Raw genomic sequence first — 133,969 nt, 5'->3', positions numbered from 1 at the left:
GAAGGAAGGAAGGAAGGAAGGAAGGAAGGAAGGAAGGAAGGAAGGAAAAGAAACTATTCCTGTTCTCAAAGACCTTATGTTCTACAGGGGACAATATAATATGTACCATCACCTATGTATGGGAAGTCTTTCTAGATTCCCCTAGTTATCAATGCTTTCTTCCTTCTCAAATTATTTTGTATTTTTTTGATCTATTTACATGTTACAACCCCTAGTATAATGTGAGGTGCTTGAAGACAGTCTTTTGTTGTTGTTTTTGTCTCTATATCCCTACTGTTTAATAAATATTTATTGAATTAAATTGCTTACGCTGTTTAGTAAATGTTGCTTAGAAATAAAAATATCTTCTATGGAATCGTTGTATGTGCCACTGATAAATTTGCATTTATCCATATTGTTTTCCTGTTATAGGAAATATTATATATATATTATTATATAATAAAAATATTATATATATATGTATCTGCCAAGCCTACAAAATCTCTGCTAGAACCAGGAGACAATTTATGCAATAACAACAAAGTTGTAAAGACAATCAACTTTGAAAGATTTATTAATCCTGATCAACACAATAACCAACAAAAATTCCAAAGGACTCATGACTTCCACATAGCCAAATGGACTCAGAATATAGATAGTATAGCTTGACACATATTTTTCTTTTCTTTTTTGGACATGGCTAAAGCAGGAATTTGCTTTATAAAGCTATACATATTTTGTAAAGGGTTTTGTATTTTCTTGCATCTCTCAGTGTGTAGGAGAGGGGGAAGAAGGAAGGGAGAGACTTAAGAACTGAAAATAAATTAAAATTTTAAAAAAAGAAAAAAAGAAAGTCCCCTAATCTGCTACACAGGCTAGGTTAAAATTTTTGCCTTAAAAGGTAATCCTTGATGTTTAATTTGCTCAGGAGCTTAAGACTCAAACCACTGGCATGTTTTTCTGACTGCCTAAACATAAAAGCCCAGATTACGTGGAGTTGGGGGCTCAGACTTGAAGGATAATCTGCATCCAATTATGAGCGATGGGGAACCTGCAACCTTGAGGCCACATTTGGCCTTCTAGGTCCTCAAATGCGACCCTTTGACTGAAAACTTCACAGAACAAGAGACTACAGATTCCCTACCCCTGAACTAAACCAGTGCTGTATCATTGCTGAATATCCTTCCCAATGCTATTGTTAAGCAAACTTCGTTTTTGTAAAAAGACATGGGGTATCTCAGTTCCAGTCCTGAAGCTGAACAACTGAACTGACCTTAGTGAAGGCTGGTCCAGAACACTCTTTTCAGCTGTAAGTTCCCCAAAACCAGGAACCCCACCTACCTTTTCACACCCCCAAATATAAGATCATTTACATTATGTGCACTCAATAAGTAGCTGTTGATAATGATGTTGATAGATTAATAATAAACCTATTTTATCATATGGAGAATGGTTTTGAAGTGAATTCTGGAAACAAATTTTTACTGTCTAGCACCCCTTAACTCAAAGGTTTGTTAAATTACAATATCTAGTAAATTTCTTAGATTCTTTTTAATATGGAAGGAGTGATTTTGGTCCCTGGGAGAAATAAAGCAAATTTAATTAGCTTCACCAGCTTAAGTCAGCCCTTTTCAGTCTTACTCATGAATTGATTTACATGGCAACCAAGAATATTATAGTAGTGTAGACAGAGCTCTGACTCCCCTTTTACGGCTGCATTTTCTCCTTACGGTTCTCATGTAACCTGAGGGACTTGGAAAGTATCTCTAATCTCCATTTCAATCAACTAAAGGATCTGCCAGCTGTTTTCCCCAATTTATTAGAGCCTCAGTAACGAATTCTTTAGTTCCATGTGACCACTTAACATCAATTAGCTTTCACAGAAGGATATTTACTTCAAACACACACACACAAACCTTAGGGGCAACAGCAACCTCAACTTTCTACCACCTCCCCAAGTTCATCCACTGAGAGATTATTGGATATGCCAAATGAGGGGTCCTGAAGGTCACTCCTTGCTCTTTGAAGCACTGGTGCTGCACTGGCTACATACCAAAACTCTGGAACAAAAGGATGCTGAGGGGCCCTTTGGGCTTCTGAAGTCACAATTATAGGCTTCAATAATCACCAAAATCCACCAAGAGCAATGAGGCAAAGAGACCTTCACTGGAGCTGGCCCAAGGGCCTGCACTTCAACATGCTAACTGACCAGAGTGAGTCCTAGAACGTATGGGCATGCTGCACATTGTGAGGCACTTTACTTATATATCAGTACGACTCTCCTAGAAACAGCTTCCTAGCCTTCTCCATGTGGAATGAAGTCATCTTCTCCCTAGCTTCATCCACATCTGAGGCACTCTGGGCATGTGCCAGACCTTCATTGCAGGGATTTAAAAGAATCTCGTCACTACATCTCCACCCAGTTTCTTGGCAGTTTTGCTGAAAGGAGTTCCCAGAATGCTTTGAAAGGAACCAATTCTAGCAACGAAGGGATATGACAGGAGTTAAAAGGAATTTTGGATTCTGTAACAGTGTGAGCTGAGAGGGTCTGAGAAGCAACAGGATTTAGAGAAGTTCACAAACCACAGTTAAATTATGCAAATATTTAGAATAGGAAATGAATAGGAAAAAAAAATGAAAAGGAAATGGATAGGAATGAATACAGAAAATTGGTATAGGAATAGGAGAAAATGGTATGTGAATAGAAAAAAAAGGTATAATTAATCAGAACCAGATAAAGAGGAATTTATATTGAAAACTTTCTGCTGAATTGAAATCAGAGATAATTCATTTTTGCTTGTGCTTATTTCTGCAGTGTGCATGGTAAATATCTAGAAACACAGAGAAACATTACTTCTATCTAAAATTATCATGTTCACTGACATGACTTATTACTCAATTGTTGAAGTGTGTATCTTTCAACCAAAGCTATCTGAAAAAATACTACATTAATTAAATTAACTAAAGGATTAATTACTAACAAATGATTATTTAGAAGTTTGCTCTAGCCCCTAGGAAGGGGGAAGGCAGGGCAATTGGGGTTAAGTGACTTGCCCAAGGTCACACAGCTAGTAAGTGTTAAATGTCTGAGGTTGAATTTAAATTCAGGTCCTCTTGACTCCAGGGCCAGTGCTCTACTTACTGTACCACCTAACTGCCCCCCACACAAGGATTTTTGTTTTTGTTTTTTCCCTCTCATACTGATTTTTTTTTTCACTTTTTCTCTTTTTAATAGTGTTTTTCCCCCAATTACATGTCAAGACAATTTTTAGCATTCATTTTTACATGATTTTGAGATCCAAATTTTTCTCCTTTCCTCCCTTCCTCTCCCCTCTTCCTAAAATGGTAGGCAATTTGATATAGGTTATTCATGTACTATCATGTAAAACATATTTCCATATTAGTCACAGTTGTAAAAGAAGAAACAGATCAAAGGGGGGAAAAACCATGAAAAAGAATAAAGTGAAAAAAGTATGCTTTGATCTGCATCCAGAGTCCATTAGTTCTTTATCTGGATGTGGAGAGCATCTTCCTTTGTGCGTCCTTTGTGCTTGTCTTGGATCATTGTGTAGCTGAGAAGAGCCGAGTTATTCATAGTTTATCCTCACGCTATGTTGCTGACACTGTGTACAATGTTTTTCTGGTTCTGCTCATTTCACTTTGCATCAATTCTTTCCAGGTTTTTCTGAAATCTACCTGTTTCTCATTTCTTATTGCACAATAGTATTCCATTACATGTTCATATACCACAGTTTGTTTAGACATTCCCCAATTGATGGGCATCCCCTCAATTTCCAACATTTTGTTACCATGAAAAGGGCTACTATTAATATTTTTGCAATGTAGGTTCTTTCCCCTTTTTTATAATCTCTTTGGGAAACAGACCTAGTAGTAGTAGTAATGTTACTGGATTAGAGGGTATGCACAGTTTGATTTCCCTTTGGGCTTGGTTCCAAATTGCTCTCCAGAATGGCTGGATCAGTATACAACTCAACCAACAATGCACTAGTGTCCCAATTTTCCTACATCTTCTCTAACATTTATCATTTTCCTTTTTCTGTCATATTACTCAATCTGAGGTGTGAGGTGGTACCTCCGATGTTTTTTAATTTGCATTTCTATAATCAAAAGTGACTTAGAGCATTTTTTTCATGACTATAGATAGCTTTGGTTTCTTCATCTGAAAACTGCCTGTTCATATCCTTTGACTATCAATAAGGGAATGGCTTACATTCTTATAAATTTGACTCAGTTCTCTATATATTTGAAAAATGAGGCCTTTATCAGAGATACACACTATAAAGATTGTTTACCAGCTTTCTGCTTTCCTTCTAATCTTGGTCACATTGATTTTGTTTGTGCAAAAGCTTTTTAATTTAATATGATAAAAATGATCTCTTTTATATTTCATAATGCTCTCTATCTCTTGTTTAGTCATGAACCTGTAACTCACTTAACTTCTTTAAGAATTTGGATGCTATACCACTTGGTGCATCTATATTTAGTATTAATATTAATTCCTTGTCTATCAAACCTTTTAGCAAGATGTTTTTTCCTTCCTTATGTCTTTTAATTAGGTCTATTTTTGCTTTTGCTTTGTCTGACATCAGGATTGCCACCCTCTTTTTTTTTCACTTCAGCTGAAGTATAACAGGTTCTGCTCCAGCCCTTTATCTCTACTCTGTGTGTCTTTCTACTTCAAGTGTGTTTCTTGTAAACAAAATATTATAGGATTCTGATTTTTAATCTACTGTGCTATCCGTTTCTTTTTTATGGGAGATTTCTTCCTATTCACATTCACAGTTATGATTGCTGTGTATTTCTCCCCATCCTTTTTTTCCTCCTGTTTGTCCTCTCTTTCCTTTCAACTTTTCTCTCCTCAACAATGTTTTGCTTCTATCTACCACCTCCCCCAGTCTGCCCTCTCTTCTGTTAGTTCCCATATTTACTTTTACCTTTACATATTTACATACTACCTTTACTTAATTTCCTCCCCTCCTACCTCCCTGTCAGGTAAGAGAGATTTCTGTATTCAACTGAATGTGTATAGTATTCCTTCTTTGAGCCAAGAATGATGAGAGTAAGGTTCAAGAGAACCTTACTTACTTACTTACCTTGCTCACTCACCCTCCCATCATCCCATCGTTCCCTCCATTCTAATAAGTTTTTCATGCCTCTTCATGTGAAATAATTTACTTCATTCTACCTCTCTCTTCCTTCTGCACCCAGTGTGATCCTCTTTCTCATCCTTTAATTATTTTTATATCATTCCCTCAAATTCACCTTGGACCCATACCCTCTGTCCATGTATATTGCTTCTACTATTGTGATACAACTTTTAAGAATTATAAGTATACTCTTCCCATGTACAGATGTAAACAGTTCAGCTCCACTGAATCCCTTTTCCCTTTTTAGACTTCTGTTGGTATTAGAGCTCAAATTTTCCGTCAATTTTGGTCTTCTTATGAAAGTTTGAAATCCTTTGATTTCATTGAATGACTATTTTTTTCCCTTGTATTATATTTAATTTTGCTCAGTAGGTGATACTTGGTTGTAGTCCTAGCTCCTTTTGCCTTCTGGAATATCATGTTCCATGTAAGGTCTGGAATTCCCCCTGGCTGGGGAACCCTGAACGTCCTCCATAACTGTGGGGTGTTCTTTTTCATACCAAAGGAAGAGACTAAGTATCTCCAGACTGTAGCAGCTTAATCAATCATTATGAATACTTACAAACAGAGGCAATATTTGGTTTGGGGCAATGGCCAGAGTTTAGTGGATCCCCACTATAGAATCCCCAAAATTCCTGTGGCGACAATAGAAAGCAGATAAAGGGAAGAGGAGCTAGAGAATACATCACAACTGATGGGTGGATATTTTTAGTTTCCCGCTTAGTAATGAGCCAATGTTATGCCCAAACTTAAGTTTGTGTATTGATCATGTACCACTCACGATATTCTTATTATGGCTTTCATAGATCATAGTATCTTAAATTGTGACTCAGTGTCTAAATTGTGATTTTTAACAGGTCACCATGTCCAGGCTTTCACCTTTCACAGAATTTAAATTTTTATGGCTTTTAGGAAACCTACATTCTATGACATCTCATCCTTTAATGCTACAGCTAATAATTCCTGTGCAATCCTGATTGTGGCTCCCAGATAGTCAAATTGTTTCTTTTCAGCCTCTTGTAGTATTTTTTTCCTTGAGCTGATAGTTCTGTGATTTGGCTATAATGTTCCTTGGAGTTTTTATTTTGGGATCTCCTTCCTGAGGTGATCAGTGGATGCTTTCAATAACTATTTTGCCCTCTGGTTCCAGGATATCAGGGCAGTTTTCCTTGAAAAATTCTTGAACAATGCTACCCAGATTCTCCTTTTGATTATGGCTTTCAGATAATCCAATGATTCTGCATTGTCTCTCCTGGATCTATTTTCTAGGTCAGTTGTTTTTCCATGAGGTATTTTATATTTTCCTCTATTTTTTTTTCATTCTTTTGATTTGTTTGATGGATTCTTGGTGTCTCATAGGGTGTCTCAAACTTCCACTTGCCCTATTTTAAATTTTAAGGAGTGTTTTCCCCAGTTAACCTTAGTACTTCCTTTTCCATTTGGCCAATTATATTTTTTAGGGACTTTTCTTTTTTTAAGCTGTTGACTCTTTTTTCATAATTCTCTTGCATCACTCTCATTTTCCCAATTTTTTTCCTCCCTCTCTCATATGACTTTTAAGCTCCTTTTTGAACTCTGCCATGAGATCTTTCTGGGCTTGAGACCACTTCCCATTTTTCTTTGGGGTTTTGTCCAAGGGTCTTTTGACAATGTTTTCCTCTTCTGAGTTTGTGTCTTGGTCTTCCCCGTCATCATAATAACTTCCTATGGTCAGATTATTTTTTTTGTTGTTGTTGTTTTTGATCATCTTTTTTTTTAATTTGAGCTTTGCTCCCAGAGTGGAAGGAGCACAGTCTCAGGCTTCTTGGATCAGTGGATGCAGGCCCTGGCTGTTTACCTGGTGCTGCACTGATGGTATGCTAAGGCCCGTGGGGGACCTTCTTGTCTGGTGCTGCACTGAAGGGGTGTGGTGGGTAGGGGTCTGGCAGCTTACCTGGTGCTGAACTGGGGTCCTAGTGATAGTGTCGGGCATGTGCTGAGGCTGGTGGGAGTGTTTCTGTTTCTGTTCCCCTGGGGCTACATAGAAGCACATGGAAGTCTGGCCTCTGATGGCTGCTTGTGTACCTGAGGTTATGCTGAAGTGTGATGGGGACCAGGTGCTGGTGGCTGCCAGTTTACTTAGGTACTTGTAGGCTTGGTGGTCTACCTGTTTGCCCAGGGCTGTGCTGATTCTTTTTTTTTTTTTTAAAGCAATTGGGGTTAAGTAACTTGCCCAAGGTTACACAGCCAGTTATTTTGTGTTAAGTATCTGATGCCTGAACTGATCCCAGGTCATCCCTACTCCGAATCTGGGGCCAGCGCTCTTACTCACTGCACCACCTAGCCACCTTGGCTGTGCTGATTCTTGAAGCTAGAGTCTGTCAATTCTCCTGGCTATGCTGAGGTACCTGAGGGTTCTGATATTGGTGTTTGCCTGGTCTACCACACTGGGGCTCAGGACCTCCCACTGGCTTGCTGAGGTAGGGCTTGCTGGGACACTTCCTGTCCTGAACTTCGATCCCCTTTAGCCCAAGTGAGACAGACCTTTCTTGCTAATCTTTCAAGTTTCTTGGGCTAAAAGATTGTTTCACCCATTTTTTTGCTTGTTCTGCAGTTCCAGGATTTGTTTTTGGGGTGCTATTTTATGGTTATTTGGAGGTGAATATGGGAGAGTTATGGTGATTTATTGCTTACTCCTCCATCTTGCCTCAGTCCATACTCAGCTTTTTTTAAATGAAGGATATTTAGTCACATTGCTTTCAAAAACAAAAAAACCCTTAAAAATATCGTTAATGAATAAAATACAGCTTTACAATGTTTATTTCATACTCATTTCATCCTTTAAAATTATTTTTGTATATATTTGATAATTAATATAGCAGTATAATCACACATGTATTTAATTTGCTAGTAAATAAATATATAGGAATGTTTTCCTGATTTAGATGCATCATCCAAAAAATCTGAGACCATGGAACTAAAGAGCTGGCAGATTCCTGACCAATGGAAAAGCTACTTTAGAAATGATAGGTAACAGAGAACAATACAATGACATTGCTGGTAGTTCTACAACATTAAGAGTGTGAGTTGTTCTGGCCAAGTATGTTCTCATATGTTTATCTGGCTTCATGCTCTCTGGTCACACATGTGCCCTTCTGAGAATATTTTCATCATCTGTAATTAATATTAGGTGTGTTCTCCTCCACTGGTAGTAGGATGGATGGTGGCATGGATCTTTCTTGTCGCTCATTTTGCTATGCTATTAAATTTATTTTAATTTAAACCAATGTGTTCTCAAGATTGGTTTAGTAAATGGGGTGGCTAGGTGGTGCAATGAATAGAGCACTGGCCCTGAAGTCAGGAGGACCTGAGTTCAAATATGGCCTCAGACACAACACACAAAAATAAAACTAGCTGTGTGACCTTGGGCAAGTCACTTAACCCCAGTTGCCCTCCCAAAAAAAAGTGCAAAAATAAAAAAGATTGATCCAGTAAAAGAAATGTATTGACAGGTGCTTTCGAGTTAGGTTTGCAGAGAATACTGACTTTAAAAAATGCCTTGAACCTAAAGTAGCTTCCAATGTGTGAAAGGACCTGAAAACTCTATGTAATCTCTTATAATTTCTGTAGGTGATCCAAGTGCTTTACATATTTTATAAGGAAGTAGACCTTTAGAGCTCAGACCTTAGAGATAATCTGATCCAATTTTATGGTCCCCTTAATGAAAGGATTTGTTCTGTAAAACTTTGGACTCAGTCAAAAGGCCACACCCAAGGACCTAGAAGGCTACATGTGGCCTTGAGGCCACAGGTTTCATACCCCTGGAAGGTGATCCCTATGAGGATCTATATCCTCTACCAATGCACATGTCCAGTTCTCTGTAACCTCTAGTCTTAAAGCTTTGCCTGGAGCACTGAAAAGTTAAATGCACATGACCTGGATATTTCAGGTGGGACTTGAACCTAGTTCTTCAAGGTCAACTCCCTCTTTCTACTAGTCCATGCTTCCTCTCACATTTTATAGTTATGGAAACCAGGAATCTGGGGTTAGCAGTGAGTGGTAAGCAATCTGCAGGAAAAAGAATAGGTATTTGGTGGTTGAGCCAGAATCCAAACCTGGGCTTCTTTCTGCTATAGGCATTTTGTTCTATTATTAAGCAATAAGTGATATCTCCCTTCATTAGGAGTTGCTATATAACAATGATCCAAGGCAATTTTTTGGATGAAAAATGTCATCCACCTCCAGAGAAAGAACTGACAGTCTGAAGCAGATATTTTAAAAAAAACTTTAAAGAAATTTTTTTTTCTTGCTTGCCTCCTTTCTTTTGGGTCTGTGTCCTCTTTTGCACCATGGCTAATATGAAAATATGTTTTGCATGACTGTACATGTGTAATCTATATGAAAATGCTTGCCTTCTTAAGGAGGAGAGAGAGGGAATTTGTAGTTCAAAATGAAACAAAATGAATGTTAAAAATTGTTTTTACATGTAACTGAGAAAGATAAAAGCATTCATCAAAAAAGGAATTATTATTTATTTCCTTTTAGTAATTGTATTGTTATTTTCTGACAATTTATCAATTGCTATCCTGAGAGGGAATAAAAATCACTGTTGTTATTTTCATTGTCATGCACCACAAAAGCATTGCTTATTCCACACCCACAACTTTCTAAAACTTTGATTCTTAAAATACTGTAAGAAGTTAATTTTGCTCAGAAGCTACAGAATATAGAAAAGGGAAGATGGAGTATGAGGAAGAACAGAATTTTGAAACTGATGGGATCATATTCAGGTTGGTGATAGGCATTATGGATAATAAGAAGGTGCTTCCAAGGTCTTTTACTCTCCCTTCTATTCTTGGAAAAAGCATGCTAGAGTTATCTGCCAAATCTAATTAATACAGAAGAAAGTGAGCAGTAGTCCTGGAGTGTACATTGGCAATGTAGTTTAGTAATGCCAGACTTCCCAGGATGGATATTTTCTATATCTCTGTCTATGGAAAGTGTGCTAGATCAGTAGAACCTGGATTCTGCCACTCATCTTCAGGTCATTTAACACATCTGAGCCTTACTGCTGTCTATAAGATAAAGGAATTGGACTAGATGACTGCTAAAGTCCATTAAAGTTCTCAATCTCTCATCCTGTTATAGAAAGATTTCTAGGTATGAGTCAACTCCAGTCACTTGTAGGCCTCCCCGTGTCCTGCTACTTGACTTGTATTTAATATTTAATTTCATCATCACAAATTTTAGCATAACCCAGGGGCAGATTTAGATATTTCCTCATTTATTGATAAAACTGTAACCTCTTCCTCATTATTCAGTTGGTTCAAACTTCACCCTACTTCATTAAATATTATTTATTGAATAAACTGGAGAAAACTCCTTTCCTAGTAGTACTCATATATCTCTATATATTAAATCCCTTAATCTATTTTGATTAGATGAATATAAGTTATGAATATACGATTTATATATATAATATATAATGTATATTATATGTGATATATAATATAACAAATAATAACACAAAACATAGATAAATAAACACAGCTAGAGTTACCTCAAACACTAATATAACAGCGGCTGATTTCTCCTCACTTCTGGGAACACAGTCCCAACCCCAGAAGTCTTCTCAATATATCAGTTAAAATCTATCAAGAACCTAACCATTCACCACCTTCCTTCAGACCCTGGTAGAGACAGCCCAGAACCATTAAGCAAAGAATCTTGGGAATGACAGCTATTCCAACCCTTGTGCAAGATGCAACCTATTGGTTCAACAGTCACAGGTACTGAAGATCCAGAAAAGAAAGATCTTGTCTCCAAAATCTTGGGTATCATCAAATGGTTTAACATCAGAAACTGATCTGATTTTATCTGTTGAAATGACATTAAAGAAGAGGCATGACCTGCTTTGCCTCTGCACCACAAAGACCATGGCACCATTCCATTTGACTTACAGCTGAAACCTTCCATTGTGCTGTCTCCCCCATTAGAATATGACCTCCTGGGGTGGCTAGGTGGCAAAGTGAGTAAAGCGCAGGCCCGGAGTCAAGAGGATCCAAGTTCGGTTCCAGCCTCAGATACTTAACACCTACACACCCACACACCCACACACACATACACACACACACACACACACACACACATACACAAAACTAGCCGTGGAACCTAGGGCAAGTTACTTAACCCCAATTGCCCTCCAAAAGGCAAAAAAAAAAAAGAATATGACCTCCTTAGTATGTGGGACTGTCATACTTTTTGTATCCCCAGCAATTGGTGACGCACAAGTAGGCTCTCAACAGCACAATGAATCCCTTGACATGGTTACATTATTTGAATTTATCCTGCATATTTCCATTGTGCTGGAACCAATTTCCATATGTTACATAATTATAACTTCATATAGTGTGAATTTGAATATATGGGACCACTTCAGGGGACTCATTCTTCATACTAATCAGGACTATTATGTAGTCAGCACGTCAAAAGTGTTCTAGCCCTGTAGATGGTCTTTTGTACAGCCAGCAGAGACTTCTACAATCTCCCCCAGGAGAGTAAAAGTACTTTCCTGAAAAAGTTCCTATCTTGGGCTTATTTATTTCTGCTGTCTGCAATAAGTATTTTATCTGAGGCCTACTCATAGATGAGACTTTTCTGAAGGACCCAGGACACTCAAGAGAACGAGGCAGGAGGGTGCTGGGAAATGTTTGATAACTAGCGGCTGGTGGGGGAGGGGTGAGAGAAATGTGTTCAGGACACATTTTAAAGTTTAATCTTCATTATTAACATTTTCTCTTTCACTTTTTAAGACTAACCAATCAACAAAACAATAAATCAGGTCCTAATTTATAGAGGATTTGCTGATTTCGGAGGTAAATGTTCATGTTGAAAATTTAACAATTAGCTTTCTTGAGCCAGTATGAGCTGACTCCCTCCTACACATTCCTGGAATTAGTCAATGCTTTGTATACACATGAAATTTCTGCCAGAGGACCCAGCTTTAGCCCTACCTTTCTGATGCAGGGTATATCTTTGCAGTGTCTGTCATAGTGGTTACTATCTGTCTCAAACATTTTTCCAACCTTCTTCCTATCAATCCTTTGCCCTTTTAGGCCTCCATGTTCTTGACCAACTCCTCCTCCTCAGAAAGGAGCATATAATTCAGTTCCTAGGACTGTTCCTTATTGTTAAAGTATTTGATATTTCTGAATGATCCATTAGATAGGGTTATTCATAGTGTACTGTCTCTGGCCTTCCCAGCCCTGACCTTGCTATGAATAACCTTTCTGCCTCCCAATTTTCTCACCTTTCTTTTCTTCTTATAATGCCCTTATTTTTGATCTCTGGATCCACTCTTAAGGACATTCTTATTCATTTCCAGCCCCAAAACATTACAATACATATTAAACATATCAATATATTTTAAATTTTGATAATAAATCTGTGCTTGAAAATAATGATGCTAAACTATTCATTAAAAATAAGAATACAGAACTTATATTTTAAGATTTGCTAAGTATCTTACAAATATTATTTCATTTCATCTTCACAACTCTGGGAGGTAGAATTTATTATTATCCCCATTTTACAGATGCAGACAGAAGTTAAGTGACTTGCCCAGGGTCATACACCTAGTAACTGTCTGAGACTGAATTTGAAGACCTAAAAGTCTTCCTGATTCTAAGTCCAGTCAATGTACTGTGTATGTATAATCTACACAATAATGAGCAATTAAATAGTGCCAATTAAGATAGTATTCCCAATTAAATAGTATCAAATTGTGATCTATCAAATAAAAGAATAAAACTGACAGGTTTATGTCATTTATTGTCAGTAGCCCTTTAAGGCACTTTGCATATATAATTCTATGAGATATAACTATGGGAAAAGAAAAAGAAATGGAAAAATCTGAGATATAAGCCCTGTGTGTTCTAGAATTTAGGGATCAGCTAACCTTGTTTATAGGTCAGTCCTTAGGCTGCTACTTAACTCATTCCCATATTTAATCTCATTAGCCTAAATTCTAGGGTAATTCAGTGGTATGTTTGGATTTGTCTCATTAATTAGTAAATTTAGTAAAAATAGTCTTTATTCCAGTTCCTTCAAAAATATTGATTTTACTCTCTTCTCAATAGCAGTCACTCATATCTCTACATAAATGAAATCCCTTAACCTCCTAGGGTTAAACAAATATTAAAGAACTAAATATACAATATACAATAATAGCTATAGTAAAACAAAAATATAGATAATTATTTACACTATTTTATTTGTTGGTTATCACAACCAGAGTTACATCAAACCCTTATGTAACTTTAGATAGCTTCACTTGTACATAGTGTCACATGATTCAGTTCATTCAGTATTGCAAATAAAGTCTCTTTGCAAGACTCTTCATTCCCTTTGCAAGATAAAGGTTCTTATGGTTTTATCAGGAAAGAAGATCCCTCTATTTTCTTTCTCTTTTCTTCAGCTTCTCTTCAGTCATGACAGGAAAACAATACCTTCAGTTTTTCTCAAACTATCACTTATTATCTCTTCAGTTAAAACTGGAGTTTAAATTCATTTTCACAATATTGCCATTGATTTTTTTTTTTTAGCAATCATGGTTAAGTAACTTGCTCAAGGTTACAGGGCCAGTTATTTCTGGGTATGGTGCTAAGTATCTGAGCCCGGATTCGATCCCCCAGGTCATCTCAACACTGGAGCCGGTGCTCTTACTTGCTGAGCCACCTGGCCACCCCTAAGCAATTGGTGTTAACTTGCTCAAGGTTACATGGCCAGTTATTTCTGGGTGTGGAACTAAGTATCTGAGCCCGGATTTGATCCCTAGGTCATCCCGACACTGGAGCCGGTGCTCTTACTCGCTGTGCTACCTGGCCACCCCCGCATTGATTCTTAAAGCTACAGTAACTATAATCTCTGTAGTAGAGGATTTTGAAATAGATGTTACATTTATAAATGTATACATATAATTTCTATATATATATATCTTAATGTAATATAACACATTTTATGTAATATAACACACACACACACATATATATATATATATATACATATACATACATATATATAACACATTCACAAGAACTTAAGAACCTTGTAGAGAGGTTTTGTCTTTGAGTCTCCAATGTTTAATATGGTGCTTAGCACAGTGAAGTTTCTTAATAAATGTTTCATTGATTGAAACAGCCTAGAAGTCAAGTCCTAGAGGCATAGGAGTTAAGTGAAGCCAATATACAAAGCAGTTCTTTCCTGAACGTTTCTATTGATTTTGTGAATTGTAAAATCAGAAAAGATACAATATGATGAGAGTTAAAAATCATAGCCATAGGATTCATATTTTCAAAAATCTTTATAGTAGCTCTTTTTGTTACGGCAAAGAATTGGAAACTGAAAAGGTATTTCTTGATTAGGGAATAGTTGAAGAAGTGACTCTATGTGAATATTATGGAATATGACTATGCTATAAGAAATGATAAAGGGAAGGGCAGCTGGTAGTGCAATGAATAGAGCACTGGCCCTGGAGTCAGGAGGACTTGAGTTCAAATTTGGCCTCAGACACTTGACACACTTACTAGCTGTGTGACCTTGAGCAATCACTTAACCCCAATTACCTTGTCTTCCCCTCTCCAAAAAAGAAAAAAGGAATGACAAAGGGGATGACTTCAGGGAAACCTGGAAGACTGGCATAAACTGTGTAGGAACTGGTATGCACAAGTAAGCAGAACTAGAACAATTATTGAAAAACATTCAACTTCTGAAAGACTTTAGAACTCTTATCAATGCAATGACCATCCATGACTCTAGCTAGACAAACATACTACCAACCTCCTGACAGAGAGGTGCCAACTGAGCAAAATATGGCCAATGTGGGAATTTGTTTTGCTTCACTATATGTGTTTATAATAGTGTATTTGTTTTTCTTTCTTTCTCGGTAGAAGAGGGATAGAAGGGGGAGATAAAGAAGGCAGATTTTCATTTGACTGGAAAAAAATTAATTAAAAAGGGAATGAAAAAAGACAGAATGCTCAAGATAAAATTTGAAAGTCAAAGTAGTCCTAATGTTACTGGAATATTTGGCAGTCCTACCAAAGAATTTTGAAGTTGGTTTGTCATTTTGTTTTTTTAACAGCCCATGTTCCTGAAATATAAAGAATTTCCTCAAGGAGAATAGGTTATAGAAAAAGACATGAGTAGAATTTCAAGCATTCTACCATTCTTAGTTGTAGCTCAAGTATATTGAAATTCCCTTTTTCTGATTCTTTCTGTAAAATAGCTCCATTTCAGAGAGACTTAAGGTAAGTTCCCAGCCAATGACCTGAATATGGAGGTAGGATGATGTAGGGCAAGATTAACTCTGGTGCTAGTAAACATTAATTAACTGTGTACCCCCAAAACAACAAATAAAATAACCAAGAAATATTTATTGACTGCTTCTTTTGTGCAGAACGCTGTTCTAGGCATTTAAGTGGGATGCAAATGATCTAAAAAATCTCACAGACTAGCTAAATTTAGATTTTCACATGAAAGGTACTCTAATTTGTTATAAGATATATAAGCACACAATAGTATTATTAGACATTCTGAATTATGATTTTATTAAGACTAAATTCTCCATTCATTACAAAGAGATAGTTTTTTTTTTTAAATACCCACTAATAATGTACCTTAGCTAATTCTAGAAGTTTGCCAGGTAATCACCTTCAAAACTTGAATTATCATATCATTTCTTCTAACTCCAAAAACACACTTAATCTCCTTGTTGTGGAATTGTTCAAATTTTCTCATGGAAAATGATAGAAGGAATGAAGAATATGACTATATAGAGATGAAGTAGACAGAGAAAGGTGCTGCATTACATTTAGCCAAATGCAAAATTACATAGCACTAAGCAAATAACCAGGTTAGAGATGCAATATGACAAGATGTCTAACTTGGTGGTAACCTTTAAGCCAGTAGGGGAGGACTGGGAATGTATTAAAGTCAGAAAAAGTTTTATTTTTGGCTAATTCCCTGGTTGGAATTACTTATTTATTTATTTGTTTTGCTTTTTGGAAGGCAATTGGGGTTAAGTGATTTGCCCAAAGTCACAAGGCTAGTAAGGGTGTCAAGTGTCTGAGGTCGAATTTGAACTCAGATCCTCCTGACTCCAGGGCCAGTGTTCTATTCACTGCACCACTTCACCACCCCGATTTACTTATTTAAACTTTCAAGGCAGTAGGAAAATTTCCTATTCCCTTTATGTGCATAGACCAGTCCATTTTGACCTAACTGAAATTCTGTTTACATATAAAAGGTTGACCTCTCAAGCAGCAATGAGTAGAGAATTTCAGTTTAAGAATGTATTTTGCACCAGCTGAGTACAGGAAGGTTGTGGTGTTCCTATGGGAAGAAAGAACCTTTGTCTTTATCTAGACAAGTCAGGAATAGATAATTCCTGCATTCGCACACACACACAGATTAGACAATTCCTTCATATATGTGTACGTGTATGAATGTATGTGTATGTATACATACACACATAGGGAGTCTACATATAATACACATATACATGTGTGTATATATGTATGTGTGTATATATTTATGCATAGTAAATCTTTAGAGAAAAAAAGCCATTTACAATGGGAAATTTGGGATCTTCGGCACAAGAATTGTTAGATAGAATCAAAGGACTACCTTGTGTTTTCAAAGACTTTAGGTGATTCCCCTCAAAACAAAAAGGTACCCATAAAACTCTCTTGTTCTAAGTGTGCCACCAATTTCCACAACCTCTTCTACAGACTATAGAAACTATTACTGTCTCTTTAAGAGGTAGGGAAACTTGAAGAGCGACAGCTTAACTGTCATTTTGTGAAGTGTGATTCTAGAGAATGAGAAGACAAGATGACTATGGAGAAGACAGAAAGAAAAGGGGTGAGGAAAAACTATTTTCTTGATAGAGCTCTTTTAACCTTAATCTTGCAAAGATGAAGAGAACTCTTCAGGAGAGACTTGAATTGGTATCCTGAGCGGACTGAATGCTGGGACTGTATTTCCAGAAGTAGGGGAAAGTCGACTGCAGTTACTGTTATGACTTGAAGTGACTCATGCTGCTAATTTTCTCATTGCTAAAACATTGGAAATAACTGTCTATGTCCTTGTGTTCTTGCTTGTTACATCGTTAATAAAGTATATAGGCAGGAACTTTAACATTTGTTTAACCCTCAGAAACAACAGTTTTTGCTATACAGAGAGATAGGAACAATTGCTTTTGGGGGAAGAGTTTTCTCCAGTTTCTAAGTAAACAATATTGCAGAAACTAGGGCAGGGGCTCTGATCCTTAGCTAACGAGATGATGTAATTTAGTAATTAATGAGTAAATATCCAAATAAACTCCTAGAATACCCTAGAACTACAGATGGTGATAATAAATATGGTAATAGCTGGCAAAGGTGTGACTATAAGTGAGTGTAGCCAACCCCAAATCTCTGTTATATATTCAAATCAGTATTATACAATCAGAGTACTAAGATGGAAGACTGGAGGTTATTTAGTCCACTGGTCTGCAGGGAGTGGGCCAGAGGTAACTAAGGGGGGGCCATAACCTGACCTCAAGGCACATGTCATCAGCCAACTGGGACATGGGAAAATAGATCACATAGCCAATCGTGGTATTTGTTTCCTAAACAACCAAACCCATAATTATCTCCTAACACTCCCCCATTCTACACCCTCCTTTTTGCTTTGCAAAGGTCACAATCTTCCCCTACTCCTGAGGCAGGCCTCAGCCCTTCCAGAGCAGTTAAAACATAACTATTACTCAGATACTCATAGTAGCAGCTGTGCAGGAGAGTCATTGGGAAATCACTCTCCCTTTTAAGAAATCCACCCCTTCTCTCTCTGATCCCCTAATAGCTTTACAGGGTGCTATATGGAGAGTAGGTTCTTTGATTGGGGGAAATGAATGAGAGTAAGTGAATGGTAAATTCCAACCCCACCTTTTCATTTTGGGTGGGACAATGAGTCTCCAAGGATAAACAAGGGTAGCTAGATTTCTATCTATGTTGCAGATCTCTTCTTATCTCTCCCTCATCATATTCCCTCTCCCCAGGACCCCTTCTCAACTTCCCTGTTTCTGCAAAGGGCACCCCTAGCCTTCCACACCTAAATTCACAACCTTGCTATCATCTTCAATGCCTCACTCTCCCCCAAACCACATAGAAAATCTTCTTTCTGTCTCCACAGCATCTATATCTGTCCCCATTTTGTCTATTAACAGTCACCACCCTAGTTCAGGTCCTTATCACCTCTCTCCTGGACTATTGCAACAGCTCCAATTTGGCCTCCCTGTTTCTAGTCTCTAACTATTAGAATCCATCATCCACAGAGCTACTAAAGTGATTTTCCTAGGACTGAACATGTCACTCCCATATTCAATAAATCCCAGTGGCTCCCTGTTGACTCTATAAGAAAATATTTTATCTTTATCTCATCTTTTTAAAATGTCTATTTTCATGAAAATTTAATAATGTATATAAGCATGATCTTTATATCATCCTTTTAAAATGTCTATTCTCATGAAAGTTTAATAATGTATATAATTATATAAATAGCACATTATATATATATATATACACATATATATACACACATCGAATATACATAGTCAATTTTTTTTTCCTGATAGACCTGCCAGATCAATGAATTTTGGAAACTACTGATCTTGTCTACATGGTTATAATTTTTGGATTAAAGGCCACTGGAATGGGTCTGCCTTAGCCCCTCTTTTTGATGGAGAGTTTTGTTTTGAAATTAAAAAAGCATAAGAAAAAATTCCAAAATATTATTTTGGGGGTCAAGAAAACAAATTCATGACATTATCAGTAGTTCTAATAGTCTCTTATCTGTGCTTTTTGCAGAATTCAGGGCTCCCCAAAGTGCTGTTCAAAGCAAAACTGGATATATTTATTTAGGCTTCCTGCAGAACATAAAAGCAGCTGGCATATGAGAATGAAGAGTCCATGTCCCAAGGAAGAACAAAGAGAAAGGAAACTCCCCTTCCCTTCCCCCAATTCTAAATGCTTTTTCTCTTTGTCTGAGCTTGACTCTGCTCTCCCAAGACTGCAGCAGCAGCTGGGGGAATGTCATAGCTGTGGCATCAATGATCGTTTCAGTAACATTCTTGCCCTACACTTCCAGAAGGAAAAAAAAGGTAACCCAAAGGATTTAGGAGATTTTTGCCTGTGTAGCATTAATATTATCAGCTGCTAGAGTTCATTTGTTCCTGTATAATCGAACACTTTTATAATAATGTAATTGTTATGAAGACATTTTGCTCCTTTTTTTTTTAAACTCGGAAGCCAAGAAAATGCCAGCATCCCCAGCTCTATCACCATTTAACTGAGTTATTTATTCAGTTGCCCCCGCTGTCTTCTAAATACTTACTTTTTAATGCCCATATGTCTGAATCCAGATAATAATCCAGGCAGATCTCAAAAGGCCCAATCCTTGCTCAGGAATAGTACATACAGTCTCTCCCCCATCTACCCCGCCTAAAAATTTTTCTAGGCCCTTCTAAAAATTCCCTGAGGAATTGGTAAATTAAATTTACAGAGAATGATCCTGAGTGGTTTATTACTGGGAAAATAAGGAATTTTAAATTTGATCACCGCCATAATCTCAAAATCAAATTACTTTAATAATAAATAAGATGCGTAAATCAGTCTGTCTGAAGGTCTTTTCTCCCTTACAGTAAAGAAAGAAAGGAACTATGGAAATGTCAGGTTTAAAAGCAACAAATCTTTGGAAGAAGGTACATAGTATGTGGTAATCATGAGTATCATACATCATTTGAGAGGATTTGGATTCAAATTCTGCCTGACACTTACTGGCTAGGACTCTGGGCAAATCATAACCTCTTAGTGCTTCAGGCAATTCTCCAAGGACCATTACCAGAATAGCAGCTAACCTCATCTGCTTTGGTAGAGGAAGTTTCCTTACCAGGAGCTCCTTAGCCTGGTGTCTTTGAAATCATACACACACACACACACACACACACACACACACACACACACACACACACACACACACACACCCCTCCCCTCCACCTCCCCATGCACACAGACTCCCTTGGGGGAGCTAGTAACACCCTCTCTTCAACCTTCATTACTCAAAGAAAACAACCAGAAGCAAGAGCTTCACCTCCCATGACCCAGGACTCGGTCCAAACACATAGGTTCCATTCACTATCACCCACTCCCCACCCCCACCCCCTGCTCATGAGATACTATGGCTCGAGCTAGAAATGAATTACTTGAGTAAAGGCACAGATGTTATGCTCATTATCACTTACAGATATAACAAAGCTGGAAAGTATAGATAGCTACCACAGAGGACAACAGAATCAAGATCCAGAAGGATCTGAAGGAACATGGGCATCAGGCTGAATTTAATCAGATGAAATTCAGTAGAGATATAAAGTCTTGCATTTAGGTACAAAAAGAATCAACTTCACAAGTGGAATATGGGGGAGTCTGTTCTGAAAACGATCCTGGGGTTTTAGTGGCCTGCAGTATGACTTTCTTGTTCAGTTGTATCCGACTCTTCGTGAACTCATTTGGGGTTTTCTTGGCACATATACCGGAGTAGTTTGTCATTTCCTTCTCCAGCATTTTTTTCTTGGAGGGGAGGAAGGCAAGGCAATTGGGGTTGAGACTTGCCCAAAGTCACACAGCTAATAAGTGTGATCAAGTGTCTGAGGCCAGATTTGATCTCAGGTCCTCCTGACTCCAGGGTGGGTACCCTATTCACTGTGCTACCTAGCTGCACCTCCAGCTCATTTTACAGATGAGAAAATTGGGTCAAATAGGGCTAAATGACTTGCCCTAAATCACATAGCTAAGTGACTTGCCCCGGATCACATAGCTACCGTAATAAGTATCTGAGGCTAGATTTGAACTCAGGTCTTTCTGACTCCAGGTCCAATACTCTATCCACCTAGCTACCCAGCAATATGATAGGGCAGCCAGAAAAGTGAATGTGGTCCTGGATTTCATTAAAAGAGACCCAGCTTCTAGGACAAAGGAGATAAGAGCTCTTTTATTTTGCCCTCATTAGGCCTCATCTAGGCTATTGTGTTGGATTCTGGGTGCTACAGTTTTAAGGACAATGATAAGCTGGGGAGAGTCCAGAGGAGGGCAACAAAAATGGTGAGGGCTTTGTGGATCATTGGATGAACTGGACATGTTTAGCTTGGTGAAGACTCATGGGGAACTTCATAGATATCTTCAAGTATTTGAAAGCCTGTCATGTGCAGGATTAGACTTGTTCTGTTTATCTCAGAGGGCAGAGGTAGGAGTAACGGATAGACCTTTCAAACAGAAAAAATAAGGCTAGATGTTAGGAAATTACTCCTCTTGGTTAGAGCTGTCCCAAGGCAGAATGTCCTCGGAGGTGTTCAAGCAAAGGCTGTATCAGTCTAGTACGCTCTCTAGTTTGTTGTAGGGTAGTAAGTGTTGGGCTAGATGATTGCTGAGACCTTTCTAACTCTAAAGTTCTGTGAGCCTCAAGACACATTATGGGGTGAGGGGTGTGTGGAGAGGGTCAGAAAAATTGGACACAATTTAGCAGGGAGGAAGATGCCCCAGTTTTTATTGCCCTTCACTCCAACCCCAAGTCCTTTTCTCCCTTCCTTTGTCCCTTCTCTCTCTTTCTCTTTCTCTTTCCCATTCTCCCCTTCTCCCTACTCAGTGAAGCAAGGAGCATTCATTAGTCTAAGTCAGGAGACTTGGGTTCTTGCCTGGGATATACAGCTGACTTGTTTCACTTTGGCTTGGTTGCTTCATTTCTCCTGGCAAGAGGAGGAGTTGGACTAGATCAGGGGCCTGTGTCCATGGACAGATTTCAGTGAATCTGCAAACTTGGAACTTTGGATATTTTCATAATTGCCTTTCAAATACAAAAATCCTTTGTTTCCTTATGTATTTTATTTTATTTTATACACTTAAAAACATTTTTTTAGCAGAATCCATAGACTTTACCAGATGGCCCAAGGTGGCCATGACACAAAAAGGGTTACGTACCCTGCACTAAATGATCGCTAAGGGCCCTTAGGTAAGATCTGCATAACAATGAAACAAAAAAAGTTTCTATATTATAAGGGAAGAGGAAATATTGTTTCTATTGCTGGTGAGTTACAGCGTTGCCAGTATATTTCACAAACAACCCATTTGGCTCAAGAACAGAAGCATAACCCAGAATTTTCTTTATGCGGCAGCACCCAGGCTTCTACAAGGCATTGGGGTTGGGGAGGGGAGAGAAGGGTGGGGCGGCAAATCTCTCCCAGTGCATAAAGATGACGGGCTCTAAAAGCACAGGCTTTTTAGAGTCCAATGGGAGAGGAGGAAAAGAAGGTGGGGGGAGGAGGGGAATGTAGAGACTGCACTGCGACAAATTCTGGAATAAAAATGAGCGGCATAGAGAGGAAGGATAAGAAGGGCGGCTTCTTGGAAAATTCCCCTTTCTTCCTCCCCCACCCCCCATCCCGCCCCCATCTCTAGTGGCCTCTTTCTTTTTTGTGGCTATCGGATCTTTTTACGTGAAATCCGTGCTCCTTTAGGAGGATTAAAAACCTTAAGGCAACGGTCAAGTTTTCTCTTTTTCTTTCATCTTAAATATCATACCGTGAAAACGGAAGCCTAATTTTGACTAAAGGAAGCATGAGAAAAATAATTAGCCTTTAATGATCTAAGTAAACACCAAAAAGAATGCATGCCTCTGGATGTTTCTTCTGACTTGAATAAAAGCTGATTTTTAGTATTCTGATTTTCTCCACTGCTTTTCGTTTGGCTCGTTATGGGAAACAAAATTCGACCCCCTATCCAGATTCAACTCTAGGATCTTGGGGTCCTCTGGGGCCCAGACCCACCTCAAATCAAAGGCTTTCCTTTGGTTTTGGTTTTTTCTCTTTTCTCTCTCCCCCCCTCCCTCTCTCCCCCTCCCCCGCTCTTCTTTCTTTCTTCCTTCCTTTCTTTCTTTCTTTCTTTCTTTCTTTCTTTCTCGACAGTGATCCTCCCTTCAGCAATTTCCAGTTTTCACATTTTCCAGTAGCCCCGGTGACCAGTAGGTGGCGCTTGGCCTTCTAAGGCTGGACGAGGACCATGTCTCTGGAAATCCACTTCCACTGCAGTGCGGCTGTAGCCATGGGAGGGCTGTGTGCAAACGGCCTCGCCCTTCCTTTCCCTTCTAACCTTTTCCCTTCAGTAGCCCCTGCTAACATCTCAGAAGAGCCGCTTGTGAAATACAGTACTATCCACTGGATCCTTTAAAGATAATCAAACTCATTAAATAAATCTACGATTGAATTTTTCAAATGATTCTCAGATATCTTTTTTTTTTTTAAGCAATTGGGGTTAAGTAACTTGCCCAAGGTTACGCGGCCAGTTTTTTTGTGTGGGTGCCAGTATCGGAAGCCGGAACCATCCCAGGTCCTCCGGCTCCGGGCTCTTACTCACTGCGGCCACCTAGCTGCCCCGTTTCTCAGATATCTTAATCCCTCTTGTAACTGAAGCATCTAAATCGGTTCTGACACAAAGTGTTCTGTTTGAAATCAAATCTGTTTCTCAAAAGACAAGAAAGCCACAAAAGTGTTTTCTCCCTCGGTCTTCCTGTTTACACCAGACAGCTCCATGAACAACATGACCGGCTCAAGAAAATTTAGCTGGGGCTCCATCTGCTGGGAGCGGCTAAAAGTGACCAGGAGAGCAAAGGCAGCTTCCTAGGTGCCCTGGGACGACAGGCCCAGCACAGCAAGCCCGTGTTCTGGGAAACCAGGAGCCCTTGGATTCGAACCTTCTTCCAGAAGAGACACTTAGGCCAACGCAACATTGGCCAGCTGATTGTTTGCCGTATTGTGATGGAACTAAACTTGTTTTTCTTTAAAAAGTTGTCTCGGTTTTAAGTTTCAAAATGATCTGAATTCCACTATATATGCAGGGGGCACATCTCAGGGAAACAGTATTTTAGAGGAAATGGAAGTATTGCTAATTTTATTATACTGATTTGTCTCAGGTTCATGGAGCAAACTAAAAAAAAAAAATTATATCCCACCACTGGGTATAAATTTGAGTGATGTATGAGTAACAGAAGTCACTATTTCTAAGTGCACTATTTCTAAGCTGAGCTACATTTCATAGGCAAATTTTGATGAATCAAATCTGTACCCCAGAAGGAATTTCAAGGGTGAGCAGTGTGGTAAAGAAAAAATTAATCTGAGAACGGAGGATTGCCATTATGTGTTATTTGCTGTGGGTTTAACATAAGGATGCCAAGTTCTGCTCCTGCTAACATTTACCATATTTGAAATGTCAGTTCTTAGTCAGCTGAACATTTTTAACTTTAGGAGGCTTAAGGCCCTTCCCACTGGAGAATCCAAACACATTTTCAAACACATCTTCAATACCATAACTTAAACCTGTCCTCACTCACCACTGTACCAAACTATATTATGGACCATGAACAGAAACACTGGTGAGAATGATAAATAGCATAATTTATCAGCAAACTTTTTTGAAAATTCATGTATGGTACCACTAACCAGAAGCCCTAGATCACCTGAGACTGAAAATGGATGTTAAACATAATATGGACTATTCAGGGCCTGACAATCACCTAACCAAGTGCAGCCAGTTTGATTAAAGCATCAGGTTAGTGGCCATACATAAGTTTTCCTTGAAAGGGATCAGATTGCTTTACCAATATGGAACCTCACTAATAATGCTGTCCTTGGGCTCCAATATACAGGACTACCTCAGGAGACCTCTCACTTTCCTTATCTACAAAATAAGGATAATACTCATTCTACCTACTTCATTGGTTGTTTGTGAGAAAAGTGTTTTATAAACTGCAAATTAGTATATGAATGAACTATCAGTATTATTAACTATGTGACAATTCAATTCCATATTTATTAAGTGTCTGTTCTGTACAGGGGTATTCTATTCTAAGGAAAAGGCAGGTATGATACAAAGGAGAAGCCTTAGGTAATCATATCAGAAATTTGAAGAAGGTGATATCAATTTCTTTAGGGGGGATAAGGTGAGGATGGGAGTAGTCAGAAAAGCCTTCTTGAATAAGGTGGTAACACTTGAGTTAGGCCTTGGAAAGAAGGGAAAGATGTTTTTAGATGAAGATGAGGGTAAAGGGAGTTCATTTTCAGGCCTGGGGGAGGATATGAATAAAGATCAGGGTGTGGCAAGTATTTCAGTGGGACTAGAATATCATTTTTGTACTATCAGGCTGGAGAGGCAGTTTAGAGCCAGGCTGTAAGACAGCAAACAATGTCACAGCCCCCTAAAGAATACAGTCCAGGGAGCTAGGTGGTGCAGTGAATAAAGCACCCACCCTGGAGTCAGGAGGACCTGAGTTCAAATTCGGCCTCAGACACTTAACACTTACTAGCTATGTGACCTTGGGCAAGTCACTTAACCCCAATTGCCCAGGCTTCTCCCCTCCAAAAAAAAAAAAAAACCCCAACAAAACCAACCCAAACTATTAAAAAAATACAGTCCAAATAGTGGTGATGTCAAGGCCAATTTATCATGGGTTCTCCGATGTAAAATGGCAGCAATGCAGTGAACAGGAGCAATACCAGATGCATCAGGGCCACAGAGCAGCACTAGTAGTACCCACTAGTGGTACTGCCACCAGTACCCACAAGTTATCCACTTCACTGGGACCTGCATCACTGCCCACTGCTGGTCAAAGGGTGTAAAAGGCTGCACGTGGGGTAAGGGAGAGCATAAATCTAGTCTGGTACCTGCTGCCAGTGACCATTATACTGGAAAATATCAATAGTTTATTCTAGACTATGACTAGAATCATCTGAGTTCTTTCCACCCACTGTATTCCCCTAAGTTTAATTGAGTGGGCTCAACCTGGACTTTGTCAGGTTATTTCCCACTCTTTGCTCCTTGTGTGGGCTACCATCTGGTCCTGCCATCTGAATTTGTCAACATTATGCCATCAGTGTAATTATTAATACCAATGCCAAACTCTCAGGTTTCTAACCACTCTGCTGTGATAGTGCAAGGTAGAGTTCATACAGTACTAAGGAAGGACAGTAAAGGTATGCTGAACTTCCCAAATGAAAGCAAATTGCTCAGTCTCAGGCATAGGAATGGATTTTAAAAAGACACTGACAAAATCTACAACCCCTTCCCACTCACTCTGAACCTTCTACCTTGTCTACTACATTGACAAGGTCAAGCCCAGCCTGCAGCAAACGGCATGACAACTTTATTCAGCTCTCCAAAGTCCACTGTAAGCTGTGAACCACCAGGTGTCATCTGTCTTCCTCTTTGGCCATACAGGGTTGTTGTAAGACAAGCAGATAGAGGGAAGCACTCTAGCCTCCTCTATCTCCATAACTATGGGAGAAATATCTTTGACTCCTCCTAGAACCTGGTATTGTTTGATATTAACTGTACATGGAGGCTCAGAAAACTGAAAAGGTTTCCATTTGATCTGATGTAAACTCCTATGCAGATACCTGTTTCCAAGAATTCATGATGCCTCTTCTCTTATTGGACTTCCCCTGCCAAAATCTCCTTAGAAATCGGAGTACTCTAATGGTCTTGTTGGTGACCCTCTCCTATGACACTCATATGGCTGCTAGTATCTAATAGGCCTTTATAGCTATAGTAGTCGGGGGCTTCAGAGAATTCCTTAGGTTTATGAGGAACTGAAGCACCTTACAGATGCACTGTGAAATATTCCAGAGCAATTTTACTAGCACCCCTAAAAGCTGGCTATACACCATTTTCTTATCAAACTCCCCCTCCACTTGCAAAGCAGTCAGACAATCAATAGGCATTTACTAATAACCTCATGTAGCAGGCACCACTGAGATGAAAGACAAAAAACAGCTCTCAAGGAGCTCAGTCTAATGGGGGAAGCAACATGCAAATACCTTATACAAACAAGCTCTATACAGGATAAACCGAAATTAATCAACAGAAGGAAGGTGCCATCTTTAAGGGAATCAGGAAAGGCTTTCTGTGGGTCAGATTTTAACTGAGATTTGAAAGAATCAAGAGAATCCAAGAGAGGGAGATGAGGAAGGAGAAAATGGGGCATGGGGAATTGCCAGTGAAAATGCCCAGAGTCTGAAAATGAAGTGTCTTATTCAAGGAATGACAAGGACACAGTGTCACTGGATTAATGAGTACATAGGGAAGAGCAAGGTGAAAAACAACTTTAAATGTAAGAGGGGCCCAAGTTGTGAAGGGCTTTTAATGCCAGTCAGAGAATTTTATATTTGATCCTGGAGGGGATGATGTGGTCAGATCTTCAATTCAAGATTAATTTGACAGCTGAGCAGAGGATGGACTGGAGAAGGAAGAGCTTGAGGCAGTCACCAACCAGCAGATGATTGCAATAGCCCCAGCATGAGGTGATGAAGATCTTCAACAGGACGGTGGGAGTATCAGAGGAGAGAAAGGGTATATTCAAGAGATGCTGCCAACGTGAAATCAACAGGAAGTGGCAACACATGGGATGGAAGAGGTGAGAGAGAAGGAGGAGCTGAGGATGGCACTTAGGTTCAAGTCTGAGTGGCTGGAAGGATGGTGTCAAGTGCCCTTGATTAAAAAAGGAAGTTTGGAAGAGAGGAGAGTTTGCAGGAAAAGATAATGAGTTCAGTTTTGGAAATGTTGACTATAAGCAGGTCAGTGTGACTTCCTCCTTCCCTCCCCAGATGGTGTAGATAGCTATATTTTCCAGGACATCAATCTCCACTTAAATCTCACCTGTTTTTCTGTCCAGGCCTAGATAGTGGTATGGCAGAGTAGACCATAGTTAAAGCCTAAGGCCTCTCAGAAAGTGATTATCTAATTGCCTCTAAGACAGGCTGGTTACAGAGAGCATATATTAAGTCTACCAAATCCTTGTCTTTTAAGAACTTTATCCTTTGGCAACTAGATGGCTCAGTGGAGAGAGCACCAGCCCAGGAGTCAGGAGGACCTGAGTTCAAATCCAACCTCAGACACAACACTTAGTACTGGCTAAATCACTTAATCCCAATTGCCTCACCAAAAATAAAAAGAATTTCATCCCTTTCCTTGCTACCTCCAAATTGGGGAATTGGGTACAAAGAAAACTCTTCTTTGTTAGGACCAGGAATATAAAACTCTCCATCTTAACCATTTAAAATGGGACAAATGACAATTTTCACTGGGACCTCTAACCCTAATAGTATATTATTAACCGATTTTATGTAATTGATATAACATGTACTGAAATATGACATGACAATACAATTGACATATAATTCTTCAAATGATAGATTTGATATCTATTTCCTCTACAGATAGAAAGGAGCTCCACATTCATTTCAAAAGACCACACCTTCAACAACATTTGTTCAAAAATCTAAATTGAACTACAACCTGTTCTTTAAATTTCTGCAGCTCCCAAGTTCCCTAGTGGTGAAAGTCCATTTACCCCCATAGAATACTAATAGTGTAAACCTTACAATCTCTTACTATCAGGTTCTTATTCTTACTCCTCTCATTCATTTCCCATATAGCCCCAACATAAGTGAAATTTAACACATTTTCAATCAAGACTGCTGAACTGGTAACCATATTTCCCACTTCTATCAGAGCCATGCCAGGAACCTGAATTGCTTCCATTTGAATTATCTTAGGAAGATTCTGAAGATCCCCTGGCAGGATAAGATACCAGACAATGGGGTCCTTTCTCAAACTAAGCTGCCAACCATTCAAACTCTACTGCAGAGAGCACAACTCTGATGGTCTGACCACCTTGCTAGAATGTCCAAAATACTATTTTATGGAGGACTCACACAAGACAAGTGCTTATATGGAGGTCAGAAGAAGCGATACAAAGACGCTCCCAAGGTCTCTCTTAAGAACTTTGGAATTGATTACATGATATGGGAGACACTGGCACAGGACTGCCCCACATGGCATGCTCTCATCAAAAAAGGTGCTGTTCTCTATGAGCAAAGCAGAATTGAAGTAGCTCAAAAGAAAGATAAGATGCACAAATTTAAAGAATTCAGCCCAAATGCTCACCCAGACTACTAGTACCCAACTTGTAGTAGATCATTCCAAGCTCATATTGGTCTGATCAGCCACAGCTGGACACGCTGTACATTGACCCTAACGTAATGATGTCATTTGGGTCCTCTGAGACTGAAGGACAACAACCAACCAACCCCTTTCACCTGCACCATTTCTAAGTCTAAAAGCTGCCCCTTTGCCTTCAAAGTGCAAGAATTAAAATGTGCATTCACAACTGTCTCCAACTGCTGAATGCACAAAAATAGTTTTCCTAAACTCTTTTCCTAAAATCGATCATCTATCTTTTCTAAAGCCATCACTAAGAATCAGGGTCTACTAGCTCTTGCTCTTAATTTATTCTCCTTATCAACCTCCATAATCACCTATCAGGCTAACACTACAAGATCAGTGAAGGCCCTGGGTTCTGACTGGGTCCACAACAAAGTTATGCTATACAATCTCAACTAGGCTCTCATTGCTGCTAGGCAATTCTTCTATACCTCCCTTATCAACTCAATATCCTACTCTTCACAGGGGCTCTTTCAAACTTTTTCATCTCTCCTCAAACCTCCAATGGTTCCCCTTCCCTCCACCCTCTCAGGTGAGAATCTTGCTTCATATTTTACAGAAAAAAAAAAATGAGGCCATTTACTGTGAGCTCCTACTTCTCCACTCTTCATCTCATATCACTCAGATGCCTTTTTCGCTATTTCCTCCTTCATCCCAGTCTCACATGAAGAGGTGGTCCTGCTCCTTACCAAGGCAAATTTCTCTACCTGCGTAAACAATCCATTTCATTCAGTCTTCCCCTATCTAAAGGCTCCTTCTTTATGACCTACAAACATGGCCACATCTCCCTTATCTTTACCAAAAAACCCCACTTGATCCTTCCAACTATATCACTTAGGCCCTTTGTGGTTAAGCTTCTTGAATAGATGCCTCCAAATTTTTTTCTCACTCCTTCCTTACTCCCCAAAAATATGGCTTCCAGGTTCAAATGAGATCTTTCTAAAGCACTTAGCAAAGTGCCTAGAATATAACAAGCCCTTTATAAATGTTTATTCCCTCTTACCCCTTCATCATTCCACTAAAACTGATCTCTCCAAAGTTACCAATGATCTCCTAATAGCCAAATCTATTAACTTTTTTCCCCAGTCTTCATTCTTCTTGATCTCTCTGTATCCTTTAACACTGTCAATCATGTTCTTCGCCCTGATAATTTCTTCTCCCTAGGTTTTCTGAATAGCACTCTCTCCTGGTTATCTTCCTCCTTATCTGACTGCTCCTTCTACGTCTTCTTTGCTGAATCCTCATGTAGGTCATGACCACTAATAATAGGTCTCTCACAGGTCTTAATCCTGGGCCCTCTTTTCATCTCCCTCTATGCCACTTACCTTGGTAATCTCATCAGCTCACATGGATTTAATTGCCATCTTTATACTGACAATTTTCAAATCTATCTATCCTGTCCTAACCTCTTTTCTGACCCCCAATTTTACATCTCCAACTGCTTTTCAGATATCTCAAACTGGATATCCAATAGACATCTTAAAGTCAACATAACCAAAACCAAAGTCATCTTTTCCCCTAAGCCTTCCCCCCACTTCCAAATTTCCCTGTTGAAGGCACCCCATCCTCTCAGTCCCCCACACTTATAACTGAGGTGTTATCCTTAACTCCTCACTATTTCTAACTCTACTCCCATGTTCAACATATTGAAAAGATCTGTCAATTTCACTAACATCTCTTCAATACATTCTCTCCTTTGGTATTGCCATCACCTTAGTACCTTCATCACTTCACACCTGGCCAATTACAATAGCTTGCTGGTTGGTCTGTCTTCCATACGTCTCTCTTTACTCCAATCCAACCTCCATTCACCAAAGTAATTTTCCTGACGCATGAGTCTAACTATGGAATTCCCTCCACCCCAAGCCCCTGCTCCCAACACACATATACAGGCTCAATAAATTCCAATGTCCTCTATTGTCTCCAGGATTAAATACACACTCCTCCATTTGGCTTTAAAGTCCTTCATAATCTATCCCTTCCCACTCCCCCACCTTTGCAATTTTCTTGCACCTCCCACCAAGTACTCTTCAATCCAGTGATCCTGGATTCCTTGCTGCTCCATAAACAAGACCCTCCCCCTCTGGCTCTGGGCGTTTTCTCTGACTGTCTTCCATGTCTGGAATGCTCTTTGTTGCCTTCTCTGCTTCCTGACTTCCTACAAGTCCAAACTAAAGTTCTATCTTATACAGGAAGCCTCCCCAAGCCTTATTATTTCTAGTGTCTTCCCCTTATTAATTATGTCCTATTTATCTTGGGGGGGGGAGAAAATTTGGAACTCAAAACCTTGTGGAACTGAATGTTGTAAACTAAAAATAAAGAAATTTAAAAGAAAAAAAGTTATGTCCTATTTATTCCATATATAGCCCTTTTGTCCATTTCTGTTTGCTTATTTTCCCCCATTAGAATGTGAGCTCCTTGAGGGCAGGTACTGTTTTCTGCCTTTCCTTGTATCCCCACATTTGTTATTCAGTTGTATCTGACTCTTCATGACCCTGTTTGGGGTTTTCTTGGCAAAAATACAGGAGTCCTTTGCCATTTCCTTCTCCAGTAGATTATGGAAAACAGAGTGACTTGCCCAGGGTCAGTGTTTGAGGCCAGATTTGAATTCAGGTCTTCCTAATTCCAGGACCAGTGTTCTATCCACTGAGTCACCTAACTGCCTTCTATGTGTAGTAGGCACTTAATAAATGTTTATTGACTAAGAAATATTAATAATGCATATTACATTTTCACATGTATCATGAATATATTTCTATCACCACTACCTCCAGTCCATTATGAAATATTTACCACCCCTGCCTACAGTTTTCTTGTAGTCAAAGATTCAGGCTTATGTTAGCAGTGAACCCACTTACTAAAGGACTGAGGGAAATCCTGTAAAAAAAATGTTCTTTCTCTGGTAAACCTATCTCTCCACAGACTCTATAACATAATCTACCATTTTATTATCCAAAGATTTTCAATTACCTGAATTTTGCTCTAACTACAAAGAGGCCAGAGGTTAACTAGAAATGGAGATAAATGTAAATTAAGGCAAAGAGTCCAACCTCTCCCTAAATATTAGGAATTTTCCTAAATGGGGGTTCAGAGTGATTGTGCAAGAACTCATAAATTTTCATCTAAAATAAACTCCTGAGGGCCACAGAAGAGGGAATAACATGGACCTTGAGTGCCATTATATTTCCCCAGGCTTAAAATGAGCTAATCATTATAAATAACAGGGTGTTGCACTTGCCTGACAGGGTCCTGAAGCTCCTTAATATCTGGATTGTCTTTTTCTATATATTCTCTGGATCTCCTTCCAACCAGAAGCAATCAGAATTCTGCAAGCAGAAACAGAATCCTAAAGTTCTCCCTACTTTCCTCTCCCACCCTTTTCATCCTCAAGGTAGCATCTCTAGTCCCTGGATGGGCATTCAAATAGCACAAGATTATTCGGTGCCCTTTAAAAGCTGCAGAAGGCAACGGAGTAATATAATCCAAAAATCAAAGGAATTATACCATATTGAACCAGTGGCTGAAAACCTTTTTGTTTTCCAATTCTCTTCTAATTTTCTTGATTGTTTGATCTTCTAACAAAGTATTAAGAGGATTAAATTTGTTCCAACTCTGCTTACTTGGTACATGGAACCTCCCTATGATTATAGTGGTGTGAATGTAGTTCCTGGATTCAAACACTTGTACTGAAATTCTAGATCTGTTATTTATGACCTTTGGAGTCAAAGGCAAACCACTTCATCATTCTAGGTCTCAATTTACTCATCTGTAAAATAATTCCACTGGACTTGAGTACCTTTAATATTCCTTCCAGTTCTACATCTATGATTCTATTACCCCATGATTTGATGCTGTCTAGGTGGTGTAGCAGATGGAGGGCTGTATTAGGAATAAGGAAAACCTGAATTCAAATCCTGTCTCAGACACTAATTCTATGACCTCATAAATCCCTTAGTCTCTCTGACCTCACTTTCCTTATCTATAAAATGGGTACAATAGTGACAGCTACCTCATAGGGTATGTTGTGAGGATCAAACAAGATAACATATATAAACTCCTTTGCAAACCTTAAAACCATACATAAGTCCTAGCTATTTTTATTTCAGCCCTAGATTCCATGATTTGTTGGGAGGGGAAGAGTTAAGCATCAACTATTTTGCTTACTGAAGTAGCAAAAAAATCCCATACATATATATATATTATTTATATATATAATATATATAGAGAGAGAGAGATACATATATATCATTAGAAAAGTTTTTAAACTACATAGTGGCAATATTAGCTATAATTTGTAACCTATATGATTAAAATTGTGATTATGTAATTGTTTATGTAATACGGTTATAATTTTTAACCTATACAGTGCTAATGGTACATTTATATGTCAATTTACATACCTTATCCTATTTGATTTGATCACAGCAGTTCTAAGAGGTAGGGTTGGACCCGCCAGCAGGCTATTGTAATAGTCCAGGTGTGAGGTGATGAGGACCCAAACAAAATGGTGGCAGTATCAGAAGAGAAAGGGGAGTAATTGAGAGATGATGTAAATGTGAAATCAACAGGCTTTTGCAACAGATTGGATATGGTGAGTGACAGATATTGTAGCAGCAAGCACCCCAAGCGTTCTCAGGGTTTGCTGCCAATACAGGTTCTTGGATCTGCTTTTATAAAGGAAAGCAACTCAAAATGGGTTAACAAGCTTACTTTAATCAGTCAAATACGTATCATTTACCTGGTTCCGGGGAAAAGGTCAGCACCCTGAACTTCAGAATATACAGACAGAATTATCAAGACAGAAACAGATCTAGTAGACAGATTTCCAAACTGTACAACCATTACATCCATACCCAATCAACATCTGGGTTTCAACATCTGGGTTTTTCAAAGCCAGGGGGCTCTGGACAACGGCTTCCCAGAATCCAGATCAAAACACTTCTCAAAGTGAGGCCCAAAACAAAGCTACACATCAGGGCTTATATAGCCTTCTCCTGGCTCAGAGAATGTAACAACCTTATGACTCACTGGCCAATCAAGAAGTATCTACTGAAAAACAAGCCTCCCACCCCAGGCTCCAGGTGCACTTTAGCCTAGGGGCAGGGAAGATCTTCAAATTTACATTCCCATTACAGATATTGAGGAAATAAGGATGACATCTAGTTTTTGTATAGCTTATTGGAACTTGGTGTGTGGGTTTAAATGAATTCCCACTACCCTACAAGATGTCTTCTGATTATGTTACCACTGTGGCGAATGCAGAGGTAGAAGGGAGCAGCATCCATTTGAAGTAGTAAGTTATATCCATTTTATAGTAGAGAAAGTTTCTTTGTTAAATATTTTATGGCCCATTGAGTGTCGCATTGTGTTCCCATTATGATCCTGAATCATAAACTGTCTTGAGTGAGACTTGGCCCAGACCATTCGGTGGAGATGGAAGAGTTGTATCAGAATGACCTGGAAGTGGGGGAAGAGTGATGCAGAGGGAATCTCAGTTAGTTTGGGAGTCTGATACTCTATGGCTGCTGTGCTTCCAGCCACTTATGGGAAGACCTCTCAATGGGATAGGGAAGTGGATAGTCAGTCAGTAAACATTTATTAAGCACCTACCATGTGTCAGGCATAGTTCTGGGGATATAAAAAGAGGCAAAAGATAGTCACTACCTTAAGGAGCTCACAGTCTAATGGGGGAGACAACGAGCAAATAAATATGTTCTAGTAAACTATATATGGGATGAAAAGGAAATCATTAACTGTGGGGGAAGATGCTAGAATTAAAAAAGAATAGAAGATACTTCCTATAAAAGATAGGATTTTTAGTTGGTACTTGCAGGAAGCCAGGAAGTGGAGAGGAGGAAGGAAAGCATCCTAAGCATGGGGGACAGCCAAATAAAATGCCAGGAGTTGAGAGATGGAGTATCTTGTTTGTGGAGCAACCAGGAAGTTCTAAGGAGGCCAGTGTCACTGGATTGAAGAGTACATGTTAGGGAATAAGGTATAAGAAGACTGGGAAGTTAGAAGGTTATGAAAGGTTTTGAATGCCAAACAGGAGCTTGTATTTGATCCTGGAGACAATAGGCAATTACTCCAGTTTATTAACTATGAGGAGCTAAGTTTTAGGAAAATCATTTTAGGGGTGGCCAGGTAGTGCAGTGAGTAAGAGTGCTGGCCCCGGTGTCGGGAGACCCAGGATCAGTTCCAGCCTCAGATACTTGGCACCCACACAAAATAACTGGCCATGTAACCTTGAGCAAGTTACTTAACTCCAATTGCTTAAAAAAAATCACTTTAGTGTCTGAATGGAGGATGGATTGGAGTGAAAAGAGACTTGAGGCAGGCAAACCCTCCAGCAGGCTATTGAAATATCCAGGCATAAGCTGATGAGGGCCTTCACTAGGGTGGTAGCAATGTCAAAGGAGAGGAGGCATATTCCAGAGATATTGCAAAGATGAAACTGACAGGCATTCTCAACAGATTAGATTGGGGAATGAGAGAGAGATAGTGAAGATGACACCTCGGTTGATATCCTGGAGATCAGGGAGGATGGTGGTGCCCTTGACAATGATAAGGAAGTTAGGAGGAAGGTAAAGTTTAAAGGGAAAGATAATGAGTTCTGTTTTGGACATGTTGAGTTTAAGATGTCTAACCAGTCTGAAATGTCTGAAAGGCAGTTGGAGATTATAAGGTTAGAAGTTAGCCAGAGATGTAAGGGCAGAATAGGTAGACATCAGTATAGGTATGGTAATTAAGTCTATGGGAGCAGATAAGATCACTAAATTAAATAGCATAGAGTGAGAACAGAAGAGATCCCAGGACAAAACCCTATGAGACATCTATAGTTAGTGGTCATGACCTGGATGAGGATCCAGCAAAGGAGACTAAGAAGGAGCAATCTGATATGTAGGAGAATCTGTAGAGAGTAGTGTCCTAAAAACATGAAGAGAAGATAGTATTTTAAATAGAAAAAATTTTTTTTCCTTTTTGGAGGGCAATTGAGGTTAAGTGACTTGCCCAAGGTCACACGGCTAGATTTTTGTGTGTGTGGTGTCTGAGGCCATATTTGAACTCAGGTCCTCCTGACTCCAGAGCTGGTGCACTGTGCCACCTAGCTGCCCCAAGAGAAGATAGTGTTAAGGAGAAAGAGGTGATCAGCTGTTTCAAAGGCATCAGAGAGGTTGAAGAGGATGAGGAACAAGGAAAAGCCATTGGATTTGGCATTGTAACTTTGGAGAGAGTAGTTTTGGTGGAATGATGATGTTGAAAGCTGGATTCTAAGGGGTTTAGAAGATAAAGGGGAAAAAATGAAGGTACCTATTGAAAATGGCCTTTTCAAGGAGTTTAGCTACAAAGGGCAAAAGAAATATAGGATGATAGTGGAGATAGAAGGATCAAGTGAGAATGGGTGAAACATGGCTATGTTTGTAAGCAGTAGGGAAGAAGCCAGTAGACAAGACTAGATGTAATTGTTCGAGTCAGGAGGACAGATGTGGCAATCTGGTGAAGGAGTTGAGATGGAATGGGATCACTTGTGTAGGGAGAGGTGGTTAGACTTGGTAAGGAGTAGGACCACCTCTTCCCATGAGAGATGAGATGTGCCTAAAGTGCCTAAAGGATTCTGAATTATATGAGATGAAGAAGAGAAAAAAAGAGGGAGCTCTCACTGAATGGTCTCCATTTTTTCCCATAAATTGTGAGGCAAGGTTCTCTGTTGGGTGGAGTGGTGGGGAAAGGAGTCATATAGCATGTGAGGATGGATAAAAAGGTTTGGGAGAGCCTTTGTGGAGAGTAGGATAGTGAGTTGATAGGGAAGGTATAGTAGGATTGCCTAGCAGTAGTGAGGTATCATTTGAGGTTGTATAACAAATTTGTAGTGAACCTAAGCAGAACAATTGAAAGATTTTCTCCAGTGTTGTCCAGGAGCAAATGTGTAGAGGTCAAAGACAGTGAATGGCAGGAGTAATGCAAGCCTAAGGCTTGCAATGAATGAAATGACAAAGGGACTAGAGAATCAAGAGAAGGCAATGTAAATCAAATTGGTCCACTAGTGGAGCAAGATGGGGAAAAGAGGATAGAGTAGTTAATGTAGGAGACATGGCTAGGAGAGAATTGGGAGGTCAAGGGATTGAAGGTCATGGGGATGAAGAGCAAGATTTGGTAAGAAAAAGGAAAAAGGAAGAAAAGGAGGGAAGGAAAGAAGGAAAGACCAAATTATACATATCCAGAAATGTCATAGCCAAAATCTAGAGCTTCCAGGTCAAAGGTCAAAGGAAAAAAAATACCGTAAGTAGCCTGTAAGAAAGAAATCAGGTACCAAGGAACAATACAAGATTATGCAGTAATCACGAATATAGGAAAAGATGGAACATGATATACCAAAAAGCAAAAAAAAAAAAAAGGCTTGAAATCAAGAATAAATTACACTGCACAACTGAGTATGGGGTATGGAGATGAGAGGTGGGAGTTGGGGCAGGGGAAGAAAGATGGATATTTAATAGACCAAATGACTTTTAAGAATTCCTGTGGCTACTCAGTGCAGCAGCAGCCCTTCTCTTTCCATAGTGGTCAGCTACAACCCCCCGACTCCCCAGCAACCATGTTGAAGGGACCCACAGTTGGCATTGATCTTGGCACCACTTACTCCTGTGTGGGAGTCTTCCAACATGGGAAAGTGGAGATCATTGCTAATAACCAAGGAAACAGGACCACCCCAAGCTACGTCGCCTTCACTGAACATTTAATCAGTGATGCTGCAAAGAATCAAGTTGCAATGAACCCCACCAACACAGTTTTTGATGCCAAACGTCTGATTGGTTGCAGATCTGATGATGCAGTTGTACAATCAGACATGAAGCATTGGCCTTTTACGGTGGTGAATGACTCAGGCAGGCCTAAGGTCCAAGTAGAGTACAAAGGGGAGACCAAAAGTTTCTATCCGGAGGAAGTATCTTCTATGGTCTTGACCAAGTTGAAAGAAATTGCTGAAGCTCACCTTGGGAAGATTGTCACAAATGCTGTGGTCACAGTACCAGCCTATTTCAACGACTCCCAATGTCAGGCCACCAAAGATGCTAGAACCATAGCTGGTCTCAATGTGCTTCGAATCATCAATGAGCCAACTACTGCTGCTATTGCTTATGGCTTGGACAAAAAGGTTGATGCCAAGAGAAATGTGTTGATCTTTGACCTTTTGATGTCTCCATTCTTACCATTGAAGATGGCATCTTTGAGGTCAAGTCCACAACTGGGGACACCCACTTGGGGGGGGAGGACTTTGACAACCGAATGGTTAACCATTTCATTGCCGAGTTCAAGCGAAAGCACAAGAAGGACATCAGTGAGAACAAGAGGGCTGTTCACTGTCTCCGCACTGCTTGTGAACGTGCAAAGCATACCCTCTCTTCCAGTACCCAGGCCAGTATTGAGATTGGTTCCCTCTATGAAGGTATTGACTTCTATACATCAATCACCCGAGCCCATTTCGAAGAGCTGAATGCTGATCTCTTTCATGGCACCCTGGACCCTGTGGAGAAGGCCTTAAGAGATGCCACGCTAGATAAGTCTCAGATTCATGACATCGTCCTGGTGGGTGGTTCCACTCGAATTCCCAAAATCCAGAAGCTTCTGCAAGACTTCTTCAATGGCAAGGAGTTCAATAAGAGTATCAATCCTGATGAGGCTGTTGCTTATGGTACAGCTGTCCAGGCTGCCATTTTGTCTGGAGATAAATCTGAGAATGTGCAGGACTTGCTGTTGTTGGATGTCACTCCTCTTTCCCTTGGAATTGAAACTGCTGGTGGAGTTATGACCGTTCTGCTCAAATGCAATACCACCATCCCCACCAAGCAGACACAGACCTTTACCACCTATTTGGACAACCATCCTGGTGCGCTTATTCAGGTTTATGAAGGTGAGAGAGCGATGACAAAGGATAACAATCTGCTTGGCAAATTTGAGCTCACAGGAATTCCTCTAGCACCCAGGGGTGTTCCTCAGATTGAAGTAACATTTGACATTGATGCAAATGGCATCCTCAATGTTTCTGCTGCGGATAAGAGCACAGGCAAGGAGAACAAGATCACTATCACCAATGATAAAGGACGCCTGAGCAAAGAAGACATTGATCGTATGGTCTAGGAGGCTGAGAAATACAAGGCTGAGGATGAAAAGCAGAGACAAGGTGTCTTCCAAGAATTCTCACAACCTGGAGATCGAATCCCGGGCTCAGACACTCAGCACCACACCCAGAAATAACTGGCCGTGTAACCTTGAGCAAGTTACTTAACCCCGATTGCTTTAAAAAAAAAAATTAAAAAAAAAAAAAAGAATTCTCTTGAATCTTACACTTTCAACATGAAAGCAACCGTAGAGGATGAAAAACTGCAAAGCAAAATTGGTGAAGACAAACAGAAGATCCTTGACAAATGTAATGAAATAATCAACTGGCTGGATAAGAACCAGACTGCAGAGAAGGAAGAATTTGAGCATCAGCAGAAAGAATTGGAGAAGGTCTGCAACCCCATTATTACTAAGCTGTACCAGAGTACAAGAGGCATGCCAGGAGGCATGCCTGGTGGGTTCCCAGGGGGTGGAGCAGCCCCATCTGTAGGTGCTTCTTCTGGACCCACCATTGAAGAGGTCGACTAAACACACCAGAAAGTGCATTCCACACAGCTTTCCAAAAATTGAAGGACTCAAATTTGTAGCCAAGGTAGGAGCAGTTTAAAAGTAACATTTAAGCTACTGTGTAAATCTGGGCATTCTGAATACTTGAATGTGTGCAGAGGGAGAGAAGTGAACAACATTGCACTTTATCAGTACTGTAAACAAGTGGAAATGCAATTGTCTTGGAGAATAAAATCTATTTAAAATTGCCACCATCAAAAAAAAAAAAAAAAAAAGAATTCCCGTGGATAAAAGTTGAGCTGACTGATCAAGACAATGATCCAAGAAAATTCCAAAGGACTTGGTGAAAAATGCTATCTACCTCCAAAGAGAGAATTGATAAACTCTGAGTACAGATTGAAGCATACTTTTTTCATTTTATGTTTCTTGTTTTGTTTGTTTGTTGTTGTTGCAATGTGGCTAATATAGAAACGTTTTACATGACTTCACACATATAATTGATATCATATTGCTTGCCTTCTCAGTAGGTGGGGGAGGGGCAGAACAGGAAAAGAATTTTAAACTCAAAACATTTTTTAAATGAATATTCAAAATAAAAATTTTTACAAAGGAAAAAGCTGGGCTAGGTATACTCATTGCAACACAAATACAACAGAAAAGAAAACCCTAGAAAGGTATTATAGGTTTGTAGGTCTAAATTCAAAGGTTGGGAAGATGATCAGACTCCCCTGAATATTCACCCAAGTTTAGTATAAATTGTTGTTGTATAGATTAATAGTTAAATTGTAAATATTACCCCTGAGAAAGGAGAAATCAAAACCCAACACATAAATTCATATATTTTTCAATGAGATTAGCTTTTAAAGAGGGATAGTTACTTCAAAAGTATAGCAAGAATAAATGTACAAACATTTCCCCCAATACTTCAGAGGATCCCTCTATACTACTATATACATGTATATACATATATACTGTATACTACTATAAATTCCCCCTATAATACCTCAGTCTCTGAGGAGGGGTAAGGGATTATACTCACACCCTAAACTCAGCTCCTCCATAGCTTTAGTCCCACCAGGTTCTAAATCCAAAGACCCCTGGGCTGGCCTCCTGGCACCCAGCTTTCTCAGGGTTTCCCTGCTGTGCTAGTTACAATATCTGTCTTGGAATCTTGGGTTTCAAGGTCACCATAGTTCAAGCTCCTGGGTCCAAGACTCTGCTCTCTTACTGTAGGGCACCCCTGCTCTGAGTGAATAAGTTCTTCACCCTTAGATGCCATTAGAAAGAATAACTATACCTCAATCAAGTAGAATGAAAGATACATGCAGTTCTGGTGACACAGACAATAGAAAGAGGTTGTTTTCAACCATGTGGTGTTTGAATAAAGATGCAGATCCCTGTCCATTCCCACGTGGATGCCTCCATTTTGGGTGATTGGCATACACCAAAGCTCTGTTACACAGAAATCAATCAAAGCAACCACATCTCAAATGAATAGTGAATACTTGGAGTATGAACACTACACACGGCTCCCCTGCGTTCTTTGAGATGAAAAGTACATTTCTCTGGCCCTGTGAAGTTTCTATGCTAGCATTCTTCATGCAAATACAAGCATTCATATCCATGTAAGGGTCACAGGATAATTGTCTTTGGCAATAACATGTTTTAGGACATTGGGAAATGGCAGAAACCTTAAGATGTGCATTACAGGAATCCTGAGTAACTTTGTGACCTTAAGGACAGGGGCAGGGATTGAAAAGGAATGAGAAGCAAAACTTTTTGCAAAAGTTAGAAGGGGAGAAAAACTAAGCAAATTTATAGGACTACAAGCAGCCATATATCAAACAAAAATATTAACTCTTCAGATACAAGCTAAAAGTATATTATATTTATGATTATATTAACATATCTATACTCAAATTATAGAGTATATTGTAGTGACATATTATAATGCAATATTACATTATTATGTATATAACAAACCATGTTAAAGAAAAAATTTCTTCTACTTAGAAAAGGAATCTCTCAAAATGGGGGTTGCACTTGCTGTTTCAGTATACAGTAAGTAACAAATTTAGTTAGAAGAAGAATACTGACCTGATCCAACACTTACCCTTACTTTTCTGGATTGAAATTCATAAGCAGTAGCATCTTGACCCAGAAGGTAGGTCACAACAGTGTCAAAAATAAGACATTGGATGATGAGTGAAAGCCACTCAGGACAAAAGGGGAAAATCTAAAGGGTCTAAATGATGAATAAATACTTACATCCTGACAGAAAGAGAAGTGACGATGCTCCCTAAGTATATGGTTTTATGCTCTTTTGTTTGTTTCAAGAGAGAAAAGAAAAAAGGGGGAAGGGGAGTACTTCAGGGGAAAAAATGAGGAAGGTATGAAAGGAACTTATTTCTCAGAAGAAAAATATACAAAATTGAGGTGGGGTGAGGGAGATACCATATCCCATGAACCTCACTTTTTAACCTGAGCTAAGCAAAGTAGTTAATCACACATAAAGAATTTATTGTAGGGGTGGCCAGGTGCAGTAAGTAAGAACACCGGCATGGCGTCGGGGCGTTGGGAGACCCAGGATCGGTTCCCACCTCAGATACTTGGCACCCACACAAAAAATAACTGGCCATGTAACCTTGAGCAAGTTACTTAACTCCAATTGCTTTAAAAAAAGAAAAGAGTTTATCGTAGAAATACAACAAAGTAAACAGAAATAGATGAGGATAGAGAGATGGAAGAGGGATGGTTAAGTAAAAGGGAAGAGTCATAGGCAAAAAATAAACTTCAACTACAGAGAGCTAATTATAAAGGAGAGATTAAAATGAGAGAAAAAAAAGGGTAGGATCTAGTGAAGAGTAGTGATTGTTGCTTTCCTTGAGTATTTAGATGCTTTTCAATTTGGCACATATGTGTGTGTTATACACACACATGCATATATATTAATTATATTGTATTATTATCTATAGTGTTCAAAATAACTGCTTAGCTTTACAATACTTTGTACTTCATTTTATGCTTTTAAAAACATTCTGAGAAGGGGTTCACAGACTATACCAGGGATGCAAAGGCATTCGTGAAAATTTTAATTTAGAATTCCTAATTTAAACTACTTAGCTGAGTGAAGACAGGAAGGGCAAAGGATTAGGATCAGACCACTCCAATTACAGAGTACAAAGAAAAAGAAGGTGGGGAAAGAAAGGAAGTGAATTCAATACTATTAAGGAGGGGAAAGGGGAGGTAAAAAGGAGAAACATCATAATAGGATATGATGGACAGAAAAATATACCTAACAATTATAACTGTGAATGGGATGAACTCTTCCATAGAAAGGAGGTAGATGGGAAAATGAATTAGAGGGCAGAATTCAACAATATGTTACTTACAAAAAATATACTTGAAACATAAAGATTCATCCAGAATTAAAATCATGAGGTGTAGTAGAATCTATTTTGCCTCAAGTGAATTTTTTTTAAATAGGGATGGTAACATGCCCTCAAATAACAGTAAAAAAAATACACATGGTTAAAAGAGATAAAACTGGGAAATGATATTATGCTTGAAACACCATAGATAATAAAACAATATAATTAATATATATGCATGTGTGTGTATAACACACACATATGTGCCGAATTGAAAAGCATCTAAATACTCAAGGAAAGCAACAATCAATAGGGTGGCTAGGTGGCGCAGTGAATAGTACACCAGCCCTGGAGTCAGGAGGACCTGAGTTCAAATATGACCTCAGACACTTAACACAAAACTAGCCGTGTGACCTGGGGCAAATCACTTAATCCCAAATGCCCTACCTTTGCCCCTCAAAAAGAAAAAAAGCAAAAAACAACAATCATTAGGAGTTTCAATGTGCTCTTTTCAGAACGAGGAAGGAAAATCTAATTGTGTGTGTGTGTATTTTTTTAAAAGAAGCCAAAGAATTAAAGAAAAATTTTAAAACTTAGCTATATAGATCTCCAGGGATTACTGAATGGGAATTATACAAAATTTAAGAAATGTTCTAGGCCATACAGCAAAGATTTGTACATATCATTTTACTGTCCATAATCCAAGAAATTTATAAGATTTTATTGATTAAATTATTTTATTGACTAAATTGATCAAATTATTTTTACTGTTATATGAAGAAAGAATTCATTTAAATAGAGACTAAAGAATAAGTAGGTCAAAGAATGAGTCACAGAATAATTTTGGAGGGGAGCAGTGAGTTAGTGGGTAGTGATGGAAATAAAAAAAGAATAGAAATGTTGAGGTTTCAGAGTGCTGGTGTTGTGCCAAAAGAAGGGGGACAAGAGACTCCTGAAAGTGAAATTTGGAAGTAGATTTTACTTTTTCCACAGGACTGTCCCAGGTCAAGCCCAAATCTAACAGTGAGTCTGCATGGGCAATGTACCTGCTTTTAAAGGCTAATAACCCCATGGCCAACGGTCAAGGGATGTGTAACCTGAGACTAAAATCAGTGATTGGACAGTACGTGTTTGAAATTCCCAAGCTCAAGAATTTACCCTAGGCTGAAATTCCCTCCCAGAGATTCAGTTGGGGAGGGATCAGAGAACCCAGAATGGGTGGAGATCCGGTAGGGGAGGGGGCAGGGAAGAATGGGGTCATGCACAACACTGGGACCCCAAAATAGCAACACATGCATCCTGCCCAAATGAATTTGACCCAAGTCTTCTTTCAGCCAAAGATAAGGTTTATTAAAACACCTATAGAAGGTGGGAGCAATTCTAAAAATCCATCATATTGTTCAGACTCAAGGAATCCAAACATTGGCTAGACTCTTAAGGAATCTGGGCACTTTCATAGAGACAAGATGGATCTTTTATACAGAAGACTATGGAAACAGAGAAGGGATCTAGATGGAATTATGAGAGTAGAGGTCTAGGGTGGGGCCAGGTGAAGACTAAGAAAGGGTAGTTAATTAACTGGGAAGGACAGATTGCCCCAAGTGAACCCCAGGGACCTGAGACATATGGGAAAGTCCAAGGGCTTTTCCTTTTTGGGGTCCAGATCCTGAAGACATGGTCTTTTCCTTTTGAGGGTTCACAGCCTATCATCATTAGACAGATAAGGAATAAAAAATTTATAATATACAGAAGAAAAAAATTTTAATTAAGAAGTGGATGTATAAAAACAATTTTGCTGCTATCTTGTTAAATTTAATATTCGCTTTTTAAGAACAAATGAAACAAAAGTTAGCAGTTTTATATACAATCCAACTATCTGTTTTTCTTTGCATATTCAAACATTTATGTTTCCCACTGATTAAGTGAAAATTTAATACAAAAGAAAACTTAAATTAAAAAGAAAAGAAAAGGAAGTCTATGGAAGTAACACATGGTTGATTTTTTTTCTCTTCTTAAAATGTGTCAGAAAAAGCTCAGTTTTCTGAAAAGCCCCAGATAGCACAGGCCCTACCACAGGTTCATACAACTTCCATTTTCAGTTCCCAAGACATTCCTCTCTGTCATACTCTCTTTTATCTTTAACTAAGCTTAAGGTCAACTACCAATCTTATTTTAAAGCACATTCTTTTTTTCTAAGTTCATACTTTGGAGAGATGGTGGCCTCCTTCTGCCTAAAATTCTTAAGAAAAATGCCTCAAAATCAGGTCAATGATAATTTGCTGTAAAAAAATTTTTTTTTTCCTCCAGGTCCTCTAGGAAATGTCAGAATTGTAGTGATTAAAATGTCCAAGGAAGAGATGAAGAAGAGTTGTTGCTTTTGCTGTTGTATTGTTATTTTAATATTTCCCTTTGTAAAAGAGTGGTCTTGGAAAGCCTACAGCCTAGGAACAAAAAAGAGAAGGCAATGAGGTACAAACCAAGCTAAAAGAGAATAGATCCAGATAGAGGATCAGATAGATGATCTTTCTTTAAAATCTACTTTTTGTTATTCTAAACTTGGCAAAAACCAATAAATATGAACATTTCCTTATACAAAGAAAAAATGAAAAAGGCACTGTATATGAAACTGTGAATCTCATTTTATATATACTGCTTTTTTGTCAGTATGTTTTTCTATTAAATCATATGCTTCTTTAGCCTTTTAGTTCTCAGAGTTCTGTATTTTTCTTTGATTCTCCTTCTGTTCTCTTCTGTACATTAAAAAAAAAAGTTTCACTGATGTTCCCTTCCTTCCTTCTTTTTTCTTTCTTCCTTTTTTTTCACAGCACTATCACTAGCCATTTTCTCCCAATTAACCCCCCCCACACACACAAAACACTACTCTCTTTTGTAAGAAAAAAATTAGCATAATAATGAAAATCAAATATTGGCTATGAAAATATATGGCTCATTTTGTGACTATATTCCATCATCTTTCTCTCAAAAGGTAGAAAACATGTATCATCCTTCGTTCTCTGGATTTGTGGTTTGTCATCACATTAATCATATTTAAGTCTTTCAAAGTTTGTTATTTGACTAGGTTTTTTTAAAAAAAAATTGTAGTTCTTGTATTAATTTTTTTTTTTGGTTCTTCTCACTTTACTCGGCATTATTTCATACAAATTTTTTGATGTTTCTCTGAATTTACTCCTTTCATCATTCCTTATGATACTGAGACATGGACTCATATCATATATTTATATGATAAATATAATGTGTCATTATATTTATATGCCATAATTATAGTATACTTATCATTAGCAATCATCCAAAAGACATAATAAACTCTTAGCAAAGACATTTACTAAAAAGGCATAATATAAGCATTATCTACAAAATGTTTCTATAAACCTGAGGCATACTTTCCAACAAATACATATAGAATCCATGAGAAGAGTAGTAGTGAGGCCCATATAAGGATACATGTGTGACAAATTCTCATACACATAGATAGATAGACAGACAGATAGATAGATGATAGATAGATTATAGATAGATAGATAGATGATAGATGATAGATAGATAGATAGATACATACATACCGTGTTTCCCCGATAATAAGACCTATCCCGAAAATAAGCCCTCCCCTTACTGTGTAAGATTGCTCTAAAATAAGCCCTCCCCCAAAAATAAGCCCTCCCCTTACTGTGTAAGATTGCTCTAAAATAAGCCCTCCCCCAAAAATAAGCCCTCCCCTTACTGTGTAAGATTGCTCTAAAATAAGCCCTCCCCCAAAAATAAGCCCTCCCCTTACTGTGTAAGATTGCTCTAAAATAAGCCCTCCCCCAAAAATAAGCCCTCCCCTTACTGTGTAAGATTGCTCTAAAATAAGCCCTCCCCCAAAAATAAGCCCTCCCCTTACTGTGTAAGATTGCTCTAAAATAAGCCCTCCCCCAAAAATAAGCCCTCCCCTTACTGTGTAAGATTGCTCTAAAATAAGCCCTCCCCCAAAAATAAGCCCTCCCCTTACTGTGTAAGATTGCTCTAAAATAAGCCCTCCCCCGAAAATAAGCCCTATTGAGATTGCTACTGTAGTGAAGGTGATCCCCTGCACTACACGCTACATTACGGTACCCTCTGTATGCACCATCCCCCCCCCCGTGAAACGCATGCCGCGCTCTGAGCTGCATCCAATCAGAGCTGCAGCAGTGAGCACGTCATCCTGTTCTTTATTGAATTCATTATTGAATAAAGGTACATTTTTTTGTTCACATTTACCTGTTTATTAAAATTGCTGTCAATGTTCATTAAAATAAACCCTCCCCTGAAAATAAGCCCTCTGGTGCTTTTCTGTCCAAAAAAGTAATAAGACAGTGTCTTATTATCGGGGAAACACCGTAGATAATAGATATTTGAACTAGTTAGAAAAAGTCCATATCTCAGAATCATTAGTTTCTGGCCTGTAATAGGAGAAGTTGAAACAACAATATAGAAGGCAGACATCAGGAATTCAGATGTACCTAGCACTTATTCCTGCTCCCATGTCCTTGTAGCTGCCTTTGCTACTAGGGAGGGGAAGTGAAAGAAATCCCATCCCCTTTTTAGAGTAAGTCCAAGAAAGAGAAAGCATGGACCCAAAACAGAGAGTGCTGAAGATTGGAACCTCACTCTAGAGGATTAAGAGAGGAGTTTTCTAAACAAGAGCCCAGGCCTGCTAAACCTCAGTAACCAATGATCCTCAATTTAATTTCCCAATCAGGGGGACAAATCATGAGTTTTGGAATCATCTTAGCAGGCTATATGAACTTCATCAAGGAGTCAGAGAATATAAATAGTTCCATGAAAGGGATTCCAGCCTGACAAAGCAAACATCCCCAACTACCCCCATGACATTTCCATGAATTTTTTCACTAGGTATTACTCTCCATTTTACAAATGTGATAATAGGAGCCAAATAAGGTGCCCAGAGACCCAGAAGAGCCTCAATAGGCACTTTAGTCTAGGAGTGTAGCCTGTATCATAGCACATCATTGTGTTGTTTGCCCTTCATTCTCGAAAGAGGACTGTGACATCAAGAAGGTGATGCCATGACTTGCAAGTGAATTGGATTTAAGTGAAGGAGGGTTGTGCAAAGTCACCATCCTCACTCTCTCCTCCAGAGTCACTGGAGTCCAGAGGTGAGATAGAGATCAGAACAACTGGAGATGGCCACCCATAACACATCACTGAAATATGGAACACAAATGTTGGTTTACTCAGACTCCTCCCAAACCTTTCAAAATATTTCCATTCTTTTTTCCTTTTCCTGGTTCCATTTCATTCCTATTTTACTTAACATTTTTTGTTATCTCTCTTTGCATTCTCTGCAGCCCACTTAGTTTTCATGAGCTATAATCACCCCTTGGTTGAACTCCAGTCATAGAAGCCTCTCAAGTTTCAAATGAAAGAAAAATGACCTGATATGGCAAGGTGCTTGGAGGCATACAGGTAGAATCTAGTAACAAGATTAAGTATCTGTTAGTTATAAAGATGGCATATGGCATGAGATCCCAAAGCTTGAGATTCTAAATAATCCTTTTTAAAAATAAATGTTGATTTATATCTCCTATTTTTATATGCCTTACATTTTCCACTCACCATAAGCCATCTCCATAACAAAGAATTTTTTTAAGAGGGAGGAAAGTTCATTAAAACAAACACGATAAGTCTGACATTATATACTGCTATAGAATTTTGAGGTGAGCTTTTTCTACATCTACCATATGCCTGTAACACTTTTCCCTCAGGACCTTCCTTTTAATCATGATAAAAGTATCTAGACTATCCTATCCACCTCCTTTTTATGTCATTGGTCCTATCTATTAATGCTGAATCTACAATACTGTCCAGTAATTTTAGGAATATTTCTTAACTATTTTAATTAAATCCTACTCTTTAAAAGAGTTTAATTTAATAAATTATTCACCACAATGCCAAAGTGTGGCATTTTTCCATTAACCAATCAAAAATGCCATCTATTGTTTGTAAACCAACTCCTATCTTTACAGGGGAAAATGAAGATGAATGACTAAGAACAAAGTCCCTTCCTACATTGACTTATTGTGATTAAATCATCTAGAACCATTGCTGAAAGCATCTTATTTAGACAGTAATTACATGGGATTTTTTCAGATAGACAATTTTGTGCCACAGGAAGGTAGTTAATCTGCAAAATGCAAGTGGCTCTCTATCACCTCAGAATCAAATATACATTTCCCTGTTTGGCATTTAAAGTCCTTCCTAACCTTGCCCCCTCCTTCATTTCTAGTGTCTCATACCAAACTCCCCACCATGTATTCTTTGGTCCAATGGTACTGGCCTCCTTACTGTTCCTGACATAGAAACTCCTCTCCTGACTCCAGGCATTTTCAGTGGTTGTCCCTCATTCCTGGAATTCCCTCTCCTTATCTCTGCCTCTGGACTTCTCTGACTTCCTTCAAGGTCCAGCTAAAATCCTACCTTCTACAAGATTTCTCCTACCTATTTCTACAAGAAACCTTTCTGAACCTCCCTTAGTTCTAGTGCCTTCCCTCTGTTGAATATCTCCAATGTATTCTATATAAATTTTGCTCATACATAGTTACTTGCATGTTTTCTCTTCCATTAGATCGTGAGTTCCTTGAAAAGAGGGATTGGAGGGGTCTTTTTTGCTCTTCTTTGTAAAATTCCCATTGCCTTAGCCCAGGGCCTGGAACATAGTGGATACTTAATAAATGCTTGTTGACTGACTAATCCATTCACAGACTATAGGATCTTTCAAGTGTCTTGTATTTCTAACAATCTATCATTCTTTTATTGACATTTTAAGCCTGAATGTCTAAGGATATTGATAGTGTTCTGAACATAAATAACAGTAGGGACTTGAGGAGTCTGGAAAGGGTTTGAAATAGTCATTGTAAAAAAAAATACATTAGGAAATCAATAAGAGATAAATAAAACTATTATGTCCAATTCTGGACATCATATTTCAGAATACTAGATTGCATCCCAAGGAGAGTCTTAAAGAAAAAACATAGAATCAGAAAATTTTTGAGTTGGGAAGTGACTTCTATAGCTATCTAGTTCAGGTCCTGCTATCACATATTCAACAAGGGACCTTCTGGCCTTTGCTTGAAAACTTCTAATGATGGGGAACTCATTATGAGTAGAACAGGGCAATCCATTGACATCTATCAATGGAAGTCATTCCTCCAAAGATAGTCAATTCTCATTTACTGCTAGTTCAGATTGTTAAAAAGAATTTTCTAACATTAAGCCTAAATTTGCCTCTTTGTAACTTAGACCTGTTGTTCTTGGTTCTGCCCTTTAGGATCAAATTACATTATAAGTCCTTTCATGTCCATTCTTGATCTTCACCCCTGCCATTTTTTGCCCTGCTGCTACTACTTGCTGCTACTGTTCCACACTCCTAACTGGGCCACCAGAGACCATGGCTGGGAGGAGTAAAGCCATATGATTCTTCTTTTTCTGGGACCGTTCCTGCATATCTTCATCTCTTATACCTTGCTGTCATAGGTAACTTCTCTCCCTCCCTTCTACCTCTTACTCTGGGAATTGTACTGCCCTATTGTCCTGTTCACAATATTGGTGACTTTCTAGGCTAACAACACCCCTTTCTAACCACAACTCTGCTATATATGAATGAAAACATTTTTTTAAAGGATTCTGCATGTAATTTACTATATGCAAAGGTCTGTGTGAAGTACACAAACATAAGAGTAAGACAGTCCTCTCAAGAAGTTCACATTCTAACAAGGGGGGACAAGACATATAGAAAGTTTCTTTCTTTCTTTCTTTCTTTCTTTCTTTCTTTCTTTCTTTCTTTCTTTCTTTCTTTCTTTCTTTCTTTCTTTCTTTCTTTCTTTCTCTCTTTCTCTCTTTCTTTCTTTCTTTGTAATTAAGACATTGACAACCACCTTTATTTTTTAAAGTTTTATTTTCAGTTCCAAATTCTCTCCACCCCCCTCTTCCTCCACCTGCTTCAAAGTCAAGAAATGCAATACTACCCATTAAACATGAATTTATGCAAAACACATTTCCACATTAACAGAGAAAAAAATGCTTCAATCTGCACTCTAAATCTATCAATTTTCTCTCTTAAGGTGAATAGCCATTTTTCATCCTCAGTCTTTTAGAATTGTGGTGGATGACTATATTAATAAGAGTTACTAAGTCTTTTACAGGTGATTAGCTTTGCAATATTACTGTTACTATATATGTTGTTCTCTTGATTCTGCTCATTTCACTTTGCATAAGTTCATATATGTCTTTCTAGGTTTTTCTTAAACCAAAACCATCATTATTTCTTGTAACACAATAGTATTCTATCATATTCATATACCATAATTTGTTCAGCCATTCCCCAAATGATAGACATCCCCTCTGTTTTTCAATTCTTTTTTTTTTTAAAGCAATTGGGGCTAAGTAACTTGCTCAAGATTACACAGCCAGTTATTTCTGGGTGTGGTGCTAAGTGTCTGAGCCCGGATTTGATCCCAGTTTGTCCCGACTCTGGGGCCAGTGCTCTTACTCACTGAGCTACCTGGCCACCCCTAAGCAATTGGGGTTAAGTAACTTGCTCAAGGTTACACAGCCAGGTGTTTCTGGGTGGGTGCTAAGTGTCTGAGCCCAGATTAGATCCCAGGTCATCCCAACTCTGGGGCCGGTGTTCCTACTCACTGTGCTACCTGGCCGCCCCTATTTTCAATTCTTTGTCACCACAAAAAGAGCTGCTATATTTTTGTACATATAGGTAATTTTCCCTTTTTTTTTATTCCTTTGGGGTATAGGCCTAGTAGAGGCATTGCTATGTCAAAGGGTATGCACAGTTTTATAGCCCTTTGGATATAGTTCCAAATTGTTCTCCATAATGGTTGGATCAGTTCATAGCTCCACTTAATAGTGCATTAGTGTACCTATTCTCTCATATCCCCTCCAGCATGTATCATTTGCTTTAAAAAAAAATCATCTTAGCCAATCTGATAGGTGCAAGATACCATCTCAGAGTTGCTTTAATTTGCATTTCTCTAATTAGTGCATTTTATACGACTATTGATAGCTTTGATTTCTTCCTTTGAAAGTGCCTTTTCATATGCTTTGACCATTTATCATTTGGGGGATGGCTCTTATTTTTACAAATTTGGCTCAGTTTTCCTATATATTAGAGATAGTATACCTTTTTCAGACAAACCTGCTATGAAAACTTCTTTCCCAGTTTTCAGTTTTTCTTTTAATCTTGCTATATTGATTTTGTGTGAAAACCTTTTAATTCTATGTAATCAATATTATCCATTTTGTCTCCTGCAAAGCTCTCTTTTATTTGGTCATGAATTCTCTTCTCCTAGTCATAGATTTGACAGGTAGGTTTTTCCATGCTCCCCCATTTACTTACGATATCATCCTTTATGTCTATATCATGTACCCATTTTGACCTTATCTTAGTATATACAGTATGAAATATTGGTCTATGCTTAGTTTCTGCTAGAGTACTTTCCAGCTTTCCAAGTAGTTTTTGTCAAATAGCAAGTTACCCCAACAGCTGAAATCTTTGGGTTTATGAAACTAGGTTACTAAATTCATTTGCTTTTATATGTTGTTTACCTATTCTATTCCATCAATCAACCCCTTTATTTCTCATCCAGAACCAAATTGTTTTTATGATTACCACTTTGTAGTACAGTTTGAGATCTCATTACTGCTGAACTCCCTTCTTTCAAATATTTTTCATTGATTACCTTTAAATTCTTGACCTTTTCTTCCTCTAGCTGAATTTTATATTTTTCTTCTAGTTCTATAAAGTAATTCTTTAGTGATTTAATTGGTATGGCACTGAATAAGTAAATTAACTTAGGTAGCACTGTCATTTTTATTATCTTGGCTTGTCCCACCCATGAGCAATTATTTTTTCTCCAATTATTTCTCTGTCTTTATTTGTGACAAGTGTTTTGTAATTGCATTCATATAGTTTTTGTGTGTGTCTTGAGAGGTAGACTCCCTAGTATTTTATACTATTTGAAGTTATTTTAAATAGAATGTCTCTATCTCTTTCTGCAGGGTTTTGTTGGTAATATATAGGAATACTGATGATTTATGTGGCTTTATTTTATATTATACAACTTTGGTACAGTTATTGTTTCTACTAGTTTTTTAGCTGACTTTTTAGGGTTCTCTAAGTATCTATCATATCCTCTGCAAAAAAAAATTAATAGTTTTGTTTCTTCATTGCCTACACTTATTGCTTTAATTTCTTTCTTTCTTCTCTTTCTTTTTTTGTCTTATTGCTATAGTTAGAATTTCTAGTGCAATATTGAATAATAGTGATAATGGATATTCTTGCTTCACCCCAATCTTATTTGAAAGACTTCCAGTTTATCACCATTAAAACTAATGCTTTCTTTTGGTTTTAGATAGACTTTTTTTAAAAGCTTTACCAAGATTCGAAGGAAAGCAAAAAGCTGGGAAACAATTTTTATAGCTTGTTTCTTATAAAGGCCTCATTTCTCAAATTTATAGAAAACTGAATCAAATTTATAAGAATACAAACCATTCCTTGACTGATTATAGGTCAAAGGATATGAACAGACAGTTTTTAGATAAAGAAATAAAAGCTATCTCTAGTATATGAAGAAATGCTCTAGGAATATGCAGGAGGCATAACAAAGATAGTTGAGTGAAAGCAGGGAGTCACGAGAGCTCTCCCCAAACACCAGTAAAAAATGATTCTAAGTGAATAGAGCACCGGCCTTGGAGTCAGGAGGACCTGAGTTTGAATCCAGCCTCAGACACTTAACACAAAAACTAGCTGTGTGACCCTAGGCAAGTCACTTAACACCAATTGCCCTCCAAAAAAAATGACTCTAAACAAATTCTAGAGCAGCAGAACACACAAAAAGACAGAGTGAAACAAATCTCCAGTCCAAGACAATCTGGAATGTCAACAGGAAAGGTCTTATGCACCAGGCTGAGAGAGGAGTGCAGTCAAGAGCAGGCCATGCCAATGGAGACTGGCTCCAGCAAACCCAGAGCAGGCCTCAGGGGACTGAATCACTGGCAGCTGTGAAGGTTTCCAGACCTCTCAACCCTCAAAGGCCAAATATAGCTTACAAGGTTAGTAGGAAAGGACTATCAGACCTGATTGAGAGAGGAGTATAGTCGAGCCCTGGTCCCAACACAGCCCGGGCCCCAGCAAACCAGAAGCAGACTTGGAGAGTGACTGAATCAACAGTGGCAGCTGAGGCAGAGGTAGCGGCTGTTTCTGAAGTTCTCAGATCACAGACAGTAAGGGGATGGAACAACTGGTCAGAAGAAGACTATTTTCTTTTTGAAGGCACTGAGGCAGAACTCTGTTGCTTTGCACATTCTTTGATCTGGGTGGCAGTCCTGGGTGGCAGTTTGGGGGCGAGGACATGAGCATAGCAGAGCTTGTGGCAGGCAGCAGTGGAGAGGGAACTCTCTTCACAGTTCTAGGGCAGAAAAGAGGACTTGTTGTCACTCACAGACTAGAGCATAGGCCAGGAGAGGTGTAAATAACTCTCCTCAGATCATACCCCACAAAAAAAAAGGAGGCAAAGGAGCACAAAATCCCCTGAAGCTTGGGACAGTATGGCTTAAAAAAGATTTAAAAAGTCAAGGTATAGGCTGGGAAAATGAGCAAACAATGGAAAAAAACAAAACGTCAGACTATAGAATCTTACTTTGGCAACATGAAGATCAAAACACACACTCAGAAGAAAACAACAAAGTCAAACCTCCAAGAAAAATATGAAATGGTCTCAGGCCTGGAAGAGCTCAAAAAGGATTTTGAAAATCAAGTAAAAGAAGTAGTGGAAAAATTGGGAAGAGAAATGAAAATGACATAAGAAAATCATGAAAAATGAGTCAACAGCTTAGTTAAGGAGACCCAAAAAAATACTGAAGAAAATAACACCTTAAAAAGCAGACTAGACCAAATGGCAAAAAAGGTCCAAAAAGCCAATGAGGAGAAGAATGCATAATTGGACAAATGGAAAAGGAAATCCAAAAGCTCACTGAAGAAAATAATTCCTTAAAAGTTAGAATGGAGCAAATGGAAGCTAGTGACTCTATGAGAAATCAAGAAGTTATAATACAGAACCCAAAGAGTGAAAAATAGAAGACAACATGAAATACCTCACTGGAAAAACAACTGACCTGGAAAACAGATCCAGGAGAGATAATTTTAAAAATTATTGGACTACCTGAAGACCATGATTTTAAAAAAGAACCTAAATATCATCTTTCATGAAATTATCAAGGAAAACTGCCCTGATATTCTAGAGCCAGAGGGTAAAATGGAAAGAATCCACTGATCACATCCTGAAAGAGTTCTCAAAAGGAAAACTCCCAGGAATAGTATAGCCAAATTCCAGAGTTCCCAGGTCAAGGAGAAAATATTGCAAGCAGCCAGAAACAATTCAAGTATTGAGAAATCACAATCAGGAATAACACAAGACTCAGCAGTTTTTATATTAAGGGATCAGAGAGCTTGGAATATGATAATCTGTGGTTCAAAGGAGCTAGGATTAAATCCAAGAATGACCCCAAGAAAAACTGAGTAATCCATGAGAGGAAAAAACTGATATTCAATGACATAGAGGAATTTAATGCATTCCTGAGAAAAAATCAGAGGTGAATAGAAAATTTGACTTTCAAATACAAGATTGAAGAGAAGGATGAAAAGGTAAACAGGAAAGAGAAATAATAAAGGACTTAGTAAGGTTGAATTGTTCACATTCCTATATGGAAAGATGATATTTGTGACTCATGAGATCTTTCTCATTTTTAGGGAAATTGGAGGGAAGATATGTAGACAGAGGGCACAGAGTGAGTTGAATATGAAGGGATGATATCTAAAAAATAAAATTAAGGGGTGAGAGACTGGGATGTACTTGGAGAAAGAGAAAGGGAAAGGTAGAATAGGGTAAATTATCTCACATAAAAGAGGCAAGAAAAAGCTTTTACAGTGGAGGGGAAGAGGGGGGAGGTGAGAGGGAATGAGTGAACCTTACTCTCATCATTATTGACTTAAGGAGGGAATAACATACACACTCAATTGGGTATGGAAGTCTATCTTACTCTGAGGAAAATAGTGGGGAAGGGGATAAGGGGGAGTGGTGAAAGAAGGGAGAGCAGATTGGGGTGGGGCTAATCAGAAGCAAACACTTTTAAAAAGGAACAGAGTGAAAGGAAACAACAAGAGTATTATGGAAGTGTTTTGCATGACTATACATGTAAAACCTATATTAAATTGCTTGCCTTCTCAATGAGGGTGGGGAGGGAAGGAGAAAGGGTAAGAATTTGGAACTCAAACTTATAAAAACAAACATTAAAAATTGTTTTTACATGTAACTGGAAAATAAGATACCCAGGCAATGGTGTATAGAAACATATCTTACTCTATAAGAAAATAGAAGGAAGGGGCAGCCAGGTGGCACAGTGAGTAAGAGCACCAGCCCCAGCGTCCGGAGACCTGGGATCCATTCCGGCCTCAGATACTCAGCACCCACACAAAAATAACTGGCTGTGTAACCTTGAGCAAGTTACTTAACCCCAATTGCTTTAATAAAGAAAAAAGAAAAGAAAATAGAAGGAGAAGGAATAAGAGAAGGCAAGTGAAGTGGTGATAGAAGGGAGGGCAGAATGAGGGAAGGGGTAATCAGAAGCAAAACACTTCTGAGGAAGGGCAGGGTGAAAGAAAGAGAGAGAACAGAATAAATGGGGGTAAGGGGATAGGATGGAGGGAAATACAGTAAGCAATAGTAACTGTGGGAAAACAATTTTGAAGCAAGCTTCACTGATAAAGGCCTCATTTCCCTCAACGTAGAGAACTGTGTCAAATTTATAAAAATATTTATCAGTTTCTCAATTGATAAATGATCAAAAGATATAATCAGTTTTCAGATGAATTAAAGCTATCTATAGCCATTTGAAAAAATATTCTAACTCACTATTGACTGGAGAAATGCAAGCTAAAACAATTCTGAGGTACTACCTCATACCTATTAGATTAGATAATAGAACAGAAAAGGCAAATGACAAATGTTGGAGGGGATATGGGAAAAATGAGACATTAATGTTTTGTTGTCAGAGTTGTGAATTGATTAAACCACTCTATAGAGCAATTTGGAACTATGCCCAAGGGACAATAAAATCATGTATACCCTTTGACATGGCAATACCACTACTAGATGTGTATCCCTAAAGAAATGAAAAACAAAAGGAAAAAGAATCCACGTGTACAAAAATATTTATAGCAGCTCTTTTCTGGAGGTAAAAAACTGGAAATTGAGGGGATGCACATCAATTGGGGAATGGCTGAATATGTTTTGGTATGTAATTTTGATGGAATACTATTGTGCTATAAGAAATGATGAGCAGGATACTCTCAGAAAAACCTAGAAAGACTTACATGGATTGATGCAAAGTGAAATGCAATGGGTACAAAGTAACAACAATATTGTAGAATGACCAGTTGTGAATGATTTAACTATTCTCAGAAATACAATGATTCATGACAATTCTGAAGGACTTAGTATGAAAAATGTTATCCATGCCCAGAGAAAGAATTGATGGTATCTGAATACAGATTGAAGCAATTTTAAGGGTTTTTTTCACTTTATTTTTCTTGAGTTTTTTTAATCTATGTTTTTTTGGTAACATTATTATTATGGATATGTTTTAAATGACTACACATATATAACCTATATGGAATTGCTTGCCTTCTCAATGAGGGGGAATAGGGAGGGAGGAAGGGAGAGAAATTGTAACTCAAAGTTTTAAAAACAAATGTTAAAAATTGTTGCTTACATGTAACTGGGGGGAAATTTAATACTAAATAAATACAAAAAATTAAAAATAAATGCTCTGAATCACTATTAAATCACTAAACAACTCTGAGATACCACCTCATACCTATCTGGTTGACTAGTATGACAGAAAAGGAAAATGATAAACATTGGAAAAGATGTGGTAAAATTGGGACAGTGATGCATTGTTGGTGGAGTTGTAAATGGATCCAACCACTCTAGAGAACCATTTGGAACTATGCCCAAAGGGAAATCAAACTGTATGCATATCCTCTGATCCAGCAATACTACTACTAGGTCTGTATCCCAAAGAGATCATAAAAAAAAGGGAAAAGGACCTACATGTACAAAAATATTTATAGCAGCTCTTTTTGTGGTGGCAAAAACTTGGAAACTGAGGGGATGCCCATCAATTGGGGAATGGCTGAACAAGTTGTGCTATATGAATGTAATGGAATATTATTGTCCTATGAGAAATAATGAGCAGGCAGATTTTAGAAAAACCTGGAAAGACTTAAATGAACTGATGCTGAATGAAGTGAGTAGAACCAGAAGAACATTGTACATAGTAAAAACAACATCATGTGATGATCAACTATGACTGACTTAGCTCTTCTCAGGAACACAAGGATCCAAGACAATTCCAAAAGATTCACATTGTAAAATGCTATCCACATCCAGAGAAAGAGCTGATGGAGTCTGAATGCAGCTCAAAGTATATCATTTTCACCTTTTTTGTAATTTTTTTCCTTTTGTTCTGTTTCTTCTTTAGCAACATGACAAATATGGAAATGTTTTACACAAGTGCATATATATATACATATATATATATATATGTATGTGTGTATATATGTGCATGTGTATCACACACACACACACACACACACACACTCACACCTTGGGCAAGTCACTTGACACTGATTGCCTTGCCTTTCCCTGCTCCAAAATCATAATAATTGTCTAAAATTATCTTTACATGTAATTAGAAAAGATAAAATACTATTAAAATTAAAAATAAACTGCATTTACCCCTATTCTTTCTAGTGTTTTCAATAGGAATTGGTGTTGTATTTTGTCAAAAGCTTTTTCTGCATCTGTTGATATAATTATGATTTGCTGGTTTTGTTACTAATATGGTCAGTTATACATATAGTTTTTCTAATATTGAACTAATAATATATTGGTGGATTCTGGTTTCTAATCCATTCTGCTATCCTCTTCTATTTTATGAGTGAGTTCATCCCATTCACATTCACAGTTATTATTACTAACTGTGTACTTTCCTCCAGCTTCTTGTATTTATCCTTCTCTTTTTCACCTTGTCCCCTCCTTGAGAGTGTTTTGCTTCTGACCACTGCCTCCCTTAATCTATTCTCCCTCTCACAACCATCCCCCTTTCTATTAGTCCCTTCCCCTCCTACTTACCTATTGGGTAAGATGAATTTCTATACCCAATTGTTTGCGTATATGTATTCTTCCTTCCTTGAACAACTTCAGATGAGAGTGATGTTCAAGTATTGCCCACTCCTCATTCCCATTTCCCTTTGCATTGCATCAGCTCTTCCTTGCATGCCTCTTTTATATAAGATAATTTTCCCCATTCCCCCTCCCTTTCCCTTTCTCTCAGTGCATCCTTCTTTCTCACCCTTCCATTCTTCTTTTTTTATGTTTTATTTTAGACTCAAACACCAGAACACAAATACAGAAAAGAGAAAAGAAACAAAAACATACTATAAACTTTAATATTGGAACTTAAAAGTCAGAAAGAAAGAAAAGCATGTCATGTGGCAGAATATAAGGCATTTAAAAATAACAGTATCAAAATATTTAACAATAAATTTTCACTTCAAGAAAGCCTGTATGACAAATAATACACTTTGTGTTGAGAACTATCCATCTTTTCTTTTCTTCCTTGTAAGTTTTCTTTTGTTCTCTGCTGTGCATTTTTTTACATTGTTCTTTTTTCTCTTCCTCCTCCTCCCCCCCAGAAGGTTACAATTAAGTTCGGATATGTTTCTCTAGAGCTATAGATATATACATACACATAGATAGACAGATAGACAGACAGACAGATAGATAGATACTTTCCCAAACAAATTCTGCTCCTGATCTTTGTTTTTATATTTGTGCATATCTTATTTCCTATCTCTCCTGCCTCCTCTACTTTACTTATGCCTTCTACCTTGCCCTCCTATTACCTGCTACCCCCTTCCAAGGATTCCTTCCCTATTCTCCTGTTTCCCATAAATCTAAACACTCTTCTATAGCCCCCTTTACCTAGCCCCTCACTCTCCCCTCTAAAGATCCATTCCTTATCCTCTCCCCCCTCCCTATGCCCCACCATTTTATTTCTCCTGAATTTAGAAGACTTTTATACTCTTCTAAATGTATATGCATTGTTGCCGCTCCCTCCTCCCTATCTAATTTCTCTGTATTGATTCTTCCTCTTACACTTCATTTGTATAAAATAATTACTCTTTTTAGCTGTTCCTAAATGATTTTACTTTTAAAATTCATATCATACTCAGATTTTCTCCAATCTTTCTTATGAGCTGTCCAATTATTAATAAGAATCTTAGACATAGGGGCATCTAGGTGGCGAAGTGAATAGAGCACTGACCCTGAAGTCAGGAGGACCTGAGTACAAATCTAGCCTCAGACACACACACCAAAAAAACTAGCCATGTGACCTTGGGCAAGTCACTTAAACCCAATTGCCCTATCTTCCCCCCTCCAAAAAAAAAAAAAAGAATCTTAGACATACACTTTACATATATAAAAAGTAAACAATCTGTCCTTATTGAATCCCTTATAATAACTCTTTGGTATGTACCTTATATTTCTCTTCACTTTTGTATGTCAACTCTTCTATTAAGTTCAGGGTTTTGTTTTGTTTTTTAAACTAATTCTTGAAAGTCTGACAGTTGATCAAATGTTCATTTGCATAACTTTGCCAGATCTGATATTTTTGGCTAGAGCCCCAGTTCTTTTGCTCTTCGATATGTAGTATTCCAAGACCTGCAGTCCTTTAATGTCTCCTCTGCTAGGTCTTGCATGATTCTAATTGTGGCACCATCACATTTAAAATGTTTTATTTTTGTTACTTTTACTATTTTATCCTTGAGGTGGGGGTTTCAGAATTTGACTATGATTTTCCTGAGTTTTCCTCATAGTGTAATGGTAATGGGAATTTAAAGATCTTCCCTGCCCCTTAATAAGCCTAAATTGAACTTGAGGACCTTTCCTGATTTGAAAATAAACTCTAGGGGCAGCTAGGTGGCACAATGAATAGAGCATCAGCCCTGGAGTCAGGAGGACCTGAGTTCAAATCCGGCCTCATTCACTTAACACACACACACACACACACACACACACACACACACAAAACTAGCTGTGTGACCTTGGACAAGTCACTTAACCCCAACTTCCCCTTCAAAAAGAAAAAAAAAGAAAGAAAAAAGAAAATAACTCTGCCCCCTAATAGACTGGTCACTTGGAGTCTGTGGTGGGAAGAGTTTGGTGAAGGGTGGAGCAGAGCCCACAGGAGAAACTTGCTTCGAGGGAGGTTTGTTTTTCAGGAAGGGACAACTTTTGTTACTTTGTAGTCAAGTGAGTCAAGAGGGTTGTGATGTTCTTTGACCCTGGAGAAGGCAATATATACCTCTGATGCAAGGTTTTGCTTTGGAATTCACTTTGGGAAGGGTTGTATGATTTGGCCAGATGAGACTCTGGGCAGCTGTTGAGGCCCTGGCTTTTCTTCTCTCTTTGGTGACTAACTAATTATGGATGTAATGGTCAGACAGCTAGAATCCCTGTCTGTTGAATTGTGTTATTTTCTCTGTATTTTTCTTGGCTTGTAACTTCTGTTTGTATTCTCTGAAGTTCAGGGTGCTGACTTTTCTCCCTGAACTAGGTAAATAATATATGTTTGATTGATTAAAGTAAGATTGTTAACCCTTTTTGAGTTGCTTTCCTTTAGAAAAGCAGATCAAAGAACCTGTGCTAGCAGCCATCCTGAGTGTGCTAGGGTGCTTGCTGCTACACATAGGATCTCTTTTAAGTGACAATTGATAAATTTTTTTCTATTTCTACTTTCCCCCTTTGTTCTAATGCTTCAGGAGAATTTTATTTAATTATTTCTTGTATTATTGTTTCAAGATTCTTTTTTTATCATACTTTCACTTAGTCCAACTTCTTTTCACATTTTCTCTTCTTGATATATTCTCCAAATCTGTTGTTTTCTTATGTTTTACTTTCTCTTCTATTTTTTATTATTCATATTTTGTTTTATTATTTCTTTTTTTAAAAAAGCAATTGGGGTTAAGTAACTTGCTTAAGGTTACATGGCCAGTTATTTTTGTGTGGGTGCTGAGTATCTGAGGCTGGAACCAATCCCAGGTCTCCCGACTCTGGGGCTGGTGCTCTTACTCACTGCGCCACCTGGCTGCCCCTTGTTTTATTATTTCTTGATCTCTTATAATTTCACTGGCTTCACCTTGTCCAATTCTAATTTTCAAGGTGTCATTTTCTTCCTTAAGATTCTGTATTTCCTTTTCTCCTTTTCTAACTGGTTGACTTTCCTTTCATAACCTTCTTGTTTTTCTTGGATTATACTTTTTTCTTTTTTTTTTAGTTTTTCCTCCATCTCTGTCATTTGATTTGTAAAGTCTTTTTTAAGATCTTCTATGAATTCTTATTGGGCAGGTGACCACTTGATATTACTCTGTGAGGGCTTCTTTGCTCCAATATCCTCCTCTGAAGATGAATTCCAGTCTTCTCTATTCCCAGAGTAATTTTCTATGGCTGGATTCTTTCTCCTTTGCCTGTGCATTTTTAGTGGTAATAACTTAATTTTTGTAATCACTTCTAGCCCCGGGGTGTGGGAAATGGTGCCTCTTGCCCCAGATCTTCAGTTCCCCCCTATAGCCTGGAACCAAAGTCAAACCTCCAACCTCCTGTAAGTGCCCACAGCCAGGGGCTTTCTGCCCCACTGCTTCTGTACTCACCAGGGGTGTGCTCTTTCCTTCTCTCCCTGGCAGCTCTTCATAGCACAGCTGGGTCTGGCATTTCTTGTCAGCAGAGATTCCCTTGATCTTCCAGGGCTCAAATGTCTAACTCCACTCACTATCCAGGAGGTAAAAATTCCTATGACTAGAACCGAGACAGGCTCTCAAACCAACTAACCCCCAGGGCTTGCTACTGGTTGCTTAAGTGGCTTGCAGCTTTTTGTTGAAGCTGACCCTAGCCTGGAGGTGTTTATTCTTCACAGGGACCAAACATCATCCTAGGATTTTTCTTCTCAAATTGTCCCAGGAAGACCCTTGTTGTGCCCCTATTCTTATTTATTTTTACCCGCACTTTGTTCTCCCTAAGGTGCTATTTTATCTCTTTTGTGGGGGAAAATCTTGAGAGCCCAGAATTTTCTGGCCTCCTCCACTGTCTTCCTAGAATCCTCTCCCCATTCTTCTTTTGAGATCATCCCAACATAATAGTTCACAACCATCTAAGTAGACTTCTAACTGCTCTAATGATGATAAAGTTCTTAGGGGTTTCATGCATCTTCTTCCCACGTAGGAATATAAACAATTTAAACTTGTTTAGTCTCTCATGTTTACCTTTTTATGCCCCTCTTGATTCTTATGTTTGAATGCCAAGTTTTTTATTCAGCTCAGATCTTTTCATCAGGAATACTTGAAAATTTTATGTTTCATTAAATTTCCATTCTCCCCTGCTCCCCCAATTCCTCATAGAATTATAATCAGTTTTCCTGGGTTATTCTTGGGTTTAATCCTATCACCTTTGCCTCCTGGAATATCACATTCTAAGCCCTACACTCCTTTATAGTGATAGCTGATAAATTGTGTGTGTTCCTGACTGTGGATCCATGGTATATGAACTATTTCTTTCTGGCTGTTTTCAGTATTTTCTCCCTGATTTGGGAGCTCTAGATTTTGGCTATAATATTCCTCAGAGTTTTCATTTTGGGATTTCTTCCAGGATGTGACAAGTGGGTTCTTTCAATTTCTATTCTCTCATTCTAAGATATCTGGGCTGGTTTGATATCTGGTTCTGAAATATATAAAGGTTTCCTTTAGAATTTCTTGAAATACAAGGCTTTTTGTTCACAGTTTTCAGATAGACCCATAATTCTTATTCTTATCTCTCTTCCATATATTTCTTTTTTTTTTCTTCCACATATTTTCTAGGTCAGCTGTTTTCCCTATGAGATAGTTCACATTTTCTTCTATTTTTTTTCAATCTTCTACTTTATTTTATTGTTTCTTGATGTGTTGTGAAGTCAATACCTTCCACCTGACCAATTCTAATTTTTAAAGAGTTATTTATTGGGGGTTGCTAGGTGGTGCAGTGAATAGAGCACCGGCCCTGTAGTCAGGAGGACCTGAGTTCAAATCCAGCCTCAGACACTTGACACAATTACTAGCCATGTGACTTTGGGCAAGTCAACCCCAATTGCCCTCCAAAAAGCAAAAAAAAAAAAAATGTAATCTCTGGGGTGGCTAGGTGGCACAGTGAGTAGAGCACCTGCCCTGGAGTCAGAAGGACCTGAGTTCGGATCTGGCCTCAGACACTTAACACACATACACACCAAAATAAAACCCAACTAGCCGTGTGACCTTGGGCAAGTTACTTAACCCTAACTGCCCTCCAAAAAGCAAAAAAAAAAAAAAAGAGTTATTTACTGCAGTGAGGTTTTGTGGCCCTTTTACCATTTGGCCAGTTCTGATTTTTAAGAAGTTATTTTCTTCTGTACCTCTCATCAAGCTGTTATCCTTTTCAAGTCATTGTCTTCTTCTGGGTTTGTGTCTTGAGCTTCTCTGTTACCATAATAGCTCTTGATGGTCAGGTTCTTTGTTTGCTCATTATTTTTTGTTCATTATTCTAACCAATTTTTAAAAATTGGACTTTATGTTAAAATTGGACTCTGCTAATCTCTAGAGAGGATGACCGACATGAGCTTCTGTCCCTTATGTCCTTTTGTTGATTTCAAAGTTCAACCTAGAGACCTATAAATTTTCAGTGCTTCAAGTATGATATGGTCCAGTGAGGGATTTATTTATTACTCTCTTGATCTGTGCTCTTGTCCTGACATAGGTAGGGGCTCTGCTCCTCTGATACTCCTCTCCACCCTGGAACTGTGACCCAGAACTGGGAAATGGGCCAGAGAGTTACCAAATGGCACCTGATCCTTCACCCAGTACTAGTACTGGGATCCCTGGGATATCTTTCTGCCCAGTTGTTCAGTCCCCTTATCATCCCTGGATGTTAGGATGTTCCTTGCTCACTTCCATTGTACTGAGTTCCTGACCAGTCCCTACCCTAGTGTCTGCAGAGCCCTCTTACTGTCTACTCTGTGCTGAAAAAAAAAATTATTCACTGTGACTTTTTCTTGACTTTCCCACTCAGAATTTGTCTTGGTGTGTTTTCTATAGTCATTGTGGAAGAGTTTGGGAGGAGTTTTGTCAGTTGTGACTCCTCACTCTGTCATCTTGTCTCTCCCCCCTGTAGATGGTTTCAGCTGCAAGTCAGATGGAATTGCCCAGTGATCCTTAGTTTACGGTGGCAAAACAGATAGCAAATAATCTTCTTTAATGTCATTTCCACTGATAAAATTTTATCCCTTTTTTTTTTATATTGAACCATTTGACAATACCAAAGACTTTAGTGGTGATAACTATTTCCAGGTCTCCTTGTGGCTGAAGAACCAAGGGCTGCAGCACCTCAGAAGCTGTTGGTAAGTCTGACCTCCATGAAATTGCTCCCCAGACAGGGGGCCAGGTTGGTGAGGTGACTGACAGTCGGGGGCCCCAGGGAACTCCTGTTCTCAGGGCCCCTGGGCTTAGTTGGCCCAACAGTGACAACCCATCACTGCTTGATGTCCAGTTGCCAGTGATGATGGACTTCTTCACCAGAAGGCTGTTCTCCTTAACATTGGCTCTGGAGACCAGGCTTGAAGTAGGACTGGGAAGCTCGGGACATTATAGTTCCAAGAGCTTAAAGCTCTGAATCCTGAGCTGTCTCTACCAGTGTCTAAGGAGATGTGGTGGTCAAGTTGTTCATAGATGTTTGACCAACCTTGTACATGCCACCTCCTGCTTCTCCCTCAGGACTTGCTGCTTCAGCTAGTTTGGCTTGGCTGCTCAGTCATGGCAGTCTGTCAGCAGTTGGTGAGGGTGGGTATGATGGATTTCAGCAGCCATGCTGGAGTAAGTCTGGTGGCTGTGGGGAGGGGTAGGTGGGAGGGAGAACTGCTATTTACTAGGATCCTTGGCTGTCAATAACAGTTGATTAGCAGTTATCAGTGGTTGTGGTCATTGCAGATTCCTTCTCCACATTCACAGGGCCCCTGGATTCTGGGTCCTGGTGTATCTCCACCGGGATCTAGGGAGAGGTGGTGGTAGTTTGATCTTCATGGTACACGCCATCTTCTGTCTGCTAGCGTGACTGCCCAGTTAGTGGCAATTTTTCTTCAGTTGATGATGGTGGTGGTAAGGATGACCATCTCCTTTTCCACAAATCTCCTATACAACGGCTACAGGGACCAGGCTGGAAGAAGGGCTGGTGGTCTCAGGAACACCACTGTTCTGAGAGCTCTCGGACTTACCTACATATGTTCTCCTCCCCGCAATTAAATGTAAGCTACTTGAGGGCAAAGACTGTCTCATTTTTGTATTTTGTTCATAGTTCTTGGCACACACCTGATAAATGCTTTTCATTTATTCATGTGACAATTCTCCAACTACTTGACAGTTATCATATCCCCCTGAATCTCCTTTTCTCCAAGCTAAATATCCCTAGTTCTTTTTAACATTTTTCTTAAACTGTAGTGCCTAGTGAAGATATATATGAAACGATGCAAAGTGAAGTGAGCAGAACCAGAACACTGTGCACAGTAACAGCAGTATTGTAAAAATGATCAAATGTATAACACTTAGCTACTCTTATAAATATAATAATCCGAGGCAATTCCACAGGACCCATGATGAAAATCTGATGAACTCTGAATACAGATTAAAGCCTACCTTTTTTTCACTTTCCAAAAAAAGGAAAAAAAAACTTGCAGTGCCCAGAATTGAGCACAACACTCCAGATATGAGCTGACTAAGGAAGAGTACAGAGAGACTATCACATCCTTATTCCTGGAAGCTATGCTTCACTTTAGAAGACAACTAGATGATTCAATGGATAGAACACTAGACCTGAAGTCAGAAAGATGTGAGTTCAAATATGACTTCAGACACTTATTAGTGTGTGACTTAAGCAAGTCACTGTTTGCCTTAATCCACTGAAGAAGGAAATGACAAACCATTCCAGTATCTTTGCCAAAAAAAACCTAAGAGTTGGACATGACTAACAACTGAATGGTGCTTTTCTTAAGGCAGCCCAAGAGCAAATTAATTGTCTCAGTTATCACATCACACTTTCAATTGATATTGAGTTTATAGGATCATCAGAAGACAAAACCATGACAAAGGAACCAATCAAAGAGACTGGAGATGTTTAATCTAAAGAAAACTATCTTAAGAAGAAAGATGTGATACCTGTCTTCAAATTTGTAAATGGTTGCCATGTGTGAAGAGGGGACTAGACCTGCTCTCTTGATAAGGACATGATAGCTGCCTTCAAGCATTTGAAAGACTATCACATAGATAAATGAATGAAAAGTATTTATTGAGTACTTACTATGTACCAAGAACTATGGATATACACACAAAAATGAAACAGAAGAACTAAGACCAATGGCTAGAAATGACAAGGAGACAGAATTTGACTTAATATAAAGAACTTCCTACCATTTTGAGGGAACCAAAAATAGAATAGGATATCTCAATTGAGAATGGTTTCTCTATAAGAGCTTGTTTTGTTTGTCCTTTGTTCTTGAAGAGGACCATGACACCAGGAAGAAGATGACTTGCAAGTGAATTAGATTTAAGTGAGGGAAGGCTGTGCAAAGTCACCAGCCTCACTGTCTTCTCCAGATCTATCTGGGTCTTGTGGCAAGATCAGGATGACTGGAGATGGCCCTTTCTCTCAGAGCAGGTCTTTAAAGAGAGGCTGGGAGGATTTGTTGCTTCGGGTAGAGATGGCACAAGATGACCTTTGCGGTCCTTGCCAACTCTGAGATCTTATGAATCTCTGCACATTATTCTCCTTTATGAACTCTATGTTCAGCCAAATTCACCAATTTGATGTTCCCTGTGCACAATATTCCATCTCCTGCCTTTGTACAGGCTGTCCATCGAGCCTGACATGCATCCTTCTTGCCAGAGGTTTTTCTTCATTACCCCAGTTGCTAGTGCTCTTCCTTTCTGAAATTAATTTGTGTCATTTTTCTGTATATGTTTCCCTCTGGTAGATTATAACCCCCTTGAAGGTAAGGACTATTTTCATTTTTTCTATGTATCCCCAACCTGGTACACTGTTTGGCAGTACGAGTTCAATGATTACATGTTGAATGAGTTGAATTGAATTCTATTGATGAGCAGTAAGAGTCAATCAATAAACACTCTATGTGCCTGGTATTATACTAAATACTAGGGTTACTAAGAAAGGCAAAAGACAATCTCTCAAAATCTAATGGCAGAGACAACATGGAAACAAATATGCACAAACAAGCTACTTACAGGATAAATAGGAAATGATCAGCAGAGTGAAGATCCTAGAATGAAGAGAAACTGGAAAAGGCTCCTCCTAGAAGGGGCAATGTTTACTGGGTCTCGAAGGAAGCCAAGGAAGCCAGTAGGCAGAGATGAGGAAGGAAACATTCCAGGCACGGGGCAGCCAGAGAAAATGCCTGGAGCCAAGAGAAGGAATGTTTAGTATGAGGAACAGCAAGAAGGCCAGTATCACTGGACTGAAGAGTACATGGTGGGGAGTAAAGTCTAAAAGCCTAGATAAAGGGCAGGCTGTGATGGGTTCTGAATGCCAAACAGAAGAGTTTGTATTTGATCCTGACGGTGACAGGGAGCCAATAAAGTTTGTTGAACAGGGAGGTGACATGGTCAGGCTGTGATTTAAGACTAGATTAAATTAATAGTGGAACCAGTTAATACAATTGTGTAATTTTCTCTAGCATTGCTTGGCAGCTGAGAAACAAGAGTAGAAAATATAGCTAAGATGAGTCACCCAGGGTTAGGAATTAGAATGGCAGGTTCAGCAAAAAGTCTATGAGAGTTTCTAGGATACTAGAAAAATCATCACTGAAACAACTGACTAGACTTCCAACTAAATGTAGAAAAGTTAGTCAATGCAGAAGGGAGCTTGGAGGTGTGGAAGAAGGAACAATGAGAATCTGATGCAAGATCCTGCAACATCTCTCATATTGGACCTCTTCTCTCCTCTGACATTGCCACCACTCTAGGGTAAGCCCTTGTCACTTCACACCTGGACTACTGCAATAGTCCACTGGTGGGTCAGCCTGCCTCAATTCTCTCCCTGCTCCCCACCCCTCATCCTCCATTCAAGCACCAAAATGAAGGTCTGGCCATGTTACTCTTCTACTCAGTAAACTCCAGTGTCTCCCTATCACCTCCAAGATCAAATACAAAATGCTCTGTTTGGCATTCAAGCCCTTCATAATAGCCCTCTTCGATCTTCTTCTGTGAGCAGCTAGGTAGCACAGTAGATAGAGTGCCAGGACTGTGTTATGGGAATGGGAATCTTAATATCTTCCCTGCCCCTTGGCTCGGCTTAAGTGACTCTGAAAACCTTCCTTGCTTTGAAAATATAATCTGCCCCCTAATAGGCTGAATGTGGTCACCTGGGGCCTGTGGTGGGAGGCTTATTTTTCAGGAATGCCCATGCCTTGGTGCTCTGTGATTGGTCAGTGGGTCAAGAGGGTTGTGACATTCTCTGAGCCAGGAGAAGGCTATATATACCCTGATGTGAGATTTTGTTTTGGGGCTCACTTTGAGAAGAGTTGTATGATTTGACCAGATGAGACTCTGGGCAGCCGTTAAGCCCCCCAGCTTTGAAAACCCAGATGTTGGTGCTTCCCTCTCTGGTAACTGACTAGGTATGGATGTAATGGTCAGACAGTTGGAAGTCTGTCTGCTGATTTGTTTCTCTGTGTGTATTTTTTTTGTCTGCTTGTAACCTCTGTATTCTCTGAAGTTCGGGGTGCTGACCTTTTCCCCCTGAACTAGGTAAATGACATATGTTTGATTAAAGCAAGATTGTTAACCCATTTTGAGTTGCTTTCCTTTAGAAAAGCAGATCTAAGAACCTGTGTTGGCAGCCACTCTAGGGCTGCTAGGGTGCTTGCTGCTACAGACTGAAATCAGGAAGACTCACCTTCCTGAGTTAAAATCTGGCCTCAGACACTTAGTAGTTATGTGACCCTCAGCAAGTCACTTAAACCTATTTGCCTCAGTTACCTCATCTGTAAAATGAGCTGGAGAAGGAAATCGCAAACCACTCCAGTATCTTTGCCAAGAAAACCCCTAACGGGGTCACAAAAAATTGGACACAACTTTGGCCTCTTTGCTATCTATGAACCAGACACTCCATCTTTTGGTTCTGGGCTCTGGATTGTCCCTCACAACTGGAATGTTCTCCTCTCCACCCTAGTTTCCTAACTAAAGTCCCAACTAAAATCCCATCTTACGTAGGAAACCTTTGCAAATCCCTCTTAATTCTGGTGACTTCCTTCTGCTGATCATTTCTTATTCATCCTATATACATGTAGCTTGATTTAGATATATTTGTTCGCAAGTTGTCTTCCCTATTAAACTGTAAATTGGTAACAATCTTTTGCCTCTTTTTGTATCTCCAGTGCTTAGCACTGTATTTGGCACATAATAGGTACTTTAAAAATATTGACTGATTAATTGATTCTCCCCATAAGGAGGAGCTGGTTACTGGGGTAGAAATGATTAGGACCTTGTAGGGAAATAACTACTTCATACAATTAGATTCTACAACAAAGATTTTTAAAGTACCTCTTGTGAAACAGCCACCAGAGATACCAAAATACAAAAGAAGCAGTATCTGCCCTCAAAGGGCTGACATCCTACTACTTACTGAGTGATGAAGAAATTCAACTTGAGTACAATTTATGTTGCCTCCTTATTCTTCACAAAGAAGGCACTTGAACAACTTTAATGGAGTGAGAATTCTGCTGGGTCAGAGAAGCAATAACTTTCTACAAAAGGCTTCTTTTATTCCCCCTCAACTACTTGGTGCCAGGTCATCCTGAGGGTTGCCTGGGGAACTAGCAAAACACTGGCATGAAAGCAAGCATCCCTTTACATGCTTTGGAACTTTGGGGTTCTGGACTCTGCCTCTACTCTCTCCCTCTACCACTATCTTTATAACCTTGTGCTGGAAAGTTATACTTCCAAAGAGTTAAATTTCTAATGAGTCCACAGATTAGTCCAATTCTACACAAAAATATAGCACTTGAATCACAGTGTCAGCAGGAACTGGCCAAAGTCCACAAACCATCATTTAGATCTTCCAATTTGGTCCTTCTTTTCTCCACTACAACACAGTCCCCCAAAACTTGTGGTACCACTAAGTGGTTCAGACTATCACCCAGAAGGCAAGCAAATTTGAGGGGCTACTAAACAAGCTATTCCCTTCTCTGGTACCTGAATTGTTCAAATGACTCACTGACTTTTGTTCTCTGCTTAGCACACTGAATAAGAACTATGTAGATGATCTTTCTCTTTCCTTTCTCCAAAGAGTACACTATATCAAGAAATCCTCTCTCTCTCTAGAAGGTCCCACATTATTAAACTTGGAAACTCCAAAACTTGGCAGTATCCACAAGGCTACCCAGAAAATTTCTTTTTACTGGCCAGATGGCTAGATCCTGGCATCTCACTGACTAAGGAATTTTAAATCTCTTCTATTCCACACAGGGGTTGGGTTCACAAACATTGTCCATGAACTATCCTTTCATACCTCAGGCAAGCACATATCTACCCCTACCACGTGATTCTGCACCAAATCATCATCAAATGCCCATAGGCATCCCCCATGCTCTGCCATGAGGTGACAGAAACAGAGACAGAGATACTAAGAGACAGAGACATAGAAACACTGTCCTCACAGCTTGATTTTATAGATTATAGATCAAAGGGTGACAAGAATCTATCCCCCTGAGCCTATCAATCAATCATGAAGAATTCTTTATGTAATCCTAGCAAGTGACTATCATCAAGTTGATTGGTTAGCACATCAAACTTATCAGAGACGATCCAATCAACTTCTATTTATATAGTATTTTAATTGTTCTAGAACTCTTAGATAAAAGTATATCAATGGTACTATTGAGACTTTCTCTGAAACCATGAAACAATCAAGTATGATTAGATTCACAATATCTTTAATTTGTAAAGATTAAAGGATTCTTGACATCCTTTAATTCACAAAACTCCATGCATAATAATACAGGATCACTGAATTTTAGAACAAGGAGCAAAATGGAAAGGACTTAGTACACTTCGCCCCCCCCCCCAAAAAAAAAAAGTTGTTATTAATCGGTGGATATATTGTAATTGAGACATATTCCTAGTTTGATAATTTTGTTAGTCCTATCTTTATGTGTCACATCTCTAAGCCATCTTCCCAGTGTTTTGTTTTGCCCTTAAGATACTCTTGTCCCAGAATGTCAAAATGGTTCTTTTTTTTTTGGATAAATAAGTAACTCCTACTTACCAGGTAGCTACATTTTAGCTTGTTAGACTCCCATAATCATTTGCTTTGGGGTTACGGGTTTTGTAGATAGATGCAATTAAAATTCTAATGTAAGCATGCTAACTGGCAGCAAGAAATTGGGTTTCAAAGGTTGTCAGATAACCTCTGTTCCAGGTTAAAATTGTGTTTTTTGAAAAGAAAAACTTTCATTCAAAAACAGCTTCATATGCAAAGTAGAAGGGAGGAGAAGGCTGAATTTAAATTTTGTTTCTTTGTTCTTTAACACAAAAGCTTCATTCCTTTGCTTTCTCTTTTTCCCACATGTGGGAGCCAGACCTTGGCTGTGGTACAAGCTAAAGGAACTGCTGAGAGAGCAAGAGGGTGAGCAAGTAGGTTTTGCAATCACAAGCTGCTCCATCATAACCAATTTACAAGGCCAGAGGAGATCACGATTTACGAAAACTGAGAATTGTGCTATTTTTAAAAAGGAAAAACCTAGGTAATTACCTAATCATAGGAATCCAGAGATTTATATGGGTCTTTTGTGACTTTAAGTCCTAGATCTATAGGGACAGAATATGTTGGAGGGAAGAGAAATAAAGACAGAGAGAGAGAGAGGGAGAGACAGAGACACAGAGAGACAGAGAGAGAGCCTAAACCCAAGGATTTGAGTATTGAAACATAAAGTTTATGCTTGAAAGTACAACTTGAAACTGTTAAGAACTGTAATTAAACAGCCTTCCCTCCAAATTCATAACTATGGGGAATTGGGGAATATTTTTAGTCTGGCTGGTGCCAGAGGCACTGAAGTGTAATTTAGTTTTAGATGTGCAATTATTCTACAATAATGTCTGAGAGGAGATTGTAAACCAGAGATGAAAGCCTAGGTAGTTGATTCCATTAGAGGTAAGGGGACCTTTCGGATCTCAGACCAGAAGCTCTAAAAGGTAAAGGAACTTGGGGCATCTTAGCCTAAGAGAAAATTAAGAGTTTAGAAACCCAGGAAGAGTAATTGAGTGGGAGTATCTGAAATATTCAATCTATTAAGGAATAGAAGAAGATGGAGATGCTATACATGGCTCAAGTCAACCATTAAGAGGTATTTTGAGGAAAAAAAGCAATTTCAACACTCAGCTGACAGCTGAATCAGGACTGAACAAGAAAAGGACATTTCTTCAAGGATTGAAGGTGTTGAGCCTTGCAGGTTCCTATAGTACTTAAATGCTTGTTGGATTGGATTAGACTGGAGGAGACAAGGAAATAGGTGAATTAGCCAAAGTGACCTCAAGGGTTAGTCTAAAGAAAAAGAGGAGGGGGGGGGGGAAGAAGAGGGAAAGGGAAACAAAGAATGAAACAAGGAGTGTTTCAAAGAGACTGAATAATGTTTTGAGATGAATTTAATAACAACTCAAGAATGGTGACCTGTAACTTAATTAATACCAACATTTCTATACTACTTTAAGACTTACAAAGCACTTTCATCATAACAGTTCCTTGAGGCAAATAAGTAAAGTGTTCTTTAAATAGCTTAGAAAATTGAATTACTTCTTTATTGTCACAGAAGTAATATGTTTTAGAGCCAGGATTCAGACCTAGGTCCTCTGACTGCAAGTCCAATGGTCTTTTCATTACTAACTGTCTTTCAATTTACTTATTCTGTACATAATTTGTACAAATCTTATTTTTATAATTCTGTAATTCATATGCTTTAAAATTAATATATGAGCTATGACCCTGGCACAATTCACTTTCCAAATATGTAGAAGCTCATCACCATTAAAGTGGATACTTTGTGATGGATTTTTTTTTGCCCATGGCCAACTCATATAAAAAGAAAAATACAAAATGGTCCTTAGTCCCAGTGGCCTTTCCCCTCCTGCAGTGATGGTGACAGAAAGGGGAAAAAAAGAAGGCAGAAAGTAGAGGTTGCTAAGAATCACAGTTTTCAGACCATGTATAAACTTTAATTTGATTCTTGGTGTTATAAACGTACATAGTGCCGCAGGAACTGAATCATACCTATTTGGATATTATTGTTATAAATGAAACTAGAAGAAAGGAGGAGGTTACAGTGAATAGAAGGATGGCTGAGAGATACTTCTTAGAGGCACAAAGTGAAAATTTGGTGGAAATGTTCTTATTCTATCTCCAGAAACAATAAGAAACATTATTTCATGGGACAGCCAATCATCTTGTATTTCAGTACTGATTATAAGTATTTGCAAAAAAGACTGCCATGGGGATTCCCATGCGAAGGTACAAAAAAATCCCAGCTCTTCAATTTTTATGATCTAAAGTGGACACTAGGTTGAACAATGACCAAGAAATCCAAGGAGAAATATCAGTAAAGTTCTTCATTCAACTCAAACAGGGATATGCTGATAAACTGTGTATCAACCAGCTTGGGAGTGGTGATAATGATAATACATCAAGCCCAGATTTGTATGTAGCATTTGCCAATTTCTGAAGTATCAATGCTCAAACTTAAAATTTTACAATTGGCTCCAACACACCCCTGAGCTCAAGCCTGCACAAAAAGACAGCTAGAAGCTACAAAGCAGAGGAGTCTACCCAGAGAAGCTAGCACAACTATAAATAAATAGGCCAGAACCCAGTGGTATTTGCCCCAACTGTAGAAGTACTAGGGAATGATGGAAAACCATGGCAGCAGCTGGAACATAGTCAGCCAACTACAGAACTCTGAAAACAAAAAGAGATACAAAGTTTGGTGTAGTAATATATTCAACTCAATGGAGAAACAGTGACAGGGAAAGGGAAGAAAAAGGGTTAGGAGGAAGGTAGAGTCAGGGGAAGGAATAGTCACAAATAAAGAAAAATAGGGAAGCTAGGTGGTGCAGTGAATAGAGCACTGACCCCAGAGTCAGGAGGATCTGAGTTCAAATGTAGCCTCAAACACTTAACATTTACTAGCTGTGTGACCTTGGGTAAGTCATTGAATCCCAATTGCCTTCCAAAAAAAGACAACCCCCCCCCCAAAAAAAAACCTATAACTTAGGAAGACTGATAGTAAAGTGAAGATTAAAAGAAAATAAAAGAACCATTGATTGATACTAATTCTCTTGGTGATCTCATCAGCTCCCATGGTTTCAATGATCATCTCCATGTAAATGATTCATATCTACTTGTATGGTGACCAGCTCCAGTTCTAGATGACTTAAGATGAAACATGTTTCTCACCTTTTTGACAGGAAGGTAATGGACCATAAGTGCAGAATGAAAAATTTATTTTCCAGACTGGACAAATGCTCAAATTAGCTTTGCTTGATCATGTTAATTTGTTACAGGAGGAGTTTTTTGGGGGGAGAGGGGCAGCTGGGGATAATTAACAAAGAGAGGGTGGCTAGCCACAGCAAAGAAAAAAGAAAAAAAAGAAAAGAATATGAACGTCAATGATGCAGTTTCTCAAAATGTGCAAAAGAGAACAGAAAGAGGTTCAGAGGAAAACAGACAAACAGGCATGATTTAGAACTAAGTTTATTACACACTTTGAAACAAACAAGTTGTACATTAGGGTAATTTGTAGGTTTGTGTATAATTTATATGGGAAATGTTTCAGAATAACAAAAAATATATTTTTTTAAAAATACTACCATGATAGTAGTACTAACATCAGTCGCTGAGCATGAAGAGTTAGTGAAATTCCATGAAAAATATGGTGGAACCTCCAAATTAAATCAGTGTTCAAATGGGAATGTATGGTTTAGAAAAAAAGAAATGAGAGAGACCCAAAACTTGTAGAGTAAATAGAAGCCTCATGCCCTTTTATCCTATGTACTTCAAGAAAAGATTTGATAGGCATTGTATGACCACCAAATATAACAAAAAAAAATTAAGCAAATAGGAAAAAAAAACCTTGTGGGTTCAATACAAGATTATATAATCACAACTGAGTCCTCACTGTGGCAAGATGATCTTTTTATACCTCCCTAATCAATTCACTCTCCCACTCACCACAATAGTTTTTCCAAATCTATTTTTATCCCTTCTCAAATCTCCCAAGGCTTTCCCACCTTCACCTTCTCAGCTGAGACCATTGCTTCCTATTTCACTGAAAAAAATTGAGGCCATTTGCTGAGAACTACTTTTTCTCTCTTCCTCTTCACCTAATTGAAATACCTTCTGCACTTTCTCCTCCTTCACCTCCATCACATGAAGAAGTGACCCTTGCCAAGGAAAATCCCCCTACATGCATGTGATCCCATTCTTGGCTCTCCTCCTTTTTGTGCCTGTACTCCTAGAGATGGCCATCTTCATACAATAAAAGCCTCCACTTGCTCTCCTCTCATTGTCTTAAATCTCTGAAGTCTGGCTTCCAACCTCATCATTCAATAAAAACTGTTCTCTCCAAAGTTACTAATGATCTCTGAATTGCCCTTTTCTCTAATGCCCTTTCCTCAAATCTCATCCTTCTTGCCTTTGACATTTTGATCACCCCACTCTCTTGTAAATTTTTGTGACACTGCTCTTTTTTGCTTCTCCTCCCCATCTGACCATTCTTTCTCTGTCTCCTTTGTTGGATCTTCATCCATATAATGTCCAGGAACTATGGCTATCCCTCAAGGTTCTCTTCTTCTCCCTATATATACTATTTCGCTGGGTGATCTCATAAGTTCCCCAGATTTCAATTATCATCTATATGGAGATGATTTGCATTTATTTGTCCTGCCCAAACCTCTATCCTGACCACCAGCCTCACATCTCCAACTACCTATCAGACATCTCAAAATAGATGCTCATAGACATCCTGTCTTTCTCTCCACCACATTCAACCATATGTCACATTCTATCATCTCTATCTTCAAAACATCTGTCTTGGTGCAGGCACTTATCATCTCACCCAAGGGGGTGTGCAATAGCTTGTTGGTTGGCTTTCTTGCTTCAATCTTACATCCTACTTGCACCCTACTTACATCCATCCTCCACTCAGCTGTCAAATTCATCTTCCTAAAGCCCAGATGTGACCAAGTCAGCCCCTATTCAATAACTCCAGTGACTCCCTATTGCCTCCACAATCAAATATTAAATCCTCCATTTGACTTTTAAAAGCACTTTAGGATCTGATCCCTTCTTCATTTTCCAGTTTTCTTACATACTATTCATCTCCATTACCATTCAGTGAACACTGGCCTCCTTGCCTTTCCTTACACATGATACTGTGTCTCCAGGCTCCAAATATTTTTACTAGCTGTATTCCATGCCTGGAATATTTTTCCTTCTTATCCTCCTACCTTCCTTGCATCCTACAAGTCACAGAAAAAGTCCCACCTTCTGTAAGAAGTCTTTTCCACTTCTCCTCAATCTTAATGCATTCCCTCTGAGATGACTCCCAGTTTATCAGGAATATAGCATGTTTGTATGTTGTCTCACCATTAGACTGTGAGATCTCTGAGATCAGGAACTATTTAAAGAATATTTGACAAGAGATCTAACTAAGCAAAGTCATTCCATCAACAATGGAAGGACAACAAACAGAAGAAAAATGGAAAAAGATTGTAAAGATTACTACAGCAAACTGTTTTCCTCGTCTGGAACCATCACACTAGGACTGAAACATCACAGTATTACATATTCTTATGAGAGGTAGATTTGACTCTAAAGAGAACAAAGATGGGAAAAACTGCCAGATTAGGGCAAAAGTATATAATCATAAGAACACTGAGGAATTGACATGCAAAGTATCTGAAGAAAATGTACATACCAAAGATGAGTGGAAAATATATCTCCTCACTAATACCCCAAGAAGGTATCCAATAAAGCAACCACTAACCTATATACCTACTCTCACCTGTATAAAATCTTTACACAAATTATTGAATTTAAGGTCCCATTATTTTTTTTTTGCTGATTGTGGAAAAAATCATTTGAGACTTAGTAAAGCAAAATGCCAGCTTAAAAGTAACTCTCATCCATATGTCAAAAGTTTGTCCAGAAAGTCTAGGGCCTTCAAGAAATTCACAACACGGGGCGGCTAGGTGGCACAGTAAGTAAAGCGGTGGCCCCAAAGTCAGAAGGACCCAAGTTCAGTTCCAGCTTCAGATGCTTAACACCCACACGAAAAAACTAGCCGTGTAACCTTGGGCAAGTTACTTAACCCCAATTGCCCTCCAAAAAAAAAAAAGAAATTCAAAACAAAGTTCTGATCATAAACATCGGACAAGGCATAAAACAAACATATGTATGCTCACCAAAGCTGCTTTTCACCATGACAAAGGAAATGTAGCAGAAAGTCCAAATTGAAGAGGTTTTCTCTGTGGATGATGCATCCTTCAAACTTTCCCTTTCCTGGATGACACTCTTTATATCAGATCCTGGAATAATTCAGAGCCTCCTGTAAGAAATCTGTAACCATTCAAAATAATTTTGCCTGACCACACACATAGAAAGCAGCATCATAGTGAATAGAATAATAAACTTGGAGTCAGGATAACCTGGGTTCAAATCCTGCCTCAGAGTCCTACTAACTGTGGGAAACTGAGCAAATTACTCAACTCCTCTAAACCTCAGTTCCTCATCTACAAAATGAGGAGGTGAGACCAGATAGCCTCTAAGGTTCCTTCCAGTTCTAAATCTATAACCATATAACAATAATAATTATTATAATCATATATCATTGTAATATATTATTGTATTTTATTATGTGTCTATATATGATATATTATAATAATATATTATCTGTAATGTATTATATAATATTATATGTCTCATATAATTATTATTTTAATTACATAATAAAATTAAATGGATAAAGAATAGTTATTGTCCACATTATCATATGCATGATGACATACATCAAATTATTAGACTGACCTGATTCAGGTCAGTCTAATAGTACAGGTTCAAAATTGAAACAAAATGAGATGTTTGTAATCCATTTAATAGATTATTTTTAAAAGGGAAGTTTGCTTAGCCATAGCATAAAAGGGATATTCAGCAAAGATTCAGCACTAGCTTGTGTAGAGCTCCCCAAGTTGTCTCCATGTGGAAATGTTCCTGGTCATCAGGTCATGTTGTGGGAATTCCCATGGCTCTGGGATATTTATAAAGCACAAGAGGCATTGATTCCAAATTCAATAGACTCTTTTAGACCCTTAGTCTAGGAAGCATCAAAAACTTGAGCTTTACCCTTCTCCACCAGTCAAGTCTCATGAACAGCTTCCATGCCTTTCAAGAGAAATCTCGCCTACTTATAGGTAAACCTGGGTAGATATTACTCCTATCACACACATATTTCAACAGAAAACCTATAGAGCTTAACAAATTAGGATATCTATCTGGAACAAACAATATAGATAGATGGGCAATGAGTAGGACCTGGAGTTGATCAGGAGGAGAAGGAGAGCTGACTGGATTGCCTTTGGGGCACTGTAAAATTCTTTTAATAACTCCAAGTTTCTCAAGGAAACAAAGATCCAGTTTTTAAATAGCAACATTCTATCACTGCTACTCTATGTTAGTGAGATATGGAATATAACAGTCTTCAAAGAATGAAAATGAATCATAAAGAGAATAATGGAGAATACATGGTAGGTACAAATAAAATGAACATATAACCAATGAGGAACACCAAAGAAGAAAAAGAGTGAACTGTATCATCAAAGAACTACATGATAGAAAAAAGATGGTGGGTTGGCTAGGTGACACAGTGAATAGAACACCAGCCCTGGAGTCAGGAGGACCTGAGTTCAAATGCGGCCTCAGACACAACACAAAAATCTAGCCGTGTGACCTTGGGCAAGTCTCTTAACCCCAAATTGCCCTCCAAAAAGCAAAAAAAAGAGGTGTCAGTCATATAGTAAAAGCAAAGTTTGTGTGTGGTAGACAACCAGTGCTCCTCTAGCATCACTGCAATGTCAAGAGAAAGTGAGGTACAACTCAAGCACTCTGGGTGAATCTTCTGTGGTGAATTTATGAAAGGTCATGGACAACAGTCACATAGGAAGGTCAAGCATGGATCAGTTGTGATCTGAATCACTAGAGGGAATTTCCAAATTGATGAGTTCACAGATCTATTTGAGAAATCCTACACTGCAAATGGATATTGTGTGGGAATGACACATCAGAAAGAAGAGAAAAGCCGTTAATCCCCATAAAACCAGCAGGTGGCAATGGCAATTGTGGCCTGCTGAAGTGTTAGTTATCCTCTAAGCAGGAACCATCTGGGCTTGCTCATATACACAACTCATTTCTCCTCCCTTTGGGTGGGACTCTTTTCAATCCCATCATGGGCTTTCAGGGAAAAGACAAGAGATGTCAGCTGCTTCATGGCTTATTCAGTCCCAGTAGAGGCTACTAGCCCCATATGTGCTCAGGGTATCAGTTCCCAGGGATTCTTCCCTTTCTGTCACATATAAAATGTGTCTTTTAATACTTGGGTTCTTGAAGTCTTGCTCTGAGAGAATTAATTTGGATTGTATTGGGACAAGATACAATTTTAAAAATCTGCTTCCCTCTCAGTGTTTTGTACTTCCTCAGTTCCCAAACCCACTGCTAACATTCAAATGAACAGAAGTGGCACAGATTCAAATGGCCTTCCAGATTTTAATAGAGATACAGAAGTATTGGGGAAAAAATTAAAAAGCATATAGTTTACAAAAATGACAGCTTTAAAAGTGGCCTTGAGGGGCAGCTAGGTGGCTCAGTGAATAGAGCACTGGCCCTGGAGTCAGGAGGACCTGAGTTCAAATCCAGACTCAGACACTTACCACTTACTAGCCATGTGACCTTGGGCAAATCACTTAGCCCCAGCTGCTCTGCCTTCCCCCCTCCAAAAAGCAAAAAAGAAAAAAGTGGCCTTGGTCTACTGTTTCAGGCAGCAGTAGGAGAGTTAAGAGCAGTGCTACTACTAGGTCCATATCCCAAAGAGATCACAAAAAAGAAAAAAGGATCCACATGTACAAAAATATTTATAGCAGCTTTTTTTTTGGTGGCAAAGAACTGGAAACTGAGGAGATGTCCATCAACTGGGGAATAACTGAAAAAGTTGTGGTATATGAATGTAATACAATACTATTCCATAAGAAATGGTGACCAGGCGGACTTCAGAAAAACCTGAAAAGACTTATATGAACTGATGCTGAGTGAAGTTAGCAGAACCAGGAGAACCTTGTACACTTGTACACTTGCATGATGACTGACTTTGTGTAATGTAATATCAAGCAAAGGCAACTTCCCAGGTTCAAAATACCAGCATAGGTGCTCTCTATTTTATTCAGTAACAAACCCAGAACAGAGAAGATCAAAACATGACATCATTCAAAATACAGCATTTACTAAGTGTGATTAAATAATCTCCAAGGACTACCCCACCCCAGGACTTTCCAATCATTCAATCAATTACAAAGTCCCAGTTCTAAATACTACTCCACCCCTAGGCTATACCTTCATTTGGTCCACCACAAAACCCCTCTTCTCAAATGGAGATTATTTTCCAAACATAGGTAAAGTACCTTCATTTGTCAATCACAGAGCACAATAAGGTCAAAAGTTCCCCACCCCTAGGATCACAATTGAATCTACCCCAGAGTTACATCAAGTTTAAACATAGCACTTAATACCCAAATGGAGGTCTTTTCTTCATCTTGACACGAGGCAAGTTCTCAGCAATCTTAGTTCCTGGGGAGACAAGGCTTAGCAAGGCCATAAGATACATTGCCAGTCCCTTCATGAATTTATCCTCTGTCTGTAGAACAGTCCTAGAACCCCTGAACACATTAGCAAAGCCCTCTCCCAGGATTTCTGTAAACATACAACAAGAAAATCCTTCTTCAGGGCTTCTGAACCAACAGAAAGGCTCCCAGACCCCTGCAACAACAGCACTGTCCCTCACCAGTGGACAGTATTCACTCTGTCTGCCGGACAGTCTCCAGACCCCTGCAACAACAGTACTGTCCCTCACCAGTGGACAGTATTCACTCTCTGTCTGCAGGACAGTCTCAGGCCTTCTTAGCGAACAGCAAGGTTCCAGGACTTCTTCAACAAAAAGACAGTCTTTCACCAGTGGACAAATCTGGCAAAATAACATCAAAACAGACAGACAAAGTACCAGCAAAACAGCCATGTCTCCTCAGTCCTTGGCAGCTCAGGGGGCAGGTCTCAAAAGTCCAGGGCAATTCAAAGCGGCCACCAGCAATTCTCTTAGTCTCTCTCTCTCCACGAGGTGCTGCTACCAAAAAAGATCTTCCGCCTCTCTCTTGTGTCTCCAAATCTACGTCACCAGCTCCTCCCAATTCAGGACTTTCTTTTCACATCAACAAGCCCATCCCACAGGTGGGATTAACAAACTCTGGGTTTTAACACAATCAATTTGAAAACCAAGCCAATACAGGGGAATCTTTAATTGCCATTACTATCACACTTTGTTAGACTTAACTCTTCAAAAGGATCTAAGACAGTTACAAAAGACTTGGGATGGAAAATGCTGTCCACATCCAGAGAAAGAACTATGGAGTCTGAATGCAGATCAAAGCATACTGTTTTCTCTTTCCTTTGTTGTTTTTTGCTTTTTCTTTCTCATGGTTTTCCTCTTTCATTCTAATTCTAATAACATGACTAATGTGAAAATATGTTTAATATGATCATACATGTATAGTTTAAAACAAAAACAAGAAAAAAAGAAATAAAACAAGCATTTTCATAATACCAACAACAAAAAGAGCAGAGCTAATGGTTTCCCCTTCATCCAGTTCTCCATTAGGGAATAAGTAAGGCAAGGGAATAGCTGAATCAGCTAGGAAGTGAGGGGGAAAGTAGAGGGGAAAGTTAATGTAAGGTAGCCTCACCACAGCCCCCATTTATGTATCTCAGGTAGTTAACTGTTGATCAGTACTGGAATTCTGTTGCTGGGGAAGAATGATGTCTGATTTCATTCAACACAATTTCTGATAGTAGAGTTTACTATAGAGGTTCCCCCTAGGATGTTGCATAGGCTCCAAACTTCTACCATTCTTCACTAGTCTTCTAGGTCACCATTTCTTCCCCTCCCTCCTTGTTTCTCTATCATCATATTGCACGTTTGGCTTTCTTCTCTCGCCACCAGCCCTTCAAGGTCAAGGTCAAAGAGCACTACTTTGAGTATTTTGCTTTCAGGAAATGTCCTAAATCTCTAGTTTCTCAGAGTGCCTGAAAACGGGCCTGGTCGGACTGAAGGCAGCTCTTCTCCCTTAAAGTCCTTTCTTTGAGGAGCCCCCAAAATAGTTGGTTATACCAGTATTGTAGGCTTTACAGGAGAAACCTTCCCCTTCCTACAACCACTAGATCCCTTTTTGACAAAAGTGGGAAACTCAAGAGCCAGAGTGAAATAACTCATCTGGGAGCCTGCCCTGGGTGTCTTGTTTGGACAAAAGCAACTTTTATCACAATACAATGAACTTCTTTGAATGATAAAAATACATCCAGGTCACATGTGATAGGCAACTTACTGAAGTAACAAGTACAAGAAAAGAATCTGAATATTCCATTTTGGTTTTTTATGAGATACAAGCTCCTTCACATTTCTCTTTTATGTTTTCCTCCCTAGCACCTAGTACAGCACCTAGCAGGTAATAGGTATGTAGTAAATGCATGTAATTGTTCAGAGAGAATTTGATCTGCATGTTCTAAAGATATAAAGGAAAGGGATGATAGTTAACAGTGAGAAAACTAAGAAAGGACCTGAAATAAAGCATAAATATGGAGGCATAAGTACAGGTACAAAATGGAGGAGAGGAATGATTCTGAAATTTGCTAAGTTACTAATGCATAATTAGAAAGAAAAACAACCATAACCTACTGTAATTTAGGGGATATGAAACAGATCTGAACAAATCAAACTACATACATCTCAGAGAGAAAATTCAAACTATTGTAGGAGTGGCTAGGTGGCTCAGTGAGTAAGAGTGCTAGCCCCGGAGTCAAGAGACCCGAGATCGGTTCTGGCCTCAGATACTTAACACAAAAAAACTGGCCGTGTAACTTTGAGCAAGTCACTTAACCCCAATTGCTTAAAAAAAAAAAATGCAAACTATTGCAAGACAGAAAAGACCATCTGCTGTAGTAACCTGCCCAAATGGAGATAACATTTCACATATATAATCTTATGATGAGGTTACATATGTAACCTCATGAGTTACATGCATTCATGAGGTGGATGAGAATACTCTGGTTTGTTGTTGTTTTTTTCCTTTTGGGCTTCATCACTTGAAGGATAAGAACAGTCTTTATAAGAGAGTGACAAAGACTATATCTGAAAATGAGATTAAGAAGGAGAGTGTTAAAGGAACTGAGATTATTTATTCAAGAGACGAAAATAAATTGATACATATATACATAAATTAGTGTCTAGTTTGTTAGACACATTAGTGTCTAGTTATTCTCTGTCCACATAGGATAAAAAATAGTTTTGACATGAAGCAGGAGAGCTTTGGCTTATTAATAATAACAACTCACATTTGAGAGTCATTGTGGCCTAGCAGAGAGTGAGCTGGCCTTAAAGTAAAGGGGAAAATGGATTCAAGGATTTCTTCTGATATATATTCTAGTTACAAGGCCAAGGGTAAGTGACAGCCTATAAGTATTCAGGCATCTCTCTAATCAAAGTGAAGTTGCAAATCTAATATTAGTGGGGAGAATTTCTACACAAAGAGTTCCCTGTACTGATGAGATCACAGTTCTGGAGAAAACGAATAAAAATCCACTAGCAGCAATAGAGCCCTATAAGGAACATAAAGCCCCAAGTTGGTATTTTACAATCATTATCTGCATTTTACAGATGAAGAAATTGAGACTCAGGGATTCAATCATGGTTACTCAGCCAATAAGAGTGATTTGAACCCACATCTCTTACTCAAAAGTCTAGCATGCTTTCCACTATGCCACTTTGTTGATGAAGACCATTGCTACATATGAAATGGTTAACTAACTGCAGGCAGTCTTGGAATAGCCTTCTCTGGAAGTCTTAAAAGTAGACTAAATTCTCCTTTCTATAGGTCTGATTCAGAAACATACCTTAATACAAGGTAATGTCCTTTTTCAGAGTATATTCTATCTGTATGATTCCACACCAATACAAAGGCAAAAGAACCCTCAAGTATAACAAGCAACAGTTTGGGGTGCAACCATGCTGATAGTCTACTACAAATTTGTTATATCCTATGTCAACCAGGCTTTCACTGAAGCGAGGCAAACTTTTCACTCCCCATGCCTCACCTCCCAACACTGGTTCTCTACCAAATTCAACATGGTGACTGTTCCAAATTTCCTCTTTTCTCCTTAAGCATTCCATAGCACAACTTTCCCCCATCCTCTCAGCTGAAGTCAGTTAGGTAACAAGCATTCAGTAAACACTTAGTGTATGCCACAGAACTGAGGATACAAAGGAAGGCCAAAAAAGGTTCTTCCTCACAAGGATCACATATACTAATACTACTATAATAATAATTCAAATAACTATAAACATATAAGATTTATGTGGCATAAAAGGAAGGTATCCACAAAGGGAAGAACTACCAGAAAAAGTCTCATTCTAAAGAAGAAATTTAAGGTGAGTCTTGAAAGAAGCCAGGGAGGCTAAGGGGCAGAGACGAGGAGGGAGAGTATTCCAGGCATGGGAGGGCAGTCCAGTGGGCACGCAAAGAGTAAAGAGATAGAGTGTCATATGTGAGGAACAGCAAGTAAGACAGTGTAGCTGGATCATAGATAGTATGGAGGGAAGTAAAGTATAAGAAATGAAGTATAAAATAGTGTTGGCAGCTGAGTGGAGGATGGATTACAATGGGTAGACTTGAGGCAAGGAGACCAAGTGCAAGCCTATTGCAACAGTCCAGGCAAAAGGTGATATAGAAGTGAATGTAGCTGGTGGTTGTGTGAGTGAAAAAGGGAAATTAGATCCAAGAGATGTTGGGAAGGTATAAAATTTAACAACAGATTGTATCTGTGAGGTGAATCTGAGTGAGTATTACAACAAGGTTGTAAGCCTGGGTGAGTAGGAGAATGGTGATGCCCTTAAGACAACAAGTTCTCTTTTAGAAATATTTCCCTTAAGATGCCTGTTCCTCTTCTAGATGTCCTCTTCTAGATGTCCAAAAGTCAATTGTCCAAAAGTCAATTGGCGATGTAGAACAGTAGCTCAGAAGAGAGATTCTATCTAGAAATCACATGCACAGAGACAATAGTTGACCTGATAGGAGTTGATAAGATCACTAAGAGTGACAATATGAAAGAAAAAGACAAGTGGGCCCATGGCAGAGCCTTGGGAGATACCCACAATTAATCCTCCAGTAATATTTACTGAAAATCAAGGCCATTTGCCACTTTCCTTCCCCTGCACCCCCCCCCCCCCATGTCACAATCTCTTAACATTATCCCTCAATATTTGGTCCTTGCTTCACTCTCTAATGAAGAAGTGGCCTTTCTTTTCAACAATACCAAGCCTACTCAAATGATTGGTTTCACCCTCACTATCACCAACCCTACCCATATGACTACCCCTATTGTCATTCCCCACTCTCTATCTCCCTCCATCTACTGGTTTCTTCTCTGCTGCCTCCAAAGACACCCAAATTTTGCCCATCTTTTGCCTCACTGGATCCTCCCAATTCATCTAGTTATCATCCTATATATCACCATTTCTCAGCCAAATTCCTTGAAAAAGCTGGGGCAAGGGTGGGGGTAGGAGGTCAACAAAGGCTTCATTTTGATAAATATTGAAGAAAATCACGAAGTTGGAGAGAGTGCATTCCAAGCATGGGGGCCACCCAGTGCCAAGACATGGAGAAGAGAGATGGAAGAATAGCAGGCAAAACAATAACAGCATGTAGGGAGAAATATGGAATTAAAGTGGATTGGACATTCAGGTTAAGATAGCAATGGGAAAGGGAACAGAGGAGCCCAGCTCTCCCACATAAGTGTCCCTTTATAGAGCAACAATACAGAAACCAAAGAGAAGAAGAAATAAGCTTCTCCATCTGGTCCAGCACTGTACAAAAGGGTCACAACGGTTAAGCTAGCACTAATTGAAGTAAAGAGGCAGAAAGCAGAATAGTCTGAAGAGGTCTCAATTAGAGATACCAACACAAATCAGGTTTGTGGTTAGCTGGTGTCCTGAGAAAACAAAAGCAGGACGCAGACTCTATTTCCATAAAGCAACTAAGAGTATTAGAGTCTAACCACATTCTTCCCAGAGCACTAGGTGCCACAGCAAGAAATAAGACCCACTTTGGGCCTAGAAGTCATTACTGGAAAGCCTTGTAGGAAGCCTGAAACCAATATGATCTCTAACTTCTGACTGGTAGCTATAAAGGCCACAGAAGAAGATGGAACTAATTACTGACTAGAGGTTTTGTAAAGAGAATGATACAGAGACCAGCCAGGGTCATAACCTCCAGTGAACCACCAGAAGACTAAAACAGAGAGAAATCAGGAATTGAGTCACAGAGAGGAACTTAATACCAATCATACCATCCAGAACAATAGCAGCAAAGGTATATACAACAGACCCAAAAAGGGCCAAACAAACCCATCTGGCAAAAAAAAAAGTCCCAATCCAAGAATTGAGAATTAAAATATGAGTAAATGAAGAAAATATCAAACACAATGAAGAAATATTATTAGTTAAGAATAGCTCAAAAAGCAAAGCCAGAAGAAGAAAGTAATTCTACAATTCTAATCAGTGCTTTGGAGAGGGAAAAAATAACGATCATAGGGAATGTAAGAGTTGCTGGAAGAAATTAAATAGGAAATTTTTAAAAAAGAATCTACAAGTTAAGTTAGAGCTTTGAAGAAAAAAACTAAAAGAAGAAATAACTCAGAAGAGAAGTTAGAAAATCTACCCCCAAGGAGTGCACTCCTCCATGTAAAACAGAATGGAGCAAACTGAACTAAATGACTCCACAACACAAGAAATATTAGAACAAAATCAGAAGATTGATAAAATAAAATATAAGGTGTTTACTATTTAAAACAAACAAATAAACAAAACTACTAACCTGGAAAACAAGTCAAGGAAAAATTTTTTTAAAAACCACAACTTACTAAAAACCACTGACCAGGGGCAGCTAGGTGGCGCAGTGAGTAAAGTGCTGGCTCCAGAGTCAGGAGAACCCAAGTTCAGTTCTGGACTCAGACACTTAACACTCACACAAAAAAACTACCCGTGTAACCTTGGGCAAGTTACTTAACCCCAATTGTCCTCCAAAAGGCGAAAAGAAGGAAGGAAGGAAGGGAGGGAAAGAAAGAAAGAAAGAAAGAAAGAAAGAAAGAAAGAAAGAAAGAAAGAAAGAAAGAAAGAAAGAAAGAAAGAAAGAAAGAAAGAAAGAAAGAAAGAAAGAAAGAAAGAAGAAAAATAAAAAGTCTGGACATCATAATTCACTCAAAAGAAAACTACTCCCCTCTGTAAGAACAAGGGGGTCCAGATGAAAATAGAATGAATCTACTAATCACCTTCTGAAAGAAATCCCAAGCTGAAAACATCCAGGAATATCATAGCCAAAATCCAGATATTCCAAATTAAAGGGGGAAAAAATACTGTTTACAGTATTTTACTGCCAGCTAGTCAACAAGCATTTGGGAATTCAAAGAAAAATAAAACCAGTCATCATCTCTCCCCCACCCTCCCTACAAAGAGCTCACATTCTAACAAGGAAGATAAACATGAAAATAACTAGGTATAGATGGAAAGTAGTCTTAGAGAGAAAGGAACTAGCAGTTCTAGAGACCAGGAAAGATATCCTATAGAAAGTGGGATTTGAGTTGTCTTGAAGTAAGCTAGGAAAAGTAAGAAGCAGAAATGAGGAAGCAAAGCATTTCAGGAATCGTATAGTACAAAGGCATGGAGATAGGACAGGAAATATTCTAAGCAAGGAACAATAAGTAATCTGGTATAAAGGGATTTGGGGGCATGTGGCAGGAAGGCAGTAAAATATAAGAACAGAAAATTAAGAAAGAATCAGGTTGTGAAGAGTTTTAAAATATAAAAAGGATTTTATATTTGATCTTGGAGGAAAAGGGGAGCAACTGGTTTACTATGAGGAGAAAGGGGAGAAAACGTTCAGACCTACTTTTCAAATAAATCACTTTGGCTTATGATAGAAGCTAAATTGGAGTGGAAAAAGATGAGGCAGGGAGACGAATTAGAAAGTTATTGCAAGAAAGTCTAGTCAAGAAGTGATGAGGCCCTGAACTATAGTAGTGGCTATATAAAGTAGAGAAAAGGGGTCAGTCAGATATAAGAAATTCTGTGTGTGTATAAATGACAACAAATTGTATCTGTAGAGTGAATCTGAGTGAGAAGTTAAGAATGATGTAAAGATGGAATTAAGTTAAGAATGATGGCAAAGAAATGGAAATTGAGGGGATGCCCATCAATTGTGGAATGGCTGAACAAGTCATGGTATATGAATGTTATGGAATACTACTGTGCTATAAGAAATGATGAGCAGGAAGATTTCAGAAAAATCTGCATTTACTGAACTGATGCTGAGTGAAACAAACAGAACCAGGAGAACATGGTACACAGTAACAGCAACATTATGTGATGACCAATTTTGATAAACTTAGCTCTTCACAGCATTATAATGATCTAGGACAATTTCAAAAGACTCCTGATGGAAAATGCTATCCACATCCAGAAAAAGAACTATGAAGTCTAAATGCAGATTGAACCATACTATTTTCTCTTTTTTTTCCCCTTTCTCATGGTTTTCCCCTTTTGTTTTGATTCTTCTTTCACAACATGATTAATGTGGAAATTTATTTAATATGATGGTATATGTATAGCCTATATCAGATTGCTTGCCATCTTGGGGAGGGGGCAGGAAGGAATGGAGGGATGGAGAAAAAAATTAGAATTCAAAATCTTATAAAAGTAAATGTAGAAAACTATCTTTACATGTAATTGGAAAAAAATAAAATATTATTAAGGGGGGGGGGCAGGGAACGATGCCAGGTTATGAGCTGGGAGTGAGCAGAAGGATGGCAGTACTCCAGATAATAATCAGGAAGGGAGGCTAAGTGAATAGAGGTGCAGTGAATAGAGCACTGGCCCTGGAATCAGGAGGACTTGAGTTCAAATCTGACCTCAGACAATTAGCACTTACTAGCTGTGTGACCTTGGGCAAGTCACAACCCCAAAAAGCAAAAAAGAAAGTTTGATAATAATCAGGAAGTTCAGATAACTCCAGGTTTTAGGGAAGAATTATAATGATTTTTGTTTTAGACATGTTGAATTTAAGATACCTATAAGATAACCAATTCAAAAAACTGGATAGGAGCTCAAGAGAGAGACTAGTGCTAGACATATAAATCTGGGAATCATCTGCATAAAGAAGATAGTTGACCCCATGTGAGCTGATAAGGTCAAGAAGAGATAGTATGAAGAAAAAAGATAAGAGGGCTTAGGGCAGAGTCTTAAAGGACACCAACAGGTAGTTCTCCAGATATATTTTATTGAAAAAAGGCAAGACCATTTGCCACCCTTCCTTCTCATATCACAATTACTTGACATTATCTTTCATTATTTCCTAGGTTTATATAAGGTCATATCAAATTTTTTTTTAATTAGAGAAGGGAAAGAATATCTTTCCCAACTATGATTAAGGGGAGAATTCTTACACAAAGAGGATCTAAAGGCATCAATAAAAGATAAAATAGACAATTATGATAACATAAAACTGAAAACATTTACACATGAAAAATCAATATAATAAGAATTAGGAGGGAAACAAACAGGAAAATACCACTCCAACAAATTTATCTGATAAAGGTGTAACATCCAAGATTAAATAATGATTGATACAAATACATAAGAATAGGAGCTTTTCCAAAATAGATTAATGAGCAAAGGAAATGCAGTCTTAGATAAATCAGCATTTATTCAAATGAATGGAAGGCTATCATAACTATATGAAAATGTTCCAAATCCCTAATAACAGAAAAATAAATAAAAAAACATAAAAAATAAATAAATAAACATCTATCAAATTGGCAAAGATGAGGAGAGTGAAAAATTACTATTTTTGGAGGAGTTGTGGATGGAAAGGCACAATATTGCACTGTTGATGGAGCTATAAATTGGTTCAACCATTCTGTAAGATAATTTGGAATTACATCCCAAGGTCGCTAAACTGTGCATACCCTCTCATCCAGAAATACCATTATTAGATATATCATCTTAAGGAGGTCAAATATGTATAGAGGAAAAGACCCATCTGTTCAAGAATACTTATTGCAACACTTTTTCCTCTAGCAAACAAAAACAGAACACATGCCCATCATTTAGGGAAGGTATGAAAAAATGTGGTATATTACCATAGCATATTGCAAAAACTGCACCATAAAAATTTTGTATGATGGATTCTAAGGATTCTAACACACTAAAAGGATTAATGTGAATGGATGCATAGTGAGATTAGCAAAACCAAAAGAGCAATTTATTTGATGACCACAATAATAATACAAGGGGAAAGTCTGAAAGACTTCAGAACTCTGTACAAAGTAATGCCCAGTGACAACTTCAAAACACTGATGATAAAATTCGTATTTCTTGGCAGAAAGGTGATAGATAAGAAGTATAGAATCAGATGTGGATTCCCAGACATGAGCAATGCAGTAATTTGTTTTGCTTGACTATAGGCTTCTATGTGGAGAAGTAAGATATAGCAAATTAGTTCATAAAGATAGATATGGAAAGCAAAGAACATAAGACATTTTTAAATGCACAGGAGAAAAGAAAAAGAAGTACAGAAAGTGACACAAATAGAGCAATTATATTTACTATCTCATTATACTAAAACATATTTTTTTAAACTGTATGTAACAGAAATTCAGCTTTTTATCCAAGTCTCTTTCTCATCCTTTGTAAATTAAAACGTTTGTATTTGTTGATGATTAAGTTCACAATAAAAAATAAAATTTTTAATAAAAAAGAAGCAACAGTCAACTTCCAGTAGGAGGCAGAAAGTTTAAATATTGGTACTAAGTATTAATTACTAGTTATTTTTGCTTCAATAAATCTTTTTGCATCCAAAATCTAGAAAGCTGCAGTCCCATAAGGTATATACAAAATTTAAAGCAGAAACACAAAGAAATGTTTTAAATAAATGTTTTAGAATGAGAACCCAAAAAGAAGAATTGCTGTAAAATATAACTGGAAATCTACTTGACCTATAAGAATATGGACTGGACCTTTGAGTTCATAAGCATAAGGAAGAAAACATTTCATTTGATCCACAAAACAACCCTGGGAAGTATGTCCTTATTAGTATCCTCATTTTATAGCTGAGGAAACTAAGACAGATAGAGGTTAAGTGACTTGTCCAGGGTCACACACTTGTCCAGGTAGAATTTTATCTCAGGTCTTCCTGACTCCAGGTCCAGCACTCTACCTACCTCATCACCTAGTTCCAAGGTAGGAAACTCCTTCTTCCACTGAAGATCAGTAGAAATTAGTAAGAAGGGGGTGGCTAGGTGGTGCAGTGAGTAAATCACCGGCCCCCCCGGTGTGGAGGACCTCAGTTCTTCCCAGCGCCAGACACTTTACACCCCCCCACACACACAAAAAAAAATAGGTGTAGCTTTGGGCAGGTTATTAACACCCACCCCCCAAAAAGAAAAAAAAAAAAAAAAAAGTAAAGTCAGTAATGTTAAAACATACTTCTTACTGCTTGACAGAGAAGAAGTGATGGACATTCTCAAACTGCCACTATATTCACCTGCTTTGCTTAAAACTATGTGCCCATCTAAATAGATGGGTACAATTCATATAGTCTTAAAGAGTTGCCCAGAACATTTAGAGATTAAGTGACGGCCTGAGGCTCCAAACAATCAATATGTGTCAGAAGTGGAACTTGAATCCAGGTCTTCCTGGCTTACAGGGTAGCTTTCTACCCACTACTCCATGTTGCCATTCTATCACTTTCTCCATAATAAAGTTAAAGGTCCACTGCATTTGGTGTTACTTGGATTTAAGGAACTTATTGAAAAGTGTTAATTATTATGAATATAGAAATCAGTATATAGATGGAACAAATTTAATATGAATTCCAGAAGCATATTGAATGCTGCTCACCTTTCCTATATCTACTTTTAATTAAGTTCAACAAGCATTAAGCACCTAATATGTGCTAGGCAGAATGCAAGCATTCTGAGGCTAGAAAGACCAAACTCAAAATAATTCTTAGTCCTTTTGCTTTTTCTCTGGATGTAGGTTGATACTTTTTCTATTTCCCTTTACCTGTCTAAAAGAAAGGTAAGTATTTAAGAAAGTGAAATTTAGCAAAAGTAAACATTTTAGAAAAGTAAATATTTAGGAAAATGTTCCCTGAACAACAACCACAAAAAAAAAACCAACCTACTGGTTAGTGATTGCCACTTAAGTAGAAATAGTTTGCACTTTTTGAACCTGTTTCTTTGCCTGTAAAATGAGGGGGTTGGACTAGGTGATTGGAAAAATTATAGGATAGTATGGCTGTAAGGGATTTGAGAGATCAACCAGGCCCTCATTCTCTCAGATTCCTTCATCTCTAAAATTCTGTGACTACTCTGTAAAAACACAAAGCACTTTTCTGTGCACTGCATTTTCCCCAAAGCTGGACATTTCTCATGTTTAAGGAATTCATTTGTGAGTTTTTTAAAAGGTTTAAAAAAAAAATCTCCCTACAGAGAAAGAAAACAGGTGGGTTAAAGAAGGTAAAGATTCTGATACACAAAACACTCAAGGTAAAGAAATAATTGTGGTGGGAGCTCCAGCAAAAGTTTTTAGTATTTTCTGGAATGTGATGAAAGGATTTGTATTACAAAAGGGGCATTTTAAAAAATCAGGATTAAGGAGTAAAGAAAAACTTCAAAAGAGAAAGGTCAGAACTTGGAATCTTTAAACTACCCACCTCCTCATCTGACAATTGTAGAAATGAAACTGTTCTGAAAATAGAACCGAAAGGCCCTGTTTAAGCTTTTTGTACCAAATCGTTTCTCTAAACAGCTTTGCTCTTAGTTTTAGAAAGGAGCAGAGAAACTCTCCCAACTCCCAAGCAACGGTCCTGCAGCAGCCAAGCTCCCTACTACGGGCTTCTTGCCTACTAGTCCACTTCATGCCGGGAAGTAAACAAGGCAGCCTCCCTTTTTAGTCCAGCAGACAGAGCCGGCTCTGAATGAGAAGTCAAAGCAGCCAGACCATCTGCAGGGCTGTGTTTTCTGAATAAACTAGTCACTCGGAAACCTTCCCCTAGCAGGCGGGGCGGCTCTCGGAGATTACCTTGTAGGGAGTTAGGAAAATGTTCACTGGCTCAAGGCCAAGGGAGTGGGCCGAGCAATGCGTCAGTGGAGGCCAGAGGCAGGGAGGAGGGGAGAGGTGATGGATGGAGAGGAGAGAGGCTTTTTTTCCCCAGCTGTTTCCCTGTTTGCAGTACCACATGATTCCCCTTCTCCCCACCTTCATTCACCACACTCTCTCTTCACTTGGCTTACTTACTTTTTAAAAAATTTTTAAAAGTTTTATTGTTTTTTTCCCCAAAGCTATCTCCCCTCCCCACCCCCAGCCTCCGTTCTTTTTCCTCAGTTTGGTCCTGTCCCTACCTCTGCGCTTCCCAACTCCCCAGATAACCATACTCTTTACCCCCAACTTCTCCCCTACACAGTGATCATCGGGGTTAGCCAAACTTCCTCTTCCCTCCCCCACACCTCTGGCTTCTTCCGAAAAGCTTTCGTTTGAACTTTCGAACTCACCAATAAGAGCCCGAGAGGAGGGTGGGGTGGCAGGCACCGGACGGGGTGGAGTTTGGGATGGAAGCTGGGCGGGAAGGGTGGGAGAGAAGCTTAGAGAAAGGAAGGAGGGGGTGGGGTCAGGTCCCAGGGACCCCCTCCAAACACGTGGTCCAGGAAGGGCTATATAAGGCCCCTCCCGTGAACTCTGTTTCTCACTAACTTTTCTCCCGGAGACTTCCTAACGGTCGGTCGGTGAGAAACTCGTGTTGCCCTCCCTTCCATTTCTTCTTAACCCAGCGAACCCCTGCACACCTTTATCATGGTGAGTGTACGGTGCCCCGGCCAGTTAGCCGCTCCAGGTGGTGGTGGAGATCGCGGGAGCTGAGGGCCCGGGACCCTTGGGGTCATGTGACCAGGAGAAAGGGACTAGGCTCCGTCATTGTCCACGTTTACGGGGAGTAGAGTGACCAAAGGGCATTGGGACTTGGTGGGATGTGGGGCGCACGTGGCGGATTGGCCTTTCAGATCGCGTGGAGGAAGAAATCCCGCCTTGGTCGTCTTGACTCTGGGATGCGCTCCTGTACTTCTCCAAATGCTTCCTCCGTATTGAGAAGGGAGCGTAAGCTCTGTGCTTCTGCCAGTGCGAAAACGAAGCCGCAGGATTCCCCTAACTTTGCTAGGGGACCAAAATTATAAACAGCACGGTGCTTCCCTACTTTGAAGTGGAAGTGCCCACAGTGACACGTGATGATCGGGTTTTTCGGAGAAAACTTGCCCCCAATCATAAGGACAGGTTTTAAGGTTAGCGTTAGTAAATGGGTATATTAAACCCATTAAAGGAAAGGTCCATCTGATTCTTCAAACTTCACACTCTTTTAAGATGGACTTTAGATAGCTTAAAATGCTTTACGTAAACTTTCTCTTTCTCCCTCCCGGCCCCTACCCACCCCCCAGCAGCTGGTCTTTCTGTAGCAACCAGATGGGGCAAATTGAAGATTGCTGGCCGTCTGCCTTATCTTTTGAGACAAGTGATCTTCAGAGGCAGAGTGCACCTAAAATGTTGGAGCCCCTCCCCGACTCCCTCCCACTAGTTCCCTGTGACTTGGTGCTGAGTCACTTTTACTAAAGGAAGTAGCGAAGTTTGGGGTTACAAAGTTTCACAAAGCCTAGAAGGAATTGGGAGGGAGATTTGGTCACAGATACATAAGGGAGCATGTCCCATAGTACATGGAGAAGAAACAAGTACTTGAGGCAGATTCTTAAAGGGCGTTTTCTTGTAAGGCCATTACATAGCCTGTTATAGCAATAACATCCCATTTTCAAATGTTTGAACTATAGTATTGCTAAAGGAAAATAGCATTAAAGCTATTTAATAGTGGTTATTTAACAGTGGTTGAACACCCTGGGTTATTTGAACGAATTTTTCCTAAATATTACTCAGCATAGAGAAAACTAATGCCCCAAAGAGACCACTTCGTTGTTGTTGTTTTTTTTTTACTTGTATTAAAATAGCGTTTCTGGGGGGTAAGTAGGAATGGAAGGAATATGTTCTCTTTAACATTGTGTGGGTACTGCAATAAAAAAAAACAGGCTTAGCCTTGTTTTTATTAGGGAAATGACTATCATTCTTACTGGTTGGGAATAGGCTTATCACGTGATCTGACTTAATAACCAATCACTCTGCCCTGCAGGTAGTCATGGGAAGGTGAGTCTTTTTGACCTTGTCAGCTTTCCCAGGAACTTAGCAGACAAGATAGGCTGTAAGGAAATTTCCCAAGGAGGTTTACTTTCTTTCATAATTTATACTTGAGTAATGCCTTATTCACAAGGAGGGAATCATCACAGACATAGTCAGTTTTTGTGATTATGAGATTTGATAGCAGATAGGCTCGCTTGAAATGAATGTAAATAAAGGTTTGCTGGAGCAGAGAACATTATAATTATTTATGAATCAGAAGGCCTAGGTACTAGTCTAGGTCCTGCAACTAACTAATAATGATATTAGATGAATCATTTAATTTCTGAGCCTCTATTTCATTATAAGTGGAACTGAAAGGGTTGCTCACACTGTATGCATAAAGTTTGTGTGTATTCTGGTTCTGTGATCCTTAGTTTTCTTGCCCTGTTAATTTAATCCAGTGCCCTCATTTATCTTAGATGCCTTCATTTCGTGAGCTTTTTGATTTTTTCCAAAGTCCAGTTAGTTAAGTTACCATGATGCACCAGTAAATAGGCATGAGCTCATTAAAACAAATAGTCACACCGCCTACAGCTGGGCAAGTGGGTACAGGTAATATTGGGCCTTGACATGGTCAGATGACCATGATTGTTTTATGAATGTTAGATTGCTAGCTAGGAAGGAAGGATCATAAAACAAAGGTTCCAAATGATTAGGGTGTTTAAATTTCTAGTTAGAGTTTCATGATAACTTAGAATTGATTTTTTTTCTATTCTTAAGATTTACATTTTAAAAAATCATGAAAAAGGAACCTTTGTTGAGGGAGTTTGAAAAAAGTACAGTGCCAGGGCCTTAGATAATCTAGTTTATAATATATATCCCCTGTATAGCTTGATTAAAAACCATTTTGATAAAGATTCCATTTAAGCTACACCACTATTTGCAAATGTATAGAAGGAAATGTTTTCCTAAATACTTTCAAAAGAATTTGATTTTTTTTTTCCACTGAGCTATAGATGTTTATTTTCCTGGGGAAGTCAGTGATAGTCACTCCCCTGTGAAAACCAAGGCCTGCCTCTGTAGACTTTTTCCAGAAATATTTTGGGGGGACAGAGTAGATTCTTCTTTTGGAAGTAGGAAAGCAAAAAAAATTCTTTCCATGAGTTTAAGGGCCAAAGTAAATGCTGCATTGACCATAGATGAAGTCTTTTACAAGGTTAAAAAAGCTGCCTCTGACCAGATTTTAAAATATAGCTAGTCTCTGCTTATCTGGCAGTTTCTTTGAGTCATGTGGTTGTAGCTTGCTGGTTTAAGCTGGTTTTAAAAGGAGGAGGGGAGAGCAACTCTGGAATTTAAAGAATAGGATCAAAGTGGGCCAGAATGATCTCAACTGAAGTTACACAACCACACAAAAAGTATGAATAAGAACTGAAAGGGGGAAGGGTTTTTTTTTTTTTTATATATATAAGTGGTTGAGGAATCAGGCCTTACTCATTTCCCTAGATTTAGAAGGAAATAGTTTTGAATAGAGCCCTCGGAATATAACAGTTCTAAAATGGTTGGCAGGTTCCTGACTTTGATTCAACCCGTGTTTGTCCCTAGATTTCTTACGTCATGAATTCTCATTTGCTTCCCCAAAGAATTTTCTCTGAATTCAATTTGCAGTATGCTTGAACTTTAGGTAAGGGAAGTAGTGGTTATGCTGTAACTTAATTCATTACTCGTGGAGATACGAGTACATTAGTTATCTGTCCCAATTGGCTCATTTGTATCCTTGGTTTTCTGCAGCGTGAGTGCATCTCAATCCACGTTGGCCAGGCTGGTGTCCAGATTGGCAATGCCTGTTGGGAGCTGTACTGCCTGGAACATGGTATCCAGCCTGATGGTCAGATGCCAAGTGACAAGACCATTGGGGGTGGAGATGACTCTTTCAACACCTTCTTCAGTGAAACTGGGGCTGGCAAGCATGTTCCCCGGGCTGTGTTTGTAGACCTGGAACCGACTGTTATTGGTGAGTTCAGTTTGCATTGGCAAACACGCAGATGAAAGTGACCATTCCTAGTGATTTGGGTTTTTAGAACCTTTGGTTCTTAGAAGTTACCACATTGTTAAAAGAGGGCTGCTTGTCTCTTTTATCCTCCAGATGAAGTTCGCACTGGAACCTACCGCCAGCTCTTCCATCCTGAGCAGCTGATCACCGGCAAGGAAGATGCTGCCAATAACTATGCCCGGGGACACTATACTATTGGCAAAGAAATAATTGACATAGTTCTGGACAGAATTCGGAAACTTGTGAGTCATTTAGTAGTAGGGTGATACCATAGCTATAGTACAGTGATACTTTAAGCTCTGAATCAATTTAAACAGTCAGACTCAAATTTAGGGAATCTTACACTCGGATTGAAAATTCTATTAATATGCTATCTTAATTAGTATGAATATAACACGTTCTCCTTAGCAAAACAGGGGTGGAGGGAAGGGTTGAACAGTGCAGTAGTCACCTGGATGTAATTGATTATACCAACACTGTGTAACATTAAAACTTATGAGCTGTGAATGTTAAAGTTGAGACAGTAGCATTTAATCATTTGGAAAATGGCTGTTGCCATTATAAGCATTTAGAGCAATGGTGTCAGGGAGCTTTGAAAAGAACTGACAGTTACTGAAACTTTAGAGGACCTTATAAGCCATTATGTAAGCCTAGTGTTTCTGTCCTGTCATACTGGTTAATAAAACTGGGGGTCCTCTCCCAGTCCCTAAAAATCATATTATAGGATACCATTCTGCTATTTCAGTGAGTTTTGCAAGTGTTGGGTACAGATCTTGGAGTCCAACTTTAACAATCACATCAGATCAAGACAGGCATCTGATATTGAGAGAGGGAGAGAGAGTGTGTGTGTGTTCATTTATTTTCATGTTCGTTCTGGTATTGATCCAGCAGAAGTAACTTAGCGTTCTCTTTAACATATAAGCTAAATTTAGAGTTGTATTGTTGTTTTTCCTGTTTTACAGGCTGATCAGTGCACAGGTCTTCAAGGCTTCTTGGTTTTCCACAGCTTTGGTGGTGGGACTGGCTCGGGTTTCACCTCTCTGCTGATGGAACGTCTGTCTGTCGATTATGGCAAGAAGTCCAAGCTGGAGTTCTCCATTTACCCAGCCCCTCAGGTTTCCACAGCTGTAGTGGAGCCCTACAACTCCATTCTGACCACTCACACCACCCTGGAGCACTCTGATTGTGCCTTCATGGTTGACAATGAGGCCATCTATGATATCTGTCGCAGAAACCTTGACATTGAACGCCCAACCTACACTAATCTGAATCGCCTTATTAGCCAAATTGTGTCCTCCATCACTGCCTCTCTCCGATTTGATGGTGCCCTGAATGTTGATCTGACAGAATTCCAGACCAACCTGGTGCCCTATCCCCGTATCCATTTCCCTCTGGCCACATATGCCCCAGTCATCTCTGCTGAGAAAGCCTACCATGAGCAGCTGACTGTAGCAGAGATCACCAATGCTTGCTTTGAGCCTGCCAACCAGATGGTGAAATGTGACCCTCGCCACGGTAAATACATGGCTTGCTGCCTGCTCTACCGTGGTGACGTGGTTCCCAAAGATGTCAATGCTGCCATTGCCACCATCAAGACAAAACGTAGCATCCAGTTTGTGGATTGGTGCCCAACTGGCTTCAAGGTTGGCATCAATTACCAGCCTCCCACTGTGGTTCCCGGTGGTGACCTGGCCAAGGTACAGCGGGCTGTGTGCATGTTGAGCAACACTACAGCCGTTGCTGAGGCCTGGGCCCGCTTGGACCACAAATTTGATCTGATGTATGCCAAGCGTGCCTTTGTGCATTGGTATGTGGGGGAGGGCATGGAGGAAGGAGAGTTCTCTGAGGCACGGGAGGATATGGCTGCCCTGGAGAAAGATTATGAGGAGGTTGGAGCAGATAGTGCTGATGGGGAAGATGAAGGTGAAGAATATTAATTTGTTATTTTTTTTCTTTATACTAGGTCTGTCTTTTTTTCTGTTCTGTGAAAATGTCCTCTGTGATCATTAAATGTCAATAAAAATGATGCTTCCATTTCCAGTATCTGACCATATTTTGACTTTGTTTTATGATTGAATGTTTTGAGTCACTTTCCTATGTCATGTCTATTGTCATTGGGTATAGGCAAAGCTCTGCTCACATTAAAGGGGTCATACATTCAGAAATGTCATGGAGTACCATGAGATCTGTGCTGGCCTATGTGTGGAGAGAGCAATGGATTTGATTTGAGCTTTGTATGTCTAATTTACTGCTAAATTTTCCCAAATGGGGTTTTGTCTACTAACCTCAGAGTGAGGTCTACATTTTTAAAAATGTAAATATAAATGAAATACCTTTAAAAGGAACTGAATGAAAAAATATACATGAAGGGTATTTTTAAGGTATTACATGTTAATCCAAAAAAACAGCTGGCATAGTAATTTCCAAACACCTATGTAAAGCACATGATTTATTTTCTCTACCATCTGCATAGTGCTGTTAGGTGTGAAGTAGTTGTAACATGATTCCTGGCCCATAAGGGACCTTTCCAAGGAGTTTTGTTCAGCAGTAAGATAAAGCAGTCTGGTACACATTTTAAGAGACTGAAGAAAGGATGTGAAACAAAGTACATGTATTTGGATTGAGGAGAGGGTTTGTCATCTCACTAGAAATGAATGGAAAACAAAGCTGGGTAAAATAAGTTTTTGACACTAAAGTTCAAAGCATTTGAAGAATAATTTTAATATGGTTAGGAAGGAGTAGAGTGGAGTTTTAAGTCCAGGAGAAAGATAGGAAGGGAAGGAGTTATTTCCACATAATAGTAGGACCTCTCAGAGATGTCTAGCAGGCAACTGGAAACGTGGGACTGAAAAAAAGTAGTGATGGAGACATACTACGGTATCAGCTTTTTTTTAAATTGTGAACTTAAAAAACCCAGGGTGGTGCAAGTGAATGGAACACCAGCTCTGAAGTCAGTAGGAGCTGAGTTCAAATGTGGCCTCAGACACTTGACAATTAGTTCTGTGTCCTCGGGCAAGTCACAACCCCAAATGCCTTGCCTTCCCCTCTCAAAAAAAAAAAAAAGATCCTAATATTTCATTGTACAAAAAACAAAGAAAAAAAGGTGTTTTTCCCTCAAATTTTGTGGTCATTGTGTAAATTGGGTTCTCATTCTGTCTCAGTTCATGCAAGTCTCCCTGTTTCTCTTCATTTTTCATGTTTGTAATTTCTTACAACTCAGTCATGTCCCATTATTTTCATACAATGTTAGTCAAGATGTCTGAAAGGCAGTTGGAGATGTGAGACTGGAGGTCAGCAGAGACGTTGGGACAGGATAGTCAAGGAGCCATCAGCAAAAGATGGTAATTAAATCCATTGACGTGTTTGGTAGAAGAGAAGAGGACAGAGGGATATCTGTTAGAGGGTGTGATATGGATGAGGATCCAGCAAAGGTGACTGAGAAGAACCAGTCTGATAGGTGGAGAACCAGAAGAAAGTGGTACCCCAAAAACCTGGAGAGAAGAGAGTATAAGGTAGGAGAGGATGTTCAACACCTCTGCAGAAAAAGTGGAGAATACAGATTGAGGAAAGGTCATTAGACTTGGCAACTAAGAGATCACTGGTAAATATGGAGTGGGCAGTTTTGGTGGAATGAAGTCAGAAGCTGGATCGTAAGGAATTAAGAACAGAGAGGAGAGAAAGTGGAGGCATATATTATAAATGGTCTACTCAATATGTTTAGCCACAGAGGGCAAAAGAGATATAGGATAATAGCAGGGATGGAAGAATCAAGTGAGGGTTTGTTTTTTAAATGATGGGGGAAACATTGGTATCTGTAGAAAATAGGAAAGGAAGCAATAGACTGAGAAATTGAAAGTGAGTGATAGACATGCATAACCTGTATCAGATTGCTTGCTATCTTGGGGAGGTCAGAGGGGAGGGTGGGAAGGAGAAAAAATTGGAACTCAAAATCTTATAAAAATGAATGTTGATAACTATCTTTAAATATAATTGGAAAAAATAAAATACAATTTATAAAATTTTGAAAGGGAAAAGAAAGGAAGTGATAAAGTAGGAATAACAGAAAGGGAAATCTGTTGAAGGAGTTGGGATGGAATGGGATCCATTGAGCAAATAGAAGTATTATCATTGGTAAAGAGTAAAACTACCTTTCTAATTCTAATTCTACTACCCTTCTAATTCTTAATGTATTGATTTTGCTTGTGCAAAAGCTTTTCAATTTTATATAGTTAAAATAATCAATTTTATCTTCTGTGATCACCTCCATCTCTGGGGCAGTGAGGCAGCACAGCAGATAGCGGGCTGACCCTGAAATCTGGAGGACCCAGGTTCAAATCCAACCTTAGCAGTTGTGACCCTGGGCAACTCACTTAATTCTGTTTGCTTCAGTTCCTCACTTCTAAAATAAGCTGGAAAAGGAAATGGCAAACCACTCCAGGATCTTTGCCAAGAAAACCCCATATGGGATCACAGAGAGTCAGACACAACTGACAACTCAACAACACAACAAAATCTCTAGTTTAATTAAGAATTCTCCCTCTAGGAGCAGAATCAGGAGAACACTACACAGTAACAGCACAGTGTGCAATGATTGATTTTGATAGACTTATCCCTTCTCAGCAATGCAAGGATCTAAAACAGTTCCAAAGGACTCATGATGGAAAATGCCATCCACATCCAGAGAAAGAAATATGGAGTCGGAATGCAGAGTGAAGCAGACTATCTTCTTTTTTTCTGTTTTGTTTTTTTCTTTCTCGTGGTTTCTCCCATTCGTTATAATTCTTCTATGCAACATGACTAATGTGAGAGTGTGTTTAATAGGAATGTATGTATAGATCCTATCTCAGACTGCATGCCATTTTGGGGAGGGAATGGAGAGGAAGGTGGAGAAAATGTAAAATTTATGGAAGTGAATGTTGAAAACTAAAAATAAATAAGTAAATAAATTGAAGGAAAAAAAAAAGAATTCTCCCTCTAGTCAGAGTTGTAAAAGGTATCTCTTTCCCTTCTCTGTGTAGATGACCTTCAGAAATATTTTCCAGAACTAATTTTTCTCCTGACCTCCAGTCTTAAACCTCTAACTCCCTATTGGACATCTCAAACCAGATATCCTGTGGACATATTAATCTCACACATACAAAATTCATTTTCTTTTTCCCCAAATCCTAACCCAATTTCCTTATTTCTGTTGAGGGCACCACCACTCTTCAAGTCACCCAGGCTTGCAACATAGGTGACATCCTAATAGGGGAGAAGAGAAAGTACATTACTCCCTCAAATTGCTCAAATGTAATTCACTTTTCTAGATTTCTATTGTCCCCCAGGATTGCATTTCAGAGATTCTGCCCAGATCTGAGAAAATTTGAGAAAATCTCAATAGAAATGTTTGGAAGTCATCTATTAACATTTGATTCTCCCCCTGACCCCCATAGAATTATGCTCAGTTTTGCAGTACTATTCTTGGTTGTAAGTCTTTGACTTGGAAGCTCTGAATTTTTCCTATGACATTTCTGGGTGTGTTCAGTTTTTAGTTTCAGGAGGTGATGGTTGGATTCTGTTTTTACTTTGTGCTTTGGATTTCAATATTCCACTTCTTTTATGATTTCTTGAAATATGATATCCAGGTTCTTTGTTTAATTGTGGTTTTTCAGGAAGTCTGATGGTTCTTAAATTCTCTCTTATCATGTTTTCCATATCAATTTTTAATAATAGCTACCTTCCATATTCTTCTATTTTTGTTTTTCTCATTGTCATGTTGAACTGTTGGGTTCTCTTTGCTCCATTCTACTTTTCAAGGTACTCACTCCATGATGAGGTTTTCTTTTTTGCATTCTAAATTCCTCCTTTTAAAATCTCATTTTAGCTTTTCCTTTGTTTATTACATCTGCTCTGGGATTTCTTAAAACCCATCCAATCTTTTCCTGGGATTCTACTTGTATTTTGTGGAATTAATTTCTTCTGGAATTTTGTCTTTGGATTCTTTTAATTATATTTCTTTTCTTTTCTTTTTTTTTTTTTTTTTGCTTTTTGGAGGGCAATTGGGGTTAAGTGACTTGCCCAAGGTCACATGGCTCGTGTGTCAAGTGTCTGAGGCTGGATTTGAACTCAGGTCCTCCTGACTCCGGGGCCAGTGCTCTATTCACTGCGCCACCTAGCTGCTCCTAATTATATTTCTTTATTGTATTGAAGAATGTTTTTCTGTTGACATATATCTTCAGCCTCATTTCCTGGACTGGGTCTTTAGCCAGGGCTGGGCTCTACCCCAGTTTCACTGTCTTATACCATTAGATAGGATAGCTAAGCTTAGGAACTGCCTCCTAATATAGTCCTGGGGTAAAACACAAATTTATTGGGACTAGATCCTCCTATCTCTGTAGTTTCAGATGCTACCGTGTTTCCTCGATAATAAGACCTATCCCAAAAATAAGCCCTCCCCTTACTGTGTAAGATTCCTCTAAAATAAGCCCTCCCCCAAAAATAAGCCCTATTGAGATTGCGCTCTGAGCTGCATCCAATCAGAGTTGCAGCAGTGAGCGCGTCATCCTGTTCTTTATTGAATTCATTGTTGAATAAAGATACATTTTTTTGTTCACATTTACCTGTTTATTAAAATTGCTGTCAATGTTCATTAAAATAAGCCCTCCCCTGAAAATAAGCCCTCTGGTGTTTTTCTGTCCAAAAAAAAAAAATAAGACAGTGTCTTATTATCGGGGAAACACGGTACTACCCTTTTGCACTTCTGACTGGAGTGGCTACGTCCTGGTCCAATATTTCCATTGTACTTGAATGAGAAGCCATCTGAAGCTCAGGATCTAACTCCTGCCCTGGCTTCAACCTTCATCTCCTGTGGGAGCTTTAGTTATACTGGCTTTGGGTGCAATTCCTGACAGCCTGGCCCCGATCTGAGATTTCTCTGATTTCCAGGCCTATTTCCTATTAAAACGTCAGATAATTTTGACCCTTCTGAGGAAGTCCTGGACTAGATGAGTTGGATTTTTTTTTGGGGGGGTGAGGCGTTAAATCTTTGATTCATCTGGCATTCTTCATTTTCCTGATGTGTTTCTCAGGGAGCTGGCCTTGACTAGAACATTTCACATTACCATCTTTGCCTGAAGTTCCTGTTGTTACTTTTTTTTTTAGGTAAATTTGTCATTTTATTATATTGGCTCTGTCTACCCATGAACAATTAATATTGCTACAATTATTTAAATCTGCATTTATTTGTATAAAAAGGGTTTTTTTTTTTTTATCATGTTGTTAATATAGCCCCTGGCTTTGTCCTCTTATTGCTTAAAAAAAAATTTTTTTTTCAGTTCCCCCATCTTCCCAACCAACTAGATTACATAATTCATACATGCATACATTCACACAAATACACGAATTGTTGTTTAGTCATTTTAGTCTTGTCCAACTCTTCATGATCCCATTGAGGATTTTCTTCCTTCTTCAGTTCGTTTTATGGATGAGGAACTGAGTAGGGGTAATTGACCTGCCCAGGATCACACAGCTAGTATGTGCCTGAGGTCATATTTGAACTCAAGTCTTCCTGATTCCAGGCCTGGTACATTATCCACTGTACCACCTAGCTGCTCTAAATGTATACATACATACATATATATATACATACATGCATGCATGAATTAATAATGAAGATGGATCCAATGTCCTCAGACAACTTTATTTTAGAAACATAACAAATGTTGCCAACTTGATATTGTAGAAGCAGTGTTATATGTTCACTCATGGCCATACACAATACAAACATGGGTAAATGTTATCTGTTAGAAAGGAAAAGTCAACTTAATGACTCTTCATAGTTATATTCATCAACTACTTGCCCCTCTTTTCTGACCCATCCCTCTTTGCTAAGAGTGGCTGAAAAATAGAAATTTCTATTTGTCAGAAAAATCACTGTTTTGGCCTGGTCTTTTGTTTTCATATCGTAATTCTATGGTCATGAGCCTTTTTACTGAAAGTTACAATAGGGAAAGCATGGTCACCTTCTCTCAAGGAGCAAGGGAGTCCCCGTGAAGGTGTTAGCTGGCTACTGGTACATATTCTTTTGTAGATGGACTCTCTTACAGCTGCCCTGGAAAGGAAAATGTAAATAGACTCAGGGAAGGCAGGTCAGCCAACCTGCTGGGTGCTTAGAGGAATTCCTCACCATCCAAGAGATTAGCGTGTTGACAGAGCCTTGCCAATTAGAGGACCCAAGTGAAATAAGACACCATTGGAGAGTGAGAGCAGAGAAGTCAGCAAAACAGCTCAGGATCATATTCTGAATCAGTACTTTAAATGTCTGTTCTCCAGGCTATGTAAAGTAAAAGAAGAATTCACAAAAGTTACAGTTTAGCTCAGCCAGATGGAGGGGAAAAAATCCACATAGTCTGAGGATTTGGTAGGTCAAAGCTTCAGTGTATCAGTTGACATAAGGTCCTATAATGAAGGAGTTTGGGTTTTGTTTTCTCCCCACAGGAAGCAGAATATGAACAGGAAAGAGCCTGTAGCAAGATACACACACATACACATATGTATGTACATATACACACGTGAACATATAAGTTCATTTATATATGTATGTGTGTACATATGTATGCATATATGTGTGCTTGTGTGGGTGTATATGTGTGTGTACATATATAATATATATGCATATATATTCCAATATTTAGCCTAAGGTTACCTCACAGCCGATTAATCTTAATTAATTAATTAATCTTAATTAATTAACACAGATCTGCTTAATCTGCCAATGAAAAGGTGTGGCACAAGAGCAAAGGCCAACAATATGGTTTGATTTGTTAAGAACGGACAAAGCATTCAGCATGGGGTGGTTTGTAGAATTTAGCTAGTGGCCTTAGATACATATACTAACTGCTCAACAGTGGCCTGACCTGATCAAAAAGGTTGACTGCTACAATGACATGAGAAAGGCAATTTTGTAAGGATCTACCTCAGAGACTCTTAACCTTTTTTGTGTCATGGCAGTCTGGTGAAGCTTTCTTTCTAAGAAAAATGATTTTTAATAACTGAAGGAAAAGTTAAATTTCACTTAGAGGTTAGTTAAAAATAAAGATGTAATTTTTTTTCTCCCATTCAAGCTCACAGACCTCTGGAATCTATCCACATACCTCAAGTTAAGAATCCTTGGCCTGACTGAATGTGCATTGACAGAAGTTGGCTTCCTCTACATGGGTGGCAAGGACTGTTTCCTCAGATTCCAGTAACACAGAGATAGCATGAGGGTAAAGAGAATCATAGTCATGTAGGCCAGCAGGCAGCTTGCCTATGTGTTTTTGAAGTGACTGGAAGACTGATTCTTTGTTTTAATAAGAACCTTATAAACAGCTTTACTGTCAAGGCCCAAGGATCACCAAATGAATAGAGAATCTAACTTGGTACTGGTACTAACTCACTTCTTTGGGACTTTGTTTTGTGGAAGGGCATATAAATACACTGAATAAATTTATTTCACCCCTATTTGACCTGCACTGTTTCTAGGCTACTCTGAGGATGCACCCTTAAGGCCTTTTCCATCTTTTGAGGTCGTTAAAGGAAGAAGACTTATGTACATCCCTGACAAGAGAGAAGGGTCATTTTGAATGACAGTTGGAAAGCTCACAATTGGAAAGCAAGTGCCCCTAGAAAAGAAAAAAAAGTTAATTGCCAATTACATCATTTTGGAATATCTTCCTGTAGTCTCCACTCTTGGATTCAGGTGGCTGCCACCTGATCATTGAGATGGTAAAATTAGTCTCCACCACAGTCTTACCCATTTAATTGCCCTTAGGGGATGGAATATCTCTTGGCAGGGCTTCACTCAACTTGGATTATCAATTTCCAGCCTTAAACAGGGAGCTGGCATCTTGTAAAGTTTTGTAAAAGCACCTGCTGCTTCCAGTCTTGGTCCCTGGAAAGAAAGACACTCTCCAACCAGTTAGACAAAGTACAGTACATAACTGGAGTATCGCCTATCCAAGAACAGCATAAGTTGAGACTAATCAATCTTTGTTTACTGGAGCCCAAAGGTGAATCTAGCTGAGATGAGACGTGAGTCTGATCTGACCCTGGCAGACAGCTCCTAACACAGAACCAGGGCAGCAGTTCAAGAGAGACAAGGAGCAGAGTGTGATGGGGAATGTCGATCAGCTTCCAGGGAGGAAGTATTTGTTTTCTTGCTATTGGAAAGGGCTCCCTTTTGCAAATGTACTTGTTGATCTCAGAACAAATACTACTGCCCTCCCTCGAAGTCCCTCATTCTCATGAATGTTCTATCACCTGACCAATAGCTCAAAGCCTTTATATAATGGAAACAGAAAAGCTGGCTCCTTCTTTTACCAACATTCTCTCTGGGTTTGTAGTAGAAGGGCATTTTCCCCATTGTTTTCTCCTTTCCTTTTTCATCAATTTCCTCTTTTATTTGCAGTTTCCTGGACCACTAAGCTCACCCCATATTTCTTTGGATTTCCTACTGCCATCCCTACTGCCCCAACCCTTCTACTCCCCAAGATTCCTGGGTGACTTGTCATAAATGGAAGGCACTTCGTATCAAAGGAATGGAAAATGTACCTGGATCTTAGAGTACCTGTTCCCAATGTAAAGGGACAGAGGAGTCCTAGCTAAGGTGTTGCCTTCACCAGGCCAAGAAACAAAAGCTTCTTAGACATAGCTCCTTTCCTTGCCCAAATTTGACTTCTTTTTCCATCTGCCTCTTATCATTAACCTTCCCAGCTTCCAGTTCATGGGATATTTGCACCTAAAGAGTCAAGAGTGCTACAATAGAAAGCCCACTAGATTTTGAATCCAAAGACTTGAATTCAAAATTTAGCTTTGCTACTGGCTAGCTTCACAACTCTGAACAATTTATTCAATCTCTCTGAGCTTCAGTTTCCAAAACTGTAAAATGTAAATAAAATGCTTTTATTATCTGCTTCACCAGAATGTTTTGAAGAAAGTGATTTGTATAGTGCTTATTTATAGGGACATGTTTCATCTGGCATTAGGGGTATGGGTCTGGAGCAGCTGCTCAGAAAGCTATATCTGCACAGAACTGGTATTATTGTGTGAAAGTTTCTGGCTGTGCCCATCCCAGAGCTACTAGTTTAGTCAATCAGTGAAGCATTTATTAGGTTCCTGCTATGAGCTAGGCACTGTGCTAGATGTTTCACAATACAAAGACCCTCAGTCCCTGCCTTTGAGACTCACTCTGAGCATGTTCAGACCACTGCTGAGTGCTTCCCAGCTTCATATGTAGAGTATGTACTAATTCCCTCAAAATTATAACTTAATTGACTCTGACCTCTATTCTCATGAGGTTCCCTGATCTTTCTTGTCCTGTGCACAGCCCCAAAGGACTCTCTCAGTGGGCATTTAAATGAAAGTGTTTTTTTCTTCATTGACAATGAAAGCAAACTGATAATAGTAAGGCTTGAAGCAACTGAACCTCTCTCCAACTCCTTCCACCCTCTTGGATACTTTGCCTTATTGCTGTTGAAGGCTAAAGTCATTTGTAGAGAAGGGCTTTCAAGTATCCTTTGTCTCTGGTGTCACGAAATCCATAGCAAATTCTCAAGGGAGAAAGGAAAATCATCTTACCACCTGAAACTCCCTTCCCATACACACACGCTTTGCTACTTTTGTGAAAAGTACACTCAGCTCTCCACCAGTCAGCAGATAAAACCTAAAACTTATACTCTGATACCATAGCTTCTTGTCCTGAAACTCTCTCCTTTCAGTAGAGAGGTGGGGGATTATAGGTACAGATGTTGCATACCCCATCAGATGCAGTCACTCTATCCACTGTTCTAATTGCTTTATCTTTGTTACGAGGTATGGAAGGGTTACAAAATGTATCTAGAAATTATACTGATGTAAAAACAGGACATCTCCAAAAAATGGGAATTTTTTAGGTTTGACCTCTACTGACAGATGTATAAATATCTCCAGAACTAAGACCCAAAAGAAATTAGCTTGCAAGTGAGAGTTTTAATAAAATTAATAATCTACCCCACAGATCCTCTTGGGAGTTTCACCAGATTTCTAATGCTCATATCTTTGATTCAAACTGCCAGATGTCTATTTGTGGTGTTCTTAGTATGGAAGGATTAATGACTCTAAGGGCAATAAATTTTTAGTTGTAACCAAACTCTCCCCACCGCACTTGTCTCCATATGATTGGGACAAAAAGGATTTTGTCAAGCTTGCCAGTGTGACCTAATACCAACCAGCCAGTCAATCAAAAAACACAAGTACAATCAAACACAGTGTGCTAGATACTGTAATAAAAAGAAAAAGTAACAATAGTTCCTGCCCTCAAGGAGCTTACATGCTGATGAAGGAGATAACCTATATAGATTTTAAATACAAAAGACATAGTAGATGAAAGGTTATCTTAGACACAAGAAAAATACTCTTTGATCCAGTAACACTGGCTTTCCAGCTGTTCCATAAACAGGATGGTCTGTCTCTCAGCTCTGGGCATTTTCTCTACCTATCCCCCATGCCTGTAATATTCTCCCTCTTTCTGTTGCAACTACCAACCTCCCTGGCTTCCTTTATTTCCCAACTAAAATTCTACCTTTTCCAAACCCTCTTAATTTAAGTGCCTTCCCTCTGTTAATTATTTCCTATTTATCTTGAAAATAAATTACTTTGTATGTATTTGTTATCATAATTGTCTCCCCTACTAGATTGTAAGCAACTTGAGGGCAGGGACTTTCTTTTGCCTCTTGTTTGTCTGTCATTCTATAGGTGCCTAGTAAACATTGATTGATTGATTGACTGATTGATTGATTGATGGATGGATGGATGGTTCATTGGGTAAGGGAGTGACTGTCAGACCTATGCTTTGGGAAAATTATGTTGGCAGATGAGAGGAGGACAAATTAGAATGGAGAGTAAATGAAATGTAGAAGAGAGAAGATACTAATTGATTATAACAAAGAGGTAGGCTAGAGGTGGCAATGGGGACCAAGGCATATTCTATCACCACCACAACAAAGTATTCAGGATTTTTTGTTTGTTTGGTTGGTTTTGGGGGGTGCTGGAAAGGGTGGCAAGGACAGTGTCATCGAAAGGGATTCAGATTTCAAATGAGTGTCAAAAGATGGAAAGAATGAGAAAGAAAGACATGACTGTCAGTTGGTTAATTATGGAGCAAGTATTCCAAAGGGCATAGTGGAAGAGATGGGAAGATCTGGAGCAGGATACTGGGGGTGGGGCACACAGTTGAGGGGGGATAGAAATGAGGGAGTGGACAGCTGAGGTTGGGGAGGGGCATTTGTTTTTCTATAGCTCAGGTTTCAGCATCACAGTGGCAGGGAAAGGAGAAACCCCCATGCATGGGGGCTTGGGAGTGAACCCTAAAGTACTCTCTTTTCCCTCCTCAGTCTTGGTTCCTTGATGACAGTTTAAACCTGCATTATCCTCTGCCTTCACAACACAAACTCTATTCAGGGTTATGTTTATACTAGTGTATACAAGTTTGTGGGTTTGCTGTCAATGACTCAGAGATGGGAAGATGACCAGCTGTTGCAGAGGGATTCTGTGGTTGCAGTGACAAAAGCAGGCATTTCTCACTGGCCACAAAATTCCACTGTTACCCATGTAATAGGTGGGGCATGTGCAAAGCTACCCTGCTTGCTTCCACCTGACCATATGTGCTGTCTCAGTATATGGGCGCTTGGAGAATGAGGAATCTCTTGGCTGCTTCTGGCCAGCCACTTGTGACTCAATACTGAATAATTCATGTGCTTTGGAGATCACTGAACTGGCAGAGCTGGTGACTCAGTAGGCCCTTAAAGTGGAGTGGCTCCTTTATTCACTCTCTTCTCTTCCTGGCTGCTGACAGTTACATCATTTTTTATTATAATAATACTTTGTTGTATATATTTATTATTATATTTTAAAATATAAATATATATATACATATATTTATTTATGTATTTATAAATCTATTTAAATATAAATAAATATAAAAACATGGAGATTCATGATTTCACATATAATCCATTTCTGGGTAATTAATCATTTTATTAATCACGCTAGCAATGATTAATAAAAAGGTCAGTGACACTCATGCCAAAAACCCCTCATGGAACCAGCTCAATGCCTAAATGCTCTTGGAAAGGTGGATGTTCCTGAGGGTGACAAACAATTCTGATTGGTTAACAAGTAATTCGAGAATGAATATTATAAGGAGAAGTGGGCTTATTCTAATGAGGGTCTGAGGGACTTGCCTCTGATCACTCAGTCTTGGTCAAAGAGACTTATCTGTACCAGTATCACTCCATCTAGGATAATCTAGACAACAGGAGGAATATACTTTTACCTAGACCTGACTGAGTAAAACACAGGGGGCCAGAATCCATCCGTTCACCTAAACTAAAATTTCTTTACCTTTCAAACAGAACTGAGTTTACCAGTTGGGTCGGTTTCACCTAAAATTTCATATCATTATGAGCCCTCCAGTTCAAAGGTTATCTGAATAACATACAGGGGCTGATTTTTAAATAAGAAAAGGAAGGGGGAAAACCTTAGTCCTAATTCAATAATTGACTACTAATATAAGAGAGAAATAATCATTTCTCTCAATACATAATCTCATATTTAATATTTTTAGGGGGGAAAATATTGCTAACATTAAAATGTTCTTGTGGAACCTCTACTTCCACTATGTGGAATAGGGGTGTTCTGTGGTACACTGTTCTGCTTTGTGGTAGACACCTGCAGAGTTATTGAAGACCACATACCCTGCCATGGCAGGGTTGGAGGACTCTGGAATCAGACACATTCTTGAGCTTGTCTCCCACAACTACAGTGGCTCTTCAGTCCCTCTTAGGCTGTTATTAATTAGCCATCAATCAACCAAGGAATATCTTTGATTACCCACTTACAAGGGTGGGGAACCTGTAGCCTTGAGGCCACATGTGGCCTTCCAGGTCCTTGGGTGTGGCCTTTTGACTGAGTTCAAGTTTTACAGAACAATTCCTTTTATTAATGGGATTTGTTCTGTGGAGTTTGGATTCAATCAAATGGCTGCATTTGAGGACCTAGGGGCCTTGTAGCCTCAGGTTCCCCCCTCCTGAGATACAATATTCTATGATAAAGATACAAAGGCAAATGAGGCAAAGTAGTCCTTGCTTTTTTTTTTTGGAGGGCCATTGGGGTTAAGTAACTTGCCCAAGGTTACACGGCTAGTTTTTTGTGTGTGGGTGTTAAGTGTCTCAGGCCAGAACCGAACTCGGGTCCTCCTGACTCCGGGCCGGTGCTTTACTCACTGTGCCACCTACCTGGGACATAGTCCTTGCTTTTAAGGAGATTTTAATATATTTATTATAATAATGGAGCTTAGAGTCTAGATGGTAAAACAAGACTAGTACAAAGACAGAACAACATAGAACAATGACAACAATATAAGATAGTAAGTGATCAAACAAAGCTGGGATCAGTCAACAGATAATAGTGAACTAAGCATATTGATTAGTTTATACAATTCAGTCACCAATCAGTTCGGTTGGCTCCAAAGACGAGTTAATTGACTTCACCAGGATCAGGTGGCCTAGCTTCCAGGAGACTTCCAGATGGAGTGGTCCAAGCCTCAGATCCATTGTAGAGGGTACTGGTCCAGGTAAGATCAAGCGTGTCAATGGCAGCTAGCAGACAATGAGTTGGCCTGGGTAGAAAGCTGAATGGGATGTGAGGCTGAAGCAGAGTCTGGTATTTAGAACCAGTCAGTAGATATAATGGGCTAACTTCCCCTATATCACTCAGAACACTTTGTGTGTACCTCTATTATACATTGATTATTGCTTATTTCATGTCATACTGTGGGGGCGCAGAGAAAAAGACCCATGTCTCCTTCTCATTGACATGAATAACACCATTTAAGACAAAGGAATGAGTCACCTGTAATTCTCACCCACACTTCATACCTTGCTCCATACTATTGATACCAATAGAAATGTTTGAAGCTGTATTGCTTAATATTAGCAAATTCTCTGAGACCCTTCAGATTATTAACAAGAAGGTAACATACTGAAGGATTATGAATTATCAAAAGATCATACAAAGAAAAAAAATATCATACAAAGCAGGTAACACAATATTTCATTGTTCTATTTAGAAAGAACAAGGTTTCTCTTATTTTTTTCAGGTGAGCAATAGCTAATTTAACCATAGGTTTTGGCAGTAAAGTCAAGCTCCCTAGAAGCACAACAGATTAGGACAGGTTTAGAGTCCTCATTCCACATTGGAAAAGCATTAAAATGGAAAACGTGAATAATCCATTCCTGGTAATTCACGTGTGTTTGGAATGGGAACAGGTCAGTCTAAGCAAATTCAAATTTCCCTAAGGGAACTCTATCATGTGTATTTTCATTATTCTCATAAGACATGAAAGTTTCTAGAACTAGTTTAATTAGAAGCAACCCTACTAAGCAATTCTTTGAAGAGGGAACATCTGAAAAGTTAAAAATTAGATAGAAACTTAAGAATCAGAGAGAAAAATGCTTGAAGCCTACAGGTTAAATTTTAATTAAAAAAAAAAAAGAGGGAATCTCTCTTTGATTGGTACACTGAGGCTTCCAAAGAAGATTAAGAATTTAACCTGGAGTCTTATTTGTTTGTATAAATGTTTGAGTTTGTGAATTCTGGGGAAAGTGTTCTCTTACATATTTACCTCTCTTTGCAGATAGTAAAATTAATTTGGTTAAAAAAAAGGCTTTAAAAAAAAAGATTGGATTCAGTTTTAAAAGGAGACAGTTTTCCTCTAAAGATTTTTTCATTCTAAACTTAAGCACCCTCCCCACAAAATAAGCAGAACATAGTGGATTATATATTAAATCATGAATATCCATATTTTTATATTTATTTATTTATATTTAAATAGATTTATAAATACATAAATATATGTGTATATATTTATTTATATTTTAAAATAATAATAATAATAAATTCCACACTGCTTCAGAACTATCTTGCTTGTATTTTTTTCTGAAGTTCCTTCTGTTCACTTCTGCGGATTAAAAAAAATGTTTCAATGGCCATCTTTTTTTTTGCATCACTATTGCTAAACCTGCTCTCTCCTAACCACTAATTAAAAATAAATAAATGAAAAAAACCTCATAGCAAATAAGCACAGTCAAGTGTAATGAATCCATTCAGTGAAGAAATTCAAAAACATACGTGTTTTTCTGCCTCTTTTGTCTATTGCCTCTCTGTCAGGAGGTGGATAACGTGTTTCATCATAGGTCCTCCAGAGACCTGGTTAGTCATTGCTTTGATCAGAGTTGAGTTGTTTTCCTTTACCATGTTGTGATTGTATAAATTGTTCTCCTAATTCTGCTCATTTTACTTGTTCATACTTTTTTTTTCAAATGCTCTATTAACTTCTGATTTACATCATTCATTTCCACCAGATTTTGAGTTAAAAATTTTCTCCCCGTTTTCCCCCTACCCACCGCCCCAAAATAGCAGTCCCACAGGATATCCCCTCCTCCAATCTGCTCTTTCCCATATTTTCTCCCATACCCCTTTCGACGGTTCCAGTGGATCTCTATGCCTCAGTGTCTGTATATCTTATTTCCCAATTACATGTAAAATAGTATTAATAATAATATATATGTATGTATATATATATATATATTTGAATATTTGATTTTAAAACTTTGAATTCCAAATTCATTCCCTTCCTCCCTTGTCACCTACCCTTACTGGGAAGATAAGCAGTTCAGTATAGGTTGTACATGTGTGGCTAATGCAATATATTGTAACAGACTGACTATATTTCCCTCCCTCCTATCCCAACTCCCACTTGTTCTATTCTCTGCTTTGATCCCGTCCCTTTTCAAAAGTGGGTGCTTCCAACTTCCCTCCCCCCCAGCCTGCCCTCCCTTCCACCATCCCCCCTCTCATCCTCTTCCCCCCCTACTCTCCCGGAGGGTGAGATACCCTATTTAGTGTGTATTTCATTCCTTCCTCAAGCCAAATTCAATGGGAATAAGACCATTCCCTTTTGCCTTCCTATTCTTCCCTTCCATTGTAACCATTTTCCCTTGCCTCTTCTATATGAGATCGTTTACCCCATTCTGTCTCTCCCCATATCCTCTCATTATATTCCTCTCTCACCTCCTAATTTCACCTTTTAAGTATCATCCCTTCCTGTTAAATTGGTCCTGTGCCCTCTATCTATGTATACCTGTAAACATATATACACACATTTACATATGTATTCATATGCCCATATACCCTCATATATAGACATATATATATATATATTTCTATTACCTTTAACTACTGAGAAAAGTTTCATAAGTTACAATTATTGTTTTTCCATGTAGGAATGTTAATAGTTCAACTTTGATAAGTTCCTTATGATTTCTTTTCCCTGTTTATCTTCTCATGCTTCTTGTATCTGAATGTCAAATTTTCTATTCAAATTTGGTTTTTTCAGCAAGAATGCTTGAAAGTCCTCTATTCCACTGAATGACCATATTTTCCCCTGAAACATGATACTCAGTTTTGCTGGGCAGGTGACTCTTGGTTTTAATCCCAGCTCCTTTGACCTCCAGAATATCATATTCCAAGCCCTTTGATCCCTCAGTATAGAAGCTGCCGGATCCTGGGTTATCCTGATTGTGTTTCCAAAATATTCAAATTGTTTCTTCCTGGCTGCTTGTAATATTCTCTCCTTAATCTGGGAATTCTGGAACCTGGCTATAATATTCCTAGGAGTTTTCTTTTTGGGATCTTTTTCAGGAGGTGATCAGTGGATTCTTTCAACCTCTCGTGCACTCTGGTTCTAAAACATCAGGGCAGTTTTCTTTGAGAACTTCCTGGAGGATGATTTCTAGGTTCTTACTTTGATCATAGCTTTCAGGTAGTCCAATAATTTTTAAATTATCTCTCCTGGATCTATTTTCCAGGTCAATGGTTTTTCCCATGATATATTTCACATTGCCTTCTATTCTTTCATTTGTTTGGATCTGTTTAACAGCATCTTGATTTCTCATAAAGTCATTAGCTTCCATTTGCTCCAATATAATTCTGAAGCAATGATTCTCCTCAGTGAGCTTTTGAGATTCTTTTTCCATCTGCCAAATTTGGCTTTTTAAGGCATTCTTCTCCTCATTGCCTTTTTGAGCCTCTTTTGCCATTGAGTTAGTCTATTTTTTAAGGTGTTATTTTCCTCAGTCAGGCTGTTGACTCTCATTTCATAATTTTCTTGCATCGTTCTCATTTCTCTTCTCAATTTTTCCTCCTCTTCTCTTATCTGCTTCTTAAGGTCCTCTATGGCCTGTAACCAGCTCGTATTTTCCTTTGAAGCTTTTGGTGCAGGAGTTCTGACTTCACTGTCTTCCTCCTGTTCCATGCTTTGCTCCTTTTTGTCCTCAAAATAGGAGTCTAATGTTGGAATTTTCTGTGTGCTTTGTTTCCTTTGCCTGGTCATGTCACCCCGAGTTATTAGATGGGTGCCCTCTCTGAGGTCTCCACATGCTCTGGCAAGCTGGATACACACCCCAGAACCTCCACCCTAGACTGCAATCCAGATCCAAAAAAGGTTAAAGCAAGAGCGATTACCCCTCAGACTGGTGCTTGGTCCCCCTACACTCTGCAGGCCAGGAGCTAAAGCTGCCATGTGGCACTGGCTGGCTGTGCCAGGGTCTTCACCTGGGGGGGCAAAAGCCACGCACTACCACTTACTACTGGGTCCCAAAGTCCAGACTGTACTGACCTCTCACTTTGTCCTTTGCATCTATGTGTTGATAATTCTGGAAATGGCCACAGCTGCTGCTGACCTGGAGTCCCTCTGGCCAAGGCTGGTCAGACCTGCCCTGGGGCTAAAGCCTTGGCGTTGGGCTGGGCTCGGTGCTGCTGGCCTGCCGGGCTGTTCTCAGTGGGAGGTTAGCTTCTCCGTGTCATTTTGTGGGTTCTGCTCCAAAGTTAGTTTAGAGTCCCCTTTTTACATGGATTGGGGAAGGTGGAAGCGGGGAGGTCCTGCTTCTACTCCGCCATCTTGACTCCGACACTTGTTCATACTTTCTAGGATTCATTGTATCTTATGACACATTATATTCCATTACATTTGTATGCCACGAAGCATTCAGACATTCCCCATTGATGGACGTCATTTGAGATTTTCGTTCTTTTTTTTTTCCTTTTGCTCAACACCCTTTCAGGATTAGGAAGTTTGTTTTGCTTGTGACTATTCCCTCCCTCTTCAGCTTCCTCTCCTTAGTCTTCCGGTTGAGTCTGATGTTGTTCCACACCAAACTGTTTTGTATTTGCTAGTGTGCCTGCATTTTCAACACTTCTTTTTCCATTTCAGAAAAAAGTGAAGTTCATCTGATAACCAGCCCTTCCTCATTATGAAAAGTAGCAAGTTCTACTGCTCTTTCCTCTTTCTACACTAGTGTACCTTTTACACTCCTTCCTCTTTCCCCTCTTAAAACCCTTAAAACAAAACCAATCCACTCTTAGGACCTTGTTGGGTTTTTTGTTTGTTTGTTTTGCTTTAGTTAACTCCCTCAATGCTCTTTGAAGATAGTGTTCTGAAGAAACACATTTCTTCTCCTATTTGAATGTTGGCATTATGTCATTATATAACCCTTTCCAATTTCACAAATAAATTTATATTTCTAGGTTTTTCTTCACTCTGCATTTGTATTTCAAAGTTCTGGAGGGAAATTTCAAAATTTTGGAGGGCAATTGGGGTTAAGCAACTTGCCCAGGGTTACACAGCATAGTTTTTTGTGTGTGTGTTAAGTGTCTGAGGCCAGAACCGAACTCAGGTCCTCTCATCTCCTGGGCCAGTGCTTTACTCACTGCAACACCTAGCCGCCCCTGTATTTCAAAGTTCTTAATCAGCTCTTGCCTTTTCATCAGGAATGCTGGATTTTGGCTATGATATTTCTGAGGCTTTTCTTTTCCACGGTTCTTTCAAGAAGTGATTGGTATATTCTTTTGATGTCTACTTTACTTTTTCTAATGTATATAGACAGTTTTCATTTGTGATTTCATAAAATATAATGTCTAGAATTTTTTAATCATTAATCTAATGCGTCTTAAATTCTCTTTTTGACTTGTTTTTCAGGCTAATTGTTTTTAATGTAAAATATCTTATATTTTCTTCCATTTGCCATTCTTTTGATTAGATTAATCAGATTACTTAGAACAACATTTCTTGCTATCTCATGGTAGCATTAATTTCTATTTGGTCTGTTTATTCTAATTTTCAGGGAGTCTATTATTTGATTAAGGTTTAGCATTTGTAATCTATTTATTCTCCTTTCAATTCCTTCCTCCAAAACTTTTGTTTCATTTTTTAGCTCTTGATTCATTTCTTCTGGGTATTAATTTAATTTTCCTTGTGGAAAATCTATTTTTCCCTTTTAAGTCTTCGTAATTATTCCAGATTTATTGTCTTCTTCAAGGTTGGATTTTGTTGTTGTTTCTCTGGATCTACAATAATTCTTTACAGGGTTTGATGTTTTCTTCCGTTAGCTCATCTCTCTAGTCTTAGTTCCTGACCCTGGAATTTATGTGAGATCCAGACTTTGCCCTCTACCGCATTTTTGGGTGGGGAGTAATTGTCACTTGGTCTAACTATGTGTTCCTTGGCTGACCCACACCTCATAGGATTAGGCCTCCTGGATCTTTGAGGTTCAGAGTACTGGATCTTCAGGGTCCTCTATGGCATTTTAGGACAGAGGTCAAAGGGCCTCAGAGCTCTAGGGTATCCCAGTGAGAGTCCTGTAACATCCAAACTAGAGGCTGCTGCTCTAAGGCCTGAAAAAGTCTCTAGGAAGTTTCTAAGCTTACAAAAAAGCCTGGTATTTGATGAGTTATTTAGTCTACTTTTTTCATTCTGATCGATCCAATCAAGAAATGATGCAAAATAAACAAGAAAAAGCTTCCCTTTCCCAAGATTTATTAAATTGAAAAATAAAATGAAAATAAAGTTATGACCCCACAAAAAGTCATAATCTTTTGACTATGAATTAGCTAACTATAAAGGGAACAAAAATTATGTGAAGTTAATCTGAATTTACTATGAATTGTTGAATTGGAAATTCTAAGTCTTGCTTCTTAGGAATCTTTTCACTTTCTCACTCTCTTTAATCATTCCTTTAATTTAATTTAATCATATCAGCTCAACTGCAGACTGAACCCCAAGATGGAAAAGGGTGTTTTATTGTTTCATTGCTCTTAAAGAAGCAATGTGATTTGTTATTAGAAGCTACTTAATTAACCTCTTCATTCTGCCAACTATCCAGTTGAGCTAATTCTCATTTTGTTCAACAATGATCTATGTATATTCATCTTTAAACTAAAATAGATTAAACTGGAGTATAATAAATAACCACTATATATAAATCAGTCTGGGCCAGTGCATCCCCAATGTAAATATAAAACCTAATTAAACAGACAAGCTTTATATTTGAAAATGTAATTCCCATATCAAACAATGGGCTAGAAAATTACAGAACCTTGACATTGTATAAAAGACTCCTTTGAATTGAGTCAAAGTACAGGAAGGAAGTTTTAAAGCAGAGACTAGAAGTGTCAGGTCTACCAGATTAAAAGAACTGATCAAATTAATGGGGGAATACTCACCCCCACGTCACACCCTCCCCCGCCCATTCTCCTTACACAGGTATTAAGCTGTAGTGTGGAAAGGGGTTTTGACTTGTTCTGTTTGGCCTCAGAGGGCAGAACTAGGATAAATTGGTGAAAGATGCCTGGAGGCAAATTTAGCTTGCTGTCAGGAAAGTCTTTCTAATAATTAGAGATATCCAAAATTGTAATAGACTGCCTCAGGAAGTAATGTATTCTTTCTCATTGAAGATCTTTAAGCAAAAGACTGTTCTGGAGGAGAAAGTCAGGCTGGTGACTTTGCATAGCCCTCTCTCACTTAAATCCAATTCACTTGTGTGTCATGTGGCATCACGTCCCTGATGTCACGGTCCTTTTTGAGAATGAAGAACAAACAGCAACCTTTTAGGTATTTGTGATGGTGTTCTAGGTTCATGGGGTTAATTTACCAGGCTATCTTGTCCTTTCCTCAACATTTAGTAGCAAATGTTCTCTAAATGAATAGTGATGTGGTTAATCTTAACTCTGTACAATAAAAGGTGAAAGCAAAACTGAATATACAATTCATATATACTTTAGTGGGATTTATTGAAGGATTTAGATTATAGTCAGACTAAGATGAAAAGTGAATAGAGAGAGCACAAACATTGCCAGGGCACTTTCCAAATCACAGGTCCCTCCAGATAATAGACGCTATCTTCCAGGCCTATAAAGTTTCCCATCCACCCCCAGACTTCTCCATGCTGATACAAGCACTAGTTTCGCAGTGAGAGACACAAAGACAAGCAACACTGAGATCAGATGGCTCTGGAGTGCCAATTGGCCAGGGCATACTGGCCAACCTCATGAACAGTCTTTGGTTTGGGGCGCAATTAAGACTTAGCACATTATCAAGACTCTCCACAGGCACCTATTATTTGGGGAGAAATCTATGAGGGGGCTGGCTAACATATATATGCACATAGTATACATATATTTATATATACACATGTAGCATGTATACATATGTACACACATATACAATGCACACAAGAGATCTATGAGCTATATATGTACGTGTGTGCACATATGTGTTTGCACATATGTGTGTATATGTTCAACACACATTTATTAAATGCCTACTATGTGCCAGGTACTGGGCTAAGAGTTGGAGATACAAAAAAGGACAAAAGACAGTTCTTGCTTTCAAGGAGCTTAAAGTCTAAAGGGGGAGATGACATGCAAACAATTATAACTAAAAAGATATATGTGTGTGTACACACATAGCCACATGTGCATGTGTATGTATACACATGTGTATATATATGTATATATGCACAGACATGTATATGTATATATCAAAGGGAAAGCATAGTATTAAAGGTGACCAGGGAAGGCTTCTGGCAGAAGGTAGGATTTTAGTTGAGACTTGAAGACAGAAGGCAGAGATGAAGAGGGAAAGAATTCCAGGGGTCAGGGACAACCAGTGAAAATGTAGAATCAAGAGATGGTATGTAGATTTAGGATAATCTAAAATTTAAATGAGAATAATCTAAAATTAATAAAAAGTATTCCTAGTAGGCTTCTTCCTACAACACAGAATACATAATTTTTCTTTTACAATACTCAAGTCTCAGATATTTTGAAAAGGAGATGATACACTTAAACTAGAATTTTTAAAATTCCTTATAATGGAAGAACTGGCCAACAAAGTCCCAGACCTTAAAACATACTTGGATTTGTTCTTACTAGTGAGTTATATGGATCATGATAGGATATCTATTGCCTGGTTCCAATCCAACATGTGAAACTTTGGAGAGCGTATTTCTGGCAATGAGTGTAATAATGTGATAATGTGATAGGTGATAATGAAAAGTCTTTTAATTTGTTTAGGAATCCAAAGACCTGATGACTTAATAGAGGTAGCGCTGGAATTTAGACCATAGCAAAAAATTTTGAGCAGACCATCTGTCTCTTACCTGGGGACTTTTAAGCGAGGAAAGATTACTATGAGTCACTGTGTAAGGAGAAGAGTAGAATGCCATTTTATGCCTCTAACCAAACATTATGTACCAATGGAGCATAGCACCTATTTTGTGTTTCTTCTTTCCTGACCCTAGGCAAATGAGTATTCAGAAATGGAATGGACCAGGTTATGGTCTTGAAGCTTCTAATGGTTTATAGAGCCATCAGTAGGTTCCCTCAGCAACCAGAGTCAGTAGCACAGACCTCTGGAGCTGAAAGCAGGAACAGCCAAGTCTGGCAAGGGGCCAGTACAGCAGCCATAAGACCTGCTTGACCTAGCTCAGTATGACTGATCTAGTAGATGAGATACCACACCCTAGAAGAAATTAGTCTAACTGAGAAAGGGAGCAACTTATTGATCATCAATTCACTGCTCCAAATGAATTTGGTAAGCAGTAGGTAAAAGGGGCAAAAAAGACTCCCAAGGCGAAGAATCACATGGTACCCTTCAATCCCATATATATGCTCTGCATGTGTGTCTGACTAACTCTCCCCCAAGGACTTTTTGTGTGCCCCTGGCTTGGGGAAAGTTTTCATAACATATTTTTTCTATGCTTTCTCAGCAAATACTTTCTAGTTTTAAAAATTAATTAATGTTGGCTGATTGATAGATGTGTGTGTGTGTGTGTGTGTGCCGGGGTAGGGGGTGGGAGGGGGTTGCACTGAATGGGGACTTATGAACAACAGTATTAGAAATGCCACCCCCTCTGGGTTATCAGATGATAGAACCTTGAGGGAAAAACTACCCTCATGAGAATGGAGAACTACACTTATTGAGGGGAGCTACCCTCATGGACTCAACTCAACCATTTGAGTGGGATTTGGGACAGTAGACAGAGAGAGTACAAAAGCCTTTTGTGAGTTCTATGACATGGACTCAAATAGCAGACCAACTATGCTAAAGCATTATTTTTTAAAAGCTGGAATTTGTTATAGCAAACATGAATGATAACATTATCCCACAATATTAGACAGGAAGTAGAAATATTTCTGGACCTGTAGGACAGTACTTTTGCTGTTGTATAGTCATTCAGTCATGTCTGACTCTATGTAACCCCGTAGACAAAATCCATGGGATTTCCTTGGCAAAGAAACTGGAGTGGTTTGCCATTTCCTTCTGCAATGTGTCCCCATTTTACACATGAAGAACTGAAACAAATAGGGGCTAAGAGACTTGCCCAGGTTCACACAACTAGCTAGTGTCTGAGGCTGCATTTGAACTCAGATCTTCCTGGTCTTCAGGTCCAGTGCTCTATCCACTGCACCACCTACCTGCCCCCAATATATGTAGTTGCTATCGCCACCTTAATAACCACAGAAGTAAAAGTCAAGCTTTAAACACCATTGTGGCAGAAGTCACTTGAGAGAGATATTGAAGATCTGTAGAAAGCCAATGAAGGATTATATCAGTATCTAAATTGTATATACACTGGAAAACTTGAAGGTCATATCTAATTAAAGGAAATAAAAAAAAACTCATTCTAAGCACATTCCAGAAAACAAAGGATACCAAAAATTCTAGATTCCCTTAATCAGAAATTGAAATTAAAAGTCAAAAAGGTTAAAGCAATGAAGTTATCAAAGCAGCCCAAAGGACAAAATCAATCAATATTAATCAAAAAGTTTACTACAGAGGTTTGAGAAGCAAAGCAATTAAAGAAAAGAGAATACACAGAGAAGGAAGATATGGAAATTTTCTGGTCATTCATATGGTCACAAGAAGTCCAACTCAATAAAAATGCTAGCTGGATATATGTCAATCAGGTCAACAATTTATCAAGCACCTACTAGGCGCTAGGCACTATGCAAAACCCCGGGGATGCAAAGAAAAGCTCTTGTTCTCGGGGAGCTCACAGTCTAGTGGGGGAGACAACATGGAAACAATTATGTGCAAACAAGACGCCTAATTGTGTACAAACGAGGAACTGGAGGTAAATTCAGAGGGAAAGCAATAGCGTTGAGGATGACTGGGAAAGCAGCCAGGTGGTAGAGATGCGGCAGGAGAGTGTTCGACATGTGGGAGAAAGCCGGTGAAAATGCAGAGAGCTGAGGGATAGAGAGTCTTGTGTGAAGAATAGAGAGAAGACTATTATCACTGGATTATAGTACACTTGGAGGGGAGTGAAGCATAAAAAGACTAATAAAGGTAGAAAGGGGACAGATTAGAAAGGGCTTTAAACACCAAACAGGATTTTTATTTGTTCTTAAATTAATTGGGAGCCACTAGAGTTTGCTTAATGGGGGAGTGGGAAGGGATGTTGACATGGTCAGACCTTCACTTTAGGAAGATTAATTTGTTAACTGAGTGGAGGGTGGACTGGTGTGGGGAAAGAATTGAGGGCAGGGAAACCAACCAGTAGGGTATTGTATGCAATGCTGGATAAACACAAATTTTATTGAAAACAATAATTTTAGAGCTCTAAAAAATAGACTTGAAAGTTATGACAAGAACTCACACAATATTGATGACACACAAGGCCCATGGATCAAAAGTAGCTATAGAAATATGAACATTTCCTTGTCAAAAAAAAAAAAAAAAGAAAAAAGACTGACAGATTCTGCCTTTAATGATAAAGTGGGCTAAAAAAAACCTAGAGAAATACTTTTGGAACAAGCAGACATCACTTCAAGCAATAATAAAAGCTCATAGCCAAGTACATATCATTGGATTTGTCTAATACAACCCAAAGAGGTTTGCATCTGAACGAAATCTACAAAATGGCCAAGATTCATGAATGGAATTAAGAATTTCCATGAGCAACATTCAAATGAACTTGGCCAACAAGTTGTTAACAAAGAAAGTATTTAACAAATGACTGAGTCATGCAGATTTGTTTATGGAAATGGAGGCATTTATGATGGCTATTCAGACCCAGGCCATAGCTACCAGTAACTACAGAGGAGTTATCCTTCAGAGCTTGGATTTAGAGATCAACATGGATTGTCCAAGGAAGTCATAATAACTGCACCTTTACTGAAGGCTGTAAAAAATGTGGCATTTATCAAATACATAGCAAGACAACCTGGTAAAAGGAAAAACAAAAAAGACCTAATCTGTTGACTAAAATGATACATCAGAAATTTTCTATCTTTCAAGGACTGACAGGTGACAAATCCCAATAGTACAAATACAAACTTCAAAATATCTTTGAGAACTCAAATGAATACTACTGGAACCAGGTAACTACCCAGAACAATCTTTTGCCTACAATCACCTAAATATAATATTAGTCCATAAAAACTTAAGGACATTTTAAAAGATTGTTATATCATATTCTTATAACCTCCAAGTTAGGTGGAATGAAATGTTTTTAAAATACAACATAAGAGCTAGCATTTATATAGTGCTTTAAGGTTTACAGAGTATTTTACAAATATTCATTCATTTTTATCTTCACAACAAGTCTGGGAGGTGCTATTATTTTTACTATTTTACAGATAAGAAAAATCTAAGCAGACAGAAAGTAAATAATTTGCCCTGGTTTACACCCGATTTGAGATCAGTCCTTCCCAATGTATCACCTAGCTGCCTCTATGTCTCCATAGAAAGAGGACATTTTAAGCAGCACTGGGGATACAAAAACTAGGAAAAGCAAGATGGTTTGTGCCCTTGGGGAGCTCATATGCTAATAGGGGAAGAAAATACCTAAAAGGGAGCTGAAAAGTGAGATGGGTAACAGAATTAAAACTCATGTGGAATTGATTAGGTTGAAGCACCCAAAATCCCTACTGTCCTGTCTGCTACTGGACTTGTCTGAAAGATATTTTAATTAAAAAAACCTTTTTTTTTTGGTTTGTTTTTTGCTTTTTTGGAGGGGGGAAAGGCAGTGCATTTGGGGTTAAGTGACTTGTCCAAGGTCACACGACTAGTAAGTGTTAAGTGTCTGAGGCCAGATTTGAACTCAGGTCCTCCTGACTCCAGGGCTGGTTCTCTATTCACTGTGCCACCTAGCCACCCCAAAAGTGAGCCCACAAAAGATGAGCTTACATCAACTACAAAATGGAATTACGTTATCCACTGGTGCATAGTCCATTCAACATTAAATATAAGAGAATAATAGCAGGATAGTGACTTATTCTGGGACGGCTTCTATCTGAAATCCTTCAAAGATGAGAATTATGATTAATAATCATAACAATAATGACTTAATTCATTACAGGTAGAAAATTCACACATCAGTAGCACTTCCAACCATGAGGTAGGTCACAAAAGCCAGTGGCTAACAAAAAAAGCACCATGCCCCATAAGTGGGGATTATTTTTCAGGTATGAGTTAGGCTAGCTGGCCACTAACTCAAGAATACTGATTCTATGATCCAAGTATAGTGCTTCTAGGAAGATGAAGCTGGTTCCACGTAGAATGAATCGGAGGAAAGAAAGCCTAGAAGCAATGAACTAGTTTGGAAGCTACTGCAATAATCGAGGCAAAATGTCATGAGGACATGAACTGTAGCAGTGGGGAAATGAAAAGAAAGGGACAGATTCAACTACAGAGGAAGAGTAGATGTGACTTAATAACTGGCACTTATGGAATCCTTTAAATCGTATAAAATGCTTTACATACATTATCTCCATTGATCTCTGGAAAATCCTTGTCCTATAGTTACTACAACTACCATCTCATAGGTTTGTAGATCTTGAAGGGACCTTACAGGCCATCCAGTCCAAACTCCTCCTACACAGAGAGGGACACTGAAGTCTGGGAAGGTTGTGACTTGCCCAAGTTCACACAGCTAATAAGCAACAGAAATGGGATTTTGAATCTACTCTAACTCCAGAGCTAGGGTTCTTTCTACTGCAACATGATAATCAATGAGATCGTTTTGAAAGGAAAAAAAAAGTATATCCATTTTCCATATAAGGTTTTAGAGAGGTTAACCAATTTACCCATTATCACATAATTAGTAAGTAGCAGGGAGAGGAATCAAATCCAAATCTTCCCGACTTTATCCACTGTATCACACAAGCTGTGATTGGATGTGGAAACTGAAGAGGCCACTCAAAGATGATTTATCTGTAAAATGAGATTGTCATACTGAGTGATCTCTCTAGTTCTAACATTCTGTCATTCAGTGGTTCTATGGTGTTCCCCTGTAAACAGGAGAAGAGACTCAAGTGGTGGTTCTGGTTGCTTTGTTCTATTTTGTTGGTGAGAAGGGGTGTTAACAGATCCAATACGAGATTTTGAGAAGCCCAGAGTAAATCTAGGAGTCCTAAAATGTCCTGTCCAATAAGTGTTTAGAAATGTGGGCTAGTTGGGGCGGCCAGGTGGGTCAGCGAGTAAGAGCACCGGCTCCAGTGTCGGGATGACCTGGGGATGAAATCTGGGCTCAGATACTTAGCACCACACCCAGAAATAACTCACTGTGTAACCTTGAGTAAGTTACTTAACCCTGATTGCTTAAAAAAAAAAAAAGAAATGTGGGCTAGGAATTCAGGACAAAGGTCTGAGCAGAGAAAACAGTTCACACTGCTTGCTTTGCCTCAGTGAAGAATTAAGAAGCTTCCTGATGAGGGTGAAAGACAAAAGTGCAAAAGCTGGCTTGAAGCAAAAAAAGAAACAACTAAGCTCTTGGCTACTAGTCTCATCTCTTCCTGGCATATAGAGGGAGAAGAAATGGAAGCAGTGTCAAATTTTACATTCTTGGGCTCAAATATCACTGAAGACAGAGACTGCAGCCATGAAATTAAAAGACATTTGCTTCTCAGAAGAAAAGCAAATCTGGACAGCATACTAAAAAGCAGAGACACCACCTTGCCAACAAAGGTTTCATAATCAATGCTATGGGTTCTCCAGTAGCGATATATGGCTGAGAGAGTCAGACTATAAGGAAAGCTGAGTGCTTCTGAATTGTGGTTCTGGGGAAGACTTTTAAGAGTCCCTTGGACAGCAAGGGTTTAAAGGAATTATTAATTCAGGCTACTCACTGGAAGGTCAAATGTTAAAGCTGAAGATTAAATAATCGGATCACATAATGAGAATATGGGACTCATTGGAAAAGAACCTAATATTAGGAAAGACCGAAGGTAAAAGGAAAAAATAATGACATAGATAGATGGTGTCATGGAAACAATGAACATGAACTTGAACAGACTTCAAGAGATAGTGGAGAACAGAAGGGTCTGGCATGCCATGATCCACAGGGTCACAAAGAGCCAGACACAACTCAACAACAAGAAGAAGAAAGATAAAACATGGGTAGAAGAAAAAAAAACCTGAATCAATAATCAAGACACCTATATTCTATCCTGGCTATACCAATAATTTGCTGTGTAATCTCAGTTTCTGCAATCCAAAAAAAAGGAACAGGGAAAATTTCAGTAGTTCATCTTCAAGATTCCATCTAAAATTATATGATTCAAGTAAGCACAGAGCCATTTTAACTTGGTAAATGTATCATAAGTGTGTTCATTTGAATTTTGAGATTTTCAAAGTCTTTTTCAAACTAAGCCTGGTTTTAAATGTCTCCTTAAAACAGTAACATGTTATTCTCACACCTTTACAGTGGGTGGCAGCAAAATACCACTCTTTTCTCTCCTGCCCAAGCCCTATGAATACTGTGGTCTTAGAAATTCTGAGTCACCTCTGAAGCCTTCCCCAACTTCCCTTGCTCCTAAGACTTGCCTAGGTTCAGAAGAGTCTTTTGTGGGAAAGCACAAAAGTCCCAAATGAGGGATTGACCTGATAATGATGTCACCCATGGCCCATGACAACCTGCCACCCCCCTCTCCAACCCCAGGCTCACATAGACTAGGTTTGACCCTGGTATTGACCCAGAAGAATCAGTTTCTTGCTTTGACCCTTCTCTGAAATTCTCTAGGAAAATTCCTAAAATAAGGATTAGGTATTGTTGGTGTCCAAGTTTATCCAAAAAAAATGTGTTACAGGGTGTGTCATTCCTACATTCTGATCCGATGAACATTTATAAAGTGCCTGCTAAGAACTGGGAATACAATTAATAAAAAGAAAGATGGTCCCTGCCCTCAAGGAGCTTACAGTCTAATGGGGGAAGACATCACACAAAAGGAGGCAGGAAAGCAGGAGGTGGGAAAACTGGTACCTGACACAGGGGTGTCTTATTCTATGGAGCTAAAACCAGGCAGAGCAGCAAATGTAGAACAGAGTGTTTAGTGCTAGGGATTGTACAAATTACTTCATGGAAAATAGTGGCATTGAGTATAAGACAGCCTTTTTTATTACCTAGCATAAAGAAGGGCATGAGGTAAGACTTCGTACGTAGGATCCCATGAACAAAGAGAGAAATATAAAGCATTCAAATAATCCATTAGACTCCACCCAAAACATAAAGAGACCATGGAGGACTGTTCAACAGACCTATACCCTCTGAACAACTCATGGCAATTGCAGGGTTGCCAAGGTTGAGATCACTTGCCCTTCCATGGCATATCTTTAGTCCTTCAGCAGTAGGGTGATTCTTTGTTGAGGATCCTCTTTCTTCTTTAAGAAGAAGGAAGCTGAGGATATCTTCTCATCCAGGACTGGTGTCCAAATGCTGGCACTCAGGACCTCCATCAGTGCTCTGGTTACTACTGTATCTTGGTTACGAAAAGTCCATTCTTGGGACTTTTGGTTCAATTCTCTGACCTCTGCCTAGAAAAACAAACAAAGGCAGGCATGGTCAGGTTTCAGAGGTCCAAGAACCTGAGGCCATTTGGAAATACACCCTGCTTTCACCCTCTTGCAAGTCACCATTTTCTGCTCCTGAAGGTAGTGTGGGAATGGAGAAATCTTCACCTCTTCCTTTTCTGACTCATTCAAGTATGGAAGTCCAAGGAAAATAAAACTCAGCAAAACAAAGTGGCAGAGACATTTCACAATTTGCTTTATAAAAATGACTATAGGGAAAAGGTAAGAGTCATTTCTGTTCAGCGTGTCCAACTCTTCGTGACCCTATTTGGAGTTTTCTTTTTTTTTTTGGAGGGCAGAAGGCAAGGAAATTGGGGTTAAGTGACTTGCCCAAGATCACACAGCTAGTGTTAAGTGTCTGAAGACAGATTTTAACTCAGGTCCTCCTGATTCCAGGGCTGGTGTTCTATTCACTGTGCCACCTAGCCGCCCATGGAGTTTTCTTAGCAAAGAAACTGGAGTAGTTTGCCATTTCATTCTTTAGCTCATTTTGCAGATGAGGAACTGAGGTAAACAGGGCTAAGTGACTTGTCCAGAGTCATACAGCTAGTAAGTGTCTAAGGTCAGTGTTGAGTTAGGAAGATGAATCTTCCTGATTCCCAGCCAAGTGCTCATCCACTGCATCACCTAACTGCCCAGAGAATCTGTCCCTTCTTAATTCTGTCACCAATCATCAGCTTCATTCTCTGGGGACCAATCAGAGTGTCCCTGTGTCCCATCAACAAGAGGCTAGGACCACATGTTCACCTTCCATTGGAGATGCCTTCAAACAAAGATCCATGCTCTGTCATCTTACCACATTGATTGGGGGAACTCACCAAATGATTTAGGGGCTCCCCTGATTAACCCCCACTAATAGTAAAGACTGGTAGCTTGGGGGCTTCATTAGGGATTCCAAATCCTAGTAGGCCAGGTTAGTCAAGACTGGTCTTAAATAACAATTGGATATCAAAGGAAAGGAACAAATAATTCTCAAAAGAAGAATTGAAAACTATTAACCATATTAAGTAAGGAATATCCCAGATTACTACTAATAAGAGAAATATAAATCAAAATAACTCTGAGTTTTTACCTTGCTCCAAGCAAATTGTCAAAGATTACAAAGGATGCAGTCAATTAATATTGGCACTGTTACATTTGAGAATTAAGGTAAGTTGAGAAGACAAGCTTCCAAGCATGATCAATTATTAGTTCATCTAGCAGTAACCAACAAATTGGATCAATGGCCTCTTTCCATGACCAAAGGCCTTGAGTGAGGGCTGACAAAATCTGTGTTTCCTTCTGATTGGCCTGACATTACATCATTTGAACCTCCAGTGGCAAAAGTGAGACAATCCTGATTGGTAGACATTTCAATGAGGAGGTGGGACAAGAGTCACCGTGTTCAGAAAATGGGAATAGCTAAGTGACCAAGTTGATGGAGTGCCAGGACTGAAATCAGAAAGACTCATCTTCTAGAGCTCAAATCTGGCCTCAGACACTTAATAACTACGAGACTGGGCACGCCACTTAACCTTTGTCTGTTTCCTCATCTGTGTTGTTTGTCCTTAGTTCTCAAAAAGGACTATGACATCAGGAAGGTGATGCCATGACTTAGAAGTGAATTGGATTTAAGTGAAGGAGGGCTGTGAACAGCCACCAGCCTTATTCTCTCCTCCAGAGCCATCTGGGCCCTGTGGTGAGATCGTTGTTGCTATTTGTCCTTCATTCCTGAAAGAGGACCAAGAAAGAAAGAGAGAGACAGAGAGAGAGAGAGAGAGAGAGAGAGAGAGATAGACTGAGAAATGGGCAGTTCTAGTTGGGTCCCCAGTGGGCCAGCTCCTATTTCTATTCACAGAGGTTGTTGTTTGTCCATCTTCTTGAAGAAGACCATGACAGCAGGGAGGTGATGCCAAGACTTGCAAATGAGGGAGGACGGTGCATTCACCAGCCTCACTCTCTCCTCCCAAGCCCTCTGGGTCCAGTGGCAAGATATAGATCAAGATGATTGGAGATGGACTCGGATGCAATGGGAAACCCTGGCCTCTGTAAGCCAAGGTCATTCCCAAGTCTCAGTTTGACTGAGGTAACGCCCATTAAATGATTAAGGCTAGGTAAGAAACTGCCTCTTTTTCCTAGTCAAAAAAAGAAAACAAAAAAAGAATCTGGGAGGGGAAGACCCTCAGGGTTTCTGGCCAAAACAGAAACAATCACTATTTACTCTCACTCGGTGCCCAAAAGTCCTGAACAATGACCAAGTGAAGCTTGAGCTGGGCTAATCAATGAAAACCAGAATGATTTGGGTTCAAGACATGGGCCTTAAGAAAGAAATACAGTGTGTGAATCCCAAGATATTTTGCAAAGTTTCAGCAATCAAAATTTATATTCCTTTGGGCAGAGTAGGCCCAGGTAAGAGTATGATTCCCTATGTGGTCAGAGAGAGAAGAGGAGGAGAGGAGGCAGGAAGGAAGGAAGGAAGGGAGGAAGGAAGGAAGGAAGGAAGGAAGGAAGGAAGGAAGGAAGGAAGGAAGGAAGGAAGGAAGGAAGGAAGGAAGGAAGGAAGG

General features: G+C 38.9%; 1 protein-coding gene, 2 long non-coding RNA genes and 1 pseudogene across 4 annotated transcripts in view; 2 read left to right on the top strand and 2 right to left on the bottom strand.

Moving 5' to 3' along the window:
* The first annotated feature begins 37,328 nt into the window (after positions 1-37,328).
* LOC138164598 (heat shock cognate 71 kDa protein-like) lies at positions 37,329-40,167 on the top strand (annotated as a pseudogene).
* Positions 40,168-50,979: 10,812 nt separating this feature from the next.
* On the bottom strand, positions 50,980-95,607 carry LOC138164678 (uncharacterized). Of its 2 annotated transcripts, XR_011169151.1 has the most exons (4): positions 95,475-95,607; positions 78,968-79,090; positions 68,744-68,913; positions 50,980-54,740 (listed from the first exon to the last, which is right to left on the bottom strand). It is a non-coding gene; the product is annotated as an uncharacterized lncRNA (long non-coding RNA). The 2 variants fall into 2 exon arrangements; XR_011169152.1 differs by lacking the exon at positions 68,744-68,913.
* Positions 95,608-95,625: 18 nt separating this feature from the next.
* Positions 95,626-101,224, top strand: LOC138164674 (tubulin alpha-1C chain). Its single transcript, XM_069092618.1, has 4 exons — positions 95,626-95,775; positions 98,920-99,142; positions 99,275-99,423; positions 100,144-101,224. Exons 1-4 carry the CDS (start codon positions 95,773-95,775, stop codon positions 101,116-101,118), a joined length of 1,350 nt encoding a protein of 449 aa, XP_068948719.1. The 5' UTR covers positions 95,626-95,772; the 3' UTR covers positions 101,119-101,224.
* Positions 101,225-126,925: 25,701 nt separating this feature from the next.
* LOC138164677 (uncharacterized) overlaps positions 126,926-133,969 on the bottom strand; it is a 27,428-nt gene continuing 20,384 nt past the window's right edge. Inside the window, exon 2 of the long non-coding RNA XR_011169150.1 lies at positions 126,926-131,390. This is a non-coding gene — a long non-coding RNA (uncharacterized lncRNA). The remainder of the gene's footprint in view (positions 131,391-133,969) is intronic.

The sequence above is a fragment of the Petaurus breviceps genome, unplaced genomic scaffold (genome assembly GCF_028583685.1).
Source record: "Petaurus breviceps papuanus isolate PSGF00001 unplaced genomic scaffold, PetGlider_PUasm1.0 191, whole genome shotgun sequence".
Taxonomy (NCBI): domain Eukaryota; kingdom Metazoa; phylum Chordata; class Mammalia; order Diprotodontia; family Petauridae; genus Petaurus; species Petaurus breviceps.
This window is presented reverse-complemented; position numbering and strand designations above follow the sequence as displayed.

Bases quoted from the DNA above. Each gene is read 5' to 3' on its own strand.
- LOC138164674 (XM_069092618.1), top strand. The intron at 99,143-99,274 runs GTGAGTTCAGTT...TTTATCCTCCAG, and splicing joins CCTGGAACCGACTGTTATTG to ATGAAGTTCGCACTGGAACC. The intron at 99,424-100,143 runs GTGAGTCATTTA...CCTGTTTTACAG, and splicing joins TGGACAGAATTCGGAAACTT to GCTGATCAGTGCACAGGTCT.